Source organism: Periophthalmus magnuspinnatus, chromosome 2, assembly GCF_009829125.3.
Source record: "Periophthalmus magnuspinnatus isolate fPerMag1 chromosome 2, fPerMag1.2.pri, whole genome shotgun sequence".
Taxonomy (NCBI): domain Eukaryota; kingdom Metazoa; phylum Chordata; class Actinopteri; order Gobiiformes; family Gobiidae; genus Periophthalmus; species Periophthalmus magnuspinnatus.
In genome coordinates this window covers 10,689,801-10,810,938 of record NC_047127.1, presented here as the reverse complement: position 1 = coordinate 10,810,938, position 121,138 = coordinate 10,689,801, and the positions used below count along the sequence as shown (strand labels likewise).

At 41.4% G+C, this 121,138-nt stretch overlaps 6 protein-coding genes across 8 annotated transcripts; 2 read left to right on the top strand and 4 right to left on the bottom strand.

Annotated features, from left to right (window-relative positions):
- Positions 1 to 5,728: 5,728 nt before the first annotated feature.
- On the bottom strand, positions 5,729 to 9,436 carry s100b (S100 calcium binding protein, beta (neural)). Its single transcript, XM_055228234.1, has 3 exons — positions 9,397 to 9,436; positions 8,427 to 8,587; positions 5,729 to 6,720 (listed from the first exon to the last, which is right to left on the bottom strand). The coding sequence occupies exons 2-3, from the start codon at positions 8,562 to 8,564 to the stop codon at positions 6,310 to 6,312; spliced, it is 549 nt and encodes a 182-aa protein (XP_055084209.1). The 5' UTR covers positions 8,565 to 8,587; positions 9,397 to 9,436; the 3' UTR covers positions 5,729 to 6,309.
- A 5,548-nt stretch (positions 9,437 to 14,984) lies between these two features.
- On the bottom strand, positions 14,985 to 37,910 carry LOC117385031 (NACHT, LRR and PYD domains-containing protein 3-like). Its single transcript, XM_055228674.1, has 17 exons — positions 37,810 to 37,910; positions 33,795 to 33,863; positions 32,089 to 32,154; positions 31,899 to 32,012; positions 28,805 to 28,891; positions 27,917 to 28,003; positions 27,140 to 27,226; positions 25,913 to 25,999; positions 24,995 to 25,108; positions 24,291 to 24,345; positions 23,591 to 23,792; positions 22,188 to 22,660; positions 19,678 to 20,969; positions 19,248 to 19,421; positions 18,316 to 18,489; positions 17,740 to 17,783; positions 14,985 to 16,954 (listed from the first exon to the last, which is right to left on the bottom strand). The coding sequence occupies exons 1-17, from the start codon at positions 37,908 to 37,910 to the stop codon at positions 16,401 to 16,403; spliced, it is 3,780 nt and encodes a 1,259-aa protein (XP_055084649.1). The 3' UTR covers positions 14,985 to 16,400.
- Positions 37,911 to 37,913: 3 nt separating this feature from the next.
- bzw1a (basic leucine zipper and W2 domains 1a) lies at positions 37,914 to 45,286 on the top strand. 2 transcript variants are annotated; one of them, XM_033978483.2, is made up of 12 exons: positions 37,914 to 38,012; positions 39,059 to 39,132; positions 39,203 to 39,379; positions 39,462 to 39,556; positions 40,160 to 40,225; positions 40,646 to 40,781; positions 41,437 to 41,546; positions 41,620 to 41,790; positions 42,098 to 42,244; positions 43,614 to 43,752; positions 44,487 to 44,609; positions 44,783 to 45,286. In XM_033978483.2, exons 2-12 carry the CDS (start codon positions 39,069 to 39,071, stop codon positions 44,812 to 44,814), a joined length of 1,260 nt encoding a protein of 419 aa, XP_033834374.1. In that variant the 5' UTR covers positions 37,914 to 38,012; positions 39,059 to 39,068; the 3' UTR covers positions 44,815 to 45,286. The 2 variants fall into 2 exon arrangements, with proteins under 2 accessions (XP_033834374.1, XP_055084171.1); XM_055228196.1 differs by having other exon boundaries at positions 39,462 to 39,565; positions 40,169 to 40,225.
- Positions 45,287 to 45,554: 268 nt separating this feature from the next.
- On the bottom strand, positions 45,555 to 46,905 carry si:ch211-246m6.4 (basic helix-loop-helix transcription factor scleraxis). The gene is made up of 2 exons (XM_033982242.2): positions 46,412 to 46,905; positions 45,555 to 46,287 (listed from the first exon to the last, which is right to left on the bottom strand). Exons 1-2 carry the CDS (start codon positions 46,877 to 46,879, stop codon positions 46,252 to 46,254), a joined length of 504 nt encoding a protein of 167 aa, XP_033838133.1. The 5' UTR covers positions 46,880 to 46,905; the 3' UTR covers positions 45,555 to 46,251.
- Positions 46,906 to 47,449: 544 nt separating this feature from the next.
- On the bottom strand, positions 47,450 to 80,932 carry si:ch211-246m6.5 (von Willebrand factor D and EGF domain-containing protein). Its single transcript, XM_055228053.1, has 33 exons — positions 80,813 to 80,932; positions 76,201 to 76,379; positions 74,703 to 74,931; positions 74,108 to 74,173; positions 73,794 to 74,026; positions 71,496 to 71,585; positions 71,291 to 71,426; positions 69,989 to 70,203; positions 67,224 to 67,297; positions 66,575 to 66,854; positions 66,303 to 66,505; positions 65,457 to 66,235; positions 65,254 to 65,390; positions 65,004 to 65,165; positions 64,166 to 64,270; positions 63,802 to 63,916; positions 63,075 to 63,334; positions 62,785 to 63,004; positions 62,401 to 62,538; positions 60,363 to 60,725; positions 59,514 to 59,678; positions 58,912 to 59,213; positions 57,208 to 58,279; positions 56,741 to 56,836; positions 56,172 to 56,267; positions 55,992 to 56,087; positions 55,053 to 55,148; positions 54,067 to 54,162; positions 53,879 to 53,974; positions 51,984 to 52,079; positions 50,287 to 50,382; positions 49,788 to 49,885; positions 47,450 to 47,989 (listed from the first exon to the last, which is right to left on the bottom strand). The coding sequence occupies exons 1-33, from the start codon at positions 80,886 to 80,888 to the stop codon at positions 47,945 to 47,947; spliced, it is 6,510 nt and encodes a 2,169-aa protein (XP_055084028.1). The 5' UTR covers positions 80,889 to 80,932; the 3' UTR covers positions 47,450 to 47,944.
- Positions 80,933 to 88,133: 7,201 nt separating this feature from the next.
- zgc:65895 (uncharacterized protein LOC393546 homolog) lies at positions 88,134 to 117,850 on the top strand. 2 transcript variants are annotated; one of them, XM_055228085.1, is made up of 3 exons: positions 88,134 to 90,972; positions 112,438 to 112,489; positions 116,375 to 117,850. In XM_055228085.1, the coding sequence occupies exons 1-3, from the start codon at positions 88,970 to 88,972 to the stop codon at positions 116,639 to 116,641; spliced, it is 2,322 nt and encodes a 773-aa protein (XP_055084060.1). In that variant the 5' UTR covers positions 88,134 to 88,969; the 3' UTR covers positions 116,642 to 117,850. The 2 variants fall into 2 exon arrangements, with proteins under 2 accessions (XP_055084060.1, XP_033835729.1); XM_033979838.2 differs by lacking the exon at positions 88,134 to 90,972 and adding an exon at positions 111,826 to 112,163.
- The last annotated feature ends 3,288 nt before the right edge of the window (positions 117,851 to 121,138 follow it).

Below are 121,138 nucleotides of genomic sequence, written 5' to 3'. Positions count from 1 at the left end.
TCATTTTGGTCAATGTTTTGCTCAAATCCAGAAACCAAAGCAATAAAGACTATTTCTAAATATAACATTGGACCGGACAGCCTACCATTTGTGCAGTTTGACTCTGTGCAGTGGGTAAATGCCATAGACTGTATAAAGAAGTGGACTAAGTGAGTGTGATGTCACCCACAGCGTTCGGCTCCAGTCAAATGAAGCTCATTGGGGCTAGAGCAGGTATAGGGGTGAATTTGGAGCAAAGTTCTATATTTGGAATTCCGACCGCAAGTATCATAGCAACCGAAGAGCCAATCTGGAGCAAAGCTGTTGAAAGTAATGCCCCTTTCAGTCCACACCACTGGTTTAGCAGAGATCATGTAGAGCGGGTTAATACGAACATTTTAAGACCAAAATGACGAGGCTCACTGCAGCAGTTACAGAGAGAGGAGCAACAGTTTTTCAACGTAAAGTGAACTGGAGTCGATGGAGCCGGAAGCGCGCCCCTGCTCACTTCCTGTTTGGAACGTGGCGGCTAGCAGTCTACTCTGTGGTAAATGCAGAGGGGTTTATTTTGACAGGGTGATGGGAAGTGTTACATTGTCATACAAGCGAAGCCTTAATATGCAGAAACTTTGCGAAAACCTTTCTAAGCTTCAAGATCAACTAAGAGCGATATCCATGAATCTGTATCGATATATTGGCCGATACTGATACATCGCCCATCCCTAAGAGAGCAGTCGAAACTGTTAGGTGTGAAAAATTTTGGTCTGAAAAAATGCAATAGAATATACTACCACATGCACTTTAAGAAGACTGGAATTGGTCCAAACATTAATTACAAAATAAATATAAAAATTACAAATGAATAAAAAATCTTTGAAATGTATAATATGAGTTTCGATTATGAAGACTGTCCTTGGTCTTCCTCTCCATTGGTCAGTGGCTGTGTGCTTTCCTCCTCATCCTCTTCCTCCTCCTCCGCCTCCTTCTCTGAGTCCACCTCCTGGTCCTCCTCCTGGTCTCTGCCTGGGTCTGGATCCTGGTCTTGGCCTGGCTCCCGGTCTGAATCCTGGTCTAGATCTTGCTCTTTGGTCTCGTTGGTGCTGTAGAAGCCCGTGTAACGATACTTCAACCACAGCAACAGGACGCAGAGGGCGATCAGAGCCACAATGACCGATACTGTTACCCCTGCTCACAAACACATCCCATAATTGCATTAAACACAGGGGCAGGGTGAGGGGTTACCTTGACAACCAGGCTTACCTCCGATCAGGGGCGCCAAAGATGCAGTCCCCACCACTTCACCTGACAACACAAGAGAGAAATGCAAATGTGTAACCATGGGCGCACAAATCATCCCCAAATCATTCATAACCAGACACACTTTGAATTTAAGATTTAGAAGATCTATTGTGCTTGTGTCTGCTCTATAGCTATAAACTACAACACCCGTGGATCATTATTTTACACAGAAAACACAAATGTTCAGTTCATTTCATATTGTCTACATCAGGCGTGTCAAACACATTTTCACCAAGGGCCACATCAACAAAATGGCTGCTCTCAAAGGGCCAGATATAAAATACATGCAAATACTTTTTTAATTTGTTAATTAACTATTTCTATATTTATTATTTATTCAAGTTACAAATATTACATATGAATTTGCCAAGATGTAAAAATGTCTGTGTAACTGTGTATCTCCTGATAAAATGTCATTTTAAGACCATCATACCTTTTAATTTACCCTGTTGAGGGCCACAAAAAAAGAGGTGGAGGGCCACATTTGTCTCGCGGGCCTTGAGTTTGACACATGTGGTCTACATAAAGCTTTTGTCACTTATAGAAAACTTTTACTCACGTAAGAGTACTGTAACACTGTCACATATTACTCAATAGGGGTAAAAGTATGCTGCTAGAAAAAAAGTTACCCAAGTAAATGTAACAGAGTAAATGTAACTGAGTACTACCCACCTCTGCATACCATACCATGCAGTGCATATCTCAAATGTATTGCATAAACAAGTTTACTTTCTCTAAATAAACAACAAGATTGAGCTGTGGCTCAGTTACTTTGTAAAATATACAAAAAAATTGCCATATATTGATACAGCGGGCCACGATATCAATACTGTATCATCAAATTTAGTATCACATTGATATTTCAATATCTTAGTGCAGTCCCACTTTAAAGAACAAATATTATACATATTTTTATGGTTATTGGCCTTTAAACATCTCTCTTGAGTACGTCTGCTTAGCCCCAGTGCTACCCCATACTCTGTTCTTGTGCAGCTTGCCATCTACTGACAGCAGAAGGAATTACCACAACAAACACAATTTCTGTGTAATGAAGAACATCTCCGAATATGTTACTGTAAGCACAGCAGTAATAAATGAGATTTGAGGACAGAAATGCTCAGTTCTAGCAATGATTTATATACTTAGAAACTGGGCGGGGCTTCTTTCTTTGACATCACAGTCCTGGGCCTTTCTACAGAGGATTAGTGAAACCAGGGTGAATGACATGCAATACAACTCCAGGTATATTTTTAATGAGGGAACAATATTTTAACATGGTTAAAATCTCAAAAAAGTTAATTTTGCATAATGTGTTTTTTAAACCATATCTTGCTCACTGTGAAGCTCACTAGACTTTCATAATAAAATGACAAAATGAACTCTCCCCAAGACCCCACATTAAGTCTAATACTAGAGACAGACTGTGTTGGTCCTGGAGGCTTATCTCCAGAGCCGCAGCCCCAGATGAGAGCGGTCCTGCCCAGAGAGGAGCAGCTCTGCCTGGGCCTGAGCGTGTGGGCTGCCCTGATAACAGACACATGCTTCTGCTAATGTCTTCTGTTTCTTACATAAAGTGCTTTCATAATTATTCTGGTTAGCATTGTTTTGATGAAATTTGCAAACAGATAATATCCATTTGTGTCTAAATAAATTTTGTGCAAGTTTCAATTCACGGCTTCCTGTTATGGTGCCATTTTGAAGAGACTTTGTTTTAAATAGTTCATCTCTATGGCAATGGTCCAGTTTATTTTATCATTCAGAAACTTATGAATAGGTTGTGCTCATGATACTCTAGAATTGTGCCATAAAAATGATTTCAGATGAAGAGTAGGGGGCCATATTTCTGTATGGGAGAATCACTGTTTTTGAAAGAAATACTCAAACTTTATCCACAAATGTCCTACTCTGGATCTAAAGCAGACCTATTCAGCAAAAATAAATTTTCAGAGCTTTTAACCATGTTATAGTTGTTTCCCCTCATAGTTTATTCACCTGAAGATGTATTTGGACTGATTTGTTTGGTTGCATAATCTGTAAGAAGTTATTTTCAAGACGCCATATTGCAACTCCCATTTTCACTGCCACCAGTACTCACCCACTGCTTTCTACTGACTTCATTCCCCAATTTTATTTTCTTAATGGTTCAAATGGAAAAAATCTACTGCTCGCTAGTGTGATTTGCAGCTATCCATAGGAGGGACCAACTCTTTGCTGTGGTAACGTTCGCTCCTATTGGGCGCCGAAGTTTTCAATGTGGAATTCAGCTGACTTTTTTCTTTTATTATGTCGTTTTAGATCAATATTGCAAGTTAAAATGTGCAAATTAAAACTTAATGATCCATGGGTGTCATAGATTATAACTATAGAGCAGACACAACCACAGTAGGTCTTTTTTAAGTCCTTTCATTGACAAAACCAGTCATTTTTTCACTTGTGCTGACAAATAAGACATTTAACTTTGTGCAAGTTTTTGTTTCAGAGATGTTAACCATAAGGCTCAACAAATTTGCAGTCAGATAGTTTAAAGTTTGTGTCTGTGCTCTCACCAGTGTCTGGTCCAGGAGTAGGCTCTGCTCCATAGTAATAGTTGTCCAATTCTGAGTGAGAGCTCGTGTTTCCCCCCTCCTCCATGACCTCGCTCACACCTCCAGGAGAACAAGGCTCTACAAGTGATCAGGGGCCAATATAACATTTACTCAATACAAATACCATCATCTGTCCTTCATAATATCAGTTAAAACAACTTATGAACTGCATTTGTAACTATTTTCTCTGTTAGAATTTGTGTAGTATTTAAAAATGTGTTCATTTCATACTATTTCAACTTAAAGTCCCAGTATGTCATTTTTTGCCAAAAAGCATGGTTTTTCATTATGGGTGTGTTTAATGCACTGAAAAACTTGTGTCCTTACTGTGAGTGGGCTTGCATCTCCACAAACCTGACTCTTATTTGGCCTGGAGATGGCCTGTCCTGTTTGTTTCCGTAGGAATGTTGTTCCTTTGGCTATAATATTTCACAATATGGCATAAAATGTGTAAAATGTTGCTAAGTATGATATTAACTTTATATATCCATGGAATCATGCAGTTGACTTTCCCGCTGAAAGTTCCATACAATTGATTTAAAAGTGACTATGTAACTGTTCACCACCACCTGCTTCTCTCCATGGAGATATTACTTTTTCACCAGGAATGTTCCACAGTACAGCATTAAACATATATTATATTAACATTGTTTTACTCAAAAAAACAAAGCAAAAAAACAAAAACAAAAAAACAAATAAAACAACACCTTTAAAAACGTACACTCTTACTGTGAGTGGGTTCGCCTCTCCACACACCTGACTGGTAGCTCCATAGAGATAGATATGATTAATGCCATACTATGGAACATAACAGGCAAAGCACAAACACGTCCATGGAGGCAAACTGATGGTGGATCCTTAATCAGAGATGTAATAGAATTTAATTAATCTGCCACTTCATATAAATTAGACATGACATAAAACTGGATTTCTTACCACAAAAGTAGTTAATTTTTAGCTTAGAAGTAGAATCATTTTGACTAAAGATTATTCTCAATACAGGCATTTTTTTTTTTTTTTTTTAAATCTCAAAATAACTTTTTTCAATTTTACGAATTCTTAGTTTTCCTCTAATAAATAATAAAAAAAAAATCTCATGAATCTTTTGCTCACTCACCTTTGTGTGTGTCTTAATCACTAAAGACAAAAGAACTGGTACAAAGTCAGACCAGCGCCAATGGGTGTGGCGTCCTCCCTCTGAGTCCATGTCAGCCAATCAGAAGCCAGCATTGTGTGTGACGTCATCATATCGCCTAAACTTTTTTTTTTTTTTAGAAACTTTTATTTCAATTATGTATTTATGTATTTTAATATATTTATTTGTTTTATTTTATTGCCACAAGTTGCGTTGTTTCTTTCTTCACCTGCCTTTCCTAGTCGGATCACTAGAGGGTGCTGTAGGTCATCCTCTAATTCAGGACTACTTAGCTCAGAGTAGTTTTATTTTTTGGTTTAAAGGTGCCATATCTGTTGTTTACTTCATTTTAAGGGGTTTGTAGTGGTCCATTATGCATTCTGAGCTTCGTAATTAGTCACCGCGAGGAGTTTATATGCACTTTCACAACTTTCAGAGACCACCAGTGTGGAGTTTTGCCATCAAGGTAATGCTAACAACACCAAGCATGCTAACATGTGTTTCCTGCAACAGTAAAACGCTTCATAATTAGATGCAGACAGTACCAGAGGACTTAGTTTGACCTCAAGAGCTTTTTACACAAAATATATATACTGGGGCAAGACATTTTCTCAGATAGGCCTACATGGGGAATAATCGAGGAGAGGACCTTTATTTTCTGATAGCTGTGGACCAAGTTTAAAATCCTCAAAACTTTAAATAAACAAATGAAACAAGATTCAGCATAGATTTTTTAAACTATTTTTATTTGCTTCAAACTATTTGCCTCATTCAGAGAAACATGCAGAGATAAGCCCTTTACCACTCTAATGTGTGGGACTTACAACAATGTACTGAAGATGGACCTAACACTTTACTAGCAATACACCTTAATTAGCCTTAAGAAAGCATGGACAAAGACTTAATTCATAATGAACAAATAGTTTATTCAGAATGCTTAGTAAGGCTTAGTAACAACTTAATTAATATTCGAACCCTAACTCCTAAATACTAAGTCTGAATTTTCTTAATACATTATTTGTTTATTATTTTTTAATGCTGTGTTCAGGCATTGTTAAGACTAATTAAGGTGTAGTTATACACATGATGGAATACAAGAGTTTTGGGTAAATGGCTCTCTATTTTGTGTCATTTAGAGATCACACATGCAGCATGCAATTGTTAAAAGGTCAGTTTTCATGTTCCTAAAATGCATTATTTTATCAAATGTATCTGACAGTAGAAACAATCAATGAGACTGCTGGAGGTTCTCACAGCCAATACCGTAAAAGGCTGACTAAACCCTAAAGCTAGACCTCTATAGCTGTGTTCTTACTCATGCTCATGCCCGTGATCATGCCCATGCTCATGCCCGTGATCATGCCCATGATCATGCTCATGCCCGTGGTCATGCCCGTGATCATGCCCATGCTCGTGCCCATGCTCGTGCCCGTGGTCATGCCCGTGGTCATGACCGTGCTCATGCCCGTGCTCATGCCCGTGCTCATGACCGTGCTCATGCCCGTGCTCATGCCCCTGCTCATGACCATGCTCGTGCCCGTGGTCATGCCCGTGGTCATGCTCATGCCCGTGGTCATGGCCGTGGTGGTGTTGAAAGAACTCATGGCAGCAGACGGTCACCGAGGAGAGTAGCGTCACGAAGTGGTTGAAGTCACAGTGGGCATCTCCGTCGTGATCCAGACTGTCCATCAGACTGTCCAGAGAGGCCTGGTCTGAGGCGTGCTGAGGACACACACAGGATATATGAGCACATACATCTGTGGCATCATTATATCCATCTACAGGACAACAGCAGAGTGCTACCTTAAGCCACAGCAGTATTTTTCACCTTCCATCTGATGAACACCATGCAGAGGCTGATGGAAGTCAGATAATAACACGAGGGTACTATTTTTTTTTACTTTCCCCCTCAAAGAGCCGTGACTGCTCGGTGAAAAGCTCATCTGGACAAAAGGAGAGCCTCTCCTAACCTCCTGGTTGTTGGACTTGGAACTGACACAGAGACCACAGTATTGGTGTTTTTCTGCTGTCAAACCTCACACAGCACACATGCTTTACCCATTATTGAAAAGGTGAAAAGTTGTGCTTGTTGTAGTACCAACTTAGCCCTGGTGGAACCACTTCTTAAGAAGCTTCTAAAAATGTCCTTGCTCCAAAAGGCCAGCTCCAAGTGAAAAAAACAGAAAGACTTGCAAATGTCTGCCAAGCAGGTGTACCTCAAGGCACAGTTCTATCTCCTTTGCTGTTCACTATGTGATAAGCTTATAGTGGCTTGTAGAGAACAAGCACTTCGGGCCGATGGGTTATACCCAGGGTCAAGAATTTAGTCCTTGAGTGTCAAGAAATGCTCTGATAATTAAAATTAATAATTGAGTGACCGTGTGATGATGTCTCTATTAGCTGTTGTACTTAATACTTCTTTACAATCAGCAACTTTTCATATGTATATAGATATAGTTTTATTTATTTCTTTAGTCTTATAGTTTTTGAACTATTCATTAAAATAGAATAAAACTTCTCCATTGATTTCCATTGTTAAGGGCTTTCCCTACTGGACACCATGCTCAGCACAATATATACAAATAACCACAAGATGGAGCCAAACTGTCTCTTTCTTAAGCTTCTACATAATCTTTGACTGTAATTAATATAAACACTAAATAATTCCATATCATCTTTCACTGTTTGACTTTTTAAACTGTTTTTAACCTTAACCTCACACATTAATACAGATTTATGCCTCAGTCACAGCTGAAACTGGTTTAACTGATTGTATGAGCTGATGTCATAGCTGTAAGACGCTGGACTATAACTCTGAGGACAGGGGTTTGAATTACCCAGCATGCCGTGTTCTTCATAGCTGGCACCAGTTAAACGTTCTCTTAACAAAAAGCTTTGAGAGTTCATGGTCCTATGTAACCCATAGTGTGGTGGTTACATCATTATTTTCTGAAAATATTTCAATAGATTACTCCCAGTTCTGCTTACTGTGCATATAGCAGTTTTTCTTGGTTTTGCCATTATTGCTTCTTGGGGTTATACCTATTAGGTAAATATTTATCAGCTTTATCAGTCAGGTATCAGTTTCTGAAGAAAAGTAGGGGAAGTTCTAAGCGGAAAACCTCTCTCTCATCAATAAACAGTCCCCCAAAATGTAGGGACCATTTACGCACAAGGAAGGCATTTTCTGTCACTTCTGTCACAACAAAACAAACGTGTTGTCAACTGTTTTTATTAGTCTAATCATATTGTGCAATTTAGGCAGGCTTCTTGGTAACTAGGCAACAGTAATGGAAATGGCTCTACATATCTCTACACCTGCTGCTCATGTCCAACCAGGACCTAAATTATAAACTGCACCAAAACCCCAGAAATATTTGATTTTTTATAGGGATATACTTATGGGAGTAGGATGAGATGAGTCTTACCTCCATGAGATGGGGCAGCTGGTCGTGCAGTAGCCCCTTGAGCTGGCTCCTTCTCAGCCTGGGGGGCTCCTCCTCTGAGGCACAGTGCTGCTGGAACACTTGGACCAGGCTGTTCAGGGCACTCTCTAGCTCCGTCATGGCTACACGTACAGGGCCCTTCTCTCTGCACATACACACACGCACACACACACACACACACGGCCTTTGGAAATGCATTCTCAGTATTGGGAAGTGACTAAATGTACTGACATGTACTGAACATATATGTATTTGGAGTAACTTTATCCCGGTACAGTTACTGCAAATAGAAAAATGAGAGAGTGAGAAAAAGTGAAATAGAAGCTTGAGGTGACTGCAATGCAACTGAATGTGCCCTATATATTATGCTGAAAGATTTGACCCAAAAGGACAAAAGCGAATAAATGGCCCTGAATATCGTAAATTTATATTATATTAATTTCACATAATTCATTTTTTAACATTGAAGAGTTGAGAAAATTATTTTACAAGATGAACCTGTCCAGGGACTGTGGGTCGAAACCAGACTTTTTACTAGAACATAGCGCATGGCATATTGTTTTTTGTCTCAATCAAATGAATACATTTAAATTTACAATTATAGCTTGGTAAAATGTATAGTTTTTCAGTCAACTGACTAATCAAATTCAAACCAAAAATATGAAACTATTCAATAAGGAAGGAAGGAACAAACACCAGAAACAGAAGTAATGCATTATTAGTCTTACAAAGCACTTTTCCAGACGCTCAAAGCTGCTTTACAATTTTGCCCATTGTTCATTCACTCCGCACTCACTCATGGTAAGATACTTTTTTAGCCACAACCGCCCTGGAGACTGACCGAAGAGCTGCCATTCTGCATCATCAGCTCCTCCCACCACCACAACACCAACACTCACTCACACACCACATTCATACTAGTCTCTGGTGCGAACAGAGGGTTGAAACCTACCTCAGATGAAGCAGAGGAGCAGAGGAGGAGCAGGTCTGGATGGAGCAGAGGCACCAGGGACCAGTGCTTTTATACAGGGGCAGATGTGAGGGGAGAGAGGGAGAGAGACAGAGAGGGATGGGGGGGTCTGAGAGAGGACTGGCCAATGAGATGAGAGGATCTGCTCACTCCACTTCTCACTCACTCTACTTTATTTTGTATTAAAGTTTTTGGTAATAGACTTGGATCATGGGGGAGTCTCCAATCCGCAATGTAAACAAAGACTAGGCAAAAAAGCAATAACTATCCATTACATTGTTTTTTCATATGTTCATGTATTTGTATGTGTGTGTGTGTGCGCGTGCATATGTGTGTGCATATGTGTGTGTGTGTGAGTGTATGAGGAAGTGTCTGTCCAGCATGTTAATGAACCTGCTGTTCTGTTGTGCTCGGGTTCAGACCAGTGCTTTGGACAGCCGCAGCAGGCTCCAACGCCAAGTCACTGGAGATCAGGTTCAAGCTCCAAGAGTCACTTTTTAAGGACAATTTCAGTCTCCTATCTCCTTAGCCCATAATTTGTTTAGATACATAATGTATTTTATGTTGACTATATTTCCTTGGATCCAGAATACACACTTCTACAATACTTTAGGAAAATGTAAGTCTGGTCATCAGTGAATGATTGACAGGTGGATTAGCCAGTCAGAAACAAGTATGGTCCGTCTGTATCAAAACAAACATGGCTACTTGCGAGGAAAATAATGGACAAAAATATCACAGGGGACTGTAACACTGCAGACTGATATCCCTTATAATAAAATCCAGAGAGTCAGTGTGGACTTGCCAGGCAAATGGATCTGTTCTTTTGCTATTCCTGCCACTTAATTATGGATTAATGAAGTTTGTCTTAAGTTTAAGACAACATAATGGACCACTACTTTTTACTCTTTTGTCATCTCCATTAGGCATGCTCACACCAGTCTGGAGAAATATTGGCCAAGCAAGGCAAGTTTATTTGTATAGCACAATTCGTACACAAGGTAATTCGAAGTGCTTTACAGAATAAGAAAGACATTAAAATCACACAGATCAAAACATAAATAATCATCATAAAATTACCGTTAATACAGAAGAGTGCAAAATAAAAACCTTTCAGTCATACGCACAAATAAACAGAACTGTTTTGAGGCTGATTTAAACATTGTCAAAGTAGAGGCCTGTCTCACATCTTCAGGAAGACTGTTCCAGGTTTTAGCTGCATAAAACTGAAACACTGATTCTCCATGTTTAGTCCTGACTCTGGGCGTCAGCAGGAGGCCGGTCCCTGAAGTCCTCAGATTGTGAGATGGTTCATATGACATATGCATGGATAAGTCTCTCTAAGTCTGGTTTTGACCGTAAACCTTTGATTTTTGCAGTGTTTTTTAGATGGTAAAAAGCTACAGATGTTATTGATTTGATGTGGCTGTTAAAGGTCAAGTCCATTATTACCCCTAGATTTCTAAACTGATTTGAAGGTTTTAGAGAGAGAGACTGGAGGTGACTGCTGACATTTTCTCTATGTTTCTGTGGGCCAAAGACTCAGACAAGACTGAAGTCATCAGTCTTGTCTGAGTTTAGCTGAAGAAAGTTGTTTTGCCTCCACACACTGATCTGTTGGATGCAGTGGCAGAGTGAATCCACTGGTTCATATTCACCTGCTGCCAGTGAGACATAGATATTGCAGATCCTTCAGTGCACCCTGGGTTCCTGGGCCTTCTCCCTCCATAGACAAACCTGTAAGAGGAGGTATGGCGCACCTACACACCTATAAATGTGCAGTGTAGGTAGAAAAGGGCGTTACCTTTAATATGCCTTTCTCTGGATTGACTCTTGGGTTGCTACTCGTGGTCGGAATTCCAAATGGGGAACTCGGATCCAAATTCATCCCATAATTGCTAGCCTCGATGAGGTTCATTTGACTGGAGCCGTACTCTATGGGTGACATCACCCTCAATCCACTTCTTTATACAGTCTATGCTCCAAACCCACAAATAAAAAGCCTATTTTCATACTATTTTACTAGGCCTTTTATAGGCATTCAGCCTAGATGTCTGCGTAATCCCTCTGTTGTCCAGGTACAGGTCCAGGTATTTTATTCAGTCTATTTTTTTCCCTTTATAACACATCCCTAAATCTCTGTTTTTGTGATTTGAAAAGTTTGAAAAGTGAATTGTTAAAACCCAACAAATGTTCAGTGTACAGTCAGTCCTCCAGACAGCAGATTTACTCCTATTTATATTTAATTTGATTTGAAATCTGATGTTCCTCTGTGCAGAGCTTATTCTCACTTAAAATGATAGTACATCACACTCTTATGAGAATAGATCACACTCTTATGAGAGTAGATCACACTCTTATGAGAGTAGATCACACTTATGAGAGTAGATCACACCTATGCAAGTAGATCACACTCTTATGCGAGTAGATCACACTCTTATGAGAGTAGATCACACTCTTATGAGAGTAGATCACACTCTTATGAGAGTAAATCACACTCTTATGAGAGTAGATCACACTGTTATGAGAGTAAATCACACACTTATGGGAGTAAATCACACTCTTATGAGAGTAGATCATACTCTTATAATGAGAGTAGACCACACTTATGAGAGTAGATGACACTCTTATGAGAGTAGATGACACTCTTATGAGAGTAGATCACTCTTATGAGAGCAAATCACACTCTTATGAGAGTAGATGACACTCTTATGAGAGTAAATCACACTCTTATGAGAGTAAATCACACTCTTATGAGAGTAAATCATACTCTTATGAGAGTAGATCATACTCTTATGAGAGTAGATCACACTCTTATGAGAGTAAATCATACTCTTATGAGAGGAGATCACACTCTCATGAGAGTAGATCACACTCTTATGAGAGTAGATCACACACTTTTGAGAGTAGATCACACTCTTATGAGAGTAAATCACACTCTTATGAGAGTAAATCATACTCTTATAAGAGTAGATCATACTCTTATGAGAGTAAATCATACTCTTATAATGAGAGTAGACCACACTTATGAGAGTAGATCACACTCTTATGAGAGTAGATCATACACTTATGAGAGTAGATCACACTCTTATGAGAGTAGATCATACACTTATGAGAGTGGATCACACTCTTATGAGAGTAAATCAGACAGAGGCCAGAGTATTTGTCCACAGATCTGAAGGTTGACGGTTCGAATCCTGCTCTTGACATAAAGACACCATTGGTAGAGTGATCAGATCCAGTGACCATAATTTGGCCGTGTGATTCCAGCTCCCACAGATGAATGCTGTCATTGTGTCTTTGGGCAAGACACTTAATGCTCCTCGTTCCAGTGTTTGTGTGCACTGGTATGTGAGAATGGTTCTTTAATGTAAAGGGCTTTGAATGCCTTGAAGGTAGAAAAATGTTAAATAAAAATTACCATTTACCAATTCCTCAGACTTGTCTCTAATGCAGCGACATGATCATGGATGTAGAGGTGGACATTATGTCCTCACCTGATTCTACCAGGTCAGTCTGCTGTAGTCCACAACCTGCTGACCACTTCATAGTCTGTAACAGGCCAATCGATAACAATGAAAAAGCCAAGTCCAAATTTTAATGGACAATTACCCAGGGCATGATGGGGCCACCACCTTCATCCAACACATCATGGGTGGATGTAAACTAGTTCATAAAGTTGAGATATAAATAGCATATTTATTATATGTAAATGCTCCCATATGTACTATCCTATACAACAATAATGGTCTATCTCATCGATCACAATTGTGACCACCACCATGTTTGATTTCCCACAATCAGACCACGATAAAATAGACAAATTACAATCTATCTTTACTATAGACACCTTAAAGATAAAGTGTACCAAAAGCCATAGTCCTGGGTTACAGTTAAAACACTTTACAACCCCTTTATTTGAGAGAATTCTAGTTTACATAACCATCTCCCATCCTGTACAGTAAACATGTGATATTGCACACATTTAATGCTAACTCTTCATTCCTTCAGAAAATACATTGAAAATATACACAATAACACATTTGGAGCTTCAAAAGTACAAATTCTTTTGGTGGTCAGTGAAAGGACTTTAAGGTGTAAGATTAATATGACAAGTTTGTGGAGCCAGTCCCAAACAAATGATGATAAACTTCAACATTTGTGGATCATAAGTTTGGAGATTTCTTTCAAAAATTGTGAGTCTCCCATAGAGTTATACAGCCCCCTGCCCTCCATCTGAAGGTTTGAAATCATCCAGTTCTACCATATGAACCTTTACACAGACAGAATATCATTTCATTTTCTCTTGCACTGGGTGTTTTCTGGAGAGTTGAAGCGTGTTGGGGTCTGGCGCTGTTTGCATGCAGAATGGCAGCAGTCCTTGTGTGCTCTTTGTCCCGCTGGATCTCCATGGAGACGGCGTCCTCGAATGCCCCACACAGACACGGGTCCTTGAATGCCCCGCACAGACACAGGCCCGTCGCCGCGGTAACCCCCTGTGCATGCTGCTGGGGTTAGACTGACCTCACCACCTTGACTAATGAAAACTCAAGTCAAAGTACTCCCAAGCCTCCAGTACTCTCCCAAACACACTGTTTTTATTAAAGTTGTACTGCATAACTTGAGTCTACTTTCATGTTTTGCCCGCTAGAATGTTCCACAGTATGGCATTAAAGAGGAGGTATTATGCAAAATCTGTTTTTTTGAGCTTAAGCAAAAATACCCTCTCTTTAAGTGTATTTACCTAAACAGAGTGAAACACGTAGCAACACCATCCAGAAGTCCTCAGTAGGCACAGGTCATATCTGTGGAGAGGTGACCTGTTTTGAAGAATACAAATACCTGTAATAAACAAACCCCCCCCAAAAAAGCTAGATACATTTATCCAGTTCCACTCCGGGGAACATTCCAAGCAAAGAAATAACATCTCCATGGAGACGAGCAGCTGTAGTACTCTCCACCCAAAAAGTTTATACAGTGCACATTTAAGGTTTGAATAAAGTAATATTTATAGCATCAGGCACGAGTCAATGGATCGGGAGGGTAGTACTCGGTTACATGTACTTGAGTAACTTTTTAAACATTTCTAGCATACTTTTACTCCTACTTGAGTAATATTTTTTAACAAGTAATAGTGAGTAAAACTGTATGTTACTGTTTGTGAGTTTACAAGTGTTTACAAGTTTACAAGTTTGTGAGTTTACAAGTGACTCTTACTTGAGTAGTAATTTTGAGTAATATTTTTACACTGTTACTTGAGTAATTTCTTGGACCACTACTTTGTACTTCTACTTAAGTACAGTTTTTGGCTACTCTTCGACCTCTCTGTGAAGAAGCAGACCTGTTTGCAGTAAGGAAACATGCTTTCAAATATATATTTTTAGCAATAAAACAACATTTAAAGAATATACATTTATTGACTGAAATGTTAAACAATGGGGCTTTAATGGGTTACAAAAATAAACTCAACAGATTTAACATTATTTTGTCATTGCATTAGGACAGGTCTACAAAAAGTCAGTTATGATTATATATATATATATATATATATAACAGTAATGATGAGACAATCAAGTATCAAAAACACATACTGTACATTCCTACAATTTACAATTCAAATATATTTGACTGGGGACTCAATGTATTTCTTTTCCATCACAGAGCCCAAACCAGAAAAATGCTCAAAAACCTTTTACCTTTAGTTCAGTAAAGATTGGCAATTCCAGGAGTGAAATCATCCAAATCATTGTGGTGAAGGTGTATGGAGTTTAAAAACACAGTGGAGCACTTTCTGTATTATCACATGACATCATAAGGGTTTGTGTGTTAAACATGTGTGAATGAAACAAAACGCAACTCCAGGTATGTTTGTGACGAGGAAACAACATTATAACATAGATCAGAAAATAGTGCAATATAATGGTTCTTTAACCATTATGATATGGTTAAATAAGACATATTGTGCTTGTGTCTGGTATAGTTATAACCTACGGATCATTATGTTATAATTTGCATATTTGAAATTCCAATATTCATCTTAAACAATTTAATAAAAGAAATAAGTCCACTGACTTCTGTGTTACAAAACTGCAGTGCCCAATGGAAGCCACCGCCGTGAGCGGCATCAGAACAAAGAGCTGTGAAGCTGTCGTCACCTCCGATGGCTAGCAAGCAGTGGATTTTTTCTCATTTGTACCAAAATGACCAAGCAACACCATCCTAGTAGTCACAGGTCAGATCTGTGGAGAGGTAACCTATTTTGAATAAAAACACCTGTAATACACAAAAAAAGCTAGATAGATTTGTTCAATGTCACAGAGGAGAACATTCCAAGCAAAGAAATGACATCTCCATGGAGACAAGTAGCTGTAGTACTCTCCACCCAAAAAGTGAATCAGTACACCTTTAAGGTTTGAATAAAGTAATATTTCTGGCATCAGGTACAAGTCAATGAGTCTGCAAACAGAGATAGGTCGTCACCTCCAATGGTTAGCAGCACATCACACTAGCAAGCAGTGGATTTTAAAAATTTATACCAAAATGACCAAGCGACATCGCCAAGTCCTACATGTATCACCAATTAAGAAAATAAAATTGGAGAATAAAAGTAAGTACAGCTCAGTCAATGTATAGCGGTGGCAGTGGAAACAGGAGATGATCGTAAAATGACGTCTTGAAAATAAGAGAATATGCACAAATCACTCCAAATACAACTTCAGAGGGTCAATGAGAAGAAACAACTATAACAGTTAATAGCTCTGAAAGGTCTGCTTTAAAAGCTCATAACTATTTTGATATAATATGTCTCCTTTAGGATTAGAGGGTTATTATTGATGGTTGCACAGTGCATCAATAAAAAGTTTCAATCAAAGGCCAATGATAACTAATTTTAATTTCTTGTCAAAATGAAACAGGATGAACTATGTTGTAGACTTGAGCAAACTGACAGCTAAGTGTTACAGTAGAATGGTGATAAATTCCAAACTCTACACATAGGACGGCTTCTCTTCCAACAGGTCACACAGTTTCACTGTGGAGCCGAAGAGCAGTCTGAATCCAGGCACCAGGGGCTCATTGAAGGTGCCTTTGAAGGTGTGGAGGTGAACCAGCTCCTCTAATGACACTGCATAGAACGACACAGCTCCAGCCAGAAAGTCCACATACACCGCTGCCCGGCCCCTGGAGGATGATGAATAAGGCAGGTCCAGGCGCTTGCCCTTGTGGGTAACCGTGTAAGTCCCCTTGGAACAACTCAAGCACCAGGAATCCGGGCCTAGGCCAAAGCCACAGGTCGCTATGTTACCTTTACGTGCGAAGCTGCGGTAGGATACGGCGATGAGCACGGACCCTGACCACTCCACCTCCCAGTAGGTGCGCCCGCTCAGCCCCTCAGAGCATAGGAGCTGGGGACATTTGTCGAAGCGGCTTGTGTGATCTGGGTATGCCTGGTCCTGCTCCACGTGAGAGGCTTTGGTGGAGTTCTGAGAGAGCTTGAGGTACGGGTACGCCGTGGTGGGGTCCAAAGTGAGCCGAGTGAAATCTGATGGCAACAACAAACATATAATAAAGCACTTGGTATTGGTTCTCTATGGACAGGGATCATTTGTAAGGGTGAAATGGTATGTGTAGTGTATAGTTTCTTTTTACAACACACTTGGTTTGGTCAACTCATGTAATAAAGGTGTAAAAGAGGCCTGACGGTGCATCGACTACACCTTTTCACACCTTTGTTACATCTACTACACCTTTGTTATACCTGTGTTACATATATTACACATTTGTTAAACCTTTATTGCAGCTCTTTCGCCTTTCTTACTAATGGCAAATGGTCACATTAATATAGCACTTTTCCATGTTCAAGGTATTCAAAGAGTTTTACATCAAGGAACCACTCACACATATTCATACACTCCTGGGGGAAAGGTGGGTCTGTGAGAGTTGAAATCACACCACCAACCTGTGGGTCAGTGGATCTGATTGCTCTACCAGTGATGTTTTTTTGGGGGTTTTTTTTATGTTGAGAGCGACAACCACCAGCCTTCGGATCAGATGACGAGCACTTTACCAACTGAGCTACTGCTGCTTTTGTTACATCTATTACTCCTTTGTGGCACCTTTGTTACACCTTTGTTGCACCTAGTCAGTAGTTCCTAATATGTGACTAGTAGTACTCAAGTGTCCATGGACATCGTTTACATGTAATGGCACATGACATTTGGGCTGTAATCTTAAGTGTTGCCAATAACATAATTGTAACTGTCAATTGTACTATTTGCACAAATAGTGTTTACAGATACTTGATATATTAACAAAACTTATACTTACATTTGATCAGTGGTCTCAGCCACTGGGGTCCAGAAGGCCTCAGTCTAAAACACAGACATAGTCATAATGGCATAAATAAATTATATCCCACAGTGTATACACTTCGTGCAGATGTATGCAATCATACACTTTCAGGGCAAAATTCATGCTATTTTCTGATCTGTGTTATAATGTTGTTTCCTCATCAAAAACATACCTCGAGTTGTGTTTTGTTTCATTCACACAAACCCTACATATTTAGTGTTCTTCTCTCAAACATGTGGTAATACAGGCCTGGAAATGCCAATCTCTACTGAACAAAAGATAAAAGGTAGCTGTTACTTTGAAAACTACCACTACATGACATCACAAGGTGGAACAGAGCATTTTCAGCTCGGACATATAGACAGACCATATCAATAAAGGGTTACTCAAAAGTGTGAATGAAACAACAACTCTAGGTATGTTTTTGAGGAGGTAACAACATTATAACATGGCTAAAAGCTCACAATAGTCAATTCTGCATAATATAGGACCTTTAAAAATCTATAAACATGTATCAAAGTGTTTAAAATAGTGTTTAAAATCCATGCATACATGAGGGTCTCCAGTCTGGAGTGGGGCGCCCCCTGGAGGGCAGACAACTGTTTGACTGCGGTGGGGCCGGGGTGGTTTTTGCTCAGGTCGAGCAGAGTGAGGTGGGTCTGGTGTGAGCGCAGAACTGAGGCCAGAGATACACAGCCATCCCCAGTCACCTGACAGCCTGCCAATCTGCACATGTGGGAGCAAACAAACAAAAGGGTTCAAACAAGTCATACATAGATGACATACATAAATCATTGTTTTACATCCTGCTCATTGTAAACTGCAATTTAATTAACCTCTGAGTTCCAGTTCAAAAATGCAGAACTGAATTGGCACTGCCTCCTCAGAGTGATACTACATTACATTTTCATGTATGTTTTTTTAAAGAGGGGGTATTAACTGCTAACACATTACATATATAGATCATCATGTTACCTTTTCCTGTTTTGAAAATTATATATTTGCCAAAAGCAATGTATTAACATGTTTTTTTCTTTTTTTCTCATTTTTCTCTCACACTTCCATAAATATAGTAAAGTAGGAAAGAGACAAAACAATAAACTACAACTTGACTTGATGCGATGTGCAATAGTTTCATTAGTGGGATGCACACTGATTGTGTTGTGATAGTGCTCTGAAGGGGGACTACTTAGCGTGGGGAGCAAAAGGACTAAAGAGTGTTACAAAGGACTCAAGAGTGTTACAAATTAAAGTGATACTTATAAAACATGTTAATACATTGTTTTTGACAAATGAGCATTTTCAAGACAATAAAAGGTAGCATGGTGATCTAAATATGTTATGTGTTAGCATTTAACATAATTCAGCTGGTTTAACAAATAAGTTATTAAACCAGCTGAATTATGCATAATATTAAAAGACTTTTAAAACCTAGTAAAGGTACAAAAGCAGTAAAAGCTATGAGAGCCTGAGAGGCGTTTCACCTGAGCCGCTGCAGCCTGCAGTGGGGGCTCCTGAGGGCCAGGGCCAGGTACTTCAGGCCTGAGTCCTGGATCTGATTGTAGCTGAGGTCCAGTTCTGTCAGAGCACAGTCCTTAGCGCTGACCATCATACACAGCACCTCACAGCTCTTCTCAGTCAGGTCACAGCTGTTCAGCCTGCCCATACACAGGGTTTCACAAAACATGTTGTGCTTTTGTCTGTTATAATCTATGACACCATTGGATCATTATGTTATAATTTGGACATTTTAAATGAAATTATTAATCTGTAATGTCTTCATAAAAGAAATAATTGCCCAATGGGAGCCGACATAGCCATAAACATCACAACAAAGCATTGAATGCTGTCAATCACAGACACATGCTTATTTTTGAATGCTTAGCACACATAGCACACAACGCTAACACTCACAGGGCTGTGGAGGAGGCCTTGACCACCGGCAGCAGGTTGAGTAGAGCCTCTTCTGAAGCACAGTACTTCTTCAGGTCAAACACCTCCAGATGATCGGAGGAGAGCAGGATGAAGACCAGCGCTGACCACTGAGCCTGGGACAGCCTCTCTCTGATGGGCCTCCCCGAGCTTAGGCGCTCCTGGATCTGCTCCACCAGGCCACGCTCCTTCAGCTCGTTCAGACAGTAGAACAGACTCACAATCTTCTCCGAATCCAGGCTCTCCTCCAACCTCTCTGTGATATACTGGGCTGTCTTCTGAGGCGACCTAATGCTAGGGCCAGAGTGTTTCACTAAACCTTTGAGACGTTCCTGGTTGGAAGGCAGAGACAGACCCAAGAGGAACCGTGTGAACAGGTCCAGGTGTCCATTAGGGCTTTGTAACATCTGGTCCACAGCAGTCTGGTAGACCTTCTCTGTGCTGCTGCCAAAAAACATTGAGCGTATGGACATTGTTTTTTCCTCAGATAGAAGATTGATTCCAGTGTTGATAAAGGTCTGATGGACGTGGAGAGCAGCCAGAAACTCCTGCACACTTTCATGAATGAAGCAGTAGACCTTGTCCTGGTACAGTCCCGACTCCTCCATGTAGACCTGTGTGAACAGTCCAGAGTACAGTGAGGCTGCTTCAGCATCTAGCCCACACTCACTCAGGTCACACTCGTAGAAGATCAGGTTCCTTTTCTGCAGCTGCTCAAAGGCCAGTTTTCCCAGAGAGCGCACCATTTTCCTGGTCTCTGGCCTCCAGGCAGTGTCTGTCTGAGAGCGGCCGTCATATTTGAGGCTCCTGAGTTTAGTCTGCACCACCAGAAAGTGAATGTACATCTCGGTGAGGGTCTGGGGTAGCTGCTCTATGGTGCCTGTCTTCAGCACATGGAGCAGGACAGTGAAGAGTATCCAGCAAAAGATTGGGAGGTGGCACATTATGTATAGGCTTCTAGTGCCCTTGATGTGTGAGATGATGGCACTAGCTTGGGTCTGGTCTTTAAATTTCAAACTAAAGTATTTATCCTTCTTTGAATTGGTGAATCCTGTGACCTCTGTCACCATGGAGATGCACTCAGCAGGGATCTTATTGGCTGCTGCAGGTCGTGTGGTGATCCAGATCTGAGCGGAAGGAAGCAGGTTGCCCCGGAGAAGGTTGACCAGGAGCACATCCATGGACACGCGCTCCGCTATGTCTGAGACAGCTTTGGTTTTTCTAAAGTCCAGTGAGATCTGGCTCTCATCCAGACCGTCCAAGATGAAGAGCACCTGCAAGTAAAGGGAGGAGATAAATCGGAAAATGTATAATACTGCAATTGTTGTTTTGGAGACATGCAAAATAAGAGTATATCATCTATAATTTAAACTATTATAAATGACCTGGAGATACTTGAACTCCTCCACTTGAGGCAGAGGAGTATCTCGAGGTTCGGGTAATCACCGAAAGGACAAGGTCGTGGATACAAGCGGCCGAAATGGGTTTCCTCTGTAGGGTGGCCGGGCGCACCCTTAGAGATAGGGTGAGGAGCTCGGTCACACGGGACAAGCCTGGAGTAGAGCCGCTGCTCCTACACGTTGAGAGGAACCAGTTGAGGTGGCTCAGGCATCTGCTCAGGATGCCTCCTGGACACCTCCCTAGGGAGGTGTTCCGGGCATGTCCCACGGGGAGGAGGCCCCGGGGAAGACCCAGGACACGCTGGAGGGAGTATATCTCTCGGCTGGCCTGGGAACACCTTTGGGTCCCACCGGAGGAGCTGGAGGACGTGTCCGGGGTGAGGGAAGTCTGGGAGTCCCTGCTTAGATTGCTGCCTCTGCGACCCAGCCCCGGATAAGCGGAAGAAAATGGATGGATGGAAAAATGACCTCATCAAGTGACATCAAGTGTTTGGTAGGTTACTCTAGAAACGTCTAGAGTAACCTATCAAACAAATATAAAGTATAAAGTTAACCTGGCCAACAAAATTAATTGTTGTGATATTTGTCAGTTCAGTTCATGAGAATCCATCTGGTCAGGCTCCCAATGTTGTGACTGGGCACAGGCCACCAATGGTTCAAACCAATCACAAGGTAGAATTGTGGTTTGGGCACCCAAACAAATCAAAACGAACACGGCAGTGCTGACGGACATACTTATGCAGAGAGAAGTGCTTTTTGTGCATTTATGGATTGAAAGATATATGAAAATTGAACAGTTAAAAAAGCAGAAGATAAGGTGAGTGCTTCTAAAGGACTTCAGAATGTGAAGTTGTAAGGTATTAAACACAGGTCCTCTTCAAGGATGAGACCAAAAACAGATAAGGAACAGAGTAGGCTTGCTTAACACATACCACAACGTAAAAATGGTAGTGATTCCTGTCCATGTATCAATAAAGGACTTTTAAAAGCTTTTCTAGTGCCACAGATTATTCTCAGCTTCACTACCATTTTCACAACTTCTATGGTATGTGCTCAGCTGGTCTAATCTGTTCCTCATAATGACAACAGTACCTTGAGGTTTTTGAAGCTGTAGAGACGTGTCTTCTTGGTCTCACTGAAGAAGTGGTGGACCAGTCCCACCAGGCTGATCTGTGCGTCTCTGAACACATTGAGCTCTCTGAAAGTGAAGGGTAATAGCAGCTGGAAGTCCTGGTGTGCCTTGCCTTCAGCCCAGTCCAGACAGAACTTCTGAGTCAGCAAGGTTTTCCCCACTCCGGCCACACCCTTCGTCACCACAGTCCTGATTGGCTCGTGCTGATGGGCGGGGCCTCTGAAGATGTTGTGCAGTGTGGGGCTTGTGTGTGGGCTAAGGTCCATGTTGGCCTCTCCCCCTATGGCCCCACCTTCTGTGACATGGAGCTCGGTGTAAATATTCTTCAGGAGGGTGGGGGTTCCTGCTTTGGCCACACCCTCATACACGCACCGATACCTGCGCTCCAGATTGGACTTCAGTTTGCGCTGACAAATCTCAGGATAATGTATCTCTGAACAAAGACAACAGGTAGAGTTAGGCTGAAGGTAGAACAACAACCCTTAGCTTTAGCTCAAAGTAAATGAAGAACGAAACACTAAATCAACTTTTCTTTGCTACTAAAGTGTGTATATGGTGTTGAATAACATTGTCTACTGTTAGAGCTAACTAGGTATATTAGAATGGGCGTGTCCTGGCTCCAATGGCCACTGCAATTTCAGGTACTTGGTGACATCACGCAAGAGTGTCCAGATTATAGCCAGGTGCTTGTAATCAGAAACACCCGGGTGTAATCAGGCAGTCTCTCTGGGAGCTAGTACCCTCCAGGGTCCACTTCACTTTAGACAGTGGATACACTTCCGAGCAGAGCAGATCTACTCCAAAGTGAACCAATGGAAACAAGGCTTGTAGGACCTATATTACACTAAATTGATTGCTGTGAGCTTTAAGCCATCTTATAATGCTGTTACCGCCTCAAAAACAGACCTGTAGCTGTGTTTTCTTTCATTCACACGTGTTTATTGTGTGAAAAAACACACATGGTTTATTAGTCTCTCTACATCTCCAAAGTTCAAAATGCTCTGTTCCTTGTGATGTCATATACTGGTAGTTTTACAAGTTAACAACTGCCTTTTACCTTTAGTACAGTAGAGATAGGCAATTCCAAGTAAGTCCAGTGAAGGTGTATGGAATTTAAAAAAAACACAGTGGGGCCCTTTCTGTGTTACCACATGACATCACAAGGTGGAACCAAGTGTTTTCCGTCCTTAAATATGCAGGGTTTGTGTGACTGAAACAAAAGTAAACTCCATGTATGTTTCTGATGAGGAAACAACATTATGACATAAATCAGTAAATAGTATGGGGCCCTTTAAATTATGTGTTAAGTTGAAATAGCAGTAGCAGTTGGGGAAGTGTGTGGTTTTCAAGTGTCATGGTTTACGGTTTTGCAGGCGGTGGACCAGCTCCTCGTGACCCATCTCGAGCAGGAAGAAGCGAGTAATCTTCAGGAAGGCCTCACTGCTCCTCTGCTTCTCCTCATCCCCCTCCATCATGTGCATTGAATACTCCGACTCCATGCTCAGAACATCAAAGAACATCTTCAGCTCGTTCCTCATAAATGCACTGATCTTCTTCTCCAAAATCTGAGGCAGGACATTTGATGGTGGTGAGGTGGTAGAGTAGCCAAAAATAGTACTCAAGTAAGTTTACTGTTACTCTAAAATAATATAGTTCAAGTACAAATGAGTAGCCCAATTACTCAAGTAAGAGTAAAAAAAGACAACAAAAAGTTTGAAAAACTAAATCATATTTGAAGGAGCGGTGTAAGAAACAATGTTCAAATCATTTAATATTGTCAACATGAAGCTTTTGTCACTTGTAGACTTAATCAAAACTTTTACTCAAGTAAGAGAACTACTACAGTAGTGTAGTCATGTATGTGTAGTCATACATTCAAATATCTTGTATCTTGTGACTTTTGTCACTAATCAAATAAACTTTTTATAGAGGGAAGAGTGCATTTACCAATACTTCAAAATCACACAGGTGCTGTTTGTTTTGGAAAGTAACTGTATCTCACTACTAGCCAGATATGCATTCAAACTCATATGTCAAATGCATGCTGGGTACAAAAGAGCTACCTGAAATATGTGATCCAGACCACTGTTGTGCTGTAGACCACCATGACCCTTGACACTGTGGAAGAGATTTTTATTTTTAAAAAAAAGTTATATCAAAAACAAAATAGTGCTCTTTATAAGAAATATACAGGCAATAGTGTAAAGCATGTGTCAGGATATCCAAAGATGCACTACTTCTCTGATTTAAGTCTGCTTTATAGTCCAGCATCAAACCCAGTTCATTCTGCATTCATGTATTTACTAGGAGAATAAACAGTCACTATAAGCTCATATGCAGAGATGTCTGTGCAAAACTAGCTTTTCTAAGTTGTTTTTAATCACTTGTTCATATAGTTTTTATGGTTCAACCAATCGCAGCGCTTGAGTTCAGCAGAAATTCAACACATAGTAACTTGTACACAGGACATACATAGCACAGAAAGAGTTGCAAGCTGTCGGGTGCATCACAGAGCTTTAAGACTAGCTGCTGGGTGTGTCACAGAGCTTTCTGATATGGAATGTCCCATAGTACAGCATTATAGATGCATATTTTGCATTTATACTATTGTCTATTACTGCTCAAAAATGCACTGAAAGACAAGGCAATTTTAATGCCATACTCTGGAACAGGCAAAGCAAGAACATCCCCATGGAGACAGCCAGGTTGCACACCCTCCTCCAGAACAGTTACATAATGTCGGCTGCCTTTACATTTGTTAACTTACTTTTTGGGGGACTGAGGATTTTGGTTGGAATTTCGAATATTGTTTTTGTTATTTCTGGGAAATTGCGGTTCAGGAAAATGACGGAGCCCAGGCTTCGACTCCTCTGAACTCGGTCTGTAGGAACAGAAAAGACGGTGCAGAATGAATAGTAATGATGATAGTATGGCATGCCTAACAAACATCTACAGTATTCACTTTTTAAAATCAACCCAAAGGTCCCTGGAGTCTTGACTTCTCAGTGACTCAAAGCTGAGCCGAGGTCTGGAGACCATCAAACATAAATTATTCAAAATGAAAAATATACTTTCTGGTAGACCAAAACTATTATGAGTTTAATCAACTAAAGGGCATTTTGATTGATTAAAAAAAAATAAAATAAAAATTAAAGTGGAACTAAGCGTGCCTTGGGATCCCACCGGAGGAGCTGGAGGACGTGTCTGGGGTGAGGGAAGTTTGGGAGTCCCTGCTTAGACTGCTGCCCCCATGACCCGGCCCTGGATAAGCGGAAGAAAATGGATGGATGGATGGACTAAACGCAGTAGTACCTGAAGGACTAAAGATGAGAGGGAGGAGGAGAGGTGGGGTCTGCGGGTATAAGGAACAGTGTGATTGGTCTAACAGGTTCAAACTCCGTTCCTGCAGCCAGGTGTTTATAACCAGAAACACCTGGCTGTAATCAGAGTAGTTCTGTGTGATATCATCAGCTACTTAAAATCACAATGGCCACTAAAGGTAGCACACACTTAGATTTAGATATTTCTGACCAGAAAACTGCAATTTACAGCAATGCCTTTACCTAGTTTGCCAAGAAAAACTGTCAAAAATGACTAGGGGCAGTAGATAATGCTATTAAAACACCACATACATAGTTTATTTCTACATTAACACAGATGACTAAACATCTAACAAAGTCCTCACTCTTTAAACTCCACCCACTGCTCCCTGGAGTCCACACTTCTCAGAGACTGATAGTTGGGTCCAGATCTGGAGTCCTCTGGTGTCGCGCTGAGAACAAAAAGCACAGTGCAGAATGGAGAGGGATTTTATTAAAGGCCAGTGCTCATCTCCTCCACTACAACATTTTGCCATAATCATATTTTATCAAGTCATATTTTTGGTAACTAAAAGCAAAATAAGTACACTACAAGTCCAACATTTGGACACATCTACGCATTTATTTATTCATTTTTCTTTATGTGTACTACTTTACTATGTACTTCTACATTTTATATACATACAGAAGACAGTAATATAAGAGTAAAATAAAGTAAAATAAATTCACTAAATATTATTTTTATATTTTAGATTCAGATTCCTCAAAGTAGCCACCCTTTGCTTTGCTAACAGCACTGTAAATGCGCGGCCTTCTCTCAGTGGGTCTCATGATGATGTCCCTGAAATGGTTTTCACTTAGTGTACCTTGTCAAGAAATGCAAGGGTGCAAAAGAGTGATCAAAACAAGTACAGTAGAGAGAGTGTGTTTCTCTTGGGCGCTTCACCTTCGGCTTCCCAAAAAACATCAATCCTGCTCCGTCATTGGTCCTACAGCAGCTGGGCCAATTTGTACCTTACAGCGAGAGTATCTCAAGATGGATTCTCCTGAGTTTAATAATAATAATAATAATGGCTTACACTTGTAATGCGCTTTTCAAAGTCTCTCAAAGCGCTACACTATAGTCATTATTCATTCATTTCCACACTTGGTGATGGTAAGCTACTATTGTAGCCACAGTTGCCCTGGGGCAGACTGACGGAAGCAAGGCTGCCAATCTGCGCCATCGGCCTCTCCGACCACCACCTATCATTCGCGCACACACCATTTTCATACTTGACAATGTGGGTGCCTAAGGACACAATGACAGACCTCCGACCTTCAGGTTGGGGGACCAACACTCTAACCACTGAGCCACTGTCGCCCTGACAGTTTGTGATTTTACAAATATCGTGAGGATCCATGTGTACATGTACAATGCAATAATGGTTAAATGTTACAAAGAAAACTATATTTTCTAGCTGATTAAAACTATTCTGGATTTAGATTAAAACTTAAAAGAATTATTTGACTGAATCTGGATTGAAAACTCAATTGAAATTTCTGGTCAAAATGAACACAGATGACCACAGACATGTAAACAAAGTCCTCACTCTTTAAACTCCACCCACTGCTCCCTGGAGTCCACACTTCTCAGAGACTGATAGTTGGGTCCAGATCTGGAGTCCTCTCGTGTCGAGCTGAGAACAAAAAGCACAGTGCAGAATGGAGAGGGATTTTATTAAAGGCCAGTGCTCATCTCCTCCACTACAACATTTTTGCCATAATCATATTTTATCAAGTCATATTTTTGGAACTAAAACCAAAATAAGTACACTACAAGTCCAACATTTGGACACATCTACTTATTTATTTTTACTACTTTACTATGTACGACTACATTTTGTATACATACGAAAGACATTAAATATATGACACAAGATGTGTGGAATTATATAGCAAAGAAAAAAAGTTAAATAAATTCACTAAATATTATTTTTATATTTTTTATTTTTCCTCAAAGTAGCCACCCTTTGCTTTGCTAACAGCACTGTAAATGCACGGCCTTCTCTCAGTGGGTCTCATGATGAAGTCCCTGAAATGGTTTTCACTTAGTGTACCTTGTCAAGAAATGCAAGAGTGCAAAAGAGTGATCAAAACAAGTACAGTAGAGAGTGTGTTTCTCTTGGGCGCTTCACCTTTGGCTTCCTAAAAAACATCAATCCTGCTGCCATTGGTCCTACAGCAGCTGGGCCAATTTGTACCTTAAGGCGGGAGTATTTAGGCTAAAACTTCAAAGAATTGTTTGACTGAATCTGGACTAAACCTCAATTGAAATTTCTGGCCAAAATGAACGCAGATGACCACGGACATGTAAACAAAGTCCTCACTCTTTAAACTCCACCCACTGCTCCCTGGAGTCCACACTTCTCAGAGACTGATAGTTGGGTCCAGATCTGGAGTCCTCTCGTGTCGCGCTGAGAACAAAAAGCACAGTGCAGAATGGAGAGGGATTTTATTAAAGGCCAGTGCTCATCTCCTCCACTACAACATTTTTGCCATAGTCATATATAAGTACACTACAAAGCAAAATAAGTACACTACAAGTCCAACGTTTGGACACATCTACTCATTTATGTATTCATTTTTCTTTATGTGTACTACTTTACTACGTACTACTAAATTTTATATACATATGGAAGACAGTTGAGTAACATTAAAAGTAAAACAGTAAACAGTAAAATAAATCCACTAAACTAAACTATTTCTATATTTCAGATTCAGATTCCTCAAAGTAGCCACCCTTTGCTTTGCTAACAGCACTGTAAATATCTCATCTTCTCTCAGTGGGTCTCATGATGATGTCCCTGAAATGGTTTTCACTTAGTGTACCTTGTCAAGAAATGCAAGGGTGCAAAAGAGTGATCAAAACAAGTACAGTAGAGAGAGTGTGTTTCTCTTGGGCGCTTCAACTTCGGCTTCGCAAAAAACATCAATCCTGCTCTGTCATTGGTCCTACAGCAGCTGGGCCAATTTGTACCTTACAGCGAGAGTATCTCAAGATGGATTCTCCTGAGTTTGTGATCTTACAAATATCGTAAGGATCCATGTGTACATGTACAATGCAATAATGGTAACTATATTTTCTAGTTGATTAATACTATTCTGGATTTAGACTAAAACTTAAAAGAATTATTTGACTGAATCTGGACTAAACTTCAATTGAAATTTCTGGACAAATTGAACACAGATGACTAAACATCTAACAAAGTCCTCACTCTTTAAACTCCACCCACTGCTCCCTGGAGTCCACACTTCTCAGAGACTGATAGTTGGGTCCAGATCTGGAGTCCTCTGGTGTCGAGCTGAGAACAAAAATCACAGTGCAGAATGGAGAGGGATTTTATTAAAGGCCAGTGCTCATCTCCTCCACCAGGAATGGCCCAGCCTATAAGCAGGCCCCAAGGCCACCAGAGGGCCCCCAAGAGCCCATATATGTATATTGAAAATAATGATTGGAAAGTTTTTTTGTGAAAACTAAATGGCACTCGGGTGTTTATACTAGACTACATATCCCTCTTAAACAATTAGACGTGTTTTATTTCCAGTAACTAGATATGTGCTACATTGTCTACATTGTGTCTACATTTTTTGAATCGGACCGTGGTGTGGTGTTACATATTTACACCTGTGTGAAGGACCCCTCCCCTCCAGGTGCACTCTGGGAACGCAAACTTTTACAAACTAAAACACTTAAAAGTTACTGAGGTTCAGTTTATCTAAAGTACAGGACAATGTATGAAGAGCCCCAGAGGAAGATCGTTTTGGGATAAGAAGGACTTTTCTGAGAAGACTCGAAATATGTCCCATTTTACACCAGTGGACCTGCAGATAAAACAGTGAAGCTGGACCTGTGTAATTCTGCAAACAGGACACACCTCAGAGGGACAGAGGACAGGCAGGACACACCGCAGAGAGACAGAGGACAGACAGGACACACCTCAGAGGGACAGAGTACAGACAGGCCACACCTCAGAGGGACAAAGGACAGACAAGACACACCGCAGAGTGACAGAGGACAGACAGGACACACCTCAGAGGGACAGACAGGACACACCTCAGAGGGACAGAGGACAGGCAGGACACACCTCAGAGGGACAGAGGACAGACAGGACACACCTCAGAGGGACAAAGGACAGCAGGTGAGTCCGTTTATTACACTGTATGTTTATGGTTGTGTCTGATCCTTTTGTCTCTAAACATCAGATGATGTGAGTGAAGTTAAAGCGTCACTGCTCCTGTGTCACATTAACAACACTGATTATGACACAAACCTCTGTTACATCTGTTGAACGAAAGAGCGACCTATGAACGACTCCTGAATGCTCTGTGAATGCTCATTTAGGGATGAACCGATACCACTTTTTGTAAAACAAGTACTTCATTTTGAGTACTCAAAATATATACTATATATACTGTGATACTTGTGGTTGTGAGCCTCTAGAATTTGACGTCTTTTTATAAGTGGTTGTGATGACATCTTAATGTTGTCAAATATGAATATGTGGCTCTGAAGTGGCAATGGCCCCCGAGGGTAAATACAGCTTAGGGCCTCCAAAGGCTAGGGCCGGCCCTGTCCTCCACTACATTTTGCCATAGTCATATTTTATTAATGTCATATTTTGGCTGAACAAAACTAAATAAATACATACATTGCAGTCAAAAGTTTAGACACACCCAGACAGAAGACATCAAATACATAATGCAAGATTTGGAAATTAAGGAGCAAAGGAAAAAAGTTAAATAACTCAATAAAATATTGTTTTATATTCAAATGGTCAAAGTATACACCCTTTGCTTTGCTGACAGAGCTGCAAACCCTGGGGCTTCTCTCAATGAGCTTCATGATGAAGTCTCCTGAAATGTTTTTCACTTCATAGGGTTCAAATCAAATATAAAAAGGCTATTTTAAAAAAGTGTACTTTTGTCAGTTTGCTACAAATGTGTCTTGATCCCTTCAGTGAGAATCTACAGTGTAAATGATCTTGGAACTCAACAAGAAAAATGAATGGAAAAGTGTGTCCAAACTTTTGACTGATCGTGTAAGTAATCATGACTAAAGCTAGGACTAAAACTACGTAGACTTTCAACAGCCATAACTATATGACAGAAAGCAGACAATGTATGCTAATAAAAGCATATATGAATGAAAAATGCACTTTGTACTCATTCAACCCAAAGGTCCCTGGAGTCCTGACTTGACTCAGACCTGGGCCTAAATCCATAGCCTCCTCTTCGGCTGCACATGACACAAAAATAGATTGTTCTGAGTTATTCATCCAAAGTAGCAACCCTTTAAAGGTCCTATATTACGCAAAACTGACTCTTGTGAGCTTTTAGTCATGTTAGAATATTATTATCTCCTCAAAAACATACCTGGAGTTGTGTTTGTTTCATTCACACATGTTTGAGTTTATTGTAAGTTTGTCTACATTTCCAAAGCTCAAAATGCTCTGTTACACCTTGTGAGGTCATTAAGTGCCATTTTTAGCAAAGAAGTTTCAACGAGGCTAAAACAGCGGCTGTAGCTTCAAAGATCGGCAATTCCAGGACTGCAAATGATTTAAATGATTTTAGTGAAGTTGTGTGGAGTTTAAAACACAGAGTGCTTCCTGTATATTACCACTTGATGACATCACAAGGTGAAACAGAGTGTTTTCAGTTTCAGAGAAGAACTCCTAAATATGCAGGGTTTGTGTGTTAAACATGTGTGAATGAAACAATACAAAACTCCAGATCTGTTTTAGACTAGGACACATTATAATGTAGATTAAAAAAAAACATAATATAGGCTCTTTAATACATAAAATACCATGGTCCTACAGATGTTGTGTGGTTGGTTAAATATAGAGGGACAATGGACTTCAATAATAGAAATTGTTATGACCAAGAGTGTATTTTCCTTGTGGAGATTTGTTATAAAAATTATATTTTTTTTAGGAATACTGCCCCCATCTGTCAGAAAACAGCGTAGTATTTTATCAAAACTATAGACCACACTATATTAAATTTAGATACAAATAATTACAGCAGAATTTTACTCAAATCAACCTACCTGGTATCAGATTTTAGCAGTAAAGCTTTTCTCTAATTCTCCAACTAAATGAATGGGATTACCGCTTAACCGGAAGTCCTGCCACAACGAAAGCGTGGTTTAGTAGCGTTTAGAGGCAGGTGGGCGGGGCCAAATAACAGCCACTGGATAGTGCTCCTAACCCACTGTTACTGGGTTAGGAGCACTATCTACTGGCAGCAAAGGCAATTTGAAAAATCAAAAACAGATATGCAAACAGAGGCGACAAAGCTTGTTACTTTTGGTGGGATGGTGGATCCGTTTGCTCATCTTCTCGACTGTCCTCAGAGGTGTGGCTCATGGCGGACTCCCAGTCTGGCAAAGATACAGGACGTTTGTCTCTCTTCTTGTTTCTGGGAAAAAACGTACACAAAACATGAGCTCATCTTCTGCCATTTTGTCAGCTCAAGTTTTCAAAGTGTCACCAACCTTTTAAAATCTAAAACAAGGTCCTTAGACTCATTACTGTTTGTTGATGCAAAGTTGGCTCTGCCTCTAAAACAAAAAGTACAAGATTCAAAGTGATGCAAAATAGGTGGAGTTCATTTGCAAAAAAATATAGTCTCTTTAGTCAGTGCTGTACAAATATTACACTCAAATTAAAGATGTACTATGTAGATTTTCTAGACAGAGGTCCTGCACCTGCTTGTCTCCATGGAAATGTTATTATTACTTGGAATGTAAAATAGTCATATGGCATTGAACATATCCATCCAACATTAATGAAACTGCAAGTGTTATATCACTAATACACCTTTTTAAAAAAAAAATTTCCCACCCTTCTAGTCTCCTTAGAGGTAGTTAAGTTTAAAGAGGGCATATTATGCTTTGACTTTTTGACTTTTTCAAAATGTCTTACAATTAATACCCCATAGACATGTAATACCCCCTCTTTAATGCCATACTTTGGAACATTCTTGGCAAAGCAATATGTCTCTATAAAAGTAAAGAAAAGTTACACAGTGCACCTAGTGCTAAACATAAGGAGGGTTCAAATAGGACCCAAGAGAGATCACTGAAATACTCATGCACAGATGACATCTAAAACTTCTTCAGTATGTGACGAGACGGTGATTCCATGGAAATAGAAAGATGTCTGTGTAAACCCTCAGTCGTCCAGGTCTGATCCATAGCAAAAGACAAAGTTTTTTTTGCTGTTTGGTAAATGGTAAATGGTCACATTTTTCTATAGTGCTTTTCTACCTTCAAGGCACTCAAAGCGCGTGTTTACAGTTTCAGTGTGGTTAGCCCCCCTGCCCCACCTCAGATAGATATAAGGCAGTGGCCACCAGTAATCTGACCAGAACTGAAGAAGTGTCTTGGATGAGCAGAGAAACGTCTTCACTCCTACAACGATTTGTCCAGTTGACAGATTTGAACTTCGTCTTTTGCCATGGAAATAGAAAGTTAAACCCATACTTTGGAACATTCTCCATGGAGATAAATGTGTTTGATCACATACTGTGGAAAATTATAGCCAAAGGAAGAACATTTCCATGGAAACAAGCAAGAGCAGGCCCTCCTCCAGACCAAAAAAGAGCCAGGTTTGTGGAGATGCAAGCCCGCTCACAGCAAGGATGCTTGTTTTTATTTTATTTTATTTTAGTGTACTTTTGGCTAAAATGTACATATTGTGGCCCATATTAAGCTATTTTCTGATGTATGTTATAATGTTTCCTCATCAAAAACATACTTGGAGTCGTGTTTTGTATCATTCACACGTTTAACACACAAACCCTGTATGTGACTCTAGAAAGCACTCTTCCACCTTGTGATGTCATGTGGTAATACAGGATGTGCTCCACTGTGTTTTTAAACTCCATACACTTTCAATAGAATTATATGAATAAGTTCAGCCCTGGAATTGTGAATCTTTATTGAACTAAATGTAAACAATGGGCTACATGACATCACAAGGTGGATCAGAGCATGTTGAGTTTTGGAGGTGTAGACAGACTAATAATAAAGGGTTAATCAAACATGTGAATGAAACAAAACACAACTCCAGGTCTGTTTTTGAGGAGGTAATAACATTATCACACAGCTTAAAGCTCACAGGAGTCAGTTTTGAGTAATATAATACCTTCAATTACAAGTTTCTAAATCTTGGTGTAAACTGTGATCTTGGCTCTTACCTGAGTCTGTGTACGCCACGTTCCATGTCTCCACTGTGTCCACAATGAGAAGCCCAGAAGTCCAGACAGCTGCAGAGAACAAACCATATTTTCAATATAACATTTCCTCATTTAGCTTGTTTACAAGTGTAATCAAAAGGTTATGAGGCAACGCAGTTTCAAAGGTCCACATTTCCTTACGGGAAAGTCTTGTAAAAGTGCGTTTTATGAGTCATGGCTGAGGTTTATGTATTGTGTTGGTGAGGGGACATGGGTTTGTTTTCATAACCAGCTCTGATCCTAGTCCAACCAAATAGCATATAAGGTTGGCAATGAATTGTCAAAAAATATTCAAATTTGTAAAGAGTTTATATAATAATAAAAATGACAAAACAGTAAAAACAGAAAGTTTCAATGTTGTCTTTCAGAAATTTGATTAAGTGACTATTCTGCACTTTTGTGGTTAATTTGACTTTATTCAGTACCTGAGCTTGGTTGTCAAAAATCTCGAAAATCGGATACTAATCTGATACTACAACTAGTATTTAGTATCAGAACTAGATACTCATTTACACATAGACTAGTATACACACATGGACCATTATGGAAAAAATCTTGGTTTGGCCGATATCCTGGTTGGGCCTATGAACTGATGTAATAAGACTGTTTACTCGTTGTATTTGGTCCAGAAAGTCTCATATGTGAACTTTTACAGAGGTTCACAAATGTTTTACACCAGGACCCCCAAAATTCGTGACTCCCATTGCAGAAAGAAATTGAGTAATATTTGTATTGAAGTAACAGTACTCTTACTTGAGTAAAAGTTGTGGTTACTCTTCCCATTGTGAGGGAGTTTACAAGTGACAAAAGCTTTATGTTGACAATATGAAATTATTTAAACATTTGTGTTTCTTGCACCGCTTTTTGTGTCGGTCCTTTAAAAAGAGCCGTTCAAAAGACTGGCTCTTTTACTTATATGCTTTTATGTATATGACAGAAGCCAATGTGAGAACTCATTTTATCTACAAACCAATCATAAGAGGATAACCAAGGCTTAAATTTTATTAAAAGAGTTCAAAGTGAGAGTGGGAGTGTGATCTAAATAAAACATTGCACAACAACAATAATAATAATAATAATAATGTAAAACTGTTATTATGAAGCCAAATGTGTTTTTTATGCACAAAGCTCTCACTCGTGTCGCCTGTTCTGCTTCTGTGCTGCTTCTTTAATTGGCTCAGCATTGAAAATTAAAAAGACAATTCTTTAAAAAAAATGATCTAGTTCCAACTGTTCCTATAAAGAAACCATTCAAAACATCACATCCCTAAAAATCAGCCTTGACTAATGGAAAAAATCTACTAGACTTTCCATAGAACATTTATTCACAAACATCAACAGAACTGAAGAATAGGTTGTCTGTCTGGCATTGGTCAAAATACAGCTTCCCCAAATACAGAGATCAGGTCCTTTTTTTTAGCAAAGTCTAGGCTGGACCTGTACTCAGTCCTAAGACCCAAGACCCCAACTGAAATAGTCCTATGAGATGACTCGAGGAGGAGGACCAGATGACTTACCCCAAATAGGCGCACTGGTCGGCTTGGTGTCTTGTCTTAAAGTCTCGTCTCAGTATCTCCTACTTTGAACCAGAGTCTGAAAAACATCAATGCTCTGTCTGTTGCAGAAAGTGTCGTCATAAAGGTTAATACTTCACCAATACTGTTACATGATATAGGCCATAATATGATAGGACAGGATAGGATACCTGGACTTTAATCTTGTACCTGCATGTTGCAAACTGTTATTCAGACCTGGGAACCTGTCACGAAGCTGGTTCACAAAAACTGAGGGATTTAACAGAAAATCACTTTGGAACAGCACCAACACATTTTCAAGACACACTACTAGTTATTATAATTTTAAAAAAAAAATCTTTATTACTTCGTCCACTCTCTCTTTTTCTTTAAAGAGAAATAAAACAACTAAAGACTACAGTAGTGGGCTTATCCTACAACAAAAACAAAAAACAAACACCACTTAATATAAATCCAACTTACATGTATAAAATAAAAATAAAATGACATTGGTAATTCATTATTATAACAGTGAACTTGAACTCGCATAGAAAATGGCGGACAGGCTGCCCAGACCAAACCTAGCACATCGAAGGACCTGGACAGTGCTGTTGTCCCTCTGCATTAACAGTACATACAAACAAATATACAGTCTTAAAAATGTATAGTAATTACATCTGATTTACAGTAAACACGCACGGCTTCACATCGCACAATATTTCTCTTATGTGAGCAACTTGGCAGAATCATGTTTCTCAGGATGGTGAGCCAATCCACATCAGTCTTCATTTCTACAAATTAACTGAAGAATAATGTCAAAATATGAGGCTAACTGCAGCATTGCCTTTCATTATCAAAGATTGTTTTCATATTTAACCATTTTAATGAACATTTTCACTGACACGCACTGTTTTCTTTCGGCCTCTTATCGCCGCTGGGTTCAAGTAAACACTGTATTACTAAAAATGACTATAGTGACAGCTTCTTCTTTTTGTAATGCTGCCCTCCACCGTTCTTGAGCTTGTGGAATTTTACAGTTCTCTTTATAGCGGTGAAATGTGACCCCCTACAATGACGCCCAGTACAGTTCAACTTCACACTTTACCCACTGTCCCCTCCCTCAAAGTGCCATTCAAGTCCTTCCCAGTGACATCCTTCATATTCAGAAATCGTTTTGCTGCATTCAAAATCACTTAACTGCGCTTTGATTTGTCCACAGTGTCCAGAGTCCACACCAACTGCAATAAAGACAAGGAAGCTTCTTGCTCCACAGACCCCTCTCACTCAATATCCAGCTGTTTTGCCTCTTTCTGCATCCACGTTATAGCTTCTGCATAAAAAACCCTTATTTCTAATCTCTGGCAACAGATTTTTTCCTCCATTTGGCGCTTTGGACACTCTAATGAACCAGCCCAATGTCTCCCAGAATACGGATCTACCTTCTAATTCTACTCACACCATGGCTCATCCGTGTGCACAGCTGGAACATATTGATATCACTGACAGCAGTAGCACCTCAACGGGGCTCTCCTGTAGGGTCTCACGCGGCAACACGAGTAATCAAGGAACTCTCTTTTGGCATAGAGAGCCAAACTAGTGTCATGACTAATGGCCTGTCCATATACTGAGAATGAGAAAAACCTGCATGTGTCCTCTAGCTGCAGGTTAAAGCTCTGACAAACCAGGTTCAGTTGGGATTGTAGAGGCAGGACGCATACAGTTCTTTTAACCTAACTTGATGGGCTATCATTTGGTTCTGCTCAGATCAGACTGTTAGGCTATGTAAACTGGACTTGGAAGTTAACACACCATACAAGCTCAAAAGTACATAAAAAGCTTAATAATAATGTCAGTATAGAGTGGGGATGGGATTAGACTGTGAAAATGGAGCCAAGCGAGGGGTAGGCTATGACAATTTAAAGCTCATTTGGCAGATTTAACCTATAATTTTGTAATCATGTCTTGGCTTGGTGGTAAATATTCATCATAATTTTACATCAGTTAAGTGGCAGGTTGTGAAGAAAAGTACAAAACAAAAGGTACAAAAATTCAGGGAGTCTGTCTGCCTATGTCAACAGCTGACATCAAGTCTATCCAAAATACAATGACAATTTATGCTTAAGGAAGGAAGTTTTCTGACACTTTAAACACTGGTTTAACAAAATAAAGGTGTGGTCATTTATTGTGATAGGTCTAATCATAACTGTTGTGTAATTCAATCATAACTGCATAACAGTATTCCTAAACTGTGTAATTTAGACAGGTTTTGTCCCTTGTTAACATTATTGTTGCTAAGTAAAAGTCCAACTAGGACGTCAAATTACAAACTTCACCAAAATTTGAAAAAGTGTTTGTAAAGTCTTAAATCTATTGGTGTTAACTGTGTCTTAGAGAAAAGAGTAGTCTAACCCGTCTTTATAAATGACTTATAGAGTCAAAGTTATTTTGTTGCTTTGACTCACCTGTGCAGTTCTGATGAGTTTGGCCCAGTTTGGCCTGGGTTGGCTCGGTTTGGCTCGATTTGGCCTCGGTGGAGGCGCAGGCGGGCGGTGTTACGGCGCATGCCCGGTGCGCTCGGTTGAAGGTCCCTTTTGTGTTCGCCTTGCCTTAGTCACACTCGTCTCTCTCCGCTAAGCTTCACCGACGCTCTATCTGCTTCTTTTCGGTGAGTCCGGAGCCGCACACCCCGGGCTCGTGTCCGGTCCCCTCTCCGGGCCCGCGGGCTGCTCGGTCTAAACCTCACTTTACCGTATCTGTTCCCCAGATCCTCCGTTTGACGCGTTTTGTCCGCGGCCATGGACGCGAGTTAGCCTGTTAGCCTGTTAGCACGGGCTAGCATGGACTGTTGTGACACTTGGGTGTTTTCTGGTATTAGCACGCCCCGTGGTGTGAAAGGTGTGACGGACAGTTCCGTTATTGCACGTTTAACTCATTTTTGTGGTTGATTACTTAAACATGACGTAAATCGTTGGTGGTTTCTAGCGGGCCGCGCTAAAGCCGTGTCCAGGCGCATGGTGAGGCCGGAGCTAGGTGATGCTAGCGCACAGCACCATCCATCCGGCGTGTGGACGTGTGAATTGGACGAACCAGACATGTCCGAGCCTGTCCTTGTGTGTGTGACCCGGATGCCCTGGTGTCAGGAGCCCGGCCCAGACACTGGCTGCATTGTCAGCGCTTTGTTTTGGGAGGAGAATGGAGCATTGTCACTTTGCTTTTCCTTTTGGCCTGTAAATACTAACAGCATTTAAAGGTGCATTAAGTCACTTTTCGGGTGGGGTCAGCCACCTGCATGTCTCTTTGGAGATGCTATCTTGTTACTAACAGTACAGTTCAATTATTCGTCATTCTGAAAAAATACATAGGCCTACGTATTGTGTGCGTGGTAGCCTCTCCATAGAGCTGACGTTACTCCCCCTGCGTGTTTCAAAGGAGATCGATTCAAGCAGGGAGTGGACCCTCCACCAGAAAAGTTACCTAGTGCAGATAAAACTTCAAGTAAAGTATAAATAAGTACTTCACCACTTAAATGTGATAATGTACTTCAGAGTAAAAAGCATTTCACCCGCATTTTTGGAATGTTATGAGTCGGATGAACTGATCTTGATAAAGAAATTAATTACCTGTATCTAATACTTGTACAGTACTTTTACTTAGTACTTTGATGTGTTGCTGCTGTAGTGCTCATGTGCTGTGACTGTGTTGTCTCTACAGGGTGTCTTTTATGAATAATCAAAAGCAGCAAAAGCCGACGCTTACAGGCCAGCGTTTCAAAACGAGGAAAAGAGGTGCGTTCTGTGTTCTTCTGACCGTGAGTCTTGTGTGTCCTGTGCTTTGAATAACATGCTGTCTGTGTAGATGAAAAGGAGAGGTTTGACCCTACTCAGTTTCAAGAAAGTATTGTACAAGGCTTGAATCAAACTGGCACTGATTTGGAGGCAGTTGCAAAGTTCCTCGATGCCTCTGGTGCCAAACTCGACTACCGCCGGTATGCAGAGACACTCTTTGACATCCTGGTGGCTGGCGGCATGCTGGGTAAGTTTCACTTTTGTTTACACTACAAAAAGGCTTATACTATTATTTTTTTCTTAATCTGTCATGTCTTCTCCCTGTGCAGCCCCAGGAGGGACTCTGTCTGATGACATGACCCGAACTGAGTTCTGCCTCTTCACGGCACAAGAAGATCTTGAGACAATGCAAGCATATGCTCAGGCAAGTCCACTCCCAGTGTAGCCTTTGCTCTTACAGTTTTAAAAGGCTACTACAATCCCAACTGAACCTGGTGCCTTAACTTATAGATGGAGGGCACAAACAAGTTCTCAGTATAAAGACAGGCCATGCCTCAAGTAAAAGATCAGAACCTCCAGAATTCACTCACTGAGCTGCATAGGCTTCATCAGCACTGATTAATGCTTGGCTGGAGGTGCTGGGGTTTAGGCAGTGACGATTCAGATCAGAGAGAGTCCTTTTTAAACCAACTGGATTTCAGCATTGAAACTGGCAACTTAAATGAGAGACTCATGTGGAGCTCATTCTGCTTTCTGATTGGCATTTTGATTCTTAAGACAATTATCCAAACACACTAAAAACATTGGACATGATGTCTCATTTATTTAAGAATAAATTGGCATTAGAATAGTTAAGAACTACTTTTGATTTGAACATGGTGTATCTTTACCTGTGTACGCAGATAGGCCAAACTTTAAAATCTTATATACAGTTCCTTTAACTTCACCTTTACGTCACTGTTTCTTAATTATTTTTTTTTACTTTGCCTTTAGTCCAGCCTTCACTCACCTGTCCTTCTGTGTGCAGGTTTTTAACAAGCTGATCAGGCGCTACAAATACTTGGAGAAGGGTTTTGAGGAAGAGATCAAGAAGGTGAGTGTTGTTGGTACACTGTATTACAGTTTTACACCTGGTGCCCTGTGCAGATGTCCCTACTGGCCCGTGTGCGTGCGTGTGTGGTACTGTTGTGGTACTGTTGTGGAGTATTATCTTCATACATACCTGTCATGATACAGCATTATTCTAGTGTTATAGTGTTGATGTTCTGGACAGGCTCACTAAATGGTACGCTTTCGCCTGTCACCATTGTTACTATATCGACAAAAAATAAATTAAAAAGACACCTTTTATGAGGTCAGTATTTGTTTTCTACACATTTGATTTACTTGTGGATTATGGTCTGTTAGCCTGTCTACATTTAGTTTTTGACAATTGAAGCAGTTACCCATCCTGCTTTTAAAGTTGAGATTCAATCTGAATGGCCTTATAACATATGTTATCCTTTGTGTGCAGTTACTGCTATTCCTCAAAGGGTTCACAGAGTCTGAGCGCAACAAGCTGGCCATGCTGGCTGGCATCCTCCTGGCCAACGGCAGCATCTCTGCCTCCATCCTGAACAGCCTCTTCAATGAGAACCTGGTCAAAGAAGGTGGGCCCTTCACACTGTCCAAGTGCCAATTTTCAAGTGATTGAGCAATAAGGTGTGCTGTTGTATCCTGACAGCAGACTGTACATTTTTGTCCTTACTGGGTCTTTTGGCATAGATAAAGTTATAGATTTTTTATTTTATTTTACAGTTTCTTGAAAATTTTTAGACAATACATTTGTTATTTGTTAAATGAAGGAGAGGAGAACAGCCTGTGAACAGAGTGCAGGGAGCTGAGGAGGAGGCACTGAACTATCGCTGCTGCTACAGGAGGAGGCAGAGCAACGCTATGACACAGGGACTGTAGAGCTACAGAGGGAGACTTTACTCTTCTAAATCTAAGTAAAACAAATTCACAGAATGGAATTTTACTCTACGATAAATTAATTATATAATAGCCTACAGGCCTATCTCTAAACATAGAAAAACATAGTAAAAGGGAAAATTTACTATATGTCTTTGTTCACAATGTACAGAAGAGTTTAAAATGACAAAAGTATAGAAATAACATTGGCCTAATAGTGGTTATTGGCCCAAGCTTCCCCCAAAATATTGGCCTAAGATATCCATATCAGTGCATCTCTAGTTACAAGTTACCACACATTACTATTGTTAGTTACATGTGACTAGACCCTGACCTGACCCTCTGCCCCTGCAGGTGTCTCTGCTGCTTTCGCTGTCAAACTTTTCAAATCCTGGATCAACGAGAAGGACATCAACTCTGTGGCTGGCAGTCTGCGCAAAGTGGGCATGGACAACCGGCTCATGGTAAGCTCCAGTGTGCTGTGCTGCCTTCTAATGCGCTTGTACGTTTACTATTAAACTCTCATGCTTCTCACAGGAACTGTTCCCTGCCAACAAGAGGAGCTGTGAGCATTTCTCAAAGTACTTTAACGAGGCCGGTCTGAAGGAAATCTCAGACTTCGCCCGCAATCAGCTGTCCATTGGAGCTCGCAAAGAGCTGCAGAAGGAGCTCCAGGAGCAGATGGCCCGCAGCGACCCCATCAAGGAGGTGAGGCCTGGACTCAATGGCACTGTTTGGATTTTAGTGTAGCACTTAAGGCTAACTAAAGCCATCTGTTTCAAAGACCTTTACACTTATCACTCCCTCAGAGCATGACCAGGGTTGACTTAGTGTTTGAACATAGGGCTGCATAAAAGCCAAGCACTAAATTACCATGGTTTAAGGCTGGGCCATATGGCAATCTCGATTTTAAAATTCAGTGAATTGCCTTTAAATCCCCAAAGACTTGTGCTGTATTAGTTTGTGAAATACAATAAAAGTGGCAGCTCTGAGATGTTTGTGTGTTTGCTCTCAGATTATCGCCTACACCAGAGATGAGATGAAGAAGGCCGGCCTGTCTGAACAGACAATAATCGGCATCATCTGGAGCAGTGTGATGAGCTCTGTGGAGTGGAACAAGAAGGAGGAGCTGGTCACTGAACAAGCCATCAAACACTTGAAGGTGGGAAACTGCCCTGCTTTTAGCCTCTTACACTGTTTTCACCTGGTGGCCCATTCACGGTGCACTCAATTATGTTATATCACTTTATCTGTACCTGTGGGGCTACAAGACGTCACTTTAAACACACACACGCACTCATCATTAAAGTGTTGGGCATGTGCAAAGTGGTGGAGGCATCATTGCTGTGCAGAGTTTCAAAGCTGGATGGCCTGGGCTCTGTGTTCTCCTCTGGGTCCTACAGGGGGGAGCTGGACGGCAGCCACTCGAGCTGGACAGGATATGGATGGATGCCCTGTCTTCTCACTTTCTCCAGATGGTTGCTTTTAAACTAGCAAACTAGGGACACATATTTTTCTTTATTCATTAGTTGGAAGCCTTTGTGGCCCTTAGTCTTCTTTACATGATCGGTTTGTTACATTTTCTGGTGGCCAGGTGGCCTACATGGGCCAGTGTTTGTTTGCCAGAGGAGGCAGATGTGAGAAAGGCGTTTGACCTGTGGAGAGTGCTAGGCAGCACTGGCCTCTGCTGCAGCTGTACCTTCGCTCCTGTGCACCACTTCCTGCTTTGTTTTCGTCACGGGGGACAAAAAGCGTCAGTTACCAAGTGGCCCAAAACCTCAAAAATGATACCTTCTGCATTGAAAAGCGACTGAAATGACCTTGCAAATGTCATTTTAAATCTTTTCATAAAAACACAAACTTTTGGGTTGAGAGCATTGGCCTAAAAGACAGTGGGCCAGGAATAACAGATTTAACATTACATTTGATTGAAAAAATATTTTAATGTTTAAAAAGGTAAAAGGAGCAATTTTGGAAAATTGTCCCATGAAATCAGGCATTTAAACCTGCAGCAATCCCCTAATTATTACTGCATTTAACAAAACTGCTCATTTTCATCTAGACACCAGTCATATGGGGACACTGTGTATTGCCGCCCCCTGGTGGTGCAATTGTGTTTCATGTATCTATGGGAGAGACTCTCTCCTGGGCCTTATTCAAACCCTCCTTACGATAGCTGTAAGATTTTTTACAATGCTCAGCCCACAAGTCCATGTCCTTCATGCTCCCATGCAACAATTTTCTATAAATGTACAGTAGTATGGCAAACCTGATGCGATGTGCAGTATTTTCATCAGTGGTGTGCATGCTGATTGTGTTGTGATGGTGCTCTGAAGGGGAAGTGATGTTAATGTTGTTTTCGGCATTTTCCAAACAATAAAAGATTACTGCAAGCACATAACCATAAACTGACACCTCTTTAAGGTTAGGACTAGTCTCCAGGAAATTAATGTAACATCCCCAAGAGGCATGGAAACTCAACGTGTGTGCATGTGTGTGGCCCTGACTTGATGGCTGCGTTTGTCCCACAGCAATACAGCCCTCTGCTGAAGGCATTCACCTCGCAGAGCCAGTCGGAGCTCAGCCTGCTGCTGAAGATCCAGGAGTACTGCTACGACAACATCCACTTCATGAAGGCCTTCCAGAAGATCGTGGTGCTGCTCTATAAAGGTTTGTGCCCTCACCTCCACCAGCCATATCACAGTGGGCTCAGAGCCTTAGTGAAGAGTAGTCGACCAAGAATTAATTTAGTTGACTACAGGTCTAAAGATTTGTCTTGCTGATTAGGCACCTAAAAAGTGGACGTGGCCAAAGCTCTCAAAACTGTTACTTATCTCAATGTATCTGACCTAAACTACACTCACAGGACCATACCTGCAGGGGAGTTCATGCAAAAACTATTGTTGATGTAGAACAAAAGTACTACGAAACAGTGCATTTCTATAAAAACAGATTCAACCTATGAAGCATGAGTTTAATCTGTCTTTTTACATAGAATTACCAAAAATACCAAATCTTTACTCACTCACTTCTCCTTCCTGCTGTTGTCCTATGTAAATACTCAAAGTATATAGATTAGTCGACTAATGCAAATTTTGGTCGTGGGATGCTGGGGGGGGTATACAATTATATTGTATACTGTATACTTTTTGAACCCTAGTTGTGAGTTGGCTGCTGGATTTGTTGGACTAGAATTGTCAAAAGTATAAAAAAAATCTAATACTAATCATATTAAAACTAGTATTGAAACTAGATGCTCATTTGCTAGTATACACCCATGGAACCTACCTGGACGACTGGGGGATTACTCAGATATAAGCCCACAAGTACTATGATTTAATGTTGAAAATCACATTCAGCTGTCTAGAGTGTTCAATCAGTATTGAGCGTGTGTGTGCCCACAGCCGATGTCCTCAGTGAAGAGGCCATCCTCAAGTGGTACTCTGAGGCCCACCTGGCCAAGGGCAAGAGCGTGTTCCTGGAGCAGATGAAGAAGTTTGTGGAGTGGCTCAAGAACGCTGAGGAAGGTAGTGTGTCCCTTTGCTGTCATGTGAGCATCTCCAATGTGAACAGATGAAGAGCCTGGACCTAATCTTCTCTCTGTCCCCTCTTGGCCTCTCGCTTGTCCTCTTTCTGTCTTTCTCTGTTTGTCTCTCTTTCTTCTCTCTCTCTCTCTGTCTGTGTGTCCCTGTGTGTGCAGAGTCTGAGTCTGAGGAGGAGGAGGCAGACTAGGCCACAGCCACATATGTGTTGTGGTTGTATTTGCAGCAGGAGCAGTAGAATGTTCCACCTTGTTTCTCTTCTACCTCTGCTCTATCCCCCACGGCCCACACGATGACCCACACGACGAGCCTCCCACCGAGCCTCCCACCGGTGAGCCCTGGCTGAAGGCACAAACAATCCTCCTGTTTTGGGCCCTTACCGCCTTCAGTCTTTAGTTTGAAAACATTCCATGTGATTTAGGTGACCACAGCTGGCAAAGCCCATCATTGGAGAATCTGTTGCCATCGAGTATTCCTGAGCTGTCATTGGCCCCGTTTAGTCCCAGTTTTTGTTGTAACGTTGCTGAGCTGCAGTGTCACACACTGTCAGTGTAGAAGAGCCAGCTCCTCGCCAGCAAATGCATTACTGTTGGTTTCTACTTTCTTTAACCTGATACAAAACTAATTGACTTTTTTATGAATAAAAAGTTATTAAATCATAATTTGCGTGAATATTTGAGTCATTTAATCTGAACATAGATATTTTATTGCCAAAATATGGTTTATACAATTTTAATGTTTGAAAGAGTGTAATGTAGTAATATTGGCTTGATTAAAATGAAATGTGTGGGTAAAAACTACTTGTAAGAATAACTAGTTGAAAATGTTTTCATGAGCCTTAAGTCATTCTGGGACAAAAAGTTCCAAATTTTTATTTATTTTTTTAACCAGAGCATTAAAATAACACACTGGTGTGTACAGTGTCATCACGTTTTATTGTACAAAAATACATTCTCTGTTAGCAGCAGTTTGGTGATTCAGTGTGCAAAGGTCAGTTTACCATGTGGAGGTAGGTCTTCAGACTGTGTGAGGTAGGGCTAGTGACCTCACAGACACTATTCGCACTAGTACTAGTAGTACACTAAATCTGTTTGACACAATACTAGTACATGAGTGCAACAACACGCTGGCTCCACAGTGTACTACACAGCAGCTTTAGTCACATGTTTCCTCACCAGAAAACCCTTGTGTTCTACTGTTGAAGAGCTCCTGCGGGTCCCTGAGAGTGGTGCTGAAACGAACACAAAGTCAGTCAGAGGAGAGCCATTCAAAGTGACAGCTGCTGTAAACAGTGCGGGAGTCCTCAGAGCATAACCTCCAGCTCTTTGGGAGCAGACAGGTGTGTGTGATTGTAAACAGACCCGATTTCCTGAGTGCCCTGGTCAGGCCAGGCCTCCTCCGTCCGGGCCTCCTCTGACCGCCCCATAGCAGACGTTCCGTTTGACTGAAGGGCCTGTCTGTTTGAGGCGCGCTCAGGACAGAAATAGCCCCATCAGGTGCAGCTTTACACAAGGTGCCTGGTTACAGCCGAACCAAAACATAGTGCACATCCACAAGGCTCCAAAGTGCTCCAAAGTGCTCCAGTCTTCAGCAGTTTACTCCTCACGTGCACGTGAGCGCGCACTCCTCACGCCGAGACCGAGTGCGTCCCTCCGTCCCTGAGCTGTGGACAGAGACACACGCATGAGATGAACCCCGTGTGTGTGGACTGTTCTGACACGCTGTCACTGTCAGGGGGAATGCATCTGTGACATGCTGCTATAGATGGAATGTTAGTGAGGACTGACCAGTTTCCTCTGGTTGCTGAGGCAGAAGGTGCAGATGGCTCTCGGGGGCCCGGGGCTCAGCAGGCTCTGGTAGCGCAGACACGGCTGTCCGTCGCGACAGTCCTCCCCCAGGACCAGCACATTCGCCAGGTGGGAGATGTAGCTGGACGCGAGGCGCAGCGTCTCGATCTTGGAGAGTTTACGGTCCGCGGGTTCGGTGGGTATGAGCGTGCGCAAAGCGGTGAACGCAGTGTTCACGCTGTGAGTCCGGTCTCTTTCCCGCGCGTTTGCCGCTTGTCTCTGTCTGTTGATGCCGGAAAGAGCCGCGCGTCTGCCACTTGCACCGTTGCGTCTCCGCCTCACCGGAGCCCCGGCCGCAGCAGGCTCCCTCCGCGGGGATCCCACACTCGACTTCCCGTCAGAGCAGTCGCTGCTCGGGTCCGGGTCCAGGTCTAGCTCCAGGTCTGAGCCGCAGTCTGTGGACTTCATCCTCCCGCTCTGTGGCCGGCTGCTACACATCACTTTATCCTCTGATCCAAAATAGTAGCTGGGCCAGCAGCTGCTCCTGATCCGGTGACCGAAGAGCGCTCCCGGGCCTGGCGCGCACACATACCACTATCAGGCTAATGAAGGAACAGAGACCGGTCGCGTGTGGAGAAGGAGCAGGACAGGTGGATCAGGAGAGAGGAGGGGCCGCTGGAGCAGGCCAGTGTAAAAGATTGGTCTAAACTAAATAGACTGCAACAGAATACTGGTATAGGCTACACTGTCATATGATAGGCCAACTTCTAAAGAAACTGTAGTCTACTTTTGGGTTTGAGTTGAATAAATCAGAATTAGGCTTACCTTTTAATGCTTATTTCCACGAGAGGGCGCCAAAACCCAATGTTGAGACCCAACTCCCCAACCTTGAGTTTGAAAAATGTAACGTACTGAATAAGGTAAGTTTTTTGTTCTTCAGTTCAGAGAGGTAAGGACATCTCATGAAGACCATCATGAAAAGTAATGATACATTTAATAGTTTATTACAAAATAATTATACCAAACGTGCACATTTTACAGACATGTCTTATATACAGAACATTTGTGACAACTGAATAAATATAATCTAAAAAAACTGCAGCAGATGAAATCCTATAATCCTCCCTCCAGTGACAGATTTACGATAGAGCAGATGACATGAGCAGAGGAGAGGGTCAGATGGGTCAGAGGATGCAGAGGAAGGAGTTGGATGTAGCAGAGGGGAGGGTCAGATGTAGCAGAGGATGCAGAGGAGAGGGTCAGACAGAGTGGCACTGAGTAATAATTTATACAGTCCATTTCAGTAGTTCCAGTTCATATTTCAGCAGTAGGCTTCCTTATGTGGTAATCTGACCTGTTCTCCAACTCATTGTTAAACTATGAACAGTTTATAATGTTGTGATGAATGTGATCTATTTAAAGTGCAGTTTTCTTACTCCACTGGTAGATTACGAAGCTTTCCATGGACATTTGGCTTTGAGAAGGCCCACCAGGTTGTGGTCGTGTCAGCTTCAGGCCTGTGGGGGGCAGTGTTCAGTGCCTCTGGTCCACTGTGGCTGAGCCGTGAGCAGAGGAGAGCTGGAAGAGGGACACACCAAAATCAGAAAGGACTTAATCTTTGGAACAGTGTTACTCTAGTGCTTCATTTATAAGAGCTATAGTGATTCTAGACCAGATTGATTCTAGACCCATGACTGTATTTCCAATGAAAAAGCGGGTTGTCCATCACAAACCTTTATAAACACCTGTTTTTAATGTTTTATATGGACTTGGTGTTTTATGGTATTTTAAATGGAGTACCCATGAAACATTGGGTTACTCTGTATAAATAAAGAAAGACCAAGCTGATTTCCACCAACCGATTCTAGACCAGACCCATTCTGGATCAGACACTGAGACATTGAGCAGTTTTTCTTTTATTTTTTTATTTCATTTATTCATTTTGAGCACACGTATCAGGCACATCCAAAGCACATCCAGAGCATTCCACAGTTTCACTCCACACACAGTCACACAAAAACCTTTACGAGTGGTTTGAACATTTGATAGTATAAAATTTCCATAGCCTCTCAAATTGTAAGTTCTCTCCTTAAGAGCAAAACACTTTTGCGAGTTACTTGGTAATAACGTGTTGAAGGCTTTGAATGATATAATTACAGTATAATATTTTACAAGGTTGGGAAATTTTAATCATTTGTGCTGAATGAAAAGATTGTGAGTATGATCTCGAAAACCAACCTTGCGAATGATCCGCACTGCTCGTTTTTGCAAGAAGAATAACGGGTTAGTTGAGCATTGGTAATTGTTTCCCCATATTAGTTATAGCTATAATTATAGTTATAGTTTTTGACCTGAGGGATTCTAAACCAGACTGTTCTACATTTCTACATTTACCAATTATAGACCAGACTAGATTCTAGACTAGATTAATTCTACACTGACAAAAATATAATAATTGAAAATAACCCATAGATTTACATGGACAAACCACAAACAAATGTAAAAGCAGCATGCTATGGTACTTTTTTGAGCAGGTACTACATAATACTACACATACTTTTAGAAAAAACAAGACATTTTGTGCCAATCTGATACCAGCCTGTGCCAGTTTGCATTGAGTGACATGATAATAAATCACTTATATGATTTATATAACTCAAACAAAGAAATGTATGCCTAAAGAAGAAACATTTGGGCAAGAAATGAATGAATACTTAACTTAAAGACTTCAAAAAAGATGCTTTGACCTCAGTATTGTAAACGTTGTCATAAGTAACGATTTGAGACCTATAGATTTCATCTGTCATACATTCCTATAAGTAAAAGAATCCAATATTTCCCATGTTTCTCACATGTGTGGGAATGAGGGAACAGAGACACCATGTACACCACATTCCCAAGACAAATCAAGATGAAACGATACTAAAACTAAAATCAAAACAAGATACTCATTTGAGCAGGTATGAAGGACACGGGACCAGACCGTTCTAGACCATCTGATTCTAGTCTTGACTGAGTCTAGACAGAGCAGACTCATTCTAGATTGACTGACTATATTCCATGTGGCCTTATATCTGTGTAATCCCACAGTCGTCCAGGTAGGTTCCGTAGTGGTCCATGGTGTACACTAGTCTATGTGTCTTACTTGCCCGATACAGTTCAAGATCATTCGAAAGCTATCCAGGAAAGGTTCATTTCTGTCCTGTGAATGTGACATTTTAGTATCAATACTTGCTCAAATGAGTATCTAGTTTCAATACTAGTGTCAATTAGTATTTGTTTTTTTTATATTTTTCACAATAGTATCAAGCATTAATTCCCTTAGCATTGAGTTAAAAGTTTTGATATGGTGACTGTCCCATCACATCGGTCTTACCCGGGTCCGGCACAGTGCTCCGCGAGGTCCCGGAGGACAGATGCACACTCCCGGCCTGACACATCGCGCCCCGTAGAGACACCTCTTCTCACAGACAGCTGGGGGGACACAACCACACCATCAGACATTACAATACTCTCTGAAAAAAGAACTGAGGACTTTGACGAATAGAACTACTGGCAACTGAGGGAATTACCATAGTGAAAACAACCGAACTAGGAAACGATGAACATGTCTAGACGTCTTTATGTATGTACGTAGCAGTAATGAACGTGATCTGACGACAGAAATTCGTAAAATGAGCCTGGTGATGATTTATATTCTGCATGGGGTTTCTACCTATGACACTACAATCCCGGGAAATTCGAAAGTGACGGTTTGGCGACACTCAGAGCTACTCCAGGTATGTTTTTGATGAGGGAACAATATTCTAACGTGGTCAAAAGTTCAGTGTGTGTGTGTAGGCTTGTGCGTAGACATGGCAGAGGGTGGCACTCACGGGTCTGGCAGAAGAGCCCGGCCCACCCCACGGGACAGTGACACGTGTTGGACCCCACACACTCTCCTCCGTTCAGACACTTCTGCACACAGCTTGCTGCAAACATAGCATTACACACTCAACTGGACTGACACGTACACTTAGATATAATAGACACATTTAATCTAGATTATGGGCCTGTACCTAACGTTTTAGCTTCTAATTCACAAAAAAAAAAAAACACTCTTTACTCCAAGCAGTGTATCAGCAAACTATCTTTTTGTTGAAGAAAAGAGACCGTAAACCGTAATATCATAAATGCATAATAATAGAGATGAGAACCATATGGAAGCTACAACCTGTGCCAATCCAACTGGTCTGTTCTTGTTCCTCTGTCATGGTTTAAAATCAGTGAGAAGGAAGAAAGTGGACGACGTGGCTATGTTTCTTTATCATGGTCCACACTCGGGTACAGGACCTTTCATTTGTGACTGTAAACACTTTGTGACTGGGGTTTGTGGACTCATTTCAAGCGTGGGCGTTAATATACCCCCTGACGTTTGACTTGACCACCAAATGTGCTGTTGTCCAGTGTTTTGTAGAAGAGTGGGCAAGGCAAATGGTCACATGACAGATTAGAGGTGATCATTTCACTAAAACATAGTTAACATGATTATATTCAAATCTTGCCTGGTTTTTAAAGTTTTTTTTAAGTTCATCATTTTACTTCCTGGTTGGACACAGGCAGCAGATGTGACATACGTAACTGTTACTGTTACGGTAACCAAGGACCAGCCTTTACTGAAATTACACAATAGTTATAATCATCCAAATGAATGATAACACTTTTGTTTTCCTAAAACTGCTAGAAAAGTACTGTTTTGTGCACGTAGATCATTCCTGCATTTTAGCGTTTAGTTTTTATAGCGTTGTTGACATTCTGTTTTAGAACTCAGCACTACTTCCTGTATTTTTGTGCTTGTCTTCTCACTCTTTCCAAACCAACTGCCACTTCATTGATGTAAAACTATGATAAATATTTACCACAAGTACGATCCCACCAAACCAAGTCAGAATGAGAAAAACATGAAAACCATTTGAACTTTTGTAATTGAACACAGCAATGGACCTCAACAGTGTCCACCCACCCCCCTGGTTCTGGAAGTTATTAAAACATTTTGCAGGATCTTGTGTTTTAATTGTGCTTTTTGGAGTTAAAGCAGAAACCGACTGTACAGAGCATTTAACCATGTTATTGTTGTTTCTTCTCATTGACCCTCTGAAGTTGTATTTGGAGTGATTTGTGCGTGTTTGAGCAATCTTTAATCACTTATTTTCAAGACACCATGTTGCTGATCAACCTACATTTTCCGATTGTATTTCAGCAGTGTCACGTAGTCATTTTGGCACCAATGGAAAAAAAAATCTTGCTATTGTGATTTAACTGTAACTGTAGAGCAGACACACGCACAATAGGTCTTCTTTAAAACAAACGCGTTATCGATTACAGTTAGCACAAAGCCGCTATAGCCTCTGTGATGCCATTAAACTCTTAATATTTGAATTTCTCCAAAAGTCTATGGGAAAATACTATGGAAAATTTGCTTCTGGAACCAGAGAAGTGGACAGGACTGTTGAGCTCTATAATTGTCCTCCTTTAAATTGGGGGTCCTTGCAGAGCCCTAGTTAACCCTCTAGTGGTCAGAGGTTATACTCACGTGTGTCACAGGTGTGGCCGCTCCATCCTGAGGGACAGTCGCACAGGTTCAAACCCACACAGCGCCCTCCGTTCATACAGCGCGGCTCACACACACCTGCACAAAAACAGAACAACTTTATACAGAAAGAACAGCAGAACCTATTATAGAGAGGAAGAGAGCTGAGTCTATATAGAAGGACAGTTGGTCCTATTAGAGACAAGAGAGCTTAGCCTATTGAGTTTTTATAGCTGATGCCATCAACATTTTCTGGGGGTGTGATGCTAACTATAGGCACTGCTCTGTCTGAAGCTCTATTACTCAAGTTAGACTTTAGTCTGAGTTGTTTTAACACAATCTGACCATAAAGAAGTGGCTTAGCTGGAGCGACAACAGGTGAGCTGATTTGTGCCGTTAAACAGGTCCCTCTGAAATAACATTTGGTTTTAAAATATTCATATTAAACCGCTCTACATGATCCTGGTATTTTTATTTCGCTATTTTGTCTGTAAAATATGACATTATAGTCCCGGAATTCCAAATATGGAAATCACCCCTATAACTGCTAGCCTCGATGAGCTTCATTTGACTGGAGCCAAACGCTGTGGGTGACATCACACTCACTGAGTCCACTTCTTTATACACTCTATCATTTATAGACAGAAAGAGCCGGGCATATTGTACACAGAAGTAGAGCAGAATGAGAACTGGGCCTAGGCCCAGAATGAGACCAGGTCTGATTATATACAGAGAGAGAAACAGGCCTATTATATATAGGGCATAATAAATATAGAGGCAGTGCTGGACATATTGTAAACAGATGAGAGGAGGGTCAATCAAGAAGGAGAACTCAGCGTATATGGAAAGTTGGGTCTATCTTAGACAGGACGAGACCATGGCCTATTATAATAAGAGCTAGGCCTTTTATATGCAGAAAGAGAGCAGAGCCGGTTATATACAGAAGATGAATGAGAGGTGGGCCCATTATATACAGAAGAAGAGATGGGCCTACTGAAGGAGACCTGGCCTTGGTACAGAGAGAATGAGACTTAAGATATATGTAGCATAGACAAAACATGTTAAATAACTAAATATGTGTTGTATTTTAGATTCAGAGTCCTCAAAAGTATTCACCCTTTGCTTTGTTAACATCATTGCAAACCCTTGACCTTCTCTCACTGAGCTTCATGATGAAGTCTTCTGAAATGGTTTTCCCCTCACACTGTGCCGTGTCAGGGTTCATTAGTGGAATGCCAAGAGAGTGCAAAGCAGTGATCAAAGCAAAGGGCAAGGGCTATTTGGGAGAATCTAAAATATAAAACATGCTTGGAGTTATTTCACACTTTTATATTTGACACATTCCATATGTGCTCATACTTTTATAGTGTATTAACTGCTAACACATAGCATATTTAGATCACCATGATACCTTTTAGTGTTTTGAAAACACTATATTTACCAAAAACAACATATTATTATATTTAATAAGTTTCACTTACTCACTAGTTTTTTATGCTCTCTGAGTCACCCCACGTTCAGAGCGCTATCACAGCACAGTTAGTGTGCATCCCTCTGCACATCACATTAGATTTGTGAAGTTGTAGTGTATTGTTTTGTATCATGCGTTTGTATGTTTATGGAGAATTGCGGGTGTTGTGGGCTGAGAACTGCACAGAATCTTAGAACTAACTGTAAAGAGGGTTTGAAAAGGGCCCGGGAGAGGTCGCTAAAATACTCAAACATGCATGGATGGCATCTAAAAGCTCTTCAGTCATGTTTTTGATCAGGGAACAACATTATATGGTACAAAGCTCCAAAAAGTCCATTTTGCATAATACCCCCTCTTTAAATGAAAAAGCGTGTCCTGGTAGTGTACAGAAGGAGATAGGAGTCTATGTAGAATCTGAGCGTCTCACTTGTCTGGCAGCGCGGTCCGGAGTATCCTATTGGACAGGAGCAGACGCCATCCCTCACACACACTCCTCCGTTCTTACAGGGGGGGCTGCACACCGCTGAGGAGGAGGGGCGATGGGGGAATAGGGGCACAGGGACAGTTAGACCCCATCACATAACCAGAGATTTCTAGTGTAGGACAAATGTTTACCATTCTGACACTGAGCTCCGTAGAACCCCAGGGGGCAGAGGCAGGTGTCGGGGCGCACACATACACCTCCGTTCAGACACACAGGAGTGCACAGGGCTGGGAAACAGATAGACCACAGGGGGCAGGAGTGAGCAGTTTTTGGCAATGTGAAGTTTGTGCTCAGTAAAACTAAATTCAAATAATCCTTATGATCCCTACATACATATGCGTCAACTAAAGCTAAGATTAAAAGAAGATGTTTTGTCAATAAATGAAAAGAATTATTTTTTATTCTCAGATGCCAAAGCCAGTAGCCTCGCCAGCACAATTAATGATTTTTGTAAGTTCACAGACTCTTGAGATGCATTGTGGTTTGGGTAGAAGTCAAGACCGGACGAACCAAAACAAACATGGTGACAGATGTACTTTGGCCTATTCTAGCAGAAATCCAGACTATTTCATTTGTAAAAAAAACATGCAGAAGTTAAGCGTTGTGTGCATTTGTGGCAGAGAAGATGTTTGTGCTTTTCTCTCAACTGGATGTAACTAAAGCGTTGTTTGATTTTTTTATTTATTTTTTGTTCCACTGTTGTGACGCTTCTACCAATCAGCGTTAAGTATTTGTTTGAACATTTCTATCACCGGTTCTGAACGCTTACCACATTGAATTGTAGAACTTAGTTTATGTCTGTACATGTCCCATGAAGCAATGCAACACAATTTATCAGAGTCAAAGTACAAAAACACATTTTCTACTCAGCTAAAACTATTATGAATTCAGTCGATGAAATTACTATGGGATTTTTATCTCTTTATCTGAAACTAAAAAGAAAATAGATAAAAATGTCTTGTCAATATGAATGCTGGTAGTGAGTTACATTTACAGTTAGATTCAGAGCAGTAAACTGTACTTTTATCACTAGTTTGTAACCCTTACACCCTCCCTTTACATTTATGTTAAGATTGTCTGATAAGATTGTCTCTCTGTGCTCCTGTGTATAACTCACCGCTCTCACAGGACGGTCCAGTCCAGCCAGGGGCACATTCACACCTGTCCAGTGAGACACAGCGCCCCCCGTTGTGACAGTGCTGACTGCACACCACTGTCAAGGACACAGAGAAAGTGTTAACAACATGAGTATAACATAATACTACAGTGACTTTAAAGAGGATTTGTTACACTTCTGTGGAGTATTAACTGCTAAGACATTACATAATAGATCACCATGTTACCTTTTATTTTTATTGTTATATTGTTATACTTCCTCTTTAATTTAAAAATACTATTACAAATTTTGACTTCTCCTCCCAGTTGTAATTAATGGCAAAATTACACTATCAGTCAAGAGTTTGGACACATTTTTCCATAATTTTTTCTTCTTTATTTCCATGATTACTTACACTGTAGATTTTCACTGAAGGCATCAAAAGTATGAATGACACATATGTAGTAAAAAATAAATAAACTCAAAATAACAAAAAACTTGTTTTAAATCAAAACATTTACTAATAACCACCTTTGCTTTGCACCCTGGTTTGAACTTTTGGCATTTCTTGACCAACACGACACAGCTGTGAAGTGAAAAACATTTCAGGAGACTTCATCATTGAGATCAAAAGCCCAAGGGTTTGCAGTGCTGTCAGCAAAGCAAACGATGGCCAGGATTTGAACATAAAATATAAAAAATATTTAGTTGCAACATTAGACTTTTTTCATGCTACATAATTCCATATATTTTGCATCATATATTTGATGTCTTCTGTCTGTATATAAAATGTAGAAACTGACTTAACATAAAGAAAACAAACACTAAATAAATGAGAGGTGGTGTTCAAACTTTTGACTGGTAGTGTAATTCTTTGATGTCTAAGTGACCATATTTATCAGGATGCATTATGAGCATAGAGCAGAACATGCACTAGTTCAGACCATGTGTCCCACTCACTTGTTCCACAACGAGGTCCTACGAAGCCAAAGGGACAGGAGCAGATCTGGGGTCCCACACAAGAGCCCCCGTTTTCACAGGGCAGTTTGCACATGGCTGCACACACAGGCAGAGCAGATGGACTGATTGTACTGATCTTTGACCTCATCAGGACTTATAAAGCGCATGAGGCAGACTTACCCTCCTGACAATAGTCTCCATGAAACCCCCTGGGACACTGGCACACAGCAGGGGCAATGCACACTCCACCATTCACACAGGCAGGGTCACACACAGCTACAACACAGGTGTGCAAAGGAGATCAGTGTCGTTCAGTAATATTCATAATCAGTACAATGTCCTTACATGGGGACCTCTAATGTGGATAGGTATGTTCTATGATGTCTACAGATGGGAACAGGTGTGTGTTCAGGACAGGTGCGGTTCTTACCTGTCTCATAGGTAGGGACAGGTGCAGTTCTCACAGTTCTCACCTGTCTCACAGATGGGGACAGGTGTGTGTTCAGGACAGGTGTGGTTCTTACCTGTCTCACAGTTGAGGACAGGTGCAGTTCTCCCTGTCACATATTGTGATTCTCACCTGTCTCACCATGGGGACTGGTGTGGTTCTTACCTGTCTCACATTTGGGGATAGTTGTGGTTCTTACCTGTCTCACAGTTGAGGACAGGTGCAGTTCTCCCTGTCTCATATTTTGTTTACAGATGCAGTCCTCACATGTCTCATAGATGAGGACAGGTGCAGTTCTCACCTGTTTCACAGCTGCCGCCGGTGTATCCTGTCTTACAGCGGCAGGTGTTGGGAGCTGCACACTCCATGTTCCTCCCACACGAGTGTCTACAAACAGCTGAAAACCGAACACAAATACGCTTAGTGCCTCTGCTCCACGTTTGTCTTATAATCATCACTATACATTTACTGAGATTAGTAAACATCACAGAGTAGTAAATAAAAGTTACCAAAGTAAGAATAATGTTACTTCAAAATAATATTGCTCAAGGAGAAGTACAAAGTAGTAGTCCAAGAAATTGCTCAAATAAGAGTAAAAAAGTATTACACTAAGAATAGATAGGCTTGGAAGACCCAGAGGAAACATGCATTTAACCCCCAATTACGTAGCTTTTAGAAACCTATTCCAACAAATATCAGTGACGCATTCAACTTGCACAGTCCATATTTCTTCATGTACAAATATCAATAAGCATTGTCATAAAATACCTCTACACATCTGACCATCCCCAGTGTATCCGACCGGACACCTTAGGCATTGGAAGCTCCCATCTGAACTGTCCACGCATTGCACTCCGGAGAAGCAGGGCTGATCGGCACAGGTGATACCCCCTTTGTTGACCCCTTTGTTGACCCCTCTACTGACTGATGAGGTCATGGGGAACAGAGGCAAGTAGGACTCTGCACTGTAAATGAACGTTTCCTCTTCTCCATCTGCTGAGAATTCCACCTGCTGAGAGCTGTCCAAAGCCTGGGACAGGGGAAGAGACAGGGCAGAGAGAGCCGTGGTCAGAGGCCTAGCTGGCTGTGGGGGGGTCTGTGGGAGCACGGTTAGGGATGTGTAAGGTTGTGGAGGAGTGTGCAGCTTCTTTGTCAGAGCTTTGGGTGGTTGAAGGGGGGTATGGAGGTGATCAGACGTAGATCTAGAAGTCTGTATGTAGATCTGTGGACTTTTTGTTAGCGGTCTTGGTGACTGTAAAAGTTTCAGCGGAGCTCTTGGTGGTTGCTGTTTATCTATCAGCGCTCTGGGTAGTTGAGGATCTTCTTGCAGGTCCTTGGTCAGGGGTTGTGATCGTTGAAGGGGAGTATGGAGGTGATCAGATGGGGATTTAGAGGTCTCTATGGAGGTCTGTGGATGTATTGTTATGGGTGACTGTAAAAGCTTTGTCTGAGTTCTTAGAAATTGCCGCTTCTCTATCTGAGCTCTGGGTGGTTGAAGCTCTTTTCGAAAGCCCTCTGTCAGGGGTTGTGGTGGCTGAAGGGGGGCATGGAGGAGATCAGACACAGATCTGGTAGTTTGTAGTGGAGTCCGTGGTTGCACTGTTAGGGGTCTTGGTGGCTGGGCGGAGGTCTGGAAATAAGTTGTCTGTGGTTTGTGTAGTTGAGGTTTAACCCGCAGGTCCTCAGTCACGGCTCTTGGTGAATGAAGAGGGGTCTGGTGGTATTTAGTGTGGGATGTGACAGGCTTTGGGAGGGTCTGTGGTCTGGGTGCCTGTGGAGGTGTGGTGTGCTTGGATGCCGTCTCCAGTTGCTTGGGCAAATGAGCATTTGGATGGCTAATCTGAAAGAAGAAACATTTTCACTTTTATTGTTCTCATATAAGATTCCGTATGTTCTGTGTTCATTTTGACCCAAAAAATAAGTTAGATAATCTTTACTTTTTGACTAATTTATGTTTTAGTTAACCAGAATACATATATTTTTATATTTATATTCTTAAATAGCTCTTTTTCAGATGCTCAAAGTTGGTTTATAATTTCATGCATTATTCATTCATTTCATATCCGGTGGTGGTAAACTACTATTGTACCCACAGCCGCCCCGGGGTAGACTGACAAAAGTAAGGCTGCTAATCTGCACCATCGGCCCCTCCCACCATCACCAACACTTACATTCATACTTGGCAATGTGGGTGAAGCACTTTGCCTAAGATCTGGTTTGGGGCTCTGGGATTGAAAAGCGGAACTTAGATCTAGTCATTAACTCGCTCCTTTAATTCAGTATTTCAGTAAATATCAGTATTTAAGTCAACAAATATCTACTTTTAGACCTGGTTTTAGTTGCCAAAATGCATGCTATTTTACTCATAGTTTTAGTCATTATGATACTTTTGATTATTTTTATACAATTTTGGTCAGCAAAAGGATGACAGGGACAAAAACTATGACCAAATATTCTGTAAAATTCTCTGACAGTGTTCTTCTCCTCTGGGCTGGTGCTGCTGTCCGTGGTGTGTGGCCTCAGGTTGGGCTCTTGTGCAGTAACCAGGACAGATCTGTTGGCTGCCAGAACCAGTCCCACTTCTCTCCTCCCAGTGCCCCCTCCCCTCCCTGGTGTGGGCCAGAGGGCGTTGGTCCGGTGGAGTCTGGAAGAGGTGTGAGACAGGTGCCTGTATCTGTGGGGTAGAGAGGGCAGGTGCAGCAGGGACACTTGGCTTGGCTGGTCTTTTGCAGGTGGTCCAGGCTTGAGCACTGTGTGTGGGACTAGTTTGGGTACTGAAAGACACAAGAAACATGAATGTGACAGCAATATTAAAGCTTCACTATGTAACTCTATGTGTTTCTTGCGTGTAATTTGTACCGAACTTTTGGAAAGAATTCTCGCTAGAGTGATGTGATTAATGTTGAACTCTGTAAAATAGGACTCTTCACTTCCTGTAATTTTCAATGTATTTTTCAACTTTTATTTGCAAATTGCTTCTTGATTGGTGTAAATCATTGATATTTAGAACAGGTATTATCCCACCAACTTCTATCCCACCACAACTCATCATATGCACTGTCATAAAAACCCACCTGCTTTTGGATCTTTGACACACACCCGCCCGTTGCCATGGAGACCTGGGGGGCAACGGCCACACACATAGCCCACGTGAGGAGGTCTGCGATCAATGCACTGCACTCCAGGGAAGCAGGGTCGACTGGCACAGCTCGCAGACACGTTCAAAGGCATACTGGAGCCTGAGATGGAGAAATACTGGAGTCAATCCAACCATCCACCACAATTTATTGAAGAAATATAGATACAGAGTTTTTATAATACACCTCTGAGTATCTAAGGCCAAAGTTGTACCTCAGGGCTGTGCGTTAGGCACTCTTCTGTTCATATTTCACACAGCTTCAGTCTAATTATTAAAGCTGAAATACTCAAGTTTTTTCTCATAAATGAGTAAAAACACCTTTTTCCCTGCAGAACGTCTATTGTAAAAGCAGAACTTTGTGACAAATACCAGATGGCTATATGCTGTTTTCATCTAATTAAAAAACATTTGATTTATGTGAGTCACTACCTGTTTTAGGATGAGACCTGATTGGCTGTTCAAGGGTGGTGTAAAGTGTTTAACATGTTGTCAGTGTCATCCACCTGTAGCTCCCTGTCCACCACCTGATTTGTCAGGATTTATTGATTTTAGCTCAACAGCCTCATAGAGATTATATTACAGTGGAAATGGTTGTGCCAAATATTCCTCTGACCAGAACTAGCCGGCTACTCTTGTGTACAGAGCCAATTGACAATTGGAGAAATTTACAAAGTTCTTCAGATTGACTTCAGATACTCATGCAATGGCAATTAACTGCATTAAGATTTGCTCTTTGGGATGTATGTTATACCGAACCACACCACTAGGACATCGTTATACTTACCCACAATAGGTCTATGCAGTCCTGATGATCGGTGAGTTTCAGGAGAGATAATATTGTTGAATTCCTTTGTAGAAACCACTCCAGACTTCATTTTACCTCCTTTATCCAGGGTTACCCCAATGAAGGTTTGTTGTGTCTTCTCAGAATAATTGGACTTAGTTACAGACGGATATTTGGTTCTTTCTTCTATTTTAGTCTCACTGTGTGCTTCTGGACTCTTCTTCCCAGAGGTCAGTGGTACTCTGTGGGTACTCAGGAGGGGGGTGCTCAGGTGTCTGGAAGGTGGGAGGAGGACATGTGGTCTTCTGAAGGTGGTCGTGTGAGGAGCAGGTGTGGAGGGGACAGAGACTGGCTTTACATCAGCTGAGGATGAAAGACATGAACTTAATGTATGGAAATCATTAGTAGTGTGAGAGTTATGTGGGAGAATCAGAGAAGTGTATTTACGAAAGTATGGCAGGTGAAAACATAAACACAACACAGTATGGTAATAATCTATTTTCATGTCAATAAAATGGAATATTTCCAGTCACTTAAGGGCCTACATTACACTATTTTCTGATCTATGTTGTAGTGTTTCCTCATCAGACGTATACCAGTAGCCATGTCTTGTTTCATTCACACATGTTTCAGGGTTTTGTTTCATTCACACATGTGAATGAAACAAAAGCCTGCCTGCACACACAAAGCCTGCCTATTTAGACTGAGTTCTTCTCTCAAACAGAAAACACTCTGTTCCACCTTATGATGTCATGTGGTAATACAGGAAGTGCTCCACTGTGTTTCTCCATGTCACGGTGCCTGCTCTGCTCTCCCTGTGCCCTCGTCTTCCCCCCTCCCTCACCTGTCTGTCTCCGGAGCTGGGCGGAATCCAGACTCCTCCCACGCGCACCTGCTCCCCATCAGCGCAATCAACGCCACCTGCCGCGGATAAGAGGGGTTCGGACGAGTCACTTGGCGCCGGAACGTCCGCGTGTTTCACGTGATTATGCTCATGGCTTAGTACTTTGATTCTTGTTTGTCTATTTTGTCTCATTGGAACCTTTTTTGCCCTGCTCCAGATCTCCGCCCCAGAACCAGCTCCGGACCTCCCCAGCACCCGCACCTCCGCCCTGGTATGTCTTGTGTCTTCACTGTCGTGCACCTTGTCTCTCTGCGCTCACGGACCCGCACCCACGCTCCCCAGCTACGTTGGATTAATGAACTATGTAATGTCAGACACTACGCTATGAAGCTGCCTCGTTTCCCCGGCCTTGACTTTGGTTTCTATGAACACTTATTGTGAATAAAGACATTGTAAAAGTTCGTGAGTCTCGCAGCTTTGGTCCCTACGCCCCGCTGGTTACGACACTCCATACATCTTCACTAGAATCATTTGAATAATTTCAGCCATGGAATTTCCAATCTTTACTGAACAAAAGGTTAAAGGTAGCTGTTAACTTGGAAACTACCATTTCATGACATCACAAGGTGGAACAGAGCATTTTGAACTTTTTAGATTCAGACAGACTAATAATAAAGGGCAATGGTGTGCGGTCAGGGCAGTGCTTGTCCAAAAAAATTGCCTGTTAAAAGTATAATTAAATAGTTTTGAAATATATCCAAATAATCCTGTTTTCCCGTCACTTCTGCCTGTTTGGAAATGTTTCTGTACACTATGCCCGTCACTTGGTTATGCCGCTCTGTGTATGATTTCCCTGCCAGTATCTTATACCCTACAGTTATGTTACATTATATGTAAAGTACAATGACAAAAGACAAGCAGCTGGCAGACCCTCAGTTACTAGTGAATCTTTTATATACTTCATTTTTAGATATGGTATAAAATATAAAACAGTTGTAGCTCCTGAGATATAGGTTGGAGACACCTGGTTTAAAAAGTGTTCTGATCCAATGCTCTTAAAAAGACTAAAAGAGAATATTCAAACTAAAAGCACAAACCCAAAGGTGCCAGAGAGGAGCATCAATAAAAACAGAGCTACAAGGTGATAGCTAAGGGATGCCTGTGTGGTGTGAGTTAGCATGTGATTGCCCTCACCGGTGCACATGGTCCCATTGCCCCTGGTGCCACGAGGGCAGGAGCCACAGCGGAAGGAGCCAAATGTGTTGAAGCACTGGACCCCGAGGTAACATGGTGAACGGCTACACTCATCCACATCCTCCAGACAGGTCAGCCCTGGTAGAAATCGTATACTGGTCATTACATATTCCGTTCTTTATGTCTCTGGAGATTTTACCTCATGACACATTTGAGTGGCATGTTCATTGATAAATAGCACAGAGACAGGGTGAAACTCACCTGTCATGCCAAAGGTGAACACTAGAGTGGGGAACAGGGCAGGGGTACACTCACCTGTCATGTTTGGGGGAGGGAGGTTCGCCTGTCAGTGAACATTAGTGTTGGGGGCAGGAATAGACTCACCTGTCAGACCGGGGGGGCAGTCACACCTGTAGCCTGTGTGGGTGCTGACGCAGGCCCCCGAGGAGCAGGGGGAGGACAGGCATGGATTCAGGGCCTCAGCACAGCGCTCTCCCGTCCTCCCGGGGGGGCACACACAGAGGTAGCGCCCCCTGCCTGCTGGGTACTGCACATCAGTCACACAGGACCCACTGTGCTGACAGCCACAGGGGCCCAGGCTGATCTGAGACACAGAACAACTGTCACAGAGCTCATCAAACCTGTGTTCAAAGCAACATCCTGTCTGCTCCCACCTCCACAGTCACACGGCTCTGTGCGTTACACTCATCCCACAGGCTCAGCTGGAGCCAGTGGGTCTCTTCTTCATCAACTGATGGGACCTTCCAGATCAGGAGCCCAGCCGGGGACAGTGTGGCACCCGGAGGACCTTGGTCCAGTTGGAACAGAAGAGCAGAACCTTCAGGATCAGATGCTGCAAACTGGAAAACAAAGTTCTCTCCTGCAAAAGTCTGCAGCCTGTGCTGGTGCGGGTGGAAGACTGGAGCCTCATTTCCTGCAGACAAAGGAGCAGGACATGTACTGTACGTCCATGTTCAAACATCATACATTATATCATTATATATCATATATGTGCATCAGATATCAGATATCATGTGACTGTAGCCAGGTTCTGTTATGGACAGGATCAATGTACTTTCAAGAATGGGATTGCCATTTATAGCATTTTAGTGTTTTGGAATATTAAATATAGTAATAGTTCAACCACAGTCACTGATGAGTAAATGTAGAAAGAACTAAACTAAAAGAACAGTGATGTGTCTGCTATGATTGTAGAGATACTGGGTCATGTGTGAGAGCATGTGATGTGGCTCCTGCTGCTTCTTCAGCAGAGCAGACCTGCTCTCAGGCCTCAGTGCCTCGTCACACACTGTGCAGAATAATGCCTTCTGTACATTCTACATATGCACTCTAGTATTGGTTTGGTGCGCCCCTGGTGGGTCTGCCTGTGTGTGGCTGTACCTTGATTGAAGGACCAGGTGGAGGTGGAGAGCTGTGGGTCACAGTGGAGACAGGGGCTGCTGGGGCTGGAGTCTCCTTGTGAGAAACACATCCCATCGATGCTACAGGTGCCCTCCTGTACACAGTCACAACAAGGGATTTTGTTACTGCAGTATTAAGTATTTATATTTGATTGTCCTCACTCCACGAAGCTGGGAGCATTACATAATTACGTTAAACAAGAGAAATTTTTATCATTAATGAATCTATAAGGTTGAGGACATGGGCACTTGCCTGTTCATCGCCTTGTCACATTAGAGGAACATATCCAAACAGCACATTGTGTTGAACCCTGAACAGAAGGGCCATGGGAGCCCAGTGTTACCTTTAACTTACAGAGTCCTGTGGTCCCGGGCTCACACTGCTGACACACGCCATCATAGAGCGTCAGCACCTGGCCCGTGCTCAGCTGGAAGCCATCGTTGGTCACCTGCAGCATAGAAGGTGAGACATGAGCAGAGGAGGGGGTCTGAGGGAGTCTGAGTGGCAGGTTCGAATGTAGAGAAAAATGTATGGGATGGCAAGGATTATTTCAAGGGTGGAATTATATTTTACCACTTACAGCTATATTTAAGGTCCTATATTACACAAATTGATTCTTGTGAGCTTTAAGACAGATTGTAATGTTATCTCCTCAAAAAAAGACCTGAAGTTGTGTTTTGTTTCATTCACACATGTTTAACACACAAAGATAAAAACTGGAAACGCCTGAAGCAGTGCGTAAATTATAATAGATATTGACTAATGACAAACTGCTAACATAAGTTAACAAATCACACATAGCACAGGCCTATGAGATTTAACCTTTATAGTTGGGTTAGGGTGTCCTCTTTGCACATTTTTTTTTGTGAAAACATCTTTGGGTGTCCTAATTGGATGTAGTGGGCGTAAAATAATTCTAATAGAGAGTGTAAATTTAATGTAGCCTAGTATTTTTTTCTAACTATAATGTCCAGGTTGCCCCAAAATTGAAAAGAGAAGTGTCATGCATTTTTGTTTAGCCTACATAGCCTGTAAAAGAGTTAAGTAATTTCAGTATTAATAAATGTCTGCTTTAAGAAAAATAGAAGGGTGGGGCTTGAGGGGTTTTGAGGAGTTTTGAGGGGATGGTTTGAGAAAGGTCAGATGGTGGGTCTGAGGGCGGGGTACAGGCAGACTCACACCTTGATCTCCCAGCGTGCATAGGGCTGCTCACTGGTCAGGGGGTCCTCCGAGTGCCCAGAGGAACTGCTTAGAGTAGGCACAGAGCAGTCCAGGACTTTAGAGCTCAGGAACGTGGCCTTAGTCCTCTGCCTCTCTGCAGGGAGCCAGGCTCCGTTTGTGTACTGCAGGGCACACAACATGTCAGAAATACACCACATGTCAGTGACACATCATACAGAGGGGAGCAGCATATTTACACTGTGTTTGTACCATGAGTCTGGTGGTGTGGCAGCTCAGCTCAGCAGAATGGATGAAGCCCAGGCCAAAGACTCTGACACTGCTGCAGTCTGAGAAGTGCAGGTCACACAGTCCACTGTTCTCCAGGTCAGTGATCTCCACAGGCTGACCTGCACACAGGCTCTGGTTATTACATGTTATATCACACATACCATGCAGTCTAGGGAGAAGCTTACTGATGGTGAGACTGCAGTCATAGAAACTATGTCCTGGGAAGCACTGACAGCCTTCCTCTGTACACAGCCCGTTTCCATTGCAGAGGTTGGGACAGCGCAGAGCTGTGACCACAGCCCCCTCACCCACTGGCCCCTCCCCCAGAGCTCTGTAAGCCCTATCCTCCAGCAGCCTGCGCTCACACTCGTTCTCCACATAGGGCAGCAGAGCGTCCTCCCAGGACATGTCATCTTTGAGCTGCAGATCCAGCATGCACAGCTGCACAGCCTCCTCCAGGCGCCGGCCCAGCAGCAATCTGCACACACTGCCCACAGTGGAGTTCACCAGGGCCAGCTCGCACAGCTCCAGGGCCTTGACTGAGGTCAGACCACTGGAGGTGGGCCAGTGGCTCTCCACAGCTGGCCGAGGTGAGGCTAAGTGATCCTCAGGGAAGAAGTAGGAGAAGCTGTGACTCTGGGCGGTTAGGTCAGTCAGGTCAGGGATGACTTGTCTCCTTAGCCGGTCCTCTGTCTTCTCTCCATCAACGCCTCCTTGTGGGGATGGGTCAGACAGGTGCCTCCTCTCTAGAGACTGGGCTCTAAGCTCAGGCGTGTCCTTCAGGTACTCCAGGGTGGTGTCCATGGAGGGGAAGACAGATGTGTAGTCCACATGATCACGAGAAGAACAGTGTGTGTGAATAGTGCTGCTGGACCTATCAGAGCAGTGACAGAAGCTCCTTTGATGGTCCTCCTTCTGAGTAAGGGGAGGGGTCCTGTCAAACAGACTTTCCCCAGGGGCCATCCTAACACAAACACATGTAAGAGCTGTGTACACAGTGTAACACAACGACAGCACAGCAGGGGGCTCACCTCCACCTCTCCACAAACTGCAGTACCTCCTGTGGGCTGTAAGCTGTACCATCGGGGCCTTGCAGGTCATTGGTGAAATTGTGGTCAAAGGTCCCGCAGAGCCCCTGGGTGTGGCTGTAGTCCACACTAGGAGCCCGCACAGACAGGCTCATGCCCCAGTCACTGATGTCAGCCCGGACGAAGGCTCCGGAGGAGAAGAGGAGCTGCAGAACAAGCACACATCACACGGGCCATCTACAGGGCTGTGGTTAGATAAGACAAGTGGTACCTACAGTGACCTTTTTGCCGTGGTGGGACTCTAGCACTTGGACTCGGCTCTGCCCTGAGAGGGTTCCTGAAGGCCTGATGGTGAGTCGGGGCCGTGTCTCCTGCCTCTGCCCATTACACATGTCCAGTATGACCAGCTCAGCGCCCTCTCGCACAGCCACCCCACAGCTGCAGGACACAGCATGCTTCCTGCTGCCACAGTCCCACAGGCGAGAGTGCACCTCGAAGTCCCTCACTCTGCTTCGATACAGGACAAATGTGCCTGTCTGCTGCAGCTCGTAACGCCTGCACAAGAAACACGCTTTTATTATCAGGATCAGGAATAAAACTATTATGTTATTTCCTGATCTATGTTATAATGTTCTCATCAAAAACATCCCTAGAGTTGTGTTTTGTTTCACTCACACATGTTAAAACACACAAACCCTGTATATTTAGTGTGAGTTCTTCGCTTGTATTTAATGTATTTAAATGTTAAAAGTCAGATTTGTTGACTACACCCCTAATAACTATTAAGCTATACTGAGAAATACTGAGATGCATTTGAAGTAGGAGGGTAGTTAGAGGTTCATAACTGAGCGTAGTTCATGTCGTAAAGTCAAATGGTCAGATTTACGAGGTGGAGGAATGCAGGGATCAAGTGGCGTGACTTACCTGCCATCCAGCGTGATGATGTGTGGGTCGGTCAGCGAGTAGCACATGGATGTGGGGATGTCCTGTACCATGACCTGGGGACAAAGGGAAAAGGTCAGGACTGGGATGCGCTCATGCTTTCCAGACGTGTGTAGTACTCAGTTACATTTACTTTTTGGAGAAATTGTACTTTTCAGAGTATCAGCATATATTCACTCTTACTTGAGTGGTATTTTTATTGAAGTAACAGTACTCTTACTTGAGTAAAGGTTCTGAGTAAGTGATTGTGATTCATTCTACAAGTGACAAATGCTTTATGTTGACAATATGAAATGATTTGAACATTAGTGTTTGTTGCACCACTCCTTCAGATATGATTTAGTTTGTCTCATTTTTGTGCATCATTTAATGTTTAGTCCTTCAAATTACATTCACTTCAAATTATAAATCATATAAATCAGATGTTGTGTCCCAACTGTTACTCTTTAAGCTACTCTTACTTGATTAGTGCTTTTCCCAAATACTTTTGTAATTTCTTGGACCACTACTTTGTACTTCTACTTGTGTAATATTATTTTGAAGTAACATTAGTCTTACTTGAGTACATATTTTGGCTCCACTACCACCTCTGATGCTTTCATGGACATCTGTAGTCCTGTCCAAGTTGGAGTTTGCATATCAACACCGCTCTCAAGAGTCCATTATTAAAGTCCTATTTAGGCCAAAACATTGTGTCTGTGCCGTCTGCCTGAACGGAATGTCCACCATGTTTGTGTAGCTCCACACCTGTGCCTCATGCCCCCCTCTTTGTGTCCCCTCCTGCCAGTCCACCCGCCAGGACCACCGCAGTCAGGAGACATATATATTTACAGCCCCCGTTAAACAGCGCTCATGTTTGTTCAGAGGATTAACAGTTTTAACTTGTTGAAGTTAACACGTTCTCATCTGGTCTGTCTCGTCTGTTTCTTTGGCACATTGTTATTCAAACAGAAATATATGTGTATTCTCATGAATATTAGATACAACTTGTGTTGTGATATGATTAAAGTATGAACATAAAGTTGTGTTTTTTTAACGACTTAATAATTACATTATTATTATTATTATTATTATTATTATTATTATTATTATTATTATTTTATTTTATTTTATTTTATTAAATAAGACCTACTGTATAGTTACAATCTATGACACCCATGAATCGTTATAATATAATATGTTATGATATAATATGCACATATATGCTATAATATGCACATTTTAAATCACGATATTGATCTAAAATTACTTAATAAAAATAACAACTCTGCTGACTTCCACATAAACAAATGAGGTGCTCAGTGGGAGATGACGTCGCCGTAAACGTTTTTTATTTGTACCAAATTGACTATGCAACGCTGCAGAATTTTACGTGTGTCACCGATTAAGAAAATTTAATTGAAGAACAAACTAAGTACAGAGAAGTGGGCGTGTTCTGGTGGCAATGAAAATTGCCACCAGAACACAGGGATTGATGTGTAATATGGCGTCTTGAAAATATGCGATTCAAGATTGCTGAAACATGCACAAATGAAATGACAAGGGGAAATGACTATAACATGGTTAAAAGCTCTGAAAAGTCCATTTTGTAGAATAGGTCTGCTTTTTCCCACGTATTTAATGTGTCTTGTCCCAGTATAGATATATAGTATAAGCAGCTCTTGAGGTCAATAAGTCAACTGGGTACTGTCTGCATCTAATTATAAAGTGTTTTATTGTCTGAGAGTCAGGAAGTGCATATTAGCATCTTGCTAAATTATATGTGCTTATGAACTCATCGTGGTGAATAATGCTCGGAATAACTCTGGACTACTGTAAACCTTTTAAAATGAACTAGTTCTGTTTTTCATGTTTTTAACGATCGGATATCATTAAAGTAGATATCCGATCAGTACATCTTTCTGTATCGGTGCCAATATCCAATACCAATATTGGATCGGTGCATCCTTAATAAATAGCATCTGTATCAAATTACACACAGTTTATCAAACATAATATAAATATCACACCCCTCTGACCACCACCAACACACACACGCACCACTTTCATACTTGGTAATGTGGGGGAAGTTTTTTGCCTATGGACACAACAGAATTTTCTCCCTGCCCTTCTTAACATTACCCTCACTTCTGGCAAAGGGTTTTGGTAAAAGGTCCACTGCCTACTTTGTCTCCACAGAGAGGTTATTGCTTTGCTTTTAAACTTCCAAGCAGTAATCTCATCCAGCCAAGTTACAGGTCAGAGCTGTGGAGAGGACACCTGCCCATAGTAAGAATGCATGAATCATAAAATGGCGTCTTGAAATTAAGCAATTAAAAATGGCTCAGATATGCACGAATCCCTCCAAATACAACTCTGATACGGTAAATAGTGAAGAAAAACAACTATAAAATGGTTAAAAGCTCTGAAAAGTTCATTTTGCAGAATAGGTCTGTGAGGACGTAACATCTGATTTATAATTTAAAGTGAATGTAAAAACAAGGGCAAAACATTAAATAATGCACAAAATCTGATATTCTCAAAGGACAAGCAAAAATGAGAAACTAAATCATGACTGCAGGAGCGGTGCAAGAAACACAAATGTTTAAACCGAGTAAGAGTAAAAGTGTGCCGCTAGAAAAGTACTACAGTGGAACGCAGTCCTACTTACGTCTGGTCAAATAAACATTGATCTGTATTTAACTGTAGTGTAGTACTATTCATCAGAGCAGTTTGTACAGTTACAATGCATTTCAACAGTCCTATACCTTGAGAGATGTGGGCACGTAGTTCCTCCACAACCTGGGTGAGGTGGGTCCAAAGTGGGCACTGATGAGGCTGGCACGGTTGTGGTCACGTGCAAAGTCTGTTACTGCGGTGACAGTGAAGACCGCCAGCCCACATGCAGTGCTGCCGTTACACCTGCTCGCCCTCAGCTCCACCTGGCACGTGGACAGGGCGATGTTAGGCAGCTGCCCCGAGTCTGAGGAAGTCACACATGACAAACACGCCATCAAAGTTTACCTCGTGTATAACAATTCATCACATGCAATGGTACTAACACTTGAGAGTCACTGAGCTGCCATATTTTATGAAAAAAAAAAGAGATACATAGCTTTTTGGGCTTGTGTGTTTACAGCAGCCTAAATTACATGTGTTTTATATCTATAGTAGCAAAATATCTACCTCTGCCTACATTTGTTTTTCAGCCTGGCATTAATTTAGACACAAATCCATTCATTTTTTGTCCTCTTTTGGGTTAATTATTATTTGAACCACCTTATCCATGGTATAGTCTATTTTAGATTTGATTAGACCTGAAAGTTCGGGGTCAGATTTGATGGCACTAGGAACACTGAATATTATCTTGGTGGTACTTGTGAAAAGTTAAACCACACAGGGTATCGGCCATATTGGGTCAAATTTCAGTCATTTAAATCTAGCTAACGTACTTTAAAGAACTTGACCAAAGGTTTTTAGGCAGCTTCATCAGGACATATCATAGTTGTTAAAAGACTTAACATAAGCTTCTGAGTGTGGTCATAACAACCTCTTAACGAAGCGGCCATTTTGAAAGTATAAAAATCCATGTGACTTTTGCAAAAATGGTCGAATCTGGAAGGACCCAATGTAGCATTAGTTTGTTTTGATGACCTGGACATAATGATATATGATTTAAACTTCTATCTTTAAAAATGTCTCTCCAGTGCCCCCTGCAATGTTAAAATGGGACTGAAGCATTTATCTCCAATGCGACAGATGCAATTTCTTATTAAATATCAAGCCAAGGTTGATCTTTACTGTTGAAAGATCAAATTGGTCAAAAATATGGGGACACCTGGGACATTTCTTGTATGAAACTGGGACAAATCAATAGTTTTGGATATATCTACTGAGATCTGAGACACAGGGCTTAAAACTGGGACTGTCCTGGGTAAATAAGGACATCTGGTCGCCTTATTCGGAACTGACATCATCACTTGACAATCCCATATCATGCCTAGAGCATTTTTAATGGTAACATAACACAGTTGAAAGTGCATTCAAACTGAGTGAAGTGTATGACTGACCAGGCTGGTGGACACTCAGGGATAGAGGAAGCCCACACTGTGTGCTTCGGTCTGGGCAGGGCAAAGGTACAGTGCTGGACAGGCTGACTCTGTGCTCCTGGCTGTCCTCAGAGATGGTCAGAGAGCCTGGAGAGAACTGTACAGCATACAGAGTCATCTCCTGTGTGGGATATGGGCCCATAAAAGGAGCATAGAGGAGCATTACCTGCAGTCCAGCAAAGAAGGCCTCACTCTCCCTCGCAGCAGAGCGAGTCTGGCTGGAGTTAGCTTCATACACTGACACACTGCAAGAGAACTGTCCAAGCACAAGATAAGCACCGAGAATGAGTCTATAGTGAATTCGAGTAAGGCTAAAAACAATACATGAAAAGCTAATACTTTGTTATAATGCTGATTAACACCGGACACCTGTTAGACCAATCACACTGTTCCTCATATGTCCAGACCCCGTCATCCTCCCCCCTCACTCTCCCCTTTAGTCTTTAGCAGCACTATTTGAAATGTGGTTGTGGACAAAGTTTAGGTGTTTAGTCCAACTTTAAAAACACCGTGAAACAATTCCTGTAAAGAGGGAACTACCAGTGACAAGCCAAGTCAAACGTATTGAAAATCAGATGCTAATCAATACTAAAGCTAGAAACTTGATACTCATTTGAGCAGGTACTAAAAACTACACAAAGAAAATCACATTCACAGGACAGAAATGATCATTTCTTGAATAGATTTAGAATGATCTTGAGCTGTATCAGAAGTATAAGACCACATAGAGTGAGAAAAGCAGGTATAGAGAATATAGATGGGATGAAAGAAAAGAAGAAAAAAAATAAAAATAAAAATAAAAAAATAAAATAATAATAATAATAATAATAATAATAATAATAATAATAATACATAACAATAATTGTAATAATAATACTAAAAGTGAATTAGGTTTGAAGGCCACTTGTTAAGCTCCTCTGTGTTTTTAAGGTCCACTTTCTGTCTTCTATGCTTCACTATCAGGCCTGACTGTTCTCCATACATAAACACTATCTGGAGTTATACCTTGTGAAATTCCATGTCTAATGCTTCCATAGTAGTAGTAGCTGGCGGCACATGTGGGTACAGAGTGCTTTCTGGTCTAAGCACTACATGCACATGGCTCACTGATAAGACCCAGCTCATGTCCAAATATGGCAGCTGGGCCAGCGCAGTCAACATGTTTACAGTGTGCAGAGGAACATGGCCTTGTCCCGAACAAATACACTGTTATGGGAAAGGAGAATTCTTTACCTGCTTACATTTTTGTAGAAATGTTTCATTCTGTCTTAGGTCCCAAGTGAATTTTTGGTGTTTTTTTAGCTCAATAAAATGATGTTTTGGTTTAATCTATACTAATCTATAATAGTTTGCAGTCCACCAGAAGTTACAGTCAAATTTCATCCTCATGTGCTGGAACTGAAAAATGTAGATCTACAAACATATGGTCTATATTCCTTTTTTGGTTGTTGCTACTTCAGTCTGATGGATGCTAACCATTTTCTGCAGGGATGGGCGATACCACAATTTTAGATATTTGATGCAAGTACTTTGGGGGGGTCATTTTTTCGATGCTGATACTCGATACTGATCTAACCTTAGAGGTGAAGGGATTTAAGTAAATAGATGTGTACAAAAGGGCTTCAATAGGATCTAAAGGACAAACAGGACACTGCATAGTATCGTTATATAAATAGTTTGATATCGATACGCCCACCCCTACCTTACAGTTTTCATCAGTGGCGACAGAAAATCATCGTTTTTTTGTAGGGGGGATGTACATATTATTAAAGAAGGGGTATTTCACTTCCAAAGAATATTAACTGCTAACACATAACATATTTAGATCACCTTGTTACCGTTTGAACGTTTTGAAAATGTTATATAAACCTAAAAAATCCTATTAACATCAGCGTGCATCCCGCTAATGAAACTACAGCACATCGCATCAGGTTGCCGTGTACAGTTTTGTATCATGTTTTTGTATATTTACAGAGAACTGTCGTGTGGAGCATGGGTGACGTAGGCTTGTGGGCGGAGCTTTGAACAGATTCGTACTGCTAACCATAAGGAGGGGTCAAATAGGGTAAGGGTGATCGCTAAAATACTCCAACATGCATGGATGACATCTAAAACCTATTTGTGCATGTTTTTGATGAGGGAATAATGCTATAACATGGTAGAAAGCTAAAAAAAAAAGATCAGTTTTGCATAATACCTCATTCTTTAAACATGAGTTGTATTCCCGGTTAAGTTACACAGGCCCTGTCCGACAGCCTTTCTTTAAGTCAAACAGTAGGAGCTGCGTATAGGAGGGCTTATGGAGGGTACCTGTAATGGATTTAACATGGCCACATTCTGCATGCCAATCTGTAACTGATTTTCCCCCTCCTCCTCACCGTCCTCGCTTTGTTCTACCTCTCTGTTTAGCTGGGCTTTCTGAGGATGCGCCAGGTCAGACTTGAAAAGGTCTGGGACACATTACCGTTTCCCCGAGCCTGAAGTGAACCCCATCCATCTCCACCAAAGAATACGGACGCATCGTGGCTTCCTGTCTGACCTCTGCCTTCATGCTGTGGCTGATGTGTCGGGCCCACAGCACCTGGAAGCCCAGCGGAGCTCTCCACGGTGGGGGAGAAAATGAACAGCGGAGGTGCACGCTCTGCCCCAGGAGCTCAGAGGTGATGAGGGGTCGGGTCAGCAGAGCAGGGACAGCAGCTGGACAGAGGGGAGAGTTATCGAGGAGACAGTTATAATGTTACTATAGTGAGCACACAAAACAACAGCACTGTGTCTGACCTGTGCATCTGCCATTGGCCTCCACCTCCCTTGGGCCGCAGCGTCTGGGGGCAACATCAGGAGCAGCTACAACATTAAAGAGGGGGTGTTTTACTACTAAGGCGTATTAACTGCTAACACATGACATATTTAGACATGACATATTTAGATCACCATGTTATATTCTATTGTTTTGAAAATGCTATAGTCGCCGAAAACAACATATTAACATGGTTTATCCCAGTACATCCTGCTGATGAAACTACTGTATATCGCATCAGGTTTGTGAAGTTGTAGTGTACAGTTTTGTATCATGTTTTAAAATATTTCTGGAGATTTTTTGTCCAGGAGCATGGGTGATGTAGGCTTGTGGACTGAGCTTTGGATAGGATTGTAAAACTAACCGTAAGGAGGGTTCAAATAGGGCCTGGGAGAGATTGCACAATTGCTCAAAAATGCATGGAAGACATCTAAATCCTCTTCAGGCATGCTTTTGATAAGGGAACAACATTATAACATGGTAGAAAGCTCCAAAAAAAACATTATATTTAGACTTCTATGCTTCAATTTCACATAAAACAGTGTAACAAGTGTAGGAGTATCAAAGCCCTCATACCCTTAGCGCAGTAGCCCATGCAGCCCTGAGTTGGCTGTAGGTAGTAGACCATAAACTGCCCACAGTTTCTCACAGAGATGGGGATTCTGAAGAGGCAGCAGTCCTTGGTGCTGCCGTGGAAGAACTGCCAGGTGGCACAGGCTGACAGCTGCCGGAGCTCCCCTGGCTCAGGCAGAGGAGAGCCCTGGAGGGAGAGCCACACCGGAGCCTGGGTTCCGCAGTGATTCATCTGCACACACATTACCTCGCATTAGCAAAGGGACTGTATACACATCAAAATCTGAATATATTTGTCATTTCAGTATAAAGATAAACAAAAACACTATAAAGAAACAAAACACTGTACTCAGGTCCCGTTCATCAGCATAAAAACAGTATAATGAACAGTTTTAAATAGTGTGAACGTCAAAATCAGTGCTATTTCTAAACAAATGCTCTTTTACGTTGACGTAACTAGTGTGAAAATGACCTGAGTTACTTCTGTCTGTGTCGCCATGTTTGTTTTGGTTCGCTTGAACACTTCACCTTTGACTTCCACAGAAACCTCAGTTGCACGCTGGTGGGACAATTTGTACCTCACAGTCGCAGTCTATCAAGATGGATTCTCATAAATTTGTGAACTCACAACTATCACGATAATCCAACTCGTGTATGCTGTGCAAGATTACTGTACACAGGCTCCTGATGGGTAAAAGGTCCTGTATGTCAGAGAAGGAATGGTCTGGACTCTCAGAGAAACAGAAGAGGACTTTATTAAGCATAAAACCATCCTTCACCACTGTGCTTAAAAACACTGTGACCTGTCAGTGCTCTCCCTGTGGCCTGGAGGACCTCAGTATTGTACACGTCTGACATGAGAAGAATGTCATTACTGTGTCATTATCCCTCACACTGGTGTGGAGCTAGTGATTACACCTTCACCTATGATTCACACGCTACCTCAACACAGTCTGTCTTACCTCCACAGTCTGTCTCACCTTCACAGTCTGTCTCACCTCCACCTCCTCCTGTCTCACCTCCACTTCCACCTGTCTCACCTCCACAGTCTGTCTCACCTTCACAGTCGGTCTTACCTCATCCTGTCTCACCTCCACTTCTACCTGTCTCACCTCCACAGTCTGTCTCACCTCCACTTCCTCCTGTCTCACCTCCACAGTCTGTTTCTCCTCCATAGTCTGTCTCACCTCCACAGTCTGTCTCACCTCCACTTCCTTCTGTGTCACCTCCGCAGTCTGTCCCACCTCCACCTCCTCCTGTCTCTCCTCCACTTCCTTCTGTCTTACCTCCACAGTCTGTCTTACCTCCACAGTCTGTCTCACCTCCACCTCCTCCTGTCTCACCTCCACATAGTCTGTCTAACCTCCACCCCTTCCTGTCTCACTTCCTCCTGTCTAACCTCCACTTCCTCCTGTCTCACCTCCACCTCCTCCTGTCTCACCTCCACTTCCTCCTGTCTCACCTCTACAGTCTGTCCCACCTCCACCTCCTCCAGTCTCACCTCCACACAGCTGGTGGGCATCTCGGCGGGCTTGTTGTTGAGGGTGAAGCGGTACCAGCCGGGGGTTAGGTTGTGGTCACAGATGAGTTCTTGGATGGCGGTGTTTTGGAGTTCGCTGGAGTCAAAGTCTGTGCTGCGGTACGGATTACGCAGGATGCGGTGGGCCCCGGGGAAGCATTCTGGATTTACAAAGAAAACATTTGGTGTTTTATAGGTTCCACTTTCGTTTTTGAGTTAGTTTAGATACTACTTTTTGTATCAGTTAGTAGGCCTGTCTGATTTTCAATACTTTTGCCAACCTTAGTAGAAGACATAACCGTCCACCATCTTATACTTACCATTGCTACGGAATAGACTCTGAATAATATGAGTCGGATATGGTCAGATGCACAGCTCCCTGGGCCCTGGGCAGTGCTGTAGGATCATTTCACTTGTCCGCTCCCCAGAGCCACATTCCAGGGAAGCTCTGACCTCTGGCTCATCTCTGTTGTACAGCTGGACAACTGCTGTTTCCCACACACTGTAAACGCCCCGCATACACCACAGTACACTTACACATACTCCATCAACCCTTTGAACAATCTATTCTTCATAATCACACCGCCTTGATTTAAAGGCACAGTATCTGATTTTTTTTTTTTTTTTTTTTTTTTTTACCTCTAAGTTCATTTCAGTCAGTTTACAGTGGTCCAAAGTTATTCTTTACTTACATTATCCATTCAGAACATCCTAATTATTCACCACGATGAGATTATAAGAACTTTATAAGAACTAGCATGCTAAATGTGCACTTCGCACTTGATTCCCTGACAAGAAAACATTGCATGCAGTAGACTTATTCTGACCTCAAGAGCTGCTTATACAATATATCTGTACTGGGGCAAGACACATTTTGCCTCAAATATGAAAAAAAATCATGTACAGCGCTTTTAAGTGTCAGTCTCCATGGAGAGGTTACTGTTTTGCCTGGATTGTTCCTCAGTATGGCATTAAATATATCTAACAAGCATTTATTTCACTGCAGGTCAATTGGTCAAAAATTGCTTGAAAAACATGCATCGTCACAGTGAGCAGGGTCATCTCTCCATAGATCTGACCTGTAACTAGGAGACAGACAGGTTAAATGCCATAGTGTGAAACAATAAAGCATAGGAATGACATCTCCATGGAGATAAGCAGGTGGCAGATCCTATTCAGTACTAAGAGTTTATAAGCACTTTTCACAAGTTTCAGAAACCACAGGGAAGTTTTGCCGTCACAATAAAGCTGACAACAATTAGCATGCTAACGTGCACTTCTTGATTATCGGACAATAAGCGCTTTATAATAGATGCAGACAGCACACAGTGGACTTATTTTGACAGTGGATTGAAGCTATTCCTCACTTTCCTTATGCATTCAGAGCATCCTAAATATTCACCATGATGAGTTTATAAGCTTTATTCACAACTTTCAGAGACTAGAGTGAAGTTTTAGCATCACAGTAAAGCTAACAACAACTTCTTGTACAATATATCTGCTTGTACAATATATCTGTACTGGGGCAAGACATATTTTGCTCAAATACATGGGAAAAAATAGGGAACAGGGTCTTAAAATACTGCAATATCGTTTGAAGTAACAGTGGTCTTGCTCATCTCTGGCCCCATCTCCACTTTGAGCCCCTTTTCCGGCTCTGCTCGCAACAAAAAACACCCGATTTTCACTACTTCACCTGAGCCTACACCAGTGACTTTAAAAGGAAAACGTTACATGGGTCCGGTGGGGGTGCGGGGGCGACGGTGGGGTGGGTGGGTTCTGACGGGGCAGGGGTCGGGGGTCATCCAAACTTCTTACAAGGCACCATCCTGGAGCCACTGTCTGCTGCTGCTCCTCCAAGTGTCAGCGTGTAATGAGTTTATGAGGCTGGGAGGAAGGAGGGAGGGAGTGGAGGAGGGAGGGAACAGGGGAGTGGGGGTGGGCACGCTTCATTGAGAAAGAGAGAGAAGAGAAACAGAAGAGAGAATGAGAGGGGGGAGAAGGGAAAGAGAGTGAGGCGGAGGGATGAGAGGAAAGAGGAGAGAAAGGAGAGAGGAGGCAAAAAGCAAGAGAGGGAGAGAGATGAGAGAGAAGAGAGAGAGAAAGTGGAGAGAGAAGGGAAAGAGAGAGAGGGGGAGGGATGAGAGGGGAAAAGGAGACAGAAGGCAAAAAGAAAGAGAGGGAGAGAGAAGGGAAGGAGAAGAGAGAGTGAGTGTGTGAGCGAAAGAGAGGAGAGAAAGGAGAGAAGGGAAAGAGAAGAGAGTGAGTGAGTGGGGAGAGGGATGAGAGATGAGAGACAGGAGACAGAAGGCAAGAAAAGAGAGGGAGATAGACCAGAGAGAAGGGAAATAGAGAAGGGGAGAGACGAGAGAGTGAGTGTGCGAGAGAAAGAGAGAGAGATGAGAGAAACGAGAGAAGGGAAAGAGAAGAGAGAGTGAGTAAGTGAGTGAGAGAGGAGAGGGATGAGAGATGAGAGACAGGAGACAGAAGGCAAAAAGAAAGAGAGGGAGGGAGACCAAAGAAAGGGAAGAGAAGGGAAAGAGTGAGAGGGGAAGGGACAAGAGGAGAGAAAGGAGACAGGAGGTAAAAAGAAAGAAAGGGAGAGAGATGAGAGAGAGGAGAGAGAAGGGAAAGAGAAGAGAGAGAGAGAGAGTGTGTGAGAGAGAGAAAAAGGAGAGAAGGGAAAGAGAGAGGGGGGAGAGGGATGAGAGAGGAGAAAAAGGAGAGAGCAGAGTAAGTGATTGAGAGTGAAATAGGGAAGGAGGGATGAGCGAAAAAGAACAGAGAACGAAAAGAGAGGAGAGATAGAGTTGAGAGGGACAATAGAATGGAAAAAGAAGGGAAAAACAGAGAAGGGATGAGAGAGGAGAGAAAGGAGAAAGGGGGGGTGACAGAGGAGAGAAAATGAGAGATGGGACAAAGACAAGAGAGAGTGGGGCAAGAAAGAAGAGAAAGAAGGCAAAAAGAAAGCGAGGCGAGAGAAAGAAGAGCGAGAGGGGAGGGGGACAACAGAAAGGAGAGAGAAGGCAAAGAGGGAAAAGAGAGAGGCACTCTTCACTGGGGGGGTCAGGAGATGGAGCGGAGGTGATGACAGGTTTGAGAGGGGCCAGATGTGTCGGCCATGATGAGAGAAAGAGAGAGACACTGAGAAAGAGAGAGAGACAGCGAAAGAAACGCTTTTATTTGGCTCTCTGCTGGGTTAACACAACTGGGACTTCCCCTGAGTCGACAGCCTGCAGCCATGACTCAGTACAGTGGCAAGTAACGATAAATGGTTCAAAACATTGTCGTGCTGTGAGGGAGAAGGACCCGAAGGACCGTGTCATCCGTGCACGTTTGAGTAACTTAGTGATCTCTCCCGGGCCCTATTCAAACCCTGCTTAAGGTTAGCTGCATAATTCTGTGCGATACTCAGCCCCACAAGTCTACATCATTTATACTCCCACATACATCCATAAATATACAAAAGCAGGATACAAAACTGTACACAGCATCTTCACAAACATGTTAATGCATTGTTTTCAGTGAATATAGCATTTCGAAGACAATAAAAGGTAACATTTAAACGTGATCTAAATAACCCTAACTCTATGTGTTAGCAGTTAATACCCAATAAAAGTAAAGTGGAGTACTAAACCTCTCTTTCAAATGTACTTTAATCACAACTGAACCTGTGTTGCCAGTGTCTTTATCTGCAGAGAGAAAACAGATCTTGAGAACCAAAACACCAAACTTGACCCTCATGTCCAATGTTTTTATAATTAAGAATAAAGTTATATTTGATTTGAACATGTTTACTTCTGGGAGCACGGCTGACGTAGTCTTGTGGGCGGAGCTTTGGACAGAATATTACAGCTAACCATAAGGAGGGTTTGAATAGGGCCCGGGAGAGATCAATTTTGCATAATACCCCTCTTTAAATATATTGTGTTGCCTAGAAGACGTAGTAAATGTAAATCTATCAACACATTAAACTATTGCCAAGTAGCTAATCCTCCAGCTGGGTATTCCTGACCATGAAGCTTACTGAAGATTTGGAGAAGAGTGTCTTGCTCTCTCCCAGTGGCATTGAAATATGGGTCAAATGCACAGAACAAATAGCATGTTAACCTATAGAGAGAGGAGGTAGAGTAGCCCAAACATTTTACTCAAGTAAGAGTAGCGTTACTTCAAAATAATATTGTATAATAATATAATAAGTAGAAGTAGAAAATAGTAATCTGAGAAATCACACGAGTAAAAGTAAAAAAGCATTTGAAAAAGTAGTACTCTAGTGAAAGTAACTTAAAGAGTGACCATAACTAATTATAATTTGAAGTTAAAGCAATTGTAAGGACAAAATATTAAATAGAAATCTGGTATTTTCAAAAGATAGACACACAAATGAGACAAACCATATCTGAAGGAGCGGTGCAAGAAACACAAATTACTCAATTAAAACTATAATAAAAAATACTCAAGTAGGTGTAAAAGTAAGCTAGAACAGTACTCTGAAAAGTACAATTTCTTTAAAAAGTTACTCACGTGCATGTAACTGAGTACTACCCAACCTCTGTGTCTGTAGTAGATCTAGCAGTATGTGTAGTAGTCTTACCTCGTTGGGCATGTGTCCCCAGTTCAGTCACACAGAGCAGGCAGAGCAAGGCCTGTACTCTGGAGCTAACATCCATGTTTTCTGCTGCTGCCCCACGCTCCTCCAGACAGATCAATCCAGCTCCTGTGCATGTGAGAGGGGCCAGACGAGTGAGGAGGGACAGAGGAGAGGGGGATGGAGAGAAGAGAGAAGAAAGGGAGGAGAGAGGAGACAGGAGAGAGAGACAGAAGGAGGGAGGGGCTAGCACTCTCAGAAATATCCAAAAAACAAAATTACTACTACTAGCAGAGGTGGGGAGTACACTTACATTTACTTGACTTACTTTTCTTGAGTAATATTTTTATTGAAGTAGCAGTACTAATTTTTGGCTACTCTACCACCTCTGACTACTAGTCATTTGATAGTAAGATCTGAGATAGTAGAAACAGTAGTGTACTGCATTGTAGTGTACAAGTATATGCATAACAGACCTCTGCCAAGGCATTATCTCTATACCTCAAATGGTAAGAAATCCAACCAACCCTAAGCCTTAAATGTACTTTCAAAATTGTCCACAAGATAAATACATTAATTATTATTATTATTATTATTATTATTATTATTATTATTATTATTATTATTATTATTATTATTATTATTATTATTATTATTATTATTATAATAATTCAGGACTAATTTCTTTGTAAATTTTTATTTTATTTTATTATTATTATTATTATTATTATTATTATTATTATTATTTAAGTTAACAGCTACCTTTTTACCTTTAAATTATCCAATTTATCCAGTGAAGGTGTGTGGAGTTTAAAAAACACAGTGGAGCACTTCCTGTATTATCACATGACATCACAAGGTGGAACAGAGTGTTTTCAGTTTGAGAGAAGAACCTCGATATGCAAGGTTTGTGTATGAATGAAACAAAACACAACTCCAGGTGTGTTTGTGATGAGGAAACAACATAATAACATAGATCAGAACTGCATACATATATGTATGCATAAGGATGTTTTTTATGTTTTTAAACTTTGAAGGCTGTAGGTTCTGACCCGGATCAGGATCACGTTTGTTAAATTAAGTTAATATAGGATATATAATGCCCTTCTGACCAAGTGAACAGCAAAAAACTATCCCTGTGAACACTTGCACGCCCTCAGCTGGCTGCAGTGGGGAATGAAGTGTGCTAAAAAGGCAAGGGTTTGATAAAAGATGTTATAAAGAGTGGTCTGTCTTTATATTAGGTAGTTTAAAGAACACATGACACTTTTTAAGGTATTTAGTATTAAACAATAACATTGATTATTATTTTATTCATTGTAAACTAGAGTATTGATCTAAAATGACTTATCAATAGAAAAAGGTCTATAGCAACCGATAATGTAATAATGGCCAATAATATCATCATTTTGGCCAAGTTTAAATGTAATAAGCGGATAATGTAACAAGTCAGTCACCACAGAAAAGATTTGATTTTCTATGTACCACCAGATCTAAACCACAATAGTGACAGTCGCTCAGTTGGTAGAGTGTTTAGTCCACTGACCCATAGGTTGGCGGTGCGAGTCCAATATCCTACTGATGAATGCTGTTGGGCAAGTGTTTTTCCCAAGGACACAATAAGAGAGAGGGATGAGAGAGAGAAAGGAAAGAGAGGAGAGTAGCACCACACATGTCGTTGTGTGCTAAGTAGAGGGCAGAGGTCCACAGCAGCAGGTGTGTGCTGTTTCATGTGCCCAGGCAGAGCTGTCATTAAGCACAGACAGTACACACAAACACACCTGTATTCTACTTACACTCTTATATATACCCACAGAGACCGCCTCACACTGTACAAGGACACACTGATGAATGTGCCGGGACGTGGAGGGATGAACCCGGGACACAGAGGGATGGATCTGAGTCAGTAAAAACAGTAGTAGTGCATAATAGATCTCTGCGAAGCCATTATCTCTATACCTCATAATGGCAAGAAATCATATTTGAATAATCAGCTCAAAATGCTTTGTTCCACCTTGTGACGTCATGAAGCGGTAGTTTTCAAGTTAACAGCTCCTTTTACCTTTCGTTCAGTAGAGATTGGCAATTCCAAGGCTGAAATAATCCAAATGATTCTAGTGAAGGTGTATGGAGTTTAAAAATACAATGGAGCACTTCCTGTATTACCACATGACAGGAAATGCAGAAGACATTTCCTCTCCAACACTCTACATCGTATCATTCATAACAAAATGTATCACTTCTTTGAGTTGTTGTTTTTTACTTCTAAACTGCCATGTTTGTTTTTACCTGATCAGAGCATGTCTCTCTGATTGGTTCATCCACCTGTCAATCACGCCCTCTGGAATTGGGGAAACAGGATACGGCTCCAGACCCACTAGAGTTTGAAAAGTTTTGTCAAAGTGTGTGGTTCTGGCTGGACCGGTAAAGGTCAGGGGGTGCTGAGGTCTTCAGTGGTGGTTCTCACTTAACATGTTCCTTTACAGCCTTTAACAATAAAGGCAACACACTCTGCCCCTGGGCCAGGGTCAAAATGAGACCATTGGGTGCTACATCTACATCTAAGTGTAAAGCATGTTTATCCTAGGTGAACCAGGAAGTGTTTTATTTATTTATCTATTTATTTGATTGGGACAATGCATGCTAAGTGCAGGGCTCACAAAAGGGTCACAAAAGGGTCACAAAAGGCCACCCATTCAAGACCATTACATTTTATACTCACCCCTTCATATTTGCCCATACATGCAAATATGTCTCCATAGAAAAGAAATCACATTGCCACTATAGATGATGCATGTTTGGTTTGACCATAACCAGTTTTTCATTTGAGCTTTCAAAGAACTGTACGTGGGACATTCTCTCAGGGTTACCAGGAGACTATTCCACAGGTTGCCACCTTGGACAGATAATACATTCTGACCAAAGGTAGTCCGTCTGTGTGCCCTTAGTATGTTAGTTGTTGTTAGTTTGACCTCTGAAAGTTGTGAAAAGTGCTTATAAAGTCATCACTCTTTGCTCTGTCAGTTGTTTACATTAGATACTTATTCAGTCTGACAGCAGGTGGCATTACTGTCACATATATGGAAAATACAATTTAAATTTCCAATTTCGTTTCTAAACAGTAAACAGTTATTGTTGTTGTACAAATGCTTATGCGTGTGTGTATGCGTGTGTGTGTATGCGTGTATGTGTGTATGCGTGCGTGTGTACACGTGTGTGTATGTGGGGGTGTGTATGCGTGTGTGTGTATGCATGTGGGGGTGTGTGTGTGTGTGTGTGTGTGTGTGTGTGTAGACTGGGGGTACCTCCAGGTTAGTTCCTCTCTGAGCTTTGATGTGGCCGGAGCAGGAGAAGGGGAAGTCTGTGGAGAGAGCTTCCAGATGTCCCAGTGCTCCGAGTGTGAGAATCAGAGACAAGCACACACAGGTTAATACAGGTGGTACAGAGAGATGCCACCGTGTCACCGTGGCAGCTCTCCAGTTTTAAACAGGAAGTTAATGGACCTGTTTCTATTAATATGCCATTTTAGAGTGGGTGGACCAATCACAGAGCAGCGTTGGGGTTTGTGCAGAAATAAAGGCCAAGAACTCAAGAGAACCAAACCAACATGGCGACACAGACGGACATAATTCAGCCTATTTCAGAGTCAATACAGAGTATTACCTTTCTGAAAAAAAATACACCAGATAGTACAGATACTGGAGCAAAAAAAAAAAAGAGATACTACAGTAAAAATAAAGCATCACATGAAAAATCTGCTAAACTATTACTTTAAAAGTATTACTTAAAAATTTAAAAGTTGTAAAGTATTTCACACAGATTTTAACATCTAATAAAGCTTGAAATGTATCAATTTGGAAAAAAATTTGTGCTGAATTTTGTCCAACAGAAACAATTTAATCATTTGTTTCAAGCTGTTTCAAACGATCATAAAAAATGCTTTTACTTTTCAGTCCATTTCAAAATGTAGTGGAGTACAAAGTACAGATACCTGTTCTCAAATGTAGTGACATAAAAGTAAAAAGTATCCACTGTAAAATGTACATATAAGTACAGATACCTAAAATGTATACTTAAGTACAGAACTTTACTACTTTTACTTTGTTATATTCCACTACTGTTACGTGCGACATAGGAAAGGGCTTATTAACAAATACTATTTAATTGGAACAAATGATTTTGAAAGCTGTTGTTCATGTTTTAGCTCCTTTCAAACCTTATCAGCTGATCATAATAAAATAATGACCAGAGTGGCCTGTTTTAAACATCTGTAAACAAGAGAGAAATGTACTAATGTACGATGGTGGGTTCTATCTTATATCTTCTATAAAGTGATTACTGTTAACTGCTCCACATGAGCACAGACATGTAAACAGAGGTGGTAGATTAGCCAAAAAATGTACTCAAGTGAGGGGTAACATTACTTAATAATATTACTCAGGCAAAAGTACAAAGTAGTGGTCAAACAATTTATTTAAGAGTAAAAAAAAGTACTAACTTCTTAAAGTAAGAGTAACTGAATGTAACATCTAATTTATAATTTGAGGTGAATTTAATTTGGAGGACCTTAAACCTTAAACCTTAAATAATCTACTTTTTAAAGAATAAATACAAAAACAGACAAACAAAATAATATCTGAAGGAGCGGTGGAAGAAACACAAATGTTCAAATCATTTCATATTGTCAAAATAAACTTTTGTTACTTACAGTGGGAAGAGTAACCACAACTTTTACGCAAGTAAGTGTACTGCTACTTCAAAAAAAATATTACTCAATTAGGAGTAAAGGTATGCTACTAGAAAAGTACAATTTTTATTTATTTTTATTTTTTTAAGTTAGTACACGTAATTGAGTAAATGTAACTGAGTTGAATGTAATAAATGACAACTCTTACTCAAACAGTGAAACATGGCCATAACACACTCCACTGCACCAGTGTTACTCTGCTTCCCTCTGGTGGACCAAACAGGACTCTCGATAGAGCGTGTATATAAAATGAATAAATAAATAAAAAGTAGGCCTACTACATGAGTAGACTACTGTTACTTAAATGAAAATAATGATAGGCCTACTCAAGTAGAGGTACAGTGGGGTAACCAAAACTTTTACTCAAGTATGTAGTACTATAGTAAAGTATTGTTACACTGTACAATGTATTAGGCCTACATATATTGAGTAAAAGTCTGAGAAGGAATATTTTATATAAAAACTGACTCAAGTAGATCTAAATGTAAATGAATCATGCCATCTATCCATTAATTTTCTTGAGGGCCATAGGTGAGAGTACGAGTCTTGTTCATAAATGAATGCTCAGTGTTGGGATATTGTATTCCTCTTCTGGTGGTAGACTGCACAGAGGAAGCAGCCTTGTGCATGTGACAGTCTGTCTCAGTGTGGCCTCCTCATACCTACTGTTTGTCCTCATGCTTTATGTCTCTTACACTCCTGTCGCCTGGAGCGTGCTCTGCAGCACATCTCTGACAGCTATAGGGCTCCGTGTGTGCTCAGTGAAAGAGGGGGTATTACGCAAAATCTCTTTTTTCTTTTTGCTTTCATCCATGTTATAACGTTGTTCCCTCATCAAAAACATGCCTGAAGAGGTTTTAGATGTTATCCATGCATGTTTGAGTATTTTGATCACTGACAACCGTTGGATTCATGCAGTGCTGGAAGAAGTAGGCCCTACTCAATTTTGTTACTTGAGCAAAAATACAGATACTGGACCAAAAAAAAATTACTCAAGTATCCGCACCCATTTAAAAACATGCTTAAAGAGTAAAAAGTAAAAGGATTTGTGAGGTCTTGTGAGACTTCAAATGTAGTGATTTTGATACAGATTTGTGCTAGCTGTTTTTATTTATATATTTTTGTTTGCTCACATTATGAACACGTTAAAAATAAACCCCTTAGGCTTTTCAACAGGTCTAAAAAAATAATAATAAATACTTTTACTTTTCAGTTCTGTCCAAAAATGTAATAGAGTAGAAAGTACAAACCCCTGCTCTAAAGTGTAGTGAAAAAAATCTACACTTAAAAATGTATTTAATTAAAGTGCAGATACCTAAAATTTGTACTTAAGTATAGTACTTTACTACTTTTACTTTGTTACGTACCACCACTGGATCCATGGTTAGATCCAGGCTGAGATCCAGTGTTCCAGATCGTATGATGAACAGTTTAACAGGTAAAGGTGGAGCGTGTCCTCGCGGCTTCCGTTCATTCCTATGGTGAGATGCAAAACTATCAGAGCTGTATTATCACGTTTAACCTTCTTTGTCATGATGTATTATTTATATTGCTAAAGAATCCAAATGTTCCCTCAACGGCCTGGTGTACGTGCTAATAAATACATTGCTCATTATCACCAGTGCGTGAAAACTCTGCTGCAAATACTCTAGAACAGGTTCCATAGTGCTCTGTCATGTCTTTTTGATCTTAAAATGTTCATATTAACCTGATCCTGGTATTTTTATTTCACTATTGTGTCTGTAAATCAAGATATGAATATTAATAATAGACAAATCAGGCGCCTTCTTTCCCCGAGATTGTTAGCAACAGGTTTGAGTGACAGTATTGCTAAGCACTCGCTCCCTGCTAAACCAGCGGTGTGGGAGGGGCGGGCGTTACTATCAACCTGTCAGCCTCCCTCTGGATTGGCTCTTTGGCTGCTATGATACTCATGGTCAGAATGGGGCCCCAGTTATAGGGGCCAAGTTCCAAATGTGGAACCCCCTATAACTGCAAGCCTCAATTAGCTTCATTTGGCTGGAGCTGAGAGCTATGGGTGACATCACACTCCCTTGATCCATTTCTTTATACAGTCTGTGGTTTGTGTAGACATATAGGCCTGTATAATATGTACATGTATCTAATATTTAACACAATTTGCTTCCATAATAGGGACTGACGCGTAAAATTTATCTCACAGGATTATTTTTGGCATAATCATCCACAGTGAAATATTACAAAACATATTGCTGTGAACACAACAGGTAGATCCACATGTGGTGGGCGTGCCCGTGCACCTTAAGCGCGTGATCTGCTGCTGCTGTAGACTCTATGCTAACAAACATAGTCGCAACTTTGTTAATAAAATACTCAAGGACAAACTGTTGCAGTCTTTTCACTGTCACGTGGTTGTATATATATATAGTATATGCACATACATGCAGTGTCATATTTCACACAGTTTACCATTACCAGTGTGTATTAAGTATGATGGGGAATGTCCCATGTCAGGTTTATAATCACCAGAGTCATCGGGAGAGGCCACGCCCACCACGCGCACACAGATGTGACTCCGCCTTCACCTCTTAAACTGTTCCAGACAATCCGGAACACCGGGCTAACGCTCTCACCGGTGTGGGACAAGAGACAGCACACGGGCCGGACACAAGACATGTCATGGACCGATAAGGACAGGGCTCTGACGTCCTCACGGCTGCACAGTCACTTTAACTGTCACTTTGTCCTGTAAATGCGGAGCTTTTAAGACGGAGTCCGAAAGATGGATGCGACTATTTTTTGTGCGACACACGCCGGACAGCCAGGAGGTGTGGGTCCGGTCTGAGGGTCCGGCCTGAGGAGCTCCGGGTCGGGTCGTGGGGTCTGTTTACTAGTGACGCTGCTGCACCAGATCTGATCTGTCAGAAGTGCATACAGCCAAAGGACGAGCTAACAGCGCTGCTAAGCGTCACAGGAGCCCAGCAGCCTCATGCTAACTGCTGCTAGCTGTATTCTTTGTTTATTTTGCTCTGGAGTGGGCTCTTCAGCTGCTAGTCCGTGCGGGACACTGTGTTGGGGACGTTTAGTGCACAGACATTGCTGCTTTATAAAACACTTGTTCGACATGGCTGATCTTTAAAGGACATAAATGATTGGACTTGTGACTTGCTGCTGGTAGCAGGCCCGGTGCAGACCAAACTGACTGAGCTGCATCTGAGTTTTAAAGGGCGCAGAGACAATGTTCTTCCATTAAATGTCATTATTTAACCTGCTTCAAATGAGGACAGAGACACTTTTAAATGAGGCTGCAGTGCACCCTTTTGCACCCCTGTAGACCCGGGCCTGCGCGGTAGTATCTCGGTACAGCTTTGCTCGCGAAGCTAGTTAGCAACTTTGTTGACTCCAAGGTCTCCCGAGACAGCCCCGGTGCACACGAGATGCACCACCAGGACTTCTCCGGAGACCCGCCCGGCACCGGGCCTAGGAAGTCTGCCTACCACCTCCGGAGAGGCAGCAGCGGGGCGTCCGCCTCCTCCACAGCCGGAGCTTCGAGCGTCACCGCAGACGAGATTTCGGCGCAGGCTGGCTCCTCCTCACCGGCTTCACACCACCAGTCCCAGGCGCCAGGGACACAGGTCAAGAAGAAAAGCGGCTTCCAAATAACGAGCGTCACCTCGGCGCAGATCAGCGTGAGTGGGAATAACAGTTTGGCAGACGACACGGAGAGTTATGATGACATGGATGAGTCCCACACGGAGGAGCTGTCCTCCAGCGACATCCTGGACGTGTCCGCGTCCAGAGCCACAGACACGGGGGTCCCGGGCAGGAGCTCCTCTGATGAGACCCTAAATAGTCTGCACGGGGTCGACACGCCTGGACTGGTGTCTCCCAACGAGCACGTGCACGCCCACGTCCCTCACGTCTCTGCTCTGATGAATGGGACCGTGAACCCTCACATCTACCCTCACCCTCCCCTCCTCCATGACACTGTGCCCGGAGCGGAGGCATCCGGGACATCTCCCATGCCTGTCGCACCCTTGGGTAGCTCCAGTCCTAATGTAGTTTCCAAAGTTGGGTCTCAGTCCCAAAGAATGCCAATGTTGGACAACACTAAACTTGCCGATGTGGACCCGCAGTGTAGCTCTGTGCCCCCTGCAGTTGACCCTGTCAGTGTGGAGACAGGAGCAGCCCCCGCCACTCACAGCACCCACAGCCAGCACCCACACACTCAGAGCGCTCCTGGCTCACGTTTCAGGGTAGTCAAACTAGATACGAACTCTGAGCCATTTCGGAAGGGCAGGTGGACTTGTACTGAATATTATGAGAAGGAGGTTCCTCACTCCACAGCATCCGAGGCTGCCAAAGCTTTAGAGGTGTCTGCAGAGACAGAAGCTGCTAATGTTTGCATAAGTCCTGCTGCACCGGCCCCTCACCCTGTTCAGTCCTATCAGCTGCCAAACCAAGACTTCATTAGCCCACCAACCATGCAGAGCCCCCCACTGGCCATCCCCCAAAGCACCCCTCTGCCTTATGTTCCGGTACAAGAAGGTAACATGAGCATTCACCTCCAGAAAACTCTGACCCCCGGAGCGCCTCAGACTGTCACTCAGCCCTCTAACCTGGTCCCCCAGCAACTGCCCTACATGGTGGACCCAGGGGCAGCAGGCAGCATGCGCCAGCCAGACTTCATCCAGCCTACAGCCCCATTTCAGAGCCAGGTACAGCCCCCTCTGCCCCACATGCCTGTGCCCCTCACACCAGCAGTCCCACCCCAGGCTCCTGGCAGCATCACACAGCAGCTAGGAGCCCCCACTCAGGGGGTGCCTCGTCCTCCAGCACTATTCCCTACAGTGCAGCCAGCCAGCATGCCCGCTCCACCCCTTCTGGTGCAGCCGCAGCCTCTGGTGCAGCCGCAGCCTCTGGTGCAGCCGCAGCCTCTGGTGCAGCCGCAGCCTCTGGTGCAGCCGCAGCCTGTGGTACATCCGCAGCCTGTGGTACATCCGCAGCCTGTGGTACATCCGCAGCTTCTGGTGCAGCCGCAGCCTCTGGTGCAGCCGCAGCCTCTGGTGCAGCCGCAGCCTCTGGTGCAGCCGCAGCTGCCTATCCCAGTAGCACTTCCACCTGGGACCCAGGCCATGCCCCTGACAGCGCTCCAGGCAGACCTCCAGCCTCTGCTGGCCCCTACAGCCAACATCAGCCTGGCCCCTGCCCCAGGCAGGAGCTCTCACCTGGAGGACGCTCACAGGCTCTTGTTCCAGCACCAGGGTCTGCTGGGCCTGCCCAGACTGGGGGTCACGGGAGCGGCCGGAGCAGAGGGCACAGTGGAGGGGGGCAGTACTGGAGCAGCACTGGCTCACATGGGGATGTCCGCAGAGGCCAGTGCGTTTATGGCGGCTGCAGCAGCCGGTCTGAGGAGTCATGCTGAAGGAGAGGAGGACAGGTCAGTCAACACACTACAGCACCTGTCACAGGTCTGCCTCACAGCAATACCACAGTACAAAAGACACCCTGCTAATGGACTATTTCATTATTGTTTACATTTGTCAGGGATCAGCGCTTTGCATAATATTAGTTTCATAACCTAGCAACCATACTGTAAACAAGAGCTAAAGATAATCTTTTACACGATTTTATTTTGACAAATAAAAAAGCGTATCTTTTCCTAAATGAATGTTTAAACCGATAAATGTGTGTTCTTGATGCATATGTGGTTGCTGCTTTTTGAGGTTTGTGATAACATGGATGCATTCCCTTTTAGAACTCAGAACCCTATATTTTTCAGTGGTTCTTGACAAAGTGCCTCTTCCCTGGTATAAAAATCTCATAAATATTAGAGGTTTGTCCAGTCCTTAGGATAGTCCGCAGTAGTTGGTCTGTGCAGACAGGTCAGATGTCTGTGTAGAAAGTGTAGAAAAACAAACTTGGCGTATATTTAGGGCAGATTTGTGTTGTTTGTCGGGGCTGTAGAGAAATGAAATAGTGTTGTTCAATATGATCTATACATACACTGCCCAATAACTATGTTTGTATCATGATACCGCTGGTACTGTTCTGCTTTATGATTTGGTTTCAATATTGTAAATAATAATAATAATGCCTTACACTTGTAATGCGCTTTACAGGCTTGTCAAAGCCTCTCAAAGCGCTATTGTCTATATTTACTTTAGCAATATGTCATGGTTCAAAATTAGTTATCGTTTAGCTCCTCAATTTTCCCATCAGTGAACTTATTTCTTTTATTAAGTTGCTTTAGAGCAATATTGTAATTCTTGTATTTAGCTTAAAGGGGAAATCTTATGTCAAATGAACTTTTATGAGCTTTAAATCATGTGTTCTATTGTATTTTGATTGATTCCTGTATTTGTCCTGCATTTGAGGCTTTAGTGAAAATGAATTGAAAACTTTGGGACATAGATCTGCTTGTTATGTTTAAATGTCACTATGAAGAGGCAGGGCTCATCAGTTCAAGTCAATAGACATGTTACTATTAAGGTCCTATATTATGCAAAATTGACTCTTGCATATGTTAGATGATTTTGTTGAGGTAAGAACATTCTGAGTTGTGTTTTGTTTCTTTCACATTTGAGTAACCTTTTATCAATAGTCTGCATATTTAGGCTCAGTTCTTGTCTCAGACAGGAAACACTCTGTTCCACCTTGTGATGTCATGTAGTGGTAGTTTTCAAATCAACCACTACTGTTTACCTTTAGTTCATTAAAGATTGGCAATTCCAGGGCTAAAATTATCCAAATGATCCTAGTGAAGGTGTATGGCGTTTAGAGCACTTCAGGTATTACCATATGACCTCACAATGTGGAACAGAGTGTTTTCTGTCTGAGACAAGAACTGAGCCTCTGTGTTAAACATGTGTGGTATGGTATGTTTTTGACGCGGAAACATTATAACATGCATCAGAAAATAGCATAATGTCGGCTCTTTAAGCCACTTTAGATCAATGAATAAAATGTAAATAATGATTAATGTTATAGTTTAATATGTGTAATATGTCCTCTGTAGTGAGCGAGACTTGGGCAGACTCGGCACTCTTGTCAGTACATTAGTCTGGTTAGTCATGTTCTTGTAAACTTCAAAGTTTGTCCGCTCCAGTTAATCATTCTCTTTTTTCACTTTGACTACTTATGCTAGTGCTTTACCTGTGCACTAGTGTTGTCACAACGCTATAAATTCAAACTTGATTTTGATACTAAGGAATAGACTTGATACTCAATACCAATTCCGATACCACAATGATAATATAAACACTCTTTATTCAGACAACAGAATGTGATTTTCAACAGTAAATCATAGTACTTTTATATTCCCATGTGGCCTTATATCTGTGTAATCCCTTAGTCGTGCAGTAGATTCATAGTGGTTCATCGGTGTATACTAGTCTATGTGTCTTATACTTGTTCTGATACAGCTCCAGATCATTCTAAAGCTATTCAGGAAAGGTTCATTTCTGTCCTGTGAATTGGACTTTTTAGCATTGATATTTGCTCAAATGGGTATCTAATTTCCGTACTAGTTTTGGTATCTGATTTTCACAGCTTTTGACAACCCTGATGTGCACCACAGAAGGCTTTAAACAGGCGTGTACTTACAGCTGTCAGATCTGCTCCGTCAGGTCCGAATGACAGGGCATAAATCATCTCAGCAAGGCCATTGTAATGTAGCTCCAGGCTCACACTGTGAAGAGTACACAGAGATCTTTCAGAATGGAACTGATAGGCTTTAGATGGCGCCAGGTGACCAAAGAAATAAAATAAAAAAATTACATTAGATTAAAAACGAATATGTTTTTTAATATTCGTGAACATAAACATTACACATTTTTTAAACATTTCCATTTAGCCCTGCTCCAAACCCAAGGCTGTTTGGGGGAATTACAGTGCTGCAACGGAAAGTTCAAAAACAGCAAAGAACATGGGGACCAAAACTATGTTATCAAAATCAAGATAAATGGTTCTTTAAAAGACTTGACGAACATAAAATCTAACACTACACTGATGGAGGACTGGCTGTAGGCTAGACCCATCAAAGAGGTCCAGTCATGTTCTCAACAAAAAATCTATTCACGTGTGATTAATTGCACAAGCCCTAGCTTTAGGCAACAATTACTGATGTTTTGCTTTTTATAGAATCATTATTTTACTTAAAGGGCCCATATTATGCCGTTTTCTGATCTCTTATAATGTTTTTGAGAAGGTAACGACATTATATGATCGGCATATATGTATAAAACCAAGTATCTCTGGAGGTGGCCCGCAACCGCCATGATTCCACAGAAATGGAAAGTTAAAACCACACTTCGGAACATTCCCCATAAAGTTGGTGTTGATGCCACAGTTATTTTTTGGTCCAATCAGATGTGTACATTGATGAGAACCATGTAGAAATAATGCTCTGACTTATTGATACATGCTCAGTTTTGATGCTAGTTTTTGTGTCTGATTTTTAATACTTTTAACAACTCCAGAGTCTTGTTTATTTTAGGTCTTTTTCTGGAGAAGATTGTTTAGGTCACACAAGGTTCTGTTCCGTCTCTGATTTCCATCACAAAAGTTTATCCAATCTGACACAGCCAGAGCAGACAGTGTGTCCCCAGCTCCTGTTACTATGGTTTGGTAGCATTATACAAGGTTGTGATTAGCATTTCTTCTTTCCTTCCCTTTGCCCTGTCTTCCTTCCTTCCTTCCTCCCTTCATTCCTTCTTTACTTTCTTATTCTTTCTTCCTTAATTTCTTCTTTCCTTAGTTCCTTTCTTCCTTTCCTAGTTTATTCCTTAGTTCTTTCCTTCCTTCCTTTCTTCTTTCCTTAGTTTCTTTCTTCCTTCCTTTCCTAGTTTCTTTCTTCCTTTCTTTCCTTCCTTCCTTAGTTCCTTCCTTACTTTCTTTTTCTTTCTTCCTACTTCCTTATTTTTTTCCTTAGTTCCTTCCTTATTTTCTTCCTTAGTTCATTCCTTCCTTTCTTTTTTCCTTAGTTTCTTTCTTCCATCCTTTCCTAGTTTCTTCCTTCCTTGCTTTCTTTCTTCTTTCCTTCCTTCCTTTCTTTTTCTTTCTTCCTACTTCCTTAATTTCTTCCTTAGTTCCTTCCTTTCTTCTTTCCTTAGTTTCTTTCTTTCTTCCTTTCCTAGTTTCTTCCTTCCTTGCTTTCTTTCTTCTTTCCTTCCTTCCTTTCTTTTTCTTTCTTCCTACTTCCTTAATTTCTTCCTTAGTTCCTTCCTTCCTTTCTTCTTTCCTTAGTTTCTTTCTTCCTTCCTTTCCTAGTTTCTTCCTTCCTTGCTTTCTTTCTTCCTTCCCTAGTTCCTTCCTTCTTTTTTCCTTTCTTTGTTCCTTAGTTCCTTCCTTTCTTTGTTCCTTAGTTCCTTCCTTTCTTTGTTCCTTAGTTCCTTCCTTCATTCGTTCCTTCTTTCCTTTTTTCCTTTCTTTGTTCCTTAGTTCCTTCCTTCCTTTTTTTGTTCCTTCGTTCCTTCGTTCCCTTCCGTGTGGGTGAATTCACATGGCTGACTTCACTTAAATACATGACCCATAGAAACACGTGCACAGAGGCCAAGTTAACACGTAAAAACTCTGTTCAGAGTCTTATTGCTGGTGGGATGAATGAAAACGTGGACCCATTTCGATCTGTACAAACATGTTCCGAAATGTGATTATTAGTTTGTCAGTTCATATTTCGTCTTTTTGTCAATTTTCCAAGCGTGTTTAAAATGTGAACTTTGAACAGCTATTTATATTATAAGGATTTCTCTGGGACAGCAGCAGAACGTGAGTGAGTGAGCTGAAGTTTTGGTATTTTTTGGTATTTATTCATATGTAAAAAGGCCTACATTTTGCAGTTCATTCATTCATGTTTTGTGCAGTGCTTCAACCAAGACATTTAAGGGACAACTGAAGTAATATCCAAATAATGTCATCAAGATAAAATATATTCCTTATTGTGAACACTGCACACCCTACACTGAAGTAAACATAGCCAGGTGTGGTTGGATCAGATTTGTTCTGTTTTGAAAAAAGCTGAACACATATATTCCGCACTTGAACAGCAGATAAGAATGTTATTCTAAACCCTATGCTCCCTATAGGTGCTGCCCTGTGTAATGTGTGACACACCTCTGCTAACGTAAATGTGCTAGACCCAAGGCGTTGTAATTTCTAGGGACGGGACTTTCGGCTCTGAATCTTTTCATATCCGTTCATATAAAAGAGACGTTCAAAAGACTGGCTGTAAAATATTTATTTATATGAGAGAAGCCAATGTGAGAACTCATTTGATCTACAGACTAATCCCAGAGAGAAATGACCAAGCCTTCGATTTGTTTAAAATAGTTCAAACTGAGCGTGGGAGAATGCATAATCAAAATAAAACATCACACTACAATAATAATTATGTTATGATGCCAAATATGTTTTCCGTGCAAAAAACTCTCACTCTTGTTGGCTGCTCTAGTGCTGATTCTTTTGTTAATCTGTGTAAAAATTCATAAAAAATAGAAGGAAAAGATTCGGCTCTTTCTAAAAATAAGATCTGGTTCCAGTCGTTCACGTTAAGGAACCGTTCAAAAGAGCCGACTTGTTCACAAACTCCAGATCACTAGTAATTTTTCACCAATGTGCGTTTTGACTATTTTTACTTGAGATGGTTATTTTTGAGCCAATACCGATATTTGTTGCTATTGTGGCCGATAACATAATTTGGTGTGTACTATAGATTTTAAAGGCTTCATATACTTGTTAACCTATAGTAAAGCTTACAAATTAATTTCTCGCTTTTGTAAAATTAATAACAAAATGTATTTATCTGTGATGTGAAGGAGGATTAACAGTTTATGTGGGATATAAACTCATTCAGTTTAAAAAGACACAGTTCGCAGGTCACATTTTAAACCCATCCAGGAACATCGAGACTGAAATCTGAAGTGCTAAACTAATCCAAGAATCTCAAAACGTTTAGTAGAATTTGCTTTTAATAAGATAGAATATTACAGCTTTGTTTTTATATCATTTTCATGCCAGATGGTTGAAATCAATTGACTTTTTCCTCAGCTTTTACTATCCGTGTTGTCATAGTGGTCAGATTCCCACCGTTCCTCATTTCCTTGCACAGCGCCATTACGTAATCCTGCCCGGTGGGTCTTGTCCAACCTCGAATCCATCATACCTTGAACCAACTGAACGACACGGCCTGTGGGTACAAACCGTACTTCATGCCCTGATTTCATTTGACAAGCACGCCACCAGCTCATGCAATACCCCCTGCGACCACAAGAGGGCGCCCTCGTCTCACAGATAATCCCCAAGATGGACCGCTGCTTACGTAACTGTAGCGTGTGTGCGTCCAAGATAAGACTCTGACCTCAATTACAAATAATGAAACGCGCAATGTTTACGTAATCACTTTTGAAAAAATGTAATTTATTTTTTATTTTATTTATTATATATATATATTTTTTTTAATAATCGAATTGAGGTCAAAATCTGTAAAATAAACCTGTATCATAATATTATTTGTAACAGTAGTTGGGTTGACCCGGTTGGACATAAAAAAATAAATACACCATGTGTCAATAGCAGCTGTGTGCGCTCCAGGTTCTGCTATTGTTTGGTGTCAGGCAGCACAGTAAAAACATCAGCCGCTTGGAGGAGCAGGGTGTTCTGGGGCATTGGGGGTGATGGGTGTTGCGTATTCATTTAGAGATTTATTTAGCTTAAAATACATAAATAATAAACAAATTTTTTTGTTTTAGTAATTTGGCAGTACTTTTCAAAATGTGAGTACAAATGATGATCAGAGGCATTTACTTGAGTAACTTTTAAGAAATTATACTTTTCTAACTTTTACTCCTACTTAAGTAACATTTTTATTGAAGTAGGGGTACTGACACTGGAGTAAAAGTTGTGGTTACTGTTCCCCCTGTGAGTAAGTCTAAAAGTGACAAGCTTTATGACAACAGTATGGAATGATTTGAACATTTGTGTTTCTTGCAGCGCTCCTTCAGATATGATTTAGTTTGTCTGTTTTTTTGTGTCTATCCTTTGAAAATACGAGATTTTGTGCATTTTTTTTAAATGTTTTGTCCTTCATTACCTTCACTTCAAATTATAAATCAGATGTTACGTCCAGACAGTTACTCTTTAAGTTACTCTTAGTTGATTTGTACTTTTCCCAAATACTTTTCTACCCTTATTTGAGTCATTTCTTGGACCACTACTTTGTACTTCATCTTGAGTTTATTATTTTGACATAACATTAGTCTCACTTGAGTAAAATGTGGCAACTGTACCACTTTTTAATGATGATTAAAACTATAGAAGTAAGTTTATAGTCTGAGTTTGAGTCCAGATGATTTCAGTATTGTGTGTGTGTGTGTGTGTGTGTGTGTGTGTGAAAGGTTAAACACACTCTGAGCAGTAGATGGCAGCAGGAGACCATCTTTTGTTTTGTCGCCCTCTGTAAAATTTTTGCATAACTTCACTTGTGAATTGGATCTTAAGACAAAGACATTTGTTTAAGGCATAATAAAGATATGTACAAGGAAACATTATGATAACAAAACAAAACTGCAGTACCACGCATGTTATGTACAAAAAGCTAGGAATGGGTGGTATATCTGTTCCAGTATATGTATCTGTGTATATTGGAGTTTTTGGTATTTACAAGCAGAAAAGCTTTGGTCTGATATAGAATATTTTACCAATATTTTACTGATATTTTCTGCACTGCCCCAGTCTGTGTGTACCCGTGTGCCTGTCCCAGTTTGTCCTTAGTCTTTTTGAATAGAATAAGTCGTGAATATCAGTACAAAAAACATATTGTACCATCCCTTAATGCATAAAATGTAAGTAACTAAGTATATATTTCATTTGGAGATGGAGCCAATATTAGCACTTCTCATAATTTTGCCTGTCGACCTTGTACTTCCAGAGTTATTCTTGGGAATTCAAGGTTTGTTTGAGCAGCATTATCTCGAGTCTATCAGCAGGGGGCGCTGCATTAAACATGGTAGAGTGTTGAGTTAAAGTAGACCTATTCTGCAAAATGGGCTTTTCAGAAATTGTATCCATGTTATAGTTGTTTCCCCTTCTCACTTACCCTCTCGAAGTTGTATTTGGAGTCATTTGTGCACGTTTGAGTAATATTTAATTGCTTATTTTCAAGAAGCCATATCCAACTGATCAATCCTCGTTTTCTTAATCAGTGCTACACTTGATTTTGGTACAACTGTTAAAAAAAAATCCTCTGCCTGCTCGTAAGAAGTGCAGTTATCCATCGGAGGTGCCAGCTATTTGTTGTAATAACATTTACGCCGACGCCAGCTCCCATTGGGCACTAACATTTTCTAACATGGAAGTCAGTGGAATTGTTTCTTTTATGAAGTCGTTTTAGATGAAAACTGCAATTTTAAAATGAGCAAATTATAACATAATGATCCACGGGTGTCATAGATTATAACTATAGACCAGATACAAGCAGGACATGTGTGCTTTAAAGGTGTTGCTGAAATAATTTCTATAGACTGAAGTTCCTCATTTAACTTTATTTTATGTTTAAAAAAAATCTGCCCTACATAACAGCCTTAATTATTTGCAGACCCTTGGCCCATCAGCTGCCAAGGGAAAAAAAGGTATCAGAATCACAAGAAACTCATCTCAGTCTGTCTCTAATAATGCTGCTGCGTGACCCAAATGTGTGCACTGTATTTCACATCTGGGCCAATGTGGGGAACTAGTTACAGCTATTATTAATTCAATCAGTCAACTTGTCACATGTAGAGGAGCTAGAGTAACCAATAATTGTACTCAAGTAAGAATAATGTCACTTTAAAGTAATATTACTCAAGTAGAAGTACAAAGAAGTGGCCCAAGAAATTCCTCAAGAGTAACTTCAAGAGTAACATCTGATTTATAATTTGAAGGACAAAATGTGTTTTTTTTTTTTTGTTTTTTTCAAAGGATAGACACAAAAATCAGACAACCCAATTATTCACCTCAATATCTGGATGGGTAAAGCTGGGCAGGTGCTGCTTTATTTGTCATGTTTTAACGTTCCCTGATTAAAAAAAATGCCTGAAGAGGTTTTAGATATCATCCATGCATGTTTCAGTAAGATTCTGTCCAATTCTCCACCTGCAAGCCTACGTCTCCCATGCTCCCCCATGTTAATTATCAAACGTATACAAAACTGTACACTACAACTTCACAAACCTGATGCAATGTGTAGTAGTTTTTGGTAGCAGGATACACACTGATTGTGTTGTAATGAGGAGAGCAAAGGAAGGGAGGACTCAGCATGGTGATCTAAATATGTTGTGTTAGAAATACCCCATAAAAGTGTAATACACCCTCTTTAATAAGTAGAAATATGACTTCATTCATTTGATTTTATCTTATGAAAACGTATAAAAACGTCCTATGAATATTTATTTCCCAAGCAACCTTTTAATAATTGCCTTTTTTAACACCAGAGGAGTTATTGCAACCTGAGATTAAATGGGAGTATTCTAGTTCAGACAGGTTCAAGTGCTCCTGTCACTCACCTGCCCTGTTACTTTCTCATACCACCACATCCCATAAAAGTACCTTCTGGCGTGAGCTCTTCTTTGACAGTAAAAAGTCAGATTATATTTCCCTTTTGAGGGTCAACAACATGCCTACTGTAGCTTTAATCCCGTAGAATAGTTTTAATCCAATTGAGTTGTTTGGCCCAGATTGTGAAGGTGCAAGTGCTCCTGGACAAGTTTAAAATGTGCTCTGTGAACTGAGGCCTGTTTTTGCAGTGGACACATGAACTCTAGGGTTGTCAGAAGTGTTGAAAATCTGATACTAATCGATGCTAAAACTAGTATTGAAACTAGGTATTCGTATGAGCAGGTATCAATACTAAAAAGACACATTCACAGGACAGAAAAGAAACCTTTCCTGAATAGTTTTAGAATGATCTTGAGCTGTATCAGAACAAGAATAAAACACATAGACTAGTGTACACCCATGGACCACTATGGAACATACCTGGATGACTGAGGGATTACACAGATATACAGACTTTAATCTGAGTTTTATTTTACATAATCTGAACAGAATTAGCTGGTTTATTTGGACCTACAACAAGAGAGTTGATTAAACTGTTAAACAAATCCCTCTTAAATAATATTACAAGCTAGCTAGCATTAACCAACAGTTTTTCAGTTAGTCATTCTCACCTTTTTTATTGAAAATCAAACACTTAAATTAGCTCATGAACGCTCCTATTGATCACAGGCTCCTGAAAACATGTGCGTATGCATTTTATGTGGTTTCAGACAGTCTTAAAATGTTTTTGACAGTGATTGCTAATGTATGCATTGTGTCACCATGGTAACGTGATGTCACTGCAAACTATTGTCTAAAGAGTGTTTATTATCATTGATTTATCAGAATCGGTATTGAGTCTGTTCCTTAGTATTGAAATGGAGTTTGAAATTTTAGTCTCGTAACAACACAAATGGATAAGATGTTTTTTCCGTAGTGACGTCTTTAGACAAACGTGTTCCTGGAAGCGATATTTTCTCTTAAACCCCACGGGGAGCAGATAGTGTTTGGACATTTGACCCGGGTGATTGTCGAGAGCACAGTTGGACCCGGAGTTCTCCACCTGCTGAGAGGAACTTCACTGTTGTCGTAGTAACCATGAGCCGTGTAACTGTACTGACACTGACTGCGTGCTGTGTCTGTGGACCGCAGCCACATCTGAGCAAGTTACACTTTCTTCATATTTGTGGTTATTTTAGACATTTTTAATTTGGATAATCGGGGAACTGTGAGTGTGCCCTAATTATGAGATGGGTTAAAAAAAAAGACAAAAATCATAACTTGTGCAAAGTGCCAAAGCTCCGCAAGCTCTTACCCATACAGTTACTTCTGTACACTGAGATATTTGACATTTTTAACCAAATAAAGGTTGAAATATGTTGACTGTAGGTTTCTAAATATAGAATATTAATGAAAAAGGTAATGATGACCAGGATGAAAGTCAGATTTTTTATTTTATCCTCCTGTAACAGTTTGATTTAATATGGTGGTCTTTGTTATAAAAGGTCTTTTAGCTTGTAGAGTCTCCATAGTCCAAATAAGGCATAAATAGTTTTCATAATATAAACTGTTCATAATAAATATTCGTCATAAGTATTTTACATTTATTAGGCATAAACCGGAGAGAAGGTTACTCTAGTGTCTCAAGTCACACAATGCTATGGTCGGTATTTATTATTTATTTGATGTTTTATACATAATGAGTTCATTATGAGTTCTTGCGTTTTCTATTTTTTAGTTGTTTATCTTTTAACTAGTGTCAGAGTTCATCTTGATGTGTTGCTTCTTGATATTTAACTGGTAAAGCAGCTGCTCATTTTAACCAGGATGTGAGGCTCCTGGCTGCAGCACGGACCCAGGAGCCATCAGCTCACCTTGGGGAAGCAGGTTCGCTCTTGCACTGGCTTGCATGGGCTACATGGTGTAGTAACACTGAATACTGCTCTCTGGTCCAGGCAGAGCCCATGGCTCAGAATCCACCCTGTACATTAAAGACTCTTGTCTAAAATATTTGTAAGCTCTTCTTAAGCTACTGCTGAGTTCTGTTCAGAGAAAGAAGCTGTGCATCACACAGTTTGGGTCCCTCTGTGACATAGGAGGTGTTGTTCCTTGCTTGGTGTCAAAGTGAGAGGAGGGAGTATGGATCAGCTCCCAAGATTGTCCTGCCGCTCACAGTGTGTAACAGCTGCAGGAGACAGTGGACAGTGGGGCAGTCATCTGGCTGGACATTTTCCACTGGATCCACAGGTTTGAAGCAGCTGTCCCAGTCTCTCTGTTCTCTGCTGTTTTCTAATACAGTAGTTGGTGAACTTGTTTCTTTTAAGTTGTTTTAGATGTCATAGATTATAACTGTATAGCAGATACAAGCACAATGTTTTCTTTAAAGGTCCTATATTACACAAAATGTATTCTTGTGAGCTTTAAGCCTTGTCAAAAACACACAGTTGTGTTTTGTTTCTACATCTTAACAGCTCCTTTTACCTTTTTTTTTTTTTAGTTTGTTTAGCTGTAGAAATTGTCAATTTCAGGGCTGAAATCATCCAAATGATTCTAGTGAAGGTGTCTGGAGTTTAAAAATGCAGTGGAGCACTTTCTGTCTTACCACATGACATCACAAGGTGTTTTCTGTTGAACTCAGGCTAAATATGCAGGGTTTGTGTGTTAATTATGTGTGAATGAAACGAAACACAACTCCAGCTATGTTTGTGATGAGGAAACACCATTAGAACATAGATCAGGAAATGATAATATGGGCTCTTTAAACATGATCTGTTGGTTCTGTCCTTGGTGAGAAAGGGTGTGTACACTTATGCAACCCAGTTAATCCAAAGACAAAAAGTGGAGTAATAATTTCTCTTAGGGCTTGGCAATATGGCAAAAAAAGAAACAATTTTTTTTTTTCAAATCAATCTATCTTATTGACAAGTCCAACAAAGAAATGGGAGATGGTAGTGGACCGTCTCTGCCCCACCCTTTGGAGCTTACATAACTTGAGTTGGCGGAGATGCGAGTCGATGTGCATGTGATATGTTGAGCGCTCACTGATCGCAATGCACAAAATAATGGGTAGATTACAAGAATCATAACCACAAATGAAAATGATCTTGATTTTTAGATTTCAATACCACACTGATAGTAAAATACACTCTTTAGATGATAGAATGTGATTTTCAACATCAAATCATCATCTTATATCTGTGTAATCCCTCAGTCGTCCAGTAGGTTCCATAGTGGTCCATGGGTGTGTACTAGTCTATGCATTCGATACTTGTTCTGATACAGCTCAAGATGATTCTAAAGTTATTCAGGAAAGGTTCATTTCTGTCATGTGAATGTGACTTTTTAGTATCGGTACCTGCTCAAATGACTGTCTAGTTTTCATACTTGTTTTAGTATCTGATTTTCGATACTTTTGACAATCCTACTGCACCAAATCACTGCACTTTTACTGACAGAGGATTGGCTTTAGACCTCTCTGTATGCAAATTCGATTACTTGCATCGACTTGTGTTTTAATGGGGGCGTGAGTAGACTAGACTACAGTATCAGGGCTGCACAATATGAGAAAAAGATGAGATATTCGATAAATATGTTGTCATAACGATATTAAGATATTTTATTATACTTTTGGCAAATTCAGGTAAATAAAATTTTAAAAAATGTATTTACCTGAACGTTGTTTTAAAAGTCAAACTGCATCAAAACATAAACTTACCAGAGACTGAAACAAGACCAAACCGAGTCTAATGTAGGACTTGATAAGGAAGAACACGAATACAATGAATACTGCCTTTTGTCCATTTTACTTTAAAAATACAATTATGATGTATTTTCGATTATTGCATCAGCCAATATTGCAATATCGATATTTTTGTGATCGATTGTGCCACTCTGTATAGAATGATGTCATCTCAAAGCCAGTATCATTTGTCCTGAAGCTCGTGTCCATCCAAAGAGCGGGCCTGACAGGGAGGTGTGAATGTCCACAGTCCAGCAGGATCGACCATGGTTCTTCTCTCTTTTTCTTTTTCTTTTCTCTCGCTCTCCTCCCTCTGTCCCCCCTCTCTCTCTCTCAGGACCCATATGGCGGTCTTATGTAAGGCAGAGCGTGCCCCGCAGAGCCCGCGCTAAGAGACACACTTGGGTGCTAGCTGTTGTTGTTGTTATCGTGTCTGTATCGTGTTATCAGAATGTTCAAATTCCAGAAAGGAGGTGCGTGGAGGCTAAATGAAGTGGACCATAACACGTTTTCTGACTTCAGATTGAAATTGTAATCCTTTTAGGCTTTTAACAGAAATTGTCGTGATGCACTAATCCTACCTTTTCAGCTCTGTAACTTATTTGCTGATTCCTGATATCAAATACCAGTGCAGAGACTCAAAACAGCTTTTAATTCCTTTTAAACAAAAATAAAGTAAGACAAAACTGATTCAAATGTGTTATGTAGCTGTTATTTATCTCTGAAATAACTACAGAACAGCTTTGTATAAATGAAATGAGTGTATTCAAACATTCTGTGACTCTCTGGGCCAATAACAAACAGTAAATAGTCTTGTTACATCAATATTTATATGTCCAACCCAGCTGAACCCATATTTGGAACCCTTTTGTTTAGTAGCATCTGTGGTAAATTATGTAATAAATCTATTATGGGATCAACAAGTATTTGTACACCGAGTCCTAAAATTCAAGATCGTGACTTCGTCTAAAATGCTAAGTGTGCATAGTAATCACCTATTAAAGCAGACCTATTGTACAAAATTAACTTTTCAGAGCTTTTAATCATGTTACTTGTTTCCCTCTCACCATTTAATCTCGAAGTTGTATTTGGAGTGATTTTTGCAAGTTTGATCAATCTTTAATCACCGTTTTGCCGATCAACTCCCGTTTTCAGCACTACAGATATACGCCCACTGCTCTGTAGGTACTTCCTTCTCTAATTTTATTTTCTTAATCCGTGATATGTGTAGGATTGGGCAGTGTTGCAGAGTCATTTTGGTACAAATTTTTAAAAAAGTTGTTGCTTGCTAGTGTGATCTGCAGCTATCCGTATGAAGGGCCGACAGCTACACGGCTCTTTGTTGTGTTTGCCTTTATGTCAGCTCATTAGGCACCGCAGTTTTCTAAGTCCGGACTTTTAGAGGAATATTGCGATTTTAAAATGTCAAAATTATAACATGATCCAGGGTTGTCATAGATTATAACTTTATAGCAGACACAAGCATAATGTTTTTGCTAACCAGGCTCTGACATCACTCGCTTTTCACATTTTAAGTCATTCCGAAGCGAATCCAAATTGCTCCCATCCCATTCCGCTTCACTTCCTTTTTACCTCTTGTCACCTCCATTTTCGAAATTAGCCTGTTCTTGTTTACGAACTTTGAAAAGGGTCTATTTGGGAAAATCGCACATCACCACCTCTTCACTTTGAAACTTTACAGAAGCGATCCCTGAAATGACACCTTCTCTGATTACATGTTCCGTTGTGTTTCCCAGAGGGCATTTGCTACTCTATAAAACTGCAGAGTACAACATAAACTGCTGACATACTTGGCTGCACAATACATCAAGGGAATGAATAGGAATCACAATTTGAATTTGCAGTTATGAAATCGCAAAGACGTCAATTATTTTTGAAGTAGAATATAATTTGCAAACGATAGGCGTCCCTGTGTCTCTATGGGATGTTATTCTGCGTAAAAGCTGCTAACCGTGTAGTTTAGATCTCTATAAACATGTTCTGAAATGTCCCTTTTTGTCAGATGCCCTCCCTGAATATTGCCCAAAAAATTGTGCATCTCGATTCAATACAAAACCCATGTCTGCATAACTATTACAAATTGTTACGTAAGCTCTTGATCATAACAACAGTGTAATCTCGGTCCTGGCTTTGGTCTTTGCTTGCAAATGCCACAGCGCAAAGTCTCCAAAACCGGATTCTACCAGTCTGCGGACATGCACAGATAGAGGCACACACACATAAACACATATAACACGACAGTAGGAAATAGAGCCAAGAACACACACACACAGCTCTCCATGTCTCACCATCGCTCCAGGACAAGTGATGCATAAACAGAAAGTGACATATTACTTAAAGGTCTTATATTACATAAAATTAACTCTTGTGAGCTTTAAGTCATGTTATAATGTTGTTACCTCATCAAAAACATACCTGGAGTTGTGTTTTGTTTCATTCACACATGTTTAAGTAACCCTTTATGACTAGTCTGTCTATATCTCCAAAGCTCAAATGCTCTGTTCCACCTTGTGATGTCACAAAGTGGAAGTTTTCAAATTAACAGAGCACCTTTTTACCTTTAGTTCAGTAGAGAGGGCAATTCCAGGACTGAAATTATCCAGAAGATTCCAGCGCAGGTGTATGGAGTTTAAAAACACAGTGAAGCATGTTGTGTATTACCACATGACATCACAAGGTGGAACAGAGTGTTTTCTGTTTGAGAACGCGGCCTAAATATGCAGGATGTGTGAATGAAACAGAACTCTAGATATGTTTGTGATGAGGAAACATTATAACAGATCAGGAAATGTCGTAATACGGGCCCTTTACGCATCAAAACAAAACAGTTAGCTCGTGCTTTATGGTATTTTTAAATGTCTGTCGCAATGTTCCCATCATATTTAACAGTTTTGCAAGAACGTACATGTCAGTCTCAGCAACGTCCCAGCCAAAAAAGGGAGGGGGGGTTGTAACATTGTTAACAACTCATAAAAGTAAATTTTACATAATGTCCCTTAAAGGTACACTTGTTGGTGGATGAACACGTTGAAACATTGACAGGAGACATGTTGATGGTTTCATGCTCTATATATTTGTCACAATGGCAGTTTGAAGAGAATTTGGGTAAAACGTTGGAGCTTTTAAAAGGATTCCCTTCCCTCATTCCATCCAAAATGTAGGGAGAAATTATTCAAGCATACAAGGATTTTTTTTTTGCTTGAGAAAAGTTTTTATAATGCATTTTTATTTGTTGAATAAAAACATAAACTAGATGATCTTTGGCCCTTGTTTACATAACTGTTTCTATAGCCTGTCAGGTCTGGAACTATCTCCACATAAGATAACGTCACATCAGCTGCCCATGTACAACCAGAAAGTGTAGTTATAAACGTAACCAAAACTGTCAAATTAATTAAAACTAGGTCAATTTTTTGGCAAAATCTTTAGTAGTATTGCTGACTACATTTTTGTGAAATCATATAGTTTAATCTGCACCTTAAGTGGAGGAAATTCAACAAGTTTTACATGGCGACCAGAGTGTAAACAACGGCCAAAGCTCGCTTGTATACGATTGTTTATTACACGGTGAACAACACTTTTATTTTGAATGTTTAAACTGATGAAGAAATCCACAATGCTAAAATTTCAAACTCTGATTATTGTCTAATTGTAATCAGTAATCAACACAATGTTTTGTTTTTATGGCCAATGCGTATACGGATTGTTTAGAAACCAGAAAAACTGATGGCCGATGAGCTCTACCAATATTTTTAGCCCAAGATATAGGGCCAATTTTGATTTATTTAAATTTACTTCAAACGCACCCAAAGCTTTTCAGTGTAGACATGTTTGTGCAGTTATCTCTTTGTACTAAAGTGTTAAAATAAAGCCTTGTGTACTTTTATAGGAAGCAGGTCAGCCAAAAGTAAATCCTGGCCTGTGTTGGAGATATAAGACCGATGGCTACTACACTCAAAGTAACGCCCTGATATATCAGCCAACCGATATATCATCTATCTCTAATACCTTATATACCAGTGAAGATAAAAATACAGCTTTTTTAGTAACGACTGCAATTTTCAACACAATAGTTATAGTACTTTTTTTGTTATTATGAGATTGACACTTGTTCTGATAAAGCTCAAAATGACACTAAAAAGCTTCAATTTTGAACTTTGGATAAAATGGGCCCATTAAGTAAAAATGACAGGATCATCAAACCTGTCATAGGCACTTTAACATAGCACTTTTTATGTAAGCGAAGCTGTTTAGGTGAGGATTACGACCACCATCTCCTGTTTATCTCCGTCCATGTAGGGCTTTACCATAGAGGTTAGATAATATTTAGGTCACTCTTTTGTACGTCTCATACACATACTGTAAAGCTGGATATATATAATGAATGACGGCGTCCCATCTGGCCCGAGTGTGACGCCAGCGCGGGAAAGTCGCTCGCTATTGGCTAACCCGACCGCGGCGCCGTCTGCTATTGGCTAAACGGTGGGTGCAGTCTTTTGTGTTAGGCGGGCATGCGCATCACCGCTCAAACGTAAAGGAACACAATGTACAACTTATACGTGAAACAAGGACATCACATGACCCCTAGCTAACACTTTCATTTTTTTTAAGTTTAGCAAGCGATTAAGCTAATGTTAAACGGCTAACGGTATTAACGCAGCATGACTTTTCTACTTAAACTTTTCAAATGGCGTCAACTTCAATTTAGGGTAGTGGTTCTATGTAGCGCTGGAAGAATAGACTATTTGACCTTTCTCTAATGAGGTTAATAATTTCCCGGCGCGCACTGAGATCGAACGTAACAACAAACTAACTACTCCGCCATTTTGTGATGTTTAATGTCTAATGTTATTTCATTCAAAGCTCAATTTTGGTTCCGAAAGCCTATCTCAAGTGCTTAAGTATGAAAAGCTTTTTTAAATTATTATTTTTTAAACAGTATTTCATATTTTTAGGGCTTGTTTTGAATGTTTTGCATGTCGTGTTTGGAGCTATGTGGAAGCCATTTTGAGCAGCATGGAGGTACACGTGAGGCGTGTTCAAGGCAGCACCACAAGGCCTGGCTGTGTCCAGTGAGCGTGGGTGATCATGAGCCACAAAGCGCCCTGTCCTTTACAATTTAGCTTGGGTCGAACAGGGAGATTTTAGCATTTCTGAATATATAGGTAAAATGATAATTGATAAGAAAAAAGATGTGAAAGATCGATTGGCGAGGCGAGAATGGAATGGGGAAAAGGCGAGTGGGAGGGGCTTGCGTGCTGATGACGGGTGTGTGGTCAAAAATGGCTCATCCGATTGGCCCGATCAGCTTAATCTCTGCTGGCGGTTTACGTAACGGGCGCGGGGAGGAGGAGGTGACGTCGCAGCTCAGAAAGTTCATCTGAGAGCCTATAGGTTGTTGGGACTTGGTAAAGGGGCAGCTAAAGCGTCTTGACATACTAACGTGCGCTTCATACACACACTACCTCACCCTGGTTTACACAGCTCCCTCCTGTCCCCATTGTTGGTCAGTGTCCCCATGTGAAGTCCTCACGGTTGACAGGGCAGGGGTCGGGCCAAAGGGCAGGTCAGGAGGACGAGGGAGTGAGGGTGTGCGGGTGCAGTGCTGGTGCCTGTTTTTGGTGGTTTTTGGGTCTTGGGTGAGGGGGTCCACCTTGGTCGGAGTGTGAGCGTAGCCTGACAGGAGCATCCATGAGGGAGACCTGCTTGGCGGCCGGACGTTCGCAGAGCAGGGACGCCATGGCCGTACAGCTGCTCTTCTGGGAGCTGGAGAACCACCTCAAGAGGTAACCCTGAGTTAGTGTTGGGGCGAGGGGGGTGCGGGTTGCATTCGTGTGGGCCAGCGGGGGTCCTTAAAGCCACTCTGGGGCTTTTGTCTTGATGTCATGTCCATGTGACTACTTTTGTTTTGATGGAGCGTACCTGACTTTGGACATATGTTTGACATGTTGTGAATATATGTATTTGGTCAGTACAATGATAGTATTAAAACTGCAGAGGACTTGCATACTTTAACTACTTAAACCTGAAAAAGACTTGACTGTTAAGTCTTACTGTTGTCTGTTTGATAGCTTTACACCCCAAAAAAATGAGTGAGCTGAGCTGCCCTGAAGGGCTCGCGCTGCGTTAGAGGACACGGTGTTCTAGAGCACATGTTGTTGCGCTTGCCTGTGAACTTACTCATTCCATGTGATGGAGTAGTCGTCACTCCATATCCATCATATGAAAAATGTAGACCATTTATCCCAAACTTTCTATTCCCACCAAATGCCTGCACATTTACAGGCAACATTCAGAAACCACAAAACACTCTTAACATTGCTCATCATTTATCCAACTCATCCATAATGGCTCTGACAAAATGTTTACATAACATAACAATGGCAAAAACCAAACATGTGGACCTGCCCAGGGTCTCCATCTCACAGACCTGTGCTGCAGAGGAGAGGAGCAAACACACGTGAAACAAACACATGCATATGAGCACATTATTGTGCTGAGACCACACAGGTGTGTAGCCCTACAGCTCCTGTACAACACTTTAAACAGGGTGATGTGAGCTTCATTCAGTGGACTGGCTGATGTGAAGCAGCAGCCTGTACAAAACATGCACAGAAGTCCCACTCACAAGCCCAGTGCTCTGTGTCCTGCCCAGAACCCATTGTCTCAGCACACTACCGTGCTGACCTCTGCAAAGCCTCTTTCTGTCGGTCTTTCCTTTGACTTTTCAGAATTCTTAAAACATAAACTTGACAATGAAATCCTAAAAGTTATGATTTTTGTTTTATCATCATTTGACCATTCATACCAGGCCAGTTAACATCAAATATTCTGAACACATCTCCTGAAGGCACATTCCATAAGATAAAAGGTGTCCATAACACAAAATGATCATTCTTTTTTTTAATATATATATATTTCATGGTAATGTAGTGCTTTGTCATCTCCCGAATAATTGTGTAATTCTGCTAATAGAGTTACAACTGTTTCAAATCTCAAAAAACTCAGTTATAAAAGTTCCAGAATGTACAGGATACCATAAAGGATCATGTTTTTGTATTGACTGTGTAATGTAGTTGGGGAGTGGTCCGGCCCCCCGTTAGAACAGCATGTCCTCTCTAAGTACAAATGTGTGGAGACAAAGCAGCTTGAGGCTCCTCTGCTACTGCTGTAGGCCTATACCCTCTCTGCTGTAGGCCAAATCTGCCTCTCACTATCAATCTATCATTATGGATACAGCATAAAGTACATAATACAACAGCTGCTCTGGCACTTTATAACAGAACATGGAGCCTGTGTATAGTAGCAGGCATGATAGTTATGTAATTGTTCATGATTATGATGAAATATTAATTTAATTATAAAATGTGCCTTTATTTACATTGTTGATTTTCAGTGTCACCTAATAACAAATACAAGGACAGTAGTACACAAGTTGCATTATGAGAATGGCTTGTTTCATGACTAAAGCAAATGTCAGAACAAAAAGAAGTAAAGCTCATATATGTCTGTAGGCCTACACATATATCTGTAGGCTTACATCAGATTCACTGTCACAGAATCATTGAAATACTAATTTCATTGTCATAGAGTCTGGAGTGTCCAGAGCATCTCCAGGTGTATGTCTTTGTTCTACGCAGTGGCCAACAGGTGGAGACACTTCCACAGGTCTGACCCGGCCCTGCTCTGGGCACACACAATATCACGCTCATAATCAAGCACATGAATCAGACAGGATTCCTCCGCACAGTTTCAGCTCATAGTTTGACTCTTTGTCTCAGCTTTGTCATAGCCTACACTTTGAAGTACTTGTGTCCAGTGTTTATGGCGGACAGTGCGCCAGGCGTAAGGATGCTGCATATTTTATGATAATGAGCACATAGCTCAGCCAATCAGAGGCCGTGTGCAGCATGTATTATTCAGATGAGCTGTGCTCTGAGCCAATGAGAGCGCTGCTGGCGCTGTTTGCTGCATGGATTACCGGGAGAGGGACCGCGGTATGCGGAGCCGCAGCCTGCTACCTCAGTCTTTGTGCTCTCTCCCGGCCGTGAGCTGTGCTTTCGCTCGGGGAGCTCAGCGAGAATCCAGCACCAGAAATGCTTTATTTTTCTACTTTTGTACCGCTGGACGTCCAGGCTGCAGCTGTCCCACAGAGCCTATGGGGGTTTTAATGGCCGGGATAGTATGAACTCCCAGTGTTACACAGTGGCGATGGACCTTGGCGTGTGTCAGCTACGGAATTTATCCATATCGTTTTTGTCCTCTGTGCTGGGGAAGGAGACTGCATCAGTCCGGCTCGATAGGTGCGTGTTATACAGACGTGTGCGGGCAGAGCAGGGTGCTGGTGTCATTCATTCTGTACTGTCTTATCCGCCGTGTTTACGCGAGCCGCTGCCTCCTCCGGGGCTCAGCTTTATGAGACATGATTGTGTTTACTGTTGGATGCTGTTGGAGACCATTGTCTGCTTTTGCTTTCGTTTTTACATTGGTTTTCAGACAGACGCGCTGAGCGCAGGCACGGGTGCTCACACGTCTATACACCGCTATTAACACGGGCTTTTTGTCTGTTTTTTGCAGTTCTTCGGGCGCAAGTGTGGTGGCCATCGACAACAAGATCGAACAAGCCATGGTAAGTGCAGTGTGTTTGTAAATAGGCCCGCTCAGGTTCATGTATGTGCTGCCTCCGCTGTTATGTAACCGCGGCGCTGCTTTTAGATCAATGCGCATAGCGAGAACAGCCTCATCTCGAAATACAACCAGGACAGAAGCCAAACGAGAACATACGGCACGGCATCCCGTTTACACAGAAAAGAGGAGCTCTGGGTTTATTAAAACGACATGAAAAACTCCTCCTCAGCAATGAATGAACGAATGAATGAACATGGCGACCTCAGTTTGAGCATGAGCTTTTGCGCAGTTATATAAAACAGCTGATGGGACTTTTTTTTACACTGGACAGTAAACGTGCTGCGCTGTCACGATTTGAACGATTAGGACAAGTAGCCCAGAGTTTGGGGCCCTTGATGTGATGGGCGATGCTAAGGTTCACAGGCTATAGCCATGTACCACCTTAGTCCTGCATGAGCATTCACTGCCCTCCCTGTCCTCCCTCTCTGTCCCCCCCCTCCCTGTCCTCTCGCCCTCTCTCCTCTTCCTCCCTGTCCTCTCCTCTTCCTCTTTCTTCTCTTCCTCCCTGTCCACTCCTCTCCCTTCCTGTCCTCTCTCTCCCTCTCTCTTCTCTCCCTCCCTGTCCTCTTCCTCCCTGTCCTCTCGCCCTCTCCCTCCTCTCCCTCCTTGGCCTGTGTTGCTAGGCAAGCGCTATCCTCCCCTCCTCTCAGTATAAATAACTCGTCCAGTGATTGGCTCCTCCCACCGCGGTGCTGAACATTTTGTACCGTGCCGCTCCCGGGGCAGCGAAGAGGAGGGAGGAGGGAGGAGGGAGGAGGGAGAGCGGCCCGCAGAGGGATGCTCCAATCTAGGGCACATCTCCCGATCCGATCCCCTCATTGTGGATGCTTATAGTGGCGTTTGGTTTGTGGTGGTCGCGCTCATCCATTTTCACCTGTCAGTCATGAGCTCAGCCAGGACGTGCCGATGTATAGTGCAACTTTAACCTGAGCTATGTGGCCTACTTTCTGCCCGGGTTGTCTTAAGTTTCAAACATCAAACACTAGTAGAATTTGAAACTAGATACTCATTTGAGCAGGTATGGATACAAAAGTCACATTCAAAGAACAGAAATGAACCTTTACTGAAGAGTTTTAGAATGATCTTGAGCTGTATCCGAACAATACACCCATGAACCACTATGGAACCTACCCGGACTACTGAGGGAGTACAGAGATATAAGGCCAGATGGGAATATAAAAGAAAGTACTACTACTACTACTATTTAATGTTGAAAGTCACATTCTATTGTCTGAAGAAAGAGTGTTTTTATTACTATTGTGGTATCAGAATCAGTATTGAGTGTTGCATCTATTTCTGAGTATTGAAATTGAATTTGAAATTTTTGTATCCACTATCCAGGAGCATTAACATTTGAAACCAAATTGAAATCCAAATAAGTCTGTAGAGGTTTAAGCTACAGGGTCAGCAGCTTTTACACAGAATAACACTCCATCGAGGCACAGGAAGGGCATCTGACACACTGGGACATTTCAGAACATGTTTGTAGAGGTGTAAACTACAGGGTTAGCAGCTTTTACACAGAATAAGACCCCATGGAGACACGAGGACATTTGGTTCTCTGCAAAGTTAATCGCAGCCTTTGTTATGCTCGCCTGGCCAGCTAAAACCACGCGCTCTGACAAAGACGTTATGGTCTGGAAGCGTATCCCGTCTTCCTGAGTTCTAATGGACGCAACTGACAGGCAGGTTAACCAGAGAAAAGCATTGTCTGTTAAAAATAATATAGAGGACTGGGAATCAGAAGACACTCTGTTTCACCTTTTGATGTCATGTGGTAATACAGGAAGTGCTCCAGTGTGTTTTTAAACTCCGTACACCTTCGCTTGAATAATTTGGATAATTTCAGCCTTAGGATTCCCTATCGTTAATATCCAGAAGGTAAAAGGTAGCTGTTGACTTGAACAATTTCTACACAACATCAAAAGGTGGAACTGAGCATTTTCAGATTTGGGGATGTAGACAGACTAATAATAAAGGATTACTCAAACATGTGTGAATGAAACAAAACACAATTTTGGGTATGTTTTTGAGGAAGTAACACCATTATACCACAGCTTAAAGTCAATTTTTTATACTCGGAGGTCAAAAAAGTTCTAGATTTGGTTCTGAATGATACGAGAATATTCAAAGATGTCTGAGAGGGTTTGAGTCCTACAAATGCTCTAAATGAACAGCTGTGATTGAACCGTCCCAAGTAAGGTACGGTGGTTTGGCACACTGTATGGTCTGATGGACTTGTTTAGATGCACACTGATCCTCTCCTTGGTCAAAAGTTGCAGATGTAGGTTGTGGTCCTGGTTTGGGTATGGTATAGTCATGATGTTGACTTTGTTTGGTCTTGTGTTTATGATCATAGTCATTTAATCAAGTCTGGGTTTAGTCTTTTTAGTTTCAAATTCAAATCTGACTGCTGCCTCGTGTTGTTACGATACAACAATTTCAAACTTGATTTTAATACTAAGGAATAAACCTGATACTCAATGCTGATTCCGATATGACAATAATAAAAAAAAAAAACATCATAGTACTTCTTTATTTTTATTTACTCATTTTAGTTTATAGGCCTAAATGTGATTAAAGCAGACCCTATAATACACAAAAAGCCTTAAAAATGTGACATTTACAAATATGAAGTAACAGTATTGAGCTTATGAGCAGCTACAACCCAATCTAAATGAAATGTACATTTCTTATGTCCTGATGTTTCATATAGACCCACACTAATTCTTCTTGCCACATTGTAAATACTGTTTTATTTAGTTATTTTCTGTATTTATGTACAATATGCTTTAGATAAAATATCGCTTAGCTGTGGGTTTTATGCTTTGTGCAACACAGAGGGAAAGAGGTGGGTTAACACAAGATGGATTCTGAATGGATTATATTCACATTATACTGTGAATCCAGACGGTGAATAGAAAGTAAGCGGAGAGAGGGAGACACAGCCCAATGCAGACAGACTGTGTACAGGACTGTCTGAGAAACGTGTCTGCGCGACACGTGTTTTCTTGTCTGCACACGGAACACACGGTCACAGCTGCGGCTCAAACAGGCCAACTTCTTTTACTGCACCACGCGTCCTCTTGTTAGATTGAGGACTAAAATACAATCCTTGCATAGTCCAAGCCCGTCAGTCCGATTCAATATCAAGTGCTAATGCACGGACTGTTGCAGTCTCGCCTGCCTTGTGTTTTCACACCTTATAAAGGGGCTATGGCACCCCTGTGTCGTGAGGCTGGTACAAAGAAGTTTAGCTGAAATATCTTGCGTAAATGTAAAAGAAGCCTGTGTATGTAAACATGTGTCCTCTGCCTCTGACCCATGGCTATACTGTGTGCGAGTGGCTGGAGAAAGGGGTGGAGCCAGGGCCCAGAGTTAGCGCTGTGAGCGAGATAACCTCTGAAAAGCAGCTGAATCAGTGTATTTTGGGTTTATAATTATTGGATTAAATGATCTGAACATTTTTGTTATTAGTGTGATGTCATAATTGCCATTATCGGCCAATAATAATCTGTGACCGATATTATCGTGCATCCATACTTAAGATCATTCTAAAGCTAATCAGGAAAGGCTCATTTCTATCCTTTTTTAGTGTTGATACCTGCTCAAGTGACTATGTACTTTTGATATAGTTTTAGTATTGATTAGTATCTGATTTTTGATACTTCGGCATATGCTGAACATTCAGCCATAGACATATATGTAGAATCCCCCAGCGAGAAGTCACTGCAAACTATAAATAGCTGTTATTTCTTTTAAATGGTTAAAATAAAAATAAAAAACTGCAATCTAACCACGTGCCTGTGGTCTTCCTTGTGTTCAGGACCTGGTGAAGAGCCACCTGATGTACGCCGTGCGTGAGGAGGTGGAGGTGCTGAAGGAGCAGATCAAAGAGCTCAACGAGCGCAACTCTCAGCTGGAGCAGGAGAATAACCTGCTCAAGAACCTGGCCAGCCCCGAGCAGATGGCACAGTTCCGGGCCCAGGTTCAAACCGGGGGCTCTCCCACCGGGCCGGGCCAGCCTGCGGTGGGTTCGGCCGGGACACAAGCCGCCCTCCCTCCCTCGCAGAACACCGGCATGTCTGCGTAACGCACTGGACCGACGACCCGCAAGACCAGAGGAGTCCTGCCATACTGTGAAGACATGACCCAACCCGACAACGCCACAGCGCCCATTCTCGCTCATGCTCATCACAACTACTTTTGTTTTGTTGCACATCTAATCCAACGTCCAGGGGTCGCACCCGCGTCTCCAAAGTTGTACCCGCTCCAGACAATCGGCGTTGTCATGGTGCGTGGCCATGGTGCGTCGTCATGGTGGAACAGACAGAGCTAACAAGAACTGATTTTTTTTTTTTTTATATATATATATTTTTATTTAGAATTTCAAATGCCACAGATGTTTCGGCTCCTTCGCGGTGGGGGGGGCTTGTGGACTCGTTCGTTTACATTCGCACACAGCTCTTTGACTTTTATTTAATTTCCCAACGCTGTGGTTTTATGCACTTTCCCCCCAACTTTCAAAATGGCGACGAACTTTGACGGACAAGTACGTTTTGTTCGAAGAGGCTTGGCGGGCTGGACTCAAAAATGTGTTACCCGCGCCTCATGTTCACGTGATCGTTGTCCCATTCACACACCCTTTGCCCCTTTGGATGGAGCATTAAACATTTAAGCAGGGAATCCATGTTTTTTTTTTTTTGTTTTTTTTGTCTGTTTTTAGGAAAATCTGGGAGTGGTTTAGGATGGTTTTTTTTGTTTTTTTTGTCGTATTTAATGTCCTTGCAATCTCTAAAAACAGAAATCATAGGACTTGACTGTTTTTAGGAACTTTGTACAGTTCAATTTGTGACTCTAATCTGCCAAGTGCCTGGTCCGTAACCATAGATACATATATAGTGTTTTTTATTTGTCTTATATATATGCGTGTGTATATATTTATCTATGGTTTACCAGGTTATAAACTACCTGTGATGTCATTTCTCAGGGCGGGAGCAGACAGGGTTTTAACTGTCTCTCCTGCAGTGACAACACGGCCTTGACTCTGTTCAAAAATCCGGATTGTTCTACGTGTTGGTTTGATTTTTTTATGACTTTAGTTTTTTTGTTTTTTGTTTTATTTGTACAAAAAGTGTTTGAGTTGCCGATGTGGCAGCTAAAGCTTCGAACACGATAATGAGAATTGTTGAAAAATGCCTAGCAGAAGTATGTCATTGTTTTGTGCATGTCCCCAGCCCATCACAAATGTGACGTTACAATTGCACTAGACAGTTGCACCTCGAATAAAAATGAAAATCAAGCACTGGCTCTGTTGTTTTTGTATATAAATAGTTGCATTCATTGTAAAGCTAAATGGTTATGAAATTGGATATACTGTATATTTTTATTAACCTTTATTTAACCAGGATAGTCTTATTTTGAGTTATTAGTAGTTCAACGTCTTCACTCTGTCAGTATAAATAAACTAAGGTCAAATTACTCATTATTACTCAAAACTCATTATTTAGGCTTAACAGCTGACAGAACTTTAAGACGTCACCTGATTTTCACACGTCTTAGAAAACATGAAGAACGGAACTAGTCTCTTAATTATTCACCGGGATGCAGGGCAAATAGTAACTGAGCAGATTTATTTTGACCTCAAGAGCTGCTTATACAATGTATCTGTACTGGGCCAAAACGCATAGCAAATAGCTTAATATAGCAAGTTTATAACTTGCTCAGTTGTGGTTTAGTCCTGGTTTGAGCCCGTTTGGTCCTTATGAAGTCTCATTTTGGTTCTGTTGTAGGTTTAGTCTCAGTTTTGACATGGTGTGTGCGCATTTGGTAAACATTTGTCCAGCAATAGTAGTAACAATAGTACTAATGGTAGCAGGCTTGTGGTAGGCTAAGAATAAGCTAATAGTAGAATAGTAGTAGGCTAACTGAACCAATAGTAGGTTTAAAGCTGTCGTACTAGTAGTAGGTTAGTAGTAGAAGTATATTTTTAGCAAGGGTGGAAAGAAACGAATACTAATTGCAAATACTCACTGTACTTATTGTAACTAAGTAGATTTTTTGGATAATTGTACTTTTTGGAGTCGATTTTTAAGCCTCTACTTATACCTGTACTTGTGTATAATTCTGTTCCAATCCACAGCTGTGTCACTACTGTATCTACTTCCTTCTATACTCACAAACGCACATAACAGCATCACCTGCTCTGATTGGCCGGAGCTCAGAGAGAATGTGGATTTTGGTTTGAAACTGCATCCAATTTTTTAAACACTGATCGAAAATGCTACTAAAAATTACTCCGAGTAGTATTTTTCATGTATACTTTTTATTTCTACTACAGTACAGTTTTAGAAGCAGTATTTGTAGTCTACTTTCAGCCATGTAACTGTACTTTGTTTTGTACCCGTTTGCTCCTAATATATTATATATTCACATTCCTTCATCCCTCCACTGGGACCATTGTTCCGTCTCCTCCTGTGACCTAAAACCATCCCATCCAATTTATGAATGGCTGCCTCTTGAAGCAGACCCCATTACGCGTGCGCAGCAGGTGCACGCTTACATGTGCTGCTGCTTATGCTTAAAGAACCGGGCCCTTTGATTGGCTGCGGACACCCGTGCCCACTCCGGACCCCTCCTCTATTTGCTCGCGCCTCACGTGGACCCCCCATGCTGCCTCCGTCGCTCTCTTTTTGCTGTCGGGAGCGCGCGGGGGCAGTTCTATAGGCGCGCTCATGTGAAGTGTGCAGAGCTATTTGTTAGTGGTAAATGTGAATAGCGGGTTATATAACGTGTAGCGTCGTACTGGGTTGTTACGTAGCAGATATGAGCCTTAGCATCCCAGTTTGCTTTTATGATTATGAATACGCCACATGACCAGTCCTCCAGCTCTTACAATAGTCCAGAGATTCTACATACTGTGATATCAGATGATCACATCCCATTGGCAGTGATGGGAAGAATACTTTGAAAATGCTGAATACTTGCACTACAGTGTATTTTGTAGCATATTTCCACACATGGGCCAATCAGTGTAGTGTATTTTGAAGACTTAGAATACTTTCACATGCAACAAGAGCTGTGTTTTCTATTTTTCTCACTGATTCTGTGCAGTTTGTATGTATTTTTGGTGCATATTTACGTATTTACTTCCCAACACTGCCCATTGGTGCTTATTAAGTTCTACAGTGTGGTGATTTTTATTTAGTGCTTTTCCACCTTCAAAGCACTCAAACTGTGTACACCAGTGTACGCAGACACTGGGGGCGAGTGGGTTAAGTGTCTTGCACAAGGACACGACAGCATTCATCTGTGGGAGCTGGAATCGCACCGCCAAACTGTAGGTCAGTGGATCTCACCACTCAACCAATGATGTTTACGTCGAAAGCGGGATTCAAACTGCTAACCTTCAGATCAGTGGGCAAACACTCCACCAGCTGAGCTACGGTCACCAATGTCATTCTACAGGGGGGCAGCGGAGCTTGGGATCAAACGCTGACTGGTAGAGAAAACACCAAAATGGTCAAAACCGAGCAAAGATTTATCATTTTGGAATTTTTTTTTTTTTTTTCTAAGTGCACTGAAGATAAATAAAAACATATGTTCACAATGACCAGGCTTGCATCTTCACAGACCTGACTGCACAAACTGAGAAGGGACTTTTCCTGCTTGTTTTCATATCTATACTTAAACGTGTCATCTCCAAAAAGTTACGCAATGCTACTTTAAACATCCTAATATTATAAATACATATAATATTAGAATAGAATAGCATAACATTACATTGCTTTTAAGGTAGTTTATTTTATGTTTTTTTCTATTTAGGAAAAAAATAAAGAACTTAACAGAATAAAATACACGCCTAACAAGGTCAAAACACAAATAAGGCCTAGCTTGCTATTAGCTAATAATATCCTGGAGCTAATAGCCTATAGCACCCCTTTAATCTTCCATATGTTGTGATAGCTATTACAGGATTAGCCCTACTTCTTCTTTCTTTCTCTTAATCTTCTTCAAACATAAACAAAGAGCATCTGTTATGGTTACGTAATCATGGCCTAGATAAAAGCGTATACATATATAAAACAAAAATAATAATTAGCTAGTTTCAGTTTAAAGGACTGAGTTTAAAGTGCTCATTACGCTATTTCTGATCTATGTTATAATCTTCTCCTCATCCATTTCATTCACACTTGAAAAAACACACACACACAAATCCTGCATATTCAGGCTGTGTTCTTCTCTCAAACTGAAAACGCTCTGTTCCACTTTATGATGTCATCAAGTGGTACTACACAAGATGCTCCACTTTGTTTCCTCCATACGCCTTCACTAGAATCATTTGGATAATTTCAACCCTGGATTTTCTCATCTCTACTGAAATAAAGATAAAAGGTAGATGTTAACTTGAAAACTACCAATTCATGACATCACAAGGTGCTTTGGAGGAGCTTTGGAGATGTAAACAAACTCAAACATGTGTGAATGAAACAAAACACGACTCCAGGTCTGTTTTTAAGGAGGTAACAACATTATAACATGTCATAAAGTTCATTAGAGTCTTTTTTTTTTTGTAATTTAGGACCTTTAA

Bases quoted from the DNA above. Each gene is read 5' to 3' on its own strand.
- si:ch211-246m6.5 (XM_055228053.1), bottom strand. From the start codon at position 80,888: ATGGATGTTAGCTCCAGAGTACAGGCCTTGCTCTGCCTGCTCTGTGTG. The intron at 66,855-67,223 runs GTAAGTCACGCC...TTTCTTGTGCAG, and splicing joins ATCATCACGCTGGATGGCAG to GCGTTACGAGCTGCAGCAGA. The intron at 55,149-55,991 runs GTGAGTGGGACA...TGTCCTTGACAG, and splicing joins AGGACCTCGTTGTGGAACAA to TGGTGTGCAGTCAGCACTGT.
- s100b (XM_055228234.1), bottom strand. From the start codon at position 8,564: ATGACGGAGCTAGAGAGTGCCCTGAACAGCCTGGTCCAAGTGTTCCAG. The intron at 6,721-8,426 runs GTAAGACTCATC...GTGTGTCCTCAG, and splicing joins AGCTGCCCCATCTCATGGAG to CACGCCTCAGACCAGGCCTC.
- si:ch211-246m6.4 (XM_033982242.2), bottom strand. From the start codon at position 46,879: ATGAAGTCCACAGACTGCGGCTCAGACCTGGAGCTAGACCTGGACCCG. The intron at 46,288-46,411 runs GTCAGTCCTCAC...CTCTGTCCACAG, and splicing joins TCAGCAACCAGAGGAAACTG to CTCAGGGACGGAGGGACGCA.
- bzw1a (XM_033978483.2), top strand. From the start codon at position 39,069: ATGAATAATCAAAAGCAGCAAAAGCCGACGCTTACAGGCCAGCGTTTC. The intron at 39,557-40,159 runs GCAAGTCCACTC...TTCTGTGTGCAG, and splicing joins CAATGCAAGCATATGCTCAG to GTTTTTAACAAGCTGATCAG. The intron at 42,245-43,613 runs GTGGGAAACTGC...TTTGTCCCACAG, and splicing joins AAGCCATCAAACACTTGAAG to CAATACAGCCCTCTGCTGAA.
- zgc:65895 (XM_055228085.1), top strand. From the start codon at position 88,970: ATGCACCACCAGGACTTCTCCGGAGACCCGCCCGGCACCGGGCCTAGG. The intron at 90,973-112,437 runs GTCAGTCAACAC...TGTTTTTTGCAG, and splicing joins GCTGAAGGAGAGGAGGACAG to TTCTTCGGGCGCAAGTGTGG. The intron at 112,490-116,374 runs GTAAGTGCAGTG...CCTTGTGTTCAG, and splicing joins ACAAGATCGAACAAGCCATG to GACCTGGTGAAGAGCCACCT.
- LOC117385031 (XM_055228674.1), bottom strand. From the start codon at position 37,910: ATGCGCCGTAACACCGCCCGCCTGCGCCTCCACCGAGGCCAAATCGAG. The intron at 28,892-31,898 runs GTAACAAGCTTT...TTTTGTTCTCAG, and splicing joins GATCCACCATCCCACCAAAA to CTCGACACCAGAGGACTCCA. The intron at 23,793-24,290 runs GTAGCTCTTTTG...GTCCTGCCTCAG, and splicing joins GTCTGGATCACATATTTCAG to ATTTTGGAGAAGAAGATCAG.